Source organism: Durio zibethinus, chromosome 22 (genome assembly GCF_047325235.1).
Source record: "Durio zibethinus cultivar Kanyao isolate XHJ-2024 chromosome 22, ASM4732523v1, whole genome shotgun sequence".
Lineage (NCBI taxonomy): Eukaryota > Viridiplantae > Streptophyta > Magnoliopsida > Malvales > Malvaceae > Durio > Durio zibethinus.
This window is the reverse complement of record NC_143183.1, coordinates 1,126,079-1,243,178: the sequence shown is the minus strand read 5'-3', so window position 1 is coordinate 1,243,178 and position 117,100 is coordinate 1,126,079. Positions and strand designations below refer to the sequence as shown.

General features: G+C 31.4%; 14 protein-coding genes, 2 long non-coding RNA genes and 1 pseudogene across 27 annotated transcripts; 12 read left to right on the top strand and 5 right to left on the bottom strand.

Moving 5' to 3' along the window:
• Positions 1 to 574: 574 nt before the first annotated feature.
• On the bottom strand, positions 575 to 5,012 carry LOC111307626 (putative serine/threonine-protein kinase WNK5). Of its 2 annotated transcripts, none has more exons than XM_089752011.1 (7): positions 4,066 to 5,012; positions 3,005 to 3,292; positions 2,709 to 2,932; positions 2,447 to 2,604; positions 2,046 to 2,361; positions 1,383 to 1,751; positions 575 to 1,264 (listed from the first exon to the last, which is right to left on the bottom strand). In XM_089752011.1, the coding sequence occupies exons 2-7, from the start codon at positions 3,193 to 3,195 to the stop codon at positions 861 to 863; spliced, it is 1,662 nt and encodes a 553-aa protein (XP_089608137.1). In that variant the 5' UTR covers positions 3,196 to 3,292; positions 4,066 to 5,012; the 3' UTR covers positions 575 to 860. The 2 variants fall into 2 exon arrangements, with proteins under 2 accessions (XP_089608137.1, XP_022761409.2); XM_022905674.2 differs by having other exon boundaries at positions 3,027 to 3,292.
• Positions 5,013 to 8,691: 3,679 nt separating this feature from the next.
• LOC111307625 (uncharacterized) lies at positions 8,692 to 16,074 on the bottom strand. Of its 2 annotated transcripts, none has more exons than XM_022905671.2 (9): positions 15,717 to 16,074; positions 13,604 to 13,789; positions 12,238 to 12,330; positions 11,716 to 11,898; positions 11,541 to 11,643; positions 11,262 to 11,447; positions 9,871 to 11,060; positions 9,268 to 9,680; positions 8,692 to 9,178 (listed from the first exon to the last, which is right to left on the bottom strand). In XM_022905671.2, the coding sequence occupies exons 1-9, from the start codon at positions 15,954 to 15,956 to the stop codon at positions 9,118 to 9,120; spliced, it is 2,655 nt and encodes an 884-aa protein (XP_022761406.2). In that variant the 5' UTR covers positions 15,957 to 16,074; the 3' UTR covers positions 8,692 to 9,117. The 2 variants fall into 2 exon arrangements, with proteins under 2 accessions (XP_022761406.2, XP_022761407.2); XM_022905672.2 differs by having other exon boundaries at positions 11,767 to 11,898.
• Positions 16,075 to 19,252: 3,178 nt separating this feature from the next.
• On the top strand, positions 19,253 to 22,598 carry LOC111307624 (uncharacterized). Its single transcript, XM_089751892.1, has 9 exons — positions 19,253 to 19,521; positions 19,601 to 19,663; positions 19,734 to 19,789; positions 20,094 to 20,187; positions 20,328 to 20,388; positions 21,014 to 21,095; positions 21,569 to 21,624; positions 22,194 to 22,257; positions 22,352 to 22,598. Exons 1-9 carry the CDS (start codon positions 19,381 to 19,383, stop codon positions 22,413 to 22,415), a joined length of 681 nt encoding a protein of 226 aa, XP_089608018.1. The 5' UTR covers positions 19,253 to 19,380; the 3' UTR covers positions 22,416 to 22,598.
• Positions 22,599 to 33,194: 10,596 nt separating this feature from the next.
• Positions 33,195 to 37,498, top strand: LOC111307204 (protein DETOXIFICATION 53-like). Its single transcript, XM_022905218.2, has one exon. It carries the CDS (start codon positions 34,020 to 34,022, stop codon positions 35,418 to 35,420), a length of 1,401 nt encoding a protein of 466 aa, XP_022760953.1. The 5' UTR covers positions 33,195 to 34,019; the 3' UTR covers positions 35,421 to 37,498.
• Positions 37,499 to 43,836: 6,338 nt separating this feature from the next.
• LOC111307623 (serine/threonine-protein kinase STY13-like) lies at positions 43,837 to 47,697 on the top strand. Of its 4 annotated transcripts, none has more exons than XM_022905669.2 (6): positions 43,837 to 44,523; positions 44,992 to 45,124; positions 45,258 to 45,453; positions 46,100 to 46,224; positions 46,966 to 47,124; positions 47,213 to 47,697. In XM_022905669.2, the coding sequence occupies exons 1-6, from the start codon at positions 44,360 to 44,362 to the stop codon at positions 47,498 to 47,500; spliced, it is 1,065 nt and encodes a 354-aa protein (XP_022761404.2). In that variant the 5' UTR covers positions 43,837 to 44,359; the 3' UTR covers positions 47,501 to 47,697. The 4 variants fall into 4 exon arrangements, with proteins under 4 accessions (XP_022761404.2, XP_089607532.1, XP_022761403.2 ...); XM_089751406.1 differs by having other exon boundaries at positions 43,855 to 44,523; positions 45,021 to 45,124; XM_022905668.2 differs by having other exon boundaries at positions 43,855 to 44,523; positions 47,192 to 47,697.
• A 411-nt stretch (positions 47,698 to 48,108) lies between these two features.
• On the top strand, positions 48,109 to 53,967 carry LOC111307622 (MACPF domain-containing protein CAD1-like). Its single transcript, XM_022905667.2, has 7 exons — positions 48,109 to 48,888; positions 49,945 to 50,183; positions 50,258 to 50,453; positions 50,551 to 50,628; positions 51,506 to 51,689; positions 51,800 to 51,963; positions 52,933 to 53,967. The coding sequence occupies exons 1-7, from the start codon at positions 48,619 to 48,621 to the stop codon at positions 53,563 to 53,565; spliced, it is 1,764 nt and encodes a 587-aa protein (XP_022761402.2). The 5' UTR covers positions 48,109 to 48,618; the 3' UTR covers positions 53,566 to 53,967.
• Positions 53,968 to 54,554: 587 nt separating this feature from the next.
• Positions 54,555 to 55,860, bottom strand: LOC111307203 (expansin-A4-like). Its single transcript, XM_022905217.2, has 3 exons — positions 55,612 to 55,860; positions 55,195 to 55,507; positions 54,555 to 55,093 (listed from the first exon to the last, which is right to left on the bottom strand). Exons 1-3 carry the CDS (start codon positions 55,772 to 55,774, stop codon positions 54,790 to 54,792), a joined length of 780 nt encoding a protein of 259 aa, XP_022760952.2. The 5' UTR covers positions 55,775 to 55,860; the 3' UTR covers positions 54,555 to 54,789.
• Positions 55,861 to 60,056: 4,196 nt separating this feature from the next.
• On the top strand, positions 60,057 to 60,847 carry LOC111307202 (non-specific lipid-transfer protein 1-like). The gene is made up of 2 exons (XM_022905216.2): positions 60,057 to 60,516; positions 60,613 to 60,847. The coding sequence occupies exons 1-2, from the start codon at positions 60,176 to 60,178 to the stop codon at positions 60,620 to 60,622; spliced, it is 351 nt and encodes a 116-aa protein (XP_022760951.1). The 5' UTR covers positions 60,057 to 60,175; the 3' UTR covers positions 60,623 to 60,847.
• A 6,717-nt stretch (positions 60,848 to 67,564) lies between these two features.
• Positions 67,565 to 68,402, top strand: LOC111307201 (non-specific lipid-transfer protein-like). Its single transcript, XM_022905215.2, has 2 exons — positions 67,565 to 68,051; positions 68,189 to 68,402. The coding sequence occupies exons 1-2, from the start codon at positions 67,699 to 67,701 to the stop codon at positions 68,196 to 68,198; spliced, it is 363 nt and encodes a 120-aa protein (XP_022760950.2). The 5' UTR covers positions 67,565 to 67,698; the 3' UTR covers positions 68,199 to 68,402.
• Positions 68,403 to 78,400: 9,998 nt separating this feature from the next.
• Positions 78,401 to 79,213, top strand: LOC111307200 (non-specific lipid-transfer protein 3-like). The gene is made up of 2 exons (XM_022905214.2): positions 78,401 to 78,854; positions 78,950 to 79,213. The coding sequence occupies exons 1-2, from the start codon at positions 78,499 to 78,501 to the stop codon at positions 78,957 to 78,959; spliced, it is 366 nt and encodes a 121-aa protein (XP_022760949.2). The 5' UTR covers positions 78,401 to 78,498; the 3' UTR covers positions 78,960 to 79,213.
• A 784-nt stretch (positions 79,214 to 79,997) lies between these two features.
• LOC111307559 (uncharacterized) lies at positions 79,998 to 82,984 on the bottom strand. 2 transcript variants are annotated; one of them, XM_089751691.1, is made up of 7 exons: positions 82,845 to 82,984; positions 81,607 to 82,221; positions 81,227 to 81,373; positions 81,034 to 81,150; positions 80,743 to 80,952; positions 80,384 to 80,599; positions 79,998 to 80,288 (listed from the first exon to the last, which is right to left on the bottom strand). In XM_089751691.1, exons 1-7 carry the CDS (start codon positions 82,914 to 82,916, stop codon positions 80,115 to 80,117), a joined length of 1,551 nt encoding a protein of 516 aa, XP_089607817.1. In that variant the 5' UTR covers positions 82,917 to 82,984; the 3' UTR covers positions 79,998 to 80,114. The 2 variants fall into 2 exon arrangements, with proteins under 2 accessions (XP_089607817.1, XP_089607816.1); XM_089751690.1 differs by lacking the exon at positions 82,845 to 82,984 and having other exon boundaries at positions 81,607 to 82,434.
• A 1,205-nt stretch (positions 82,985 to 84,189) lies between these two features.
• Positions 84,190 to 86,296, top strand: LOC111307198 (RING-H2 finger protein ATL74 pseudogene; annotated as a pseudogene). Its single transcript, XR_016332114.1, has one exon. The product of XR_016332114.1 is annotated as an RING-H2 finger protein ATL74 pseudogene (transcript).
• Positions 86,297 to 86,365: 69 nt separating this feature from the next.
• On the top strand, positions 86,366 to 87,452 carry LOC111307197 (uncharacterized). 4 transcript variants are annotated; one of them, XM_022905211.2, is made up of 3 exons: positions 86,372 to 86,866; positions 86,946 to 87,018; positions 87,160 to 87,452. In XM_022905211.2, the coding sequence occupies exons 1-3, from the start codon at positions 86,426 to 86,428 to the stop codon at positions 87,312 to 87,314; spliced, it is 669 nt and encodes a 222-aa protein (XP_022760946.2). In that variant the 5' UTR covers positions 86,372 to 86,425; the 3' UTR covers positions 87,315 to 87,452. The 4 variants fall into 4 exon arrangements, with proteins under 4 accessions (XP_089608024.1, XP_022760946.2, XP_089608025.1 ...); XM_089751899.1 differs by having other exon boundaries at positions 86,378 to 86,866; positions 87,080 to 87,355; XM_089751898.1 differs by lacking the exon at positions 86,946 to 87,018 and having other exon boundaries at positions 86,366 to 86,866; positions 87,080 to 87,452.
• Positions 87,453 to 89,382: 1,930 nt separating this feature from the next.
• Positions 89,383 to 93,578, top strand: LOC111307620 (putative serine/threonine-protein kinase PBL1). Its single transcript, XM_022905666.2, has 5 exons — positions 89,383 to 89,628; positions 90,629 to 91,297; positions 91,832 to 92,089; positions 92,354 to 92,476; positions 92,610 to 93,578. Exons 2-5 carry the CDS (start codon positions 90,671 to 90,673, stop codon positions 93,243 to 93,245), a joined length of 1,644 nt encoding a protein of 547 aa, XP_022761401.1. The 5' UTR covers positions 89,383 to 89,628; positions 90,629 to 90,670; the 3' UTR covers positions 93,246 to 93,578.
• A 1,033-nt stretch (positions 93,579 to 94,611) lies between these two features.
• On the top strand, positions 94,612 to 95,554 carry LOC111307621 (uncharacterized). The gene is made up of 2 exons (XR_016331943.1): positions 94,612 to 94,751; positions 95,052 to 95,554. It is a non-coding gene; the product is annotated as an uncharacterized LOC111307621 (long non-coding RNA).
• A 5,619-nt stretch (positions 95,555 to 101,173) lies between these two features.
• On the top strand, positions 101,174 to 102,710 carry LOC149512428 (uncharacterized). The gene is made up of 3 exons (XR_016331874.1): positions 101,174 to 101,739; positions 101,993 to 102,139; positions 102,226 to 102,710. It is a non-coding gene; the product is annotated as an uncharacterized LOC149512428 (long non-coding RNA).
• A 35-nt stretch (positions 102,711 to 102,745) lies between these two features.
• LOC111307619 (B3 domain-containing transcription repressor VAL2-like) lies at positions 102,746 to 110,159 on the bottom strand. Of its 2 annotated transcripts, none has more exons than XM_022905663.2 (13): positions 109,862 to 110,159; positions 109,564 to 109,692; positions 109,077 to 109,158; positions 108,868 to 108,969; positions 107,485 to 108,122; positions 107,252 to 107,348; positions 106,980 to 107,154; positions 106,801 to 106,877; positions 106,303 to 106,728; positions 105,751 to 105,800; positions 105,043 to 105,156; positions 104,884 to 104,951; positions 102,746 to 103,714 (listed from the first exon to the last, which is right to left on the bottom strand). In XM_022905663.2, exons 2-13 carry the CDS (start codon positions 109,674 to 109,676, stop codon positions 102,921 to 102,923), a joined length of 2,736 nt encoding a protein of 911 aa, XP_022761398.1. In that variant the 5' UTR covers positions 109,677 to 109,692; positions 109,862 to 110,159; the 3' UTR covers positions 102,746 to 102,920. The 2 variants fall into 2 exon arrangements, with proteins under 2 accessions (XP_022761398.1, XP_022761400.1); XM_022905665.2 differs by having other exon boundaries at positions 106,303 to 106,620.
• Positions 110,160 to 117,100: the final 6,941 nt, after the last annotated feature.

The window sequence follows — 117,100 nt, the reverse complement described above, 5'->3', positions numbered from 1 at the left end:
TATATAATCTAAGTGTTTTTAATTTGGTTTTAATCGAATTGATTTAATTATGTTAATAAATCGGTTATTGAAAATAATTTTTAAAAAATTTTAATTTTTGATTAATTTGATTTTTGAATTGAATTATGTAAAATTTATTCATTTCATTACAAGTTATTAGAGTTTTTAACTTAATATTTTGACGTTTAAATATTTTTATTAAATGATTTTATTTAATTTATTTCATATATGAGAAAATAAAAATTTAAAATATAATTTAACTTAATGTATTTTATTATTTGATTAATCGAAAAAATTAATCGAATTGATCGAATTAATCGATTAATTTTTAAAATTAAAAAATTTGATTCGATTAATAAAAATAAAATAACATAAGTCGATTTTGAATAATTCGATTCAAAATTAATTAAGCCAACCAAATAAATATCCCTAAATCTAACTCATTACTTACTGTACTTCAATAGTATCAAGATGAGAATTGTAGCATAAGTAAAGGCAAAAATTGTAGTCTGAGCAAAACATACCTTATCCACGTCTAAGACTTAAATTATGTCTCATGTTTAGTCCTGTAATATATCAAAGATGCAGGTAGTCCTATAACAATAAAGTTTTCTCAATCCAGAATATATGTATACAGTGATGTTTTACGGAATACTCTCCTCACAGTCTGTGACACATCGCAATCTGCATTTGTTATTCAATTAAACCAGATTGAGGCTATTCAGAACTTGTACAAGCATCGCTACTTGAAACACAACAGAAAGCAACTATAATATTAACAGAGAGATTGATGAGATTTTAACCATCTAAATCTCCAACATAGTTTTCGTCGTGATCTTGAAATCCTTTCACTCAGGCTGCTATCCGGACATGCCTGGCCTGAAACCTCTCTCTGCCGGCTCCTGAAATCCAATGTTCTCCACTGCTCCTATGGTCTTGAACAAACGCATTTTGTTTATCTCTGCCATTACGTATCGGTGAAGCAGCCGGCTGCGTATGTCCACAAGTGAGCGTATCTTTGTTAGCTTCCGCTGGCCGTTTAAGTGAGTCGACCTCCATGAATCAAGTTGTGCGTCGCACTGTTTGTCGCTGTAAGCTCTCGTGCTCTCTGATGGACAAAATCTTGTAGATTTGAGGGTCTTTGGAAGGCAGGGGTGCTCTCCTTGTTGAAGATTCAAATCAAAGTCATCTTCATAATTGATGCAAGAGTACTGGAACGAGTTCATAGAACAACTGGGACTTGCATCTCCATTGCTGACTATATCTGCTAGAATCAGCATGTATTGTCAAATTTAGGACAGCAAAAGAAGACAGATCATATAGAGAAGCAAGATAACAGGTTTTCCAATGATGGCCGAGCTGTTGATAACGATTAAACGTACCTTGGGGCCAATTGCAATTGGAAGTCACGTTTTTCCCATGATGAAATTTAGTTTCGTAGGAAGAAACGAAATTTGGGAGGGAAACTTGGGAGGAAGAATGAGAGGAGGTAGCATAGAAAGGATGGTAGATTCCATTATGGTCATCATCTTCGTCGTCATCTTCATACATGAAGCTGTGCTGATGATGCACTTGAGTGGAGCCCCAGTCCTTCCAAGTTGGAACGAGGGAAGATATCTCCTCCTCTATCATATCAGCAATCTCCAATGGTTCCCAGTCATTGATCTCCAATTCTTTAACCATCTCCAAGGCAACATCAATTGCAGTGTCATTTACTATGTCAAAGGGAAAATAGATGTTCTGAGCAAGGCCTGTAATAAGGGAAACCATTAATTAAGAATGTATAAGGCATGCAATATGACATGTTGCACGCTGTTGACAGAAATTGAACCTTGTTAAGACAGATTTAGATTAGTCCAATAAATATTTTTTTGAAGATTTCATCACTTTGGATGAATTTCTTCGGTATGTAAACAATGGTAATCAAGAGTTTTCACATTGCGTTAAAACATGAAAGCTAATCGATGGTAATAATATGCAGAAATTAGAATTTCTTCAGATTAACACCAAAAGGTAGTGTATAGCACAAAAACTTAAGGCAGTACCTTCCTTGTGTGTAATCTGTACTTCGAGAAAAATAGTGTCATTTTCAGGATCCATTGTGCCAGTTATTGACATGTCAGTACTCCTTGTTGGATCAACCTCCACAGAAGGCACTAGCTCAGCGACTGAGCCATTAGGAGTTAGTTTTTGGCTCAAGAGTCTAGGGATGGGCAGCTGATTCATTTCATCAGAGGCCAAAAATGGGTGAAGCAAGAGTTCATGGGCGGGCAACCTTTTAGAAGCATTCTCCAGGCACTTCCCAACAAACCTCATGGCTTCCTCATCTTGAATCCTGTAGAATGCCTCTGGCAACTTTCCCTGGAGAGTAAAGAAGCAATATAGCACTTACATGTTAATTCAGTGGTTGACTTTATTGAAGTTAATGAACCTGAATACAACTCACCGAAGTCACTTTCTTGTAGATTTGAGCCGGATTGGAGCACTCACTATACGGATACTCGGAAGTAAGCATCTCTAATACGCACATGCCAAAGGAGTATATGTCGACTAGCTCATTGTAATTCTCCTCGTATAGCTCTGGTGCCATAAATTCTGGTGTACCTAGTGTTTATATATAAAGATATATATGCATGGTTACCTTTAAAATCAGACAGACTTGATTAATTTTATAAAATTTCAGAGGATGATGGAAATTGAGAGCATACCTATAACACTATGGGCGTGTTGTGACCCGCGGAGAATGGCAGCTAGTCCAAGATCACCAATCTTAACTTGTCCAAGGTGACCATTGACAAAGATGTTATCACACTTAAGATCTCTATGTATCACCGGAGGGTCATTGCCATGCAGATACGCTAGACCATGTAGAATTTGGCGAGACCAGTTCTTAATTGCTCGCATATCGACACGCTGGTACCTCTTTCTGTACCTGTATTACATGCTACAACATATTAAAAATAACACTACAATAACACTTCACAAATGTATCTGTTCAACTGACAGCAAGGTCTTCTGATTAGTACTCTCTAAGGGTCCCGGATGTGAACATCTCAGTGATGAAGTTGAAAGTTCTACGATCAATATCGACCCAAGATATGTAGAATCGCATGATGGAATCATGGTTGAGGTTCTTGAGGAGGTGGACCTCAGAGTAAAGCCGCTGCAATTCCTCTGGTGAACGGAAGACATCATTAAGCTTCACCTGGTTCCATGCCACCTCCATTGCAAGGACCTCATCAAATGCCCTATACACTGTCTTCATGGCTCCTTTACCAAGAATCTCCCTGAACTGCAGGGAAGAGAAATTCTCATGTATCGTCACATATTCAGTCATTTTAAAACTTAAACAATCAATGAACAATTCCTTCATCTATATGATCAGGAAATTAATAGATTGAATATCCCGGCATCTACTATCATTTTGATATATAATTAATGAGTCATCAATGTTTATATCAGATAAATCTAAGAGATTAACATCAAAAACTGTTGTCTAAATTTCTAGCTAGGGAAATTGAAAGAATCTCTTCAGTGCGTTAATTGGAACATTAGAATAGTGGTGCAGGAGAGTTAATTATATTATTATTCTATACATGAAACAATCTCACAAGGCCGTTGACCGAAGGAATATGGATCAAGTAGTTCAATTTTTATAAGCAATCTTAAACTAATCTTGAACTATAGATCATGAATTATGCTTAAAACCAATTTCGTTCCAAGGATTCTTTGTTATGTTTAATGCTGTAGCAGACACTATATATAGTTATATTTTTTTATTAATCTTATCTAACTGACGATTTTTCCCAATATTACATCAAAGAAAAAGAATCAAAACACCACATCACAAAAAAAGAACTGTACCAAACAATTGTTACTGAAAAGAAGGCACCCTCAAGTCAATATGACATGCAATTTATCCATTATCATTGCAAAAGATGTTGGGATATTTCATTCATACTCAACAGCTGATTTTATTGAACCTAAAGCAAGAAAATTAAGTTCATCTTCAATTCATGCATCAATCAAAAAGCAAAAATTTAGAGTCAATGAACAAAAACTTACACGTCCATACCGACCAGATGGATCGGTTTCAACGTATCCAAGCTGAGATTTAACTCCATCAACACATCCTCCTAGACGTGTTTTGTACATGGTCTGAGAAATCAGGCACCCTCAAAACCTCTCGGGGTTATTGTAATAAAAAAATCTTCAGAACACAACTATTTTTATCTACTTGTATAATTCAAGAACAAGTACAGATAGGATTATAGAAGAAAGAAACTTGATGATGATCGTATGGAGATGAACTAGATGATCCGAGGCTTTCCTTCATGATTTTCATAGGAAAAAACACCAAACAATACCCAAAACAGCCTTGAATAATCGACACTGAGCATAATCCAAGCCATTTCCACAACTGCGTGAGAGAAGCCGTAGTAGTCAGTGGAAACCATTTAGTCCTTTGAGAGAGAGACAAGAGTCACGAATATATGTTGGTATAAACAGATACTGTCGAAGAAGATTTTTAGAGCCAAAAGAAAAAACTGTAGGTGTAGGCAAAGACTGTTGAGAGGTTGGTATGGTGGGAAAAGAGAATAGTTCGTGTCAACCAATGGGAAAAAGGAAAAAGCCTTTTGTTAAGCAAATGATATCAAATCTGGGTTTGTGGAGGAGAATCGTCTTCTGGGGTATGAAACAGAAATTCTACAAATTGAATTGATATGTGGGAGTTGGATATTGGCAAGAAACTAGACTTCTAAACTTGAAAAACCTATGGCTAAGCTTTGACAGCACCATTTGTGGAGGAGAAAGCAATCGCAAGGATAGATTTTGGATTCGGATGAGCTAAAAGATTACAGATTGTGAGATATCTGAGAGAGAGAAAGGCTTTTTTGGTTGCAAATTAACAAGAAAACTGTGGAAAGGGAGGGTTGGCGATGAAAATATAAAGAAGAAAGATGAGAAGCAGATGGGATGGGAAACAGCGCTGATCCTTCCTACCAAATTACAAAGCTGACGCAATTTGACACTAAAAATATATAATGCATAATGTTCATAGTAAGAGTTCATGTTTGATTTATATTATTAATTAGAGTAAATTGAAAGAATTTTAACGAAATATTTCATATTAATTTCTAAACTATCAAAAGGTTTTTTTATATATAAAAAACTATCAAAAGTTACTTATTTCTCTCCAAATATATAAACTCGCCGTGATCGTTTCATCAAAATTTTGCCAAGTTTACATAACGTACGTACAAATATGAAAATTTTATATAATTATAATTTTGAAATTAATATATATATATATATATATACCTTTTTCTTTTCTCTCTAACTTTTCTGTTCTCCACTCCTTGAATAAAAACAAAGCTTGAAACTTAAAACCTAGGTTTAAGTGGTTGAGCAGTGGGTTGTTAATTGATTAGATCCAAGTGGTAGAGCTTTCGTTTGATAATTGATTGCTTTGGTTATCAATTTATTTTTTTTGCAAAGTGGCAATTTTTTTATCTGAAAATTCGTATATTTATATAATATAAAATATTAATAATTGATATATTTATATTATATTTTATATAAAAATTATATATTATAATTTATATTGATATGAAAATATAAAATAATATTTATTATTTCATTAAATTTATATAAAATTTTTATTAAAATTTTAAATTATATTATTTTTATGATAATTTTTTTATATTTTTATATCATATCATCAATTATATTTTAAATTATTAAATTTTTTTTCCTTTGTTTCTAAACTAGTAGAATCGTGAGCATAAAAAATGAAAGGAAATTTTCTACACCAGATCCCAATAGCCACCGTCAACATCACCAATAGTAACCCCCAAAACCATCATATACAGTTTCACTTCCACTTAAACAATTAATACCCATAAATAAGACATAAAAAAAAAAAAAATCACCAAAAAGCTAGCTCAGCAGCCTACATAAGAAACCCACAACACCACACGGCAAGAAATGTACAAAAAAATTCAAAATAAAATAAAAAAAAAAGAAAATAGAGTTTCGAGCTTAAGTGAGTTTAAATATATTAATATGTGAAAAATTATTTAATACTGATAATGAAAATTTTTAATTATATAAACAAAATTAAAATAATAACACATATCTCATTTTTTTTTAAATTAATTATTTTAAATATAAAAAAACATGTCATCATCTTAATTTCGTATATAAAATTAAAAAAATTTATTATGATAATTTCTCCTTATATATAAGTAAAATGTTTGTGTACACTTCCAAAAAATTTTCAAAAATTTTGAATTTTTTTTTTTAATTTTAGTGCCCTTTTTTTTTTGGTATATTTGCTTTGTTTAAAATGGAAATGGCAAATTATGAACTTTTTTTTTTTTTTTAAAGAGAACTGTTGCTCCCAGTGCTCAATTATTAAAGAGAATCTGAGTTATACCTTTCAACCAGAAATAGTACTTTTAGTTTGGTGGGGGTCTTCTAAATTGGATTGGAAAGCACTGTCTAGGGACATTAGCTAATTGCGTGGATGCCATAATGAAATTTTCAATAATATTAAGAGAAGAAGAATCAAAATTGTTGAAATCCAACTTCAATTTTTTAACAATTTATCTCATGTAAAAAAATGATTGAATCATTTAAAATTAAATCTCATGGTTCTCAATGAATTTTTTCTATATAAAAAAAATCATAATCCAGTAAATAATAAGAGAAGAAGAATCGTAAATGTTGTTACCGAAATTTAATTTTTTAAGAATTGATCTGAATAAATCATTGCAGCTAAATCTCGTACTCTAAATACAACAGTGATTTAGTGAAAATCTTTAAATCCCAGAAATATATAGTATCATATAATGAAGTTTTGAAGTATTGCAGTAGGTGCTGATGAGTATAGGGATGGTATTGCCATCGTTGACATTCATGTAAGTGGTCCATAGAGACAGGCAGACACATCAGATATGTTCAAATTCAATAATGCATTCAATGATCAAATCTTAAAATTTAGTATTCAAAACCCCCCTTAAAAAAAATTTAAGAGTTAACGGAAGTTATCTTATCTCTAAGGTTAGAGTAAATTAACAACTTAATTGAAATTTACGGATCAATTAAACTTTCACTTCATTAGAAAATTTTTTGAAATTACAGATTATCTACCAACAAATAACCATGAAATGATTCAAACCTGAATACTAATACATTTAGCATTTGTCCCTTACCACTTTTGCCAAACCTCGTTGGTAGAACTCAACATCTGTTCACAAAGATATAGTGAAAAAGATACATGGCTTCAAACTTTATGGACAAAACAAGTAAATGCAAATATAAATTTTTCATTTAAATTAATTAAGATGATAAATGATGCATGGAAGAAATCTTATATAATTAACCAAACAAACAAATCAATCATATAATTTTTAATTTTTATGAAATTAAAAATTATATAAATTGACAAGTTGTCCCTAATTAAATTTTGTTGATTTTTTTAAAAATAAAAATAGACCATAGAAGAAATCTTAACCTCAATTTCATGTTTACTTTTTCAATCATCCATCCATAAAAAAAAAAAAAAAAGGTGTAGGAAGGAAAGATTGAAAATGAAACACAAAGCGTGCAATTTCCAATATAGAAATTACAGTTTGGAGAGGTGATTGATTGAGTTGGGTGAATGAATCCAATACCTTTTTCTTTGAGTGAAGAGTTGACAAAAATTACAACCTTTCCTTTTCATTTCCTTATCGTTTGCACCTATTATTATATGCAATTGACATCATTATTATTATTATTTTTTTAACTTCTCCACATAATTTGTACGAGTGTACAGGGGAGGGGTTGACCATTTGTGATTGTGCATTAGGTATGGTATAAGGTTGTAATAATTTTGTAGAAATTTGTACATGTCTGAATCTGATTTTGCCACTTTGTTTCTTTCGTTTTTCTTGGTTTGTCTCAACCATGCAGCATTAAATGACAATTTCAAACGTTTAAGACTGTTTTGAGTTGATTTTTTTTAATTATAATATAAGTTTGACCAAAAAACAAAATCGCAATTGGAGAAAAGAAAAGAGATGACCATAAATTTTCTTTTATCATAAACCAAACGTTCTTTCATGAATCTCACACATGAAAGACGATTAGAAGTATATTAGAAAATAATATAAAAATAATCCATATATAATCCTTCCCTCCACTCACTCTTCCTTTTAATTTCTCATGGCTTTTTATTAAACATATTGATTATGATTTATATATTTGTATCATGTAAAATAATAAAATTTATATTTATATTATATTTTACATAAAAATTATATATTACTATTTATATTAATATAAAAATATAAAATATATATTTTTATTTTATTAAATTCATATATAATTATTATTAAAATTTTAAATCGAATCACTTTTATATTTTTTATTATATTATATTCATATTATATTATCATATCATATTTTAATTTGTCTAACCTACTTTTTATAACTTCAAGATGGGTACGAAACAGTACTGAGGTTGGCATGTATCTTACCCCAATCAAATTACAGGCCCGCCTACATGACACAAACAAACGACAAACAAAACAGTGCTGTTCTGCAGCTGGATGACAAGGGTTAGGACTGGGATTCCAAAAGCAATAAGCCGACCAGCCGAGTTTCGCCATTGGAGGAACATGCAGAAGAGAAGAAAGCTAGATATATCAAAAAAACCAGAAACATTAAACCATTACAGCTGCAAAAAGAACCCTATTTTGCGGTATAAGTTACATCAACAATCAGCGATAACAATATATGTGTCTATGCATTTTGCCAAGCACAAGTGGCAGAGACATCAAAACCTGGGCAAGAAAAAATAAAAGCATAACTTGACAATCCTATATACATGAATAACTCCCTAAAAAGTACTGCTACGATTATTAAAGGGAAATAAATTAGTAGAATGTACAAAATGCCTTTGACCCACACAAAAATAATGAAACTCCATACATATAGCTTTGGAATGGCTATGAAAGTGCCATATTCACACAAGCTGAGGCTCAGGATGGCTTTGTTAGCATTAACGGTTCTATTCTTCCAAACTTTTCAACCGAATAAATTAAGATCGTTCCTTTCTTCCCAATGTTTTCATATGGATAAAGGTGGAAAGTCTTCTTCATTTTTTAAATGGAATGATTGTACGAGTATCCTGCATGTTAGAAGAGAAAGCTCAGAGAGAATAGCATACATATTTACCCTGCTGCAAAGAATTTCCGATGAAACACTAAATTCTCAAACCTGTTCTGATCCATGCCCACAGCAGATTTTGGCCTTTGCATTCCTAGTTGTGGGTGACTTGAAATCGAGTTTTGAGCATGAGGAGAACCTGGGTTATGTTGCTTGCTACTTTCTGTAGAAGCTGACCCTAAAAGTAGGGGCCCAATTGACCCAAATTCTACAACCCTGTCTGCCTGAGGCATTGTGCCATTGGCATTAGGGGATAACACTTTTTCAAAACCAGAGTGGCAGAGATCCGAAGACCAAGATTTTCCACCACCTTGATTTAATAACTGCACTTGTGCCAGGTCCTGGCTGCTTCTCTCTGGTGAATTGGTCTCTGGAGATGTAATGGCATTGCCATTATTGCGAGGAGACCTTACTGGTGCTGGATTACTTCCCCTTGCTGTCAAGGACCTATCCCTGTAATGGTTCTGCAAAAAGATTCAAGCAAAAAACTACAATGAGACAACAAGGTCCAACCAGAAAATTTTTAACAAAAAAAAAAAAAAAAGAGCAACAGCAAAATGCCACTATGATGCTGCAAGTTAGCACCAGAGACTAAATTTCATATTTTCAGCATAAGTTTAAGAATCCCAATCCAAAGGCTTAGAATGAGTATACCGAGTTGGGGTTGGGAAAGTATGTCCCTGTTCCACGAGGCTTTGGCATTTCTTCCATTCCAAAGCCTGTGCCATGTAGCATTGGTTGTTTTGTGGGATAGTAGGCTTGCCGTTGGACAACACCATTAGCATTCACCGAGGAAATTGCATTTTGCCTGAACTGCATTGACTTTCGTACTACATCCCATGAATTCTTGCTCTGGAACTGAGAAACCAATGGTGAAGAAAGTGGAGGAACAGATGCACTGAAGGCACGGTCATAGCACCACTGACAATAATTCAAACTATGTATGTGAGTATCATAATCGCCAGACAATGAGCTCAAAGATTCCTGATTTCCAGCAGCACTACAGGAAGCAGGATAACGAGAATATCCAGGATATAGATCCTCAGATGACCAAGCAGAATTTGAAATCAACGGATGGTGCTTTGATCCAACAGGGGATTGAATCCCTTGACCAACAATCAACTGATTCTCAGTGTGATCATCATATACATTAGTACCCATCTCCTCTCTGCTTGCTGGAAGAATACCAGACCTCACATTCTTTTCCGTATGGCCGGAATTTTCCGGCTGTTTGCACTCTGCATTTTCATTTCTTATATCTCGATCATCCAAAGAAGAGATACAGAAATATTGATGAGGCGCATGCCATACATTATCTGATGAAGAAACATTCTCCTCCGCATTCGGAGGGCAAGATTTATGTGCATCATTTGAAATTACAAGACCTTGAATTCTGGAGGTTGCCAGGTCTTTAGCATCCCCAGAGGGATGCATTTCTGAAACACTTAAAGTGTTTGCATAACCTTGTGGTTCATTAAGGGTTCTACTAAAATTTGTTTCCCTCCCAGATACATTACCATTATTGACTTTGTGCAATGATCCCTCATTATCAGATCTACAATTCCCATTCATGGTACTTGAATTTGAAGATTCTGATTCACAAAACGTTTGATCTTCTTGACATGACTCTGTACCTGAAACTGATGATGTAGAAACAAATCCTCTGAATCTAGAAAATGGGGCAGGATCTTGAACATCCGGCCTCTGTCCACTGCCATGCCTATCCAGAGTGTTTGAGAAAAACTTACGAAGTTCATCTGCTATGCTTTCTTCTGCCTGGGAAAGAATCCACCCCAGCTTCCGAGCCCCATAAGTAAAAGCACTTCTTATACGATAAAAGTTCCCTACAGATGAAAAGGTACATTATGATTGACCTTTAATTCCTCTTGATCAATTCAAAAATCAAAAAATAACCATTAAAAGAAGATAGCCTGAATATCCCTTTGTCACAATATCTGAAGAACTATGTCTGCTATCTTCAAGGCTTAAAAAGTTTTGAGTTCAAATGAAAAAAATAGTGGACTTTGCTGGAAAAGTGATTCTACCTTTGCTCACACTGCGACCAAGATTATTGTTTTCTCTTAAAGGATCTACTATGTTTAGATGCTTTTTTGGGAATGTGCGTGAATTAGTCTCAAATCCCGTTGACGGAACTGAGAACTTTTCCACACATTCCGTGAGAAAATCATTGCTGAACAGTAAATCTCCCCCACCATTTTCGGGCGTCTCAACTACAAAAGAAAAGATCAATGACATAAGCAACTTAATCATGTATAGAGTAAAGCAAACATAATTGGGCATGAAAGCAAAATGAAGTTGCTCACCCACAACATCTGGCAGCGAGGATATATGGATCAGACCATTCAAACTGATGCAGTAGTTGTCCCAATCAAATTTGCTAAAGTAATCCAAAAATTTATATAAAACCTGTAAAATATTCAATCAGTTACATTTATGTGATCAATTTGTTTATACTGCCAAAATTCCTGCAGCACTCACTGCTAAAGGACCATCTAGTGATGAGTGGAATAGATGGAAAATGTACAGCACCAAAGTCTCCAAAGCATAGGTAGAAATCAAGCCATGATGAGCCCCAAGAATACGACTCTCATAGTAGCACCAAGCCTTTATCAATATAATACTGCGTTTAAATAGATGATCTTTTCCAATAAGACGATCAACCTGTAAAATTACCAGGGATGTTAATTTAAAAAAAAAAAAAGAAAAAGGCACATTTCTGCTTGATACCCGATATGATATATAGCCACCCCCATAATCATGCCAGCTATCCCAATATGTACATACATGGAAAGATAGTATAACAGAAATCTTATATCCATATCTCAATTTTAACATAGATCTGCTAACATTGACACGTGAAATGAGGACAGAGAAGAAGTTGATTACCATCTATTTAATGAGAGAGAGGGAGAGAGAATATTTTTTTTTCTATTTGCAGATGACCTCAATTAAATTGTAAGTAAATGGCTTTCATTCCCAAATTCTTATAATTTAACCTACCTGCTCAAGAAAGCACAAGGTACATAGCCCCCCTAACTGATTAAAAGAGATATCAACCACAATGTTCTGCACCAGACACTTTACAAGCTTAACCTGCCACCAGAGAAGCCAAATTTTATGATCACCATCTACATAAGAGATTAAAAAATTTCTGAAATGTACATTTTTCCAACAAAAAATCATCTCAAATCATATGTGTGGGGAGTATCTCATATAATGCAAGAGAATATAAATATGTAATCATTTCCATTATGCATACCAATCAAATATAGGATGGTAAAGAAAACCATGTAGTAAAATCCTTGCCAAGTAAAAGAACCAACATATTTTAATAAGGCCATGGATGCACCATAATCTGTTTAATGAGATTAATCTCCTACTCTCTAAATCACGAAGCTATAAATTGTTCATACTCATGAAGCAAAATTTTCAGACACCCTTGCTACAGAGGGATATAGTTGCTTGGATACTCTAAGGTATCCACACACTAGTGACAAAGGACAAATAGTTATATACCCCAGTCCACAAATTGACAAAGAAGATCAACTTGATCAGCATACAACAAAAGATATTTACCTGGGGAAAACAATTAAATGGCTGCAAATATAAAATGAATGGTTGTGGCAAATATCAGAATGGTACAAAAGATGAAAGGTTGACCTCTTACTAAAGCTTAGTTAAAGTATCTGCAAAATATAAATAAATAAACCTTATAAAAATTTTCCTTCTGTACTTGAGAAAAGAAAACACAACTTTGAGACGAGTAGTTAGGATCTATGATATGACACAATGCAAAAAGTGCATAGGCAACATATTTTACAAAAGAAACTGTTACCCTCAACAAATCAGCAATAAAATGCTGCATAGCAGAAAGTGTTGGTTGCCATCCTCCAAATTCCACCCATAAAACTATAATTTCTGTTTGAAAGCAAACTTAATATCTCCAAGACTACAGCTAAGAAGTAGAGATGACCAGACAAATTATGCACAATCCTAAAGTGGAAAATATTATTGTGGTCTTTAAGAGTATAACATTTAATTGGAGAAAATATTCCATGTGGATAGCATATATCACCATCTGAGCATTGAAATCATTAGTCCTAGTGTTTTTCCAGAAACAGCATTCATCAAAATGACAATAAGAAAACATGTAGGTGAATCAAAATAATTTTCTGCTAAGTTGTCCATGTAATAATGACCCTAAAATAAACGGTTGAGTTGGAGAATTACAAAATGAATATAGACATAAATGTAAACAACAAAAAATAAGGGATGAAGTAAACCTAATGTAAACAGGTTAGTCTCTTATGCATTCAGAGAACAAATAATTTCACTCAACAAAGATCTGTATTAGGAAGTTAAAAACCTCTGCCCGAATTAATTGGACATCCTTCACCACAAACTCTGCAGCACTATTACGGTCTTCTCTTTCAAGGACAGAACATACATAATTGGCCAGAGCCTCCTCAAAGTTTAGGACACCAAAGACTGTCAAATCAATATCTCCATCAGGAAGATAGGTCTTCAAAGGCACTGACCCAAATGGAAATACCTGTAATAAATACAAGATAAATTATTAATATCTATCTGAACTGTTCACTAGTTCAAATCAAATATTCTTACAATCATGATCACAATAATAAATAACTATGAGAACAAGAAAAACAAAAGGATGAAAATTTTGAAAGATGAGATATAGGTCCCCACTGGTAATATTGAAATAAAATGTACAAATTACTCCGTCATCAACAGTCAGATTCCCTACAGCTGCAAACAATAAGGGGGCAGTTGGTTCGCAGAATCTTGGATTCCGGGGGAAAGTATGATATTAGGGAAAATTTGATACCCGGGGTTTTGTTTGATTTTCAGGGCATCCCATAATCAAATTCACTCATTTGGTTGGGGGGAATCTTGGTTTATTAATTCATATATAATTACCATAATCTATTTGATAAGCTGTAGGCAACCTTTTATTTTGTTTTAATACAAAAAACCCAAACAACAAATGATGCCTTATGCAGTAAAAGAAAATAAATATTTTAATTTTTTTAATTAAATATACCCAATTATGGCATTTAACTAGACATCAAGCCGTAATTGCTGTACTAAAATATAAAAAAAAAAATCAATTATGGCATTTGGAAGAGCTAAATGCCTTCTTTGTTTTTGTAAATATGTTGGAAAAAGCATCAAATAAGGTGTTTGTAAAAAGGAAACACCTTATTTGAATGGGTCAAATAAAGCGTATGTTCAAAGAAATGCCTTATTTGATGCTTTTGTAAAGATTCTGAAAAAAGTATCAATTAAGGTGTTTGTTCAATGCCAACGCCTTAATTAATATCAATTAAGGCGTTGGCATTTTAAGGAAGAAAGGCCTTAATTGATTAAAACTGAATTTTTCCTTAATTGCCACATATTAAAACTGAATTAAAATTAAGGCAAAAAAAATTTTTTTTAAAAGCTAAAACTAAGTTTCAGACTTGCTTTTCAAATGGGTAACGGACATGTGACAAAATTTTTATTCAAGTTAAATTTGGAAATAAGGCAACTTCCCCTCCCTAGAATCCTAAAATACCACAGGGTGAGATGGGTTTCTGATTCCGGGATTTTGGATACCATTGGGGATCTGACATTTCCCCCCATAATCGGATTACCTTAAACCAATCTTGGGAAACAAATACCCACCATCAAGATTCCGGTGGAATATTTGTGGATTCCCTCGAACTAAACACACTCTAAATGACAAATATCCCAACCGATTTTTAAATCCAAGGTAATTGAAATTAAGTGCTTTGCCAACTTGAAGTAAGTTTAAAAGATTTTAATAATCTATTTCAAGGTAAACGGACAGAGTTTGACCAAAGTAATACCACCACAGATGTCAAATACTTAAAAGCACCCCATTAATAGCCTTATCATTGCATCCAACTCCAGGTAGAGGAGAAGTCGACTACCTATGACGGTCACAACAATGGAACATTAACATGATAAAAGCCTCATCCATGTAATAGAATTCAAAAGTTCCACATGGGTTGATATCTACAACAACTATTAAGTCTTGTCAACAAATTTCATCTACAAAGCACATTTGGTTATGACAGAACACTCCTCTTTCTACATAATCAAGTAATGGAGCTCCGTTTTGTCGGAAGCCACATTACCTTACACCTAATTGGAGGTCCTTGAAGCAGGAACATCAACAGCAAACCACCGCCATTCTTCATTTTAGTTTAATCAACAAAACCTAACCCTATTTTCCCTTAAATTAGATATTTCTTTTCCTATTACTCCAAACAAACATAAGAGTTCATCTTAAGCTCTACTCCAGTCTAAAAATCAAGTCCTGATAACAAATACAGTAGTAATTTCCAACTAAATTCCTAATTTAACAATGTTAACATTCCATCACATGAAAATAATGAAATTATAGCACAATTTGATGATCAATTAAAAGCTGAACTAATGTTTGATAATCTGACCTCGCAACCAAGATAATTCCTAATTAATCTCTGAACGTAATCTATAACCGCTTTTCTTCTCTCTTCTGAAACAACGGTTGGCCGAACCTGGGCCATGATCCCTTGCGTCGCTTTCTCAGCCTTTGTCCAATACTCCGAACCAATTCCCGCTTGATTCGATGATGAAGATGATGACGATGATGATCTCTCTTCCGACGCAACACCGTTTGGCTCAGGCGACCAATCTCGGAGATCACCCATCAAAAACTTCAAAATTACCCCTCTCCTCCCAACGGAAACCAATTCCCCGCTCTCACGCCTCAACAGAACGACAGACAGATCATTCACGCGCTTCGATTCGCCGCGGCCTCAATCCAACGACCCTTCTGGCCTAAACCACGGTTTTTATATTATTATTACTGTTTTTGTTTTTTTTGGATATTGTGCACGATCAGGGTTTCAAAAGGGGCAGAAAGGAAATAAAACGGCAGAGGAAATTACGGCAAAACGACGTTGAAAAGTGTTCTGTTTTTTGAATGGAAAATTTTAATGGTGATAAAAGGTAGAATCTAAAAGAGTACAATTATCAGATAAAAAAAAATCCAATAGAGTACGATCACAAGTTAAAGTTTTTTGTTTTTTTGTTTTTTTTTTTGGAAATTTGTCGATTGATTCTTCAATCTTTGTTCCTTTTCTAGTTTACTGATTATTTCTTTTTTTTTTTTTTCCTTTGTTTCGTAACTTTTATTCTTCTTTACGAGAAAACGGAAAAAAACAAAGGAAAAAAATTATAGTAAGTGGATATAAATTTATTTAAAAATCGGATTATTCATTTAAGTATGACGATACGTTAAATTTTGAAATGATATAAATTAAGTAAGGTTTTGGGTAAAAACATTAAAACTCAAATTTAACTCGGTTAACTCAAATAAAATATATATAATTAAAATATTATAATTATATAAATATATATGTAATTTTTTATTTTTTAAAATAAATTTTTTTAAATTTTTATTATATAAATTAAGTTTACTAAATATGTGTGAGATTTATTTTTTTTAATTTGAATCAAATTTAAAAAAAGTTTAAGATTTAAAATATTAAATTAAATTGAGCTTAGATAAATATATAAATTATTAATATTAAATATAAATTCATCTCGAACTAAATCTAATCCGACTCATAAATAACTTTACGTGAAAGAAAAAAAAAGTTATATATGACTAATTTTTTAAGAAAAATAGATAGTTTTAAGTAAGTGTTTTCACTTTAAAAAATATATTATATCAAAAATTTAAACGACATTAATATCTTATTTTATTATTTGATATTATAAATTTTATTTTTTTAATTTATAAACTGAGTTGATATCATTTTACTCATATATTAAGTTCGATTAACCTTTTTATAATTATTATAAATAATTAAAATTATGATGTACGAAAAACAAATTAAATAAAAATCATCGATACACTTTATAAAATTATTATAAGGAATATCCCCTATTTCACACTAATGATATATTAATAAGTAATAATTTGATTTGGTTTCCCATTTCTTTTTGGGCTTATGATTCAAATTTGTCATTTATTTGCTTCAGTAATTTAATTTCTAAATTGATAATTAAATAATTAAGCCTTGAGAACCGAGATTTGCTTTAATTATAAAAAAAAAAAAAAACTGAAAATGAGTGTTTAAAATTAATATTTAAAATCACTATATTAGGTAATTTATTTTTAATACATTGAAATTCATAATATCAACTGTTAGTGAACACATTTAATAAGAAAATATGATTATGTATAATATTAAAATTTTGATTAATTTTAGCTAATGAAAATTAATTGAGTTTGTAAATATTGCTTATAATATTAAATTTAATTTTCATTATCAACAAAAATTTTTTTATGAATGATTTATAAATTGAATGTAAATTAGGCTATACTTATGAAATTTACTAATAAATTAATGATTAAATGCATTATATTTATATGGATATGCTTTAAAAAAAATCTTATTTATAAAGAGAAACAATACAAGATTAAACAAAAAAGTCCCTTAATAAAAAAAAGTACAACCAAAACAAAAAAACAAATATTAGATTATAATAAGAGAGTGAAAGAATGAATAAAGATAAAAACTAACCAGAAAAAAAAAAAAAAAAAAAAAAAGAACTGGTTTGGGAAAATCATATGTAAAACAAGATGGAGAGGATTGATTGGTTGGTGGTACCAACCGACAGCGAGGACAAGATTAAAGCATGCAGCATGTCGGTTTAGTTTGGTCTTTGTCAAGAGAGAAGAACTAGAAAAAAGGTTGCTCACGTGCCAAAAAATTAAAGCAAAGATATTTAGGAATTTCTTATATTAAAAAATTATATATCTCGATTTATATATTTAAATAATATAAAATATTAAAATTTATATATTGTATTATATTTTACATAAAAATTATATATTATAATTTATATTAATATAAAAATATAAAATATTTTTTTATTAAATTTATATATAATTATTATTAAAAATTTAAATTACGTAATATTTTTATCATATTCGTATTATATAATTATATAATATTTTAGATTGTTATAATTAAAAAAATAAAAAATATTTATAGCTATGACCAATTTAAATTTCATGAAGCACTTTTAGTTTGATCTAAATTATAAGGTATAATTTTTAAATTTACTCTTAAAATTATGAGTTGTGTAAATTAAAATGTACCAGCTATTTCTAGAATGCTCACTCAAAAACAATGTGAACGCCAAGACAAACAGACCAAAAACAATGTAAAGCAAGACGCGCTTAATGCTCTGTCCAGAACTTGAGTTTCCATTATCTCTTCATTCTCCATTATTAACTTTAGTTTATTTCTAAAAGGAAAAAAAAAAAAAAGGGTTCTTTGAATATCAAATTTTGAAATGGACAGCTGAATCCTCATCTTTCCCTTGTTTTCTTCTATGTTTCCAAGCATCTGTTTTGTTCTTTTGCTTTGTGATCATGTATATCAATATATTTAGAAGCAATTGCACCCACAAAAATTAAAAGAAATTTTTGTTAAAAAATAAATTTATTTATTTATTATTTATAATTATATTTATTTAATATTCATGAATAAATTTAACTAATTTAACCGATTCAAACATAAATCAATCTTGAACATTTTATTATTTAAATAAATTAAACTCTAGCATGATATATAATTTTTTTATTAAACACGAATTATAAATAAAAAAATAACATATTTAAAATTTATAAATATATTAAAATTTTTATTAAAATAATATAAAAATAAAAAAATAAAATTTAAAAATGGGTGAATGAATTGAATCAAAGAAATTCAGTTTAATAAATTTTTTAATAAAATCAACTTAAATGTAGATCATATTTTAAAATTCATAATATTATATATTATAAAAAAAATCAAACATAATCAGATTCGATTCAAACGTTATCACCCCCTCAATAAAAAAATATTTTTGGACTAAAATGATAACTACAAAAAGAAAAAGAAGAAACATGGACTATATTTTTTTTTTTTTGGACCAAACTGAGAAAAAGGTAAGTTTTGGGCCCATTCCGAATCAGGTTCAGACCCCTGGGCGCATTCGATTCGAACGAAAAGAAAGTAAGCAAACAGTGTTTTGCAGTATCTGCATATTGGACTTCCCTTTGAGTGGAAAATGAAGGCAGGCGAGAAAAATTGCACAAAAATGGCGTCGCTTCTTATACTAATTTTGCTGTTACCTCGGCTTCCTTTATTCTCCGTTGCTTACAGGCCAGGTGACATCGTTTCTATGAGCAAGATGGGCCAATACCACTCTGTCAGTTCTCTTTTCTTTTCCTTTTTTTAAGTTTTAATCTCTTATTGCGATTGAGATCTTTGAATTTTGTTGATTTCAGTCGAGAACTGTTTGGCATGACGTGATTGGTAAACATTGTCCCATCTTTGCCGTTAATCGGGAGGTATTATTATTATTATTATTTGTTTGTTTTTCAAAATTTTTTATATATATATAAAAAATAAATTTTGCAGGTTTTAATTCCTATAGCTAAGCCGACTGATTACACGGGCGCTGATCCCTACAAAATGTAAGAATTTGTTGAAATTATTATTAGGGTTTTTAATTTAACCTCTTTTTTTTTTTTAATTTGTTGCAATTGTTATGCTTTGGCTCCTTAGATAGCAAAATGAAGAAAAAAGTGAAAGAAATGAACTGTTTTCGAGTCCAAAACTGTTGTTTAATTCAGTTTTTTGAATAATCGTTTTGCGAACTGTGGATAATGAGAATGAGATTTATGTTCAAGTTTGTCTAAACAAACCCTCTTTTGCTTCTGCATAAGATCACAAATGCATTAGTAATTCATATGTTTATAATGTTTGACTTACATGTAGATCGTTCCAAGTTGGGAAGGAGAAGTTTCTTGTTCCATGGCTTTTTCTGATAAATCGTAAGAGTTCTGAAGTTCCAATGATTGACATGAATTTGGTAAGATATATTTGTTGTTTTTACCACTTTGCTTTTGGAAATTGTAACTTCGTATAAAAAACATGTTGCTTGAGAATATTTCTGGCTATTATGCATGATATGACTCGCTTCTTGTGGTTTTCTGCTTCTATGTCATTCAGAGGTACTCAGGGGGTGATTTGCTTGGTGTCATTGCTAAAATTGTGGATATGCCTCATCACTGTATGTAATGCTATCTTCCTTTATGTTTCAGTGTACTACTAGTTTGCTAAGAAATAGAGATATGCCTAATCATCTTGAAGATATTCTATTCTAATCATCTTGAAGATATTCTATTCTAATCATCTTGAAGATATTCTAAATTTGTTTAATATGATTCTCTTGGGTATCTACAGAACTTGATATGATCGTTCAAAATAGTTTAGATGGTTTCTACTTGTTACAAGTGGCATACATTTGTTTCATTCTATCAAGGAATAAGAGGGTAATTGTCCAAGACTATCTCTAGAAACATAGGGCATAGTATAGTCTTTGTACTTTTTTTTCTTTTCGTTTATGCTCCATTGGAAGTAAGAGCTTCTTCAGAAATTATAACAGTCTACAACATTTTTAGAGAATTTGTGGTCAAATTTTTTCTTGGATCAGGAGAGATGGGAGGATTATTGCTTTGAAAATAGATTCACAGCTTTGTTGGGCTGTGTGATTGCATATCGGTTGATTTTGAACAAAGGATTTTTCATATTCATTAGTTTCATAATAGCATATCCACTGCTTCAAACAGAACAGTTCATTTATTTCTTTTCCAGTGAGTTGATTGAAAACTCTTAATTATTTTTTTCATCAACAGATGTTGAAATTCATCCAAATATTCATAAACATTTCTGGGATCCTCAACATTGGCCAAAACATGTGCTTGTTAGATACACCTGGTCAGTATGTTTGTTTGTGTTGAAATCTGTCTCTTTTTTTTTTTTTTTTCTTTTTTTGTTAGGCTGGTTTTAGATTTAGTCTGCTTTTAAGTTTTCAGAAAATGATGCTTTGAAAATGATAATATGATTTAAAGCAAAGGAGAGGTAAGTGCTAACAATACCTAACTTAAAGTCTGAAAATGGTACTCCAACATTTAAATGTTGGAAGTACTAAGTTGTTTTTGCTGAATTTTGGGCTGTCATTATTCTATATTGCGCATGGGAAGCTACAACTGCACCTGCTTCTCTAATGTATTTGTTTAATTGTTTACATGTTACTCAAAAGTTTTCTTTAGAACACTATACTTGGTACATCTTGGAATTACCAGAACAAGTAAATATTTAGGATGTAAGATAAACTTTATTTTTTTCTTAATTTTAAGCTTCCATTGTTTGTTATGAAGTGTGACTTGGTTGTGATGGTTATATGACAGGGAGGAGCAGTCAGAGATAGACGTGACATCTGGATTTTATGTTCTGTTCGGATCAGGTAAAAAGTTAATACTTGATTTAAGATAGTGGATCTGTTTATTATGCTCTGTACTGGTTGTACGTTTTAGATGCTGAAACTGAAAATGATCTGTAACAATCATGAAAATTATCTAAAAATGCTAAAACAGCCATAAGTTCTAATCTTTTTCTTGATAGGTGTCCTCATTCTCATAGTCTGGGCATAGAAAGTTATTGCCAAAGCTAGCAGGAACACTCATCATTACATATGTTTTATTAGTGTATGTGAGAACTTTTTTTTTTTCTGTTAAAACTAAGGGTATTAGTCTCGGGTGTATGTGTCATGGGGCTGGGACTTATGCCGACGCTCCGTGCAGCCCGTGCAGCCTTTGATATATGCGCTCACCCTCTGCAAGAAATATCATGATCTTAATAGTAGGGAATCAGTTAATTCTTGAAGAATGTCACCTTGCTGAGGGGAAACCTATGTTAATCTTTTTTGTCAAGCCATGCAAATTTTAGATTTGAATGATATATAACAAATGCCTGATGAATGTGAGAGATTATTTACACTATTGACACTAATTTCATTTGTGTGATGAACAACAGGGCTGATGCTTTCTTTTATTCTCTCAATCTATATCTTGCAGTCATCAAAGGACAAATTAGCAAGGTAACATTTTATCCCATATGTTTCCAATCGGGATGGTCTGGTTCTTAATATTTATGTCTTTGTCTCTCTTACTTTTGCTTTTTCATTTTACCAGGTTTGTAAGGGAGACTGTTGCAGAAAGCAGTCCTGCCGGCGTCGCAGTTGCAAAGGTTGAGTGATGGAACCTTCAAAATGCAGCATTGCATGCGTGAATCCTTCATTTTGAGAAAAAAAAAGTATTAATTTGGGGATGTGAAATATAAATCCTTCATTTTGAATCTACATTTAGCATTAACCATTGAGTCTCAGCGGTCCAAGCTCTGATCATCTGATCTATGGCAGTCTAAAACATGCTTGTCAACATGATACAAACATCACATGAAAATAGGACACGAAAGTAATATTATTTAAAATTTTAAAAATAACTATAGATATAACAAAATTAAAAATATATATTTTATATTTTTGTATTAATATGAATTGTGACATGTGATTTTTATGTAAGACATGATATAAATACATAAATTTTAATATTTCACACATATCACATGTAGAAAGAGTATTAGGCTTTGCTTTGGCTGTCTCTTTTATGAACGAACCCTGATTAACCAAGTGCAGTAGCCTTAAAAACCAACTAGTTCACGATAAGTTCAGCTGTCCCTTAACTAGTTCACAATAAGGCAACTTAAGCCCTACATCAACATCCGCATGGATGATTCTTGATATCCAAGCATCGTTCTTCAAGTATTTTGGACCTCCAAATTCATTGGAAAATCAAATATGATTATTGGTAATGTGAGTGAAGAGATTATTACAATTCGAAATGAAAATTTAAATGTTTTTCAAAATTAAAATAAAAAAATCTAAATAGATTTGTTTGTGTTGAGCTAAGTATCAGAGGCAAAACTTTGAAATTACAATAGAGGAGAAAAGAGAACGGTTAATAATAAAGATTGGGAGTGGTTTCAATGTTTGTATTTCGATATTTAAATCAATGATTAGTCTAGGAAATAAATAAGAAAAAAAAAAGCAAGAAATATAAAAAAGGTAATATAGTTGAAAGTTACTTAGGATGATATTATTTATACATGTAAGGTAAGAGTTTTAACTGCTCAGAGATCAATCCTAAAGATTAGAGATAACTTGATAGGCTTGTGCTGACCTGACAATTTATTCTCTATTCATGATATAACAAGTCAACAATTACAAGGTCCAACATATGTACTTGATCAGATGAACAACTTACATAGAATTGTAATCTCAAGTCAGCCTGATATGTCAATTGGACAAAAAAATTCAAAATATCCATAATCATTTACTAACTTATACTAATAAAAAAATTTATGTTATCTTTTGGATCTAAAAATACTCTTAACAATATCATTGCTCATTGAATAATCCATAAACACCTCTAATTTTAATAAAAGATTCATGCATTCTACAAGTGTGAAAGCCCACCAAAAAAAGAGAGGTGAAAGGTTTATCATGTGAAGACCATTTGCAGAACATATGACCATGGTTAATTCATCATGCTAAATTAAATAAGTTTCTCAAGTACTTTAAAATTAGTTTTTATTATCTTCAAATTGCTTGAAGTGTCAAAATGTCTAATTATCTCATTTTGCATAGTATTTCCCAATAACATATATATATATTTATTTATTTATTTATTTATAGAGGGATAGAGAGATATGATAATTAAACTGAGCAGATTATAGATAGGAGTATAGGATTGATGAGATTCTAATTTATCAAATGATGAGATAACATAAATTATAAATGGAGTCTAAGTAGCCAACGGTTGGAGGCTATAGTGCTATACATCGGCAAAAGTCATGATCATGCTCTTAAAGATACATATCCAATACCTTTGAAAAAGAAGAAAAAAAAAATGACTTGTCCCATGCAATCCAACAAATAATCAACTATGGCATCAGTCATCTTGATTTGTCTGGAGTGTTTAATTTTTAATAACCAATAATTAATTTTAACTCATCATGTTAATGATTTAAATTTGAAATCTTCGTCAACCTGTTAAATTTCAAGATTTAAATTCTCAAAATTTTCAAACTTTGATAATTTTAAGATTCGAATGTACTCTCAAAACTTTTAGATTAAACTAAATTTCACGATTAATAACTTTCGAAGCTTTCAAATTAAAATAACAAGTTTTATAACCTTTTAAGTATCCCTTGAGGACACTGCCCTAGTTTTCTAAGACAAGAAACACAATAAAGAAATAGCAGCACCAACGAACAAGTTAGGGGAGCAACTGTTTTTTTCAGTTCCCTGATGAAAGCATATGCTGAAAGACTGGTTGGTCACGTTGGGCATCTTTCGTACAACATGAGGGGTGCCTCAAGCCCTCCCAACGTGATGGTCCCGATTGAATAGCAAGCATGCGGGTTGCATTTTTGATATGGCACGCCTGCATGCCAAAAGTACGGCCATCCTCTCATCTTTCCTTCCTTTATAGTTATAGCAATTCAACCTCCCCCAGAAGCAACTACAAGAGTTCAGAAAAATTGGTTCTACTTGAAAATTCAATAGGTTAAGTAGGTCAGCATCAATGAAATCAAGTGTATGATATAATAGTAGAATGTTGAATTTTTAAGATTCAGTTAAGATTCAATCTATGATGATATCAAATAAAAAAATAAGTGAAAAAAAGGTTCATGAATGATTAGGGCTAAAAACGAACCGAATATAAACGAACAAACATGTATATGTGGTTTGTTCGTTTATTTTTTAGAGTTATTCCAAATTGATTTGTGTTCGGTAAAAAAATTATTTTATTCATTTAAGTTGAGTTCATTTAAGTAATTGAATGTTTACATTCAATTCATGTTTAGTTCAATTAAGTTAAACAAGTTCGTTCGTAATAATTAAACAAATATATTTACAAACATATATAAATGAACATGTTCATCAACAATAAATAAATCATAACCAAACAAATTTAAACAAACAAACCTTAAATAAATATAAATGAATCTTAACAAATATAAATGAGCTTTGATTAAGGTAAAAAATAAAAATATAATTTTATTAGTATTATTATAAACGAATAACAATCGAATAACAAATGAACGAGTTTTAAGCAAGTTTGTTCATGAACATATTAAACTAAATAAACTTTTGGTCATATTTGATTGTTTAATAAATGAATATAAAAATATTATTTATAATCATTTGTTAAATTTAATAAATAAACAAAAATCTAACATTTTCTCAACAATTTATCAAAAACTCTATTTATTTACACCCCTATCAATGATTATCAATTATCAATGCCTATTCAATGGAATATGGAGAACCTTGTTGAAAGATACCAAGATTTTGATGGGGAAAAAGAGAAACAGACACTGAAAATAAAAGGTTATGGGCAAGGAAACCATCAGCTGCTTTTGGTTTGATTTTGATGGCTTCTTATTGGTTCCTATGCAAATGCAATCCCCATATACTAAGGGCCAGAGAAAAGTTAAAACTAAAGCTGGCTCTTTCAAGTTTCAAGACATCCAACAAAGTTTTGAAACTTAAACAATTTGGGTGAGAGAGTGTAGGGGAAAGGGGGACATGGGAATTATCACCCATCATTCTGTTTGTTAAGCCCACAAATTATTGAAGCTATGAAGAACCAATGAAAAGAGCCAAAGCATAAAACATTAGCCATTTACTTTCAAAAAAAAAAGAAAAAAAAATAGTATATTATATTAGTCACTTCCCATAACCAAAATTTCTTTACTAGGTTTTATTAAAGCTTACATTAGAATGAATATTTATTTATATAGATAGTACCATTTTGAAGAAAGGAAGAGCCATTTTTAAGTATAATAATTAGAAAATTTCGGCCTTACACATAAAGTACCATCCTTCCTAGGTGGAAAGAAGTGAAGAATTAAAGTCAGTGATTAGGAACTCAATATTTTAATTGTTAAATCAGGAATTAACTGACCAAATTGCATAAATAGCACTAATGTTTTTTTAGACTAAACTATTCTTCATGTGATCTTTATTTTTCATTAATTATTTTATTATATTATAAATTGATTCTTAAATTTTCATTTTAGTGGGATTAATTTATTTGCAAATTAAATTTAATGAAATTAATTTATGATTTATCTTATATTAATACATATATTGGGGAAGAATTTCAAATTTCAGTGGGATCAACTAACCCCACTTTTCTATCGTGGCTACGCCACTGCAATGACGTATTATGTTTAATTTTTAATTAGAGAATTAAAAAATAAAAAAAAATGTAAAAAAAATGCTAAAAATTTTGATAAAGTATCAATCAGAATAATTTAATCGAATGTGAAATATTAAAATTTTATTCTAAATTTAATTTATATTTTTCACATAACATATTATTATTTATATTAATTATTTATACATTAAATAAATATATTATGACAATGTTAAATAAATGATTATATGAATGTCATATATTATTTATGTATTATTTATAAATTAATTTTTTTAATATCATTTTCTCTTAAAACTATTTATCTTTCCGATATTTAAGAATTCGTAAAGCAATTATTCTTTAAGTAGTTTGAAATAATTTTCCCTCCTCTAATTTCTATATTAAAAAATATTTAAACACAGTCTGTTCATATATATATATATATATATAATTTAAATATTAAATATTAAATATTATATAATTTAAATATTCTTCTCTTTTGTTTTTCTTGGTGTTTCTTAATTTCCACCGGTGGTGGCCTAGACTTGTTCGCCACTTCTCTTATATATTGTCATTTCTTTTGTATTTGTGCTAAACATTTGGGTTAGGGATACAGTCAATCGACAAGTGGAATGCATAATTTGACTGCAACTTAGAAATAATGCAAGTGTTTGTAAAAACCCACTACTAGTACTAGCTAGGTAATAAAAGATTAAATGATCAGTTGGGATTTTTTTTTTGAAAAAAAAAAAGAGAAAGGATTAAGATAAAGGTTTTCTAAGATTCTATTTGATTTTCTGGGTAATTATAAGTCATACCAGTCTTTTTAATTATAATTTTTTAAAAATCGATTTAATTAACAAGAATCGTTCAATATAAAAATTTTGAATTTAAATTTAATTGATGATTTTTTTTAAAATTATCTTCAATATATAATTTTAATTATTATTCTTAAACTATAAGATAAATACATTTAATCTTAATTTATAAGACGAAATAATTATTTACCTTTAAATTTTTTTAAAAAAATAAAAACTTTTTATTTCCACTAACGTCTTGTCATGTCAGGAATATTAATTAAAAATTTAATACTAGCTAGGTTTAATTTATTCGTCAGTAGTATATATAAATGCTTCATCCTCAGGCTTTGATCTGGTTTGCGTTGATTATTCAAAGTGATCTCCTACTATTGGGTAATTTTCCTTAATAAACTTTGTTTTATTTAAAAAAAAATAATTCTCTATGGCATCTTCATATTTGATTACAAAATTCTTTTTTAAGTTGATATTTAGTACTTAAAACCTGATATGATTATGTACTATTACTTTTTTTTTTTTTTCTAAACAAAACATTTTAAAAAGCTCTTATAATTTTTCAAAATTTTCAAATAAACTCATTTTTTTTAATATCCAATTGATCCTTTAAAGTATTAGTCATGTTTGTTAAACCCTTATTTTGCATGAAAATAACAAAAGTCTGTTAAAAAAGATGGTTTAACTAAATAAACATATTACCTTAAGGACTTAATTAGACAAAAATAGTATTTTAAGGGTTTAATTAAATATAATAGGACATGAGCTTATCTAAAAATTCTAGAAAAATACAAGATTTTTTTTTTTTTCATTTTACCCTCTCACATATACACTCTTTTTTATTGTGAAAAAAAAAAACTGCTATTTAAAGTACTCCTTAAAAATACTTCTTATAGTTAAAGGGTATTTGGAAAATTATTTTTTTTAAATGTCATTATGTGATTTTTACTGATAACGTATAGTATTTAATGCTGATCAGTGCGTCAAATATAATTTTTTTTTATTATGATATGAATAGAGAAATTAAGGGTGAAGAAATTAGGTACATAGCATGTGGAGTCACTCAGCAAGGCCTTGGAAGTACCTAAAGAAGGGATAGGTTTTTATTTATGACTACTTGTGGCTTAGGACGTATTGTACCTAACAAAGGGTCAGTCTGTCCTTATGGACGAAGGTATATATATATATATTGTCTCATTACTCAAATCTATGTATGGATGTCTTAAGTCTTAACCTTTAACCTGTTTCCCTTATTGAAATGCAAGGCAGGCATCTTTTGTGCTTTTGATCTCTAATTCCATATGTACAACTAAACAACCCCAAAAAAAGAAAAAGATTCATTCTTTAATTTCATAAGTTTCTATTGCATTTGCACTTTGGATTTTAGCCACATTGTTCAAGCTATTTATATTGATTGACACCATTAATTGTTGATAGATTGTTAAAGTTTCTTTTGAATGCAATAATTCAAAAAAAAAAATTCCTGTCTCATAGTCCTAGAATTGTTGTTTCTAACATGGATTTGAATCGAAAAACTAATTAAATATGACTTAACGGGTAGATATGTCCACAAATCGGATATATTAATTTATATTTATTTTCAAACATTTGATTCAATAATTAACGTACGATTCCAACTCGAATCATAGAATTCAAACCCTTATTTCCTGTATAGAAAAAAAATGTAAGATATGTATAAAAAGAAGATACTAAAAAGGAGGGTCTCCACTCCACAGCGTTGGTGGAGGCAGTGCGTGGGTGTTTCCTCGTTTGATGCCAATAGCACAATGTGGTGAAGCCCCAAAGACAGTCTCCTTGATTCCAAATAGAATTTTTCAATATGAAAATGAGTCCCCACTCCTCAACTCTCCTCGTGCACTTTATTTATTTATTTTTTATATAGTACTAGTTACTTATTTCTTATTGTTAATTATGATACTAATCTATGAATTAAATAGACCCACCATAAAGTTATTTTATATAAATTTTCAAATCAATGTTATGCGTTAAACGTCACATATTGGGTGGAAATTTTGTACTAACAAAAATTTTATAATAGGTGACACTTTTTATTGTAGGCAATTATCAAAACCGACCTAAAACCACCGGCCGCTGCAAATTAATCCATAATATTCGAGATAGATGATACATATAATTTAATACTTTTGCTCCATTAATATAAATAATTTAAAGAAAAAAATTAAGTAGTTTAAAAAAATAAAAAAATTAAAAACCTCGCTTTTCGACCTTATCAATAATATATAGTCCGTATATATATTTGATTTTTTAGATTATGATTAAAGTTTGAATTTGAAATCTTTAATTTTGGAGTCAATTTCAATATTATTGATTTAGATTTATATATTTAAATGCATGAATTGTTATTGTTCTTCATGTTTTTTGTAAAAATGTAGCAATAAAGGAAAGTTTCTATTAGGTAAATAATTATACACCTCTTATCCTAATTAAGATATTCAAAATTGAAACTTTTCTAATAGAGAGTCTTAAATTTTAATAATTCCATGACACTTAAAGGACTAAATTACAAGGGTTTCTTAATTTTGTGCATATTAAAATCTAATTATTGAGATTGAATATATAGTTATTGTTATCATAAAAGAACTTAAATAGTCAATAAATTTGTAACTTTCCCTTAGACTGGCTTCTTTCTCAAAATGTTTGTCCTATTTGTTTTGTATATAATCAAACTAGTTCATCTTTTGAATGTTAGTATTAAATTTTATTTCAAAATTAAAGTTTTAAACTTAAAATTCTTAAGATTTTATTTTTATTTTAATTTCACATACTATAACTTTAAAATATCGACAAAAAATTTATTAACTTAACAAAAACAACAAACAATTTGAAAGTACACAACAAACGATAAAATCACGACAATTTTGATTTTAGCTATTAAGTAAAAAAAACCCTAGTTAATTAATCATCAAGCAAGCATAAACATAATTAAACTATAAACCATCCACATAAAAAATAATAATTTAACATAATTTGAATCAATCCAAAGTGGCTTATGTTCATAGATAAAGGAAAATATCTACTAATTATTAGGAATTACAAATAAATCAAATCAAACACTTAATCTCACAACCCAATCTCAAACATACAAATCAATCAATCCAAGCAAATTCTCACCGTACTCATGTGACTCGTCATATTTACGCGAATTCTCTCACGTACACATTTATAAAAATATTTTCAATCTCCTTTAATATTATGGGTGTTTACTCAATAAAATTTTATAATTCTCTTATATTTTTTTTTATACTTTAACTCCTATTGAAACTCTCACAATTTATAAATAGCATACTAATTTACTTATTAAAAATTCATTTTTTTTTAGAATTTTTTTCTTATAAATCTTCTTCTTCCTCACGTAATATCTAATAAATCTAAAAAAAATCTCTATCAAATTTTTTATGAGACTTGAATAGCTGTTTCAACTAATAAATTCAATGATCCATTGTGTTTTTACGTCGAGGAGTTATAGGAGGGTACTCGAAAGAACCCTAACTATTCTGTTGCTTAAGCTGTTGAAAATCAAGAATCAATAATTTCCTCAAAACAATGCGTCCATGCATGAATGTATACATTAATTATTTCCTTGTTTAACACCAAAAACAACAAAGCTTATTCCCTCTTTCCAACATAAAAAAAAATTATCAAATTGCCACACAGAATTGAGTCCCCACTCCACCAACTTTATGCCTTAATTTAATTCATCCAATTAATTATTTTATAAAAGAGTCAATAAGTTTTGCAAAAACAAAAAGAAAAAGTACATAAAATTAAGGATTTTGCTCTTTAAAATTATTATATATTTTAACTAAATGTATTGCGAATCATGAATAAAATTATCAATTATTACATTTAATTCAAAACTATTATATTAATTTAACTTTTAAAAAAATCCTAAGAGTACTTGTTAGCAAAATCTTAAAATTAATATTGTGCTCTACTGCAAAAATTGTACGGACTATTTTTTTTTAATTAAAAAGTTATATACCTTCTAATCTCTACAAGCCAAATTAAGCTAACACGCGCGTTGGAATCAACCCTGTAAAGCTAACTTAATTGCATGTAAAATAATTAAATAAGTAAAAGAGAAAAAAAGTTCATGAATCTGATAATGATAAAAGTAATGAGACCTAGGTTACTCTGACAGATCAAATAGATAAAGAAAAGTTTTCAAGTAATCAGTCTCGTGTTTTGCTCAAGACAATGGGACATGGGCAAGAATCAGCTCCTTGTTACACTTGACTTCTTAGGACTGATCAATTCCAATGCAAGTAAAAGCTCCTTTTTAATAATAAAAACCTCATTAACTTTTTCTTTTACAAAAAGATGTTTTAATCTGCTTATAATCACTTAGTGTGTCGGTAAAATATTAAACTCTTAATTTTAATGATTAGATAATAAATTTTGATAATTTTAAATTAAAATATAATAATATTAAAATAAAAAAAATTATAAATACTCGGATTTAAATTTTAAATTTATTAGATATTATATTTTAAAAATAACCTATAATTTGAACTTTGAATTCTAAGCAACTTGGACAACAATTGGTGCAATTTAATTATTATTCACATGACTTGAGCTTTGAATTCTAAGCAACTCGGCAATTTAATTATTATTCACATAAGTCATCCAAAATTTCATGGCAAATTCTACTCATGGGTGTCTTTTCATAATGTTTATTTTCATATTCGTACTTGAAAACTCAATTTCTTTATTTATGAATTTTTTTAATCTAATTTAGATTCACTAGTGAAAAATTTTCATTCGAATTCTAATGACATGTTCATAGACAAATTGATTTGAGACAATATCAAAATGTCGCATATGAAAAAACTGAGTTTTAAAGTCAAAAATGAAAAGCAAACATTGCAAAAAGATTACAGATCAATGGTGCAATTTAGTCAAAAATTTGTGCTTGTTGTCCTCATATAACAATATATGTGTAATAATTATTAATTGTCCTATAGTCTATATTTTATTGACCCAAAGAAAGTAGGGGCGAAGAAAAAAGAACAGTCCAACTTTGAGCAATCTTTGTTTTGTGCATTAGTTTAATCAATCTTTTGTCATAAGCTGATTGACATTGCATAAGACAATTCATAAACCAGAGAGAGTCGTGGATCAAGCAAAAAAAAGAGTTGGAAATAACATTTGAAGAAGAGTATAATTATATATAATTGATGTTAAAGCTACAGTATTTGCCTTCCTACTTTTCTTCAGTGTTCGTATATAACCACTTAACCAGGAACAAACTCCAACAACAGCAAAGTCTGTGGACGGTGTTCAAGCTCTTGGAAAATCAAGGTTACTGTCTATCTTATTATTATTATTATTATTAATATATAAGTTAATTCTGCCATTGCAAAATAAAAATATGCAAAACTGTGTGTATTTTCTTAGTTTGAGGCTTGGTTTTCAGGTTTTTGGTCTGTCGGATAATAACATGTGCCCAGCAAGTGATATTGAGTCACCAGGAATTAGTAGTGCTGTAAATGGTGATCAGCAGCATCAGCATTTGAGGAACTACAATGAGGAAAATGATGGGGATAAATTCATTCATGGATTTTTACGAAAGATTCAAGTCAGTCAACTTCTTAGAAGGCTGCCATTGAACCAGACAAGAGAGCCTTTAAGCCAGGCAAGCTCTTTCTTTTTCTTTATTCATCAAATCCATCTGAATTTCATAAAATCAGATTAGTGTGAGAAGGAAAGTGGTGTGAATGTCCTTTTCTTCATATGAATTAATTGCATTTCATTTCCTGATTTTTGCTCATATTGGTAAAATTAATCTGAGACCTGTTTAGCTTGTGTTGCTATTTCTCTTCATAGGAAAGAATCAGATTGAGTTGTTTTCTTTATTTTCTACTTCAATTTTTTTTTTTTTTTGCATTAATAAACGAATGGTATTTGAATTCCTTTTTTGGGGTTCTTATGAAAAGGATTCTTTAGCCTGTTTATAGAAACCATTTTCGTACAATGCATATATATACATATATGACAGCATTTTCAGGTTGTTGCCTTTTGGCTTTTAGAGTGTTAAGTGGACCGTCAAAGTGACTATACCAGCTTTGCAAATATTCCTTTCTTTTTCTTTTTTTTTTTTCTTTCATATACAGAGAATGTCTGAATTTTAACATAAGAAATTGTGCTTAATCTTTGTGTTAATGACAATTTGAAAATTGTGACTCTCATTTCTTCTTAATATTCTTCTTTAGCACCACAAACACTTGTTTTCCCTGGAGGCTTGGGGGCCAATGGCTCATTTCATGGAACCAACATCATGGGATTTAATTTTGTAGCTTACTTTTTTATTTTTAAGAATATAAAACACCAGTTTTTTATTCATACGAGCAATTTTGTTCGGAGAATTTAACAATAAAATATGGGTATAGTGGAACCCATTAATGACAGTGTAAAACACTAAAATTGTCTTACGAATTTTTTTTTCCCAAAGACTTCACTTTTCAGTAAAAGTTGATCTACTGAAATTTTGTTGTATAGAACAACTCACCAAGTCCTATGATAAAACTTCATTTTCACTTCACTTTTTGGCCACTTGCAATTTAATAACAAGGCAAAAGTTTAAAGTTTGTGTTTTTTCTTTTCATTTTATTTTCCTCCATTCTCCAAGCTGGCCATGTGAAATTAGAAACAATAATAAAAAAAGGGTTTGAAAGGAAGCTATGGAGTTGGGAGAATATGCACATGATTTTTGTCCAAGCCAATGAGTGAACTTGAATTCCATGCAGGTAGGAGAGGAAGTGATGTCACTTGGAAAGATAGCTGGCCCAATAATGATAACAACATTGCTGATTCACTCCAGATCAGTTATTTCTATGCTTTTCCTGAGCCATCTAGGAAAAGAAGAGCTTGCTGGAGGATCACTTGCAATGGGATTCGGAAACATTACAGGGCTGTCAGTCATCAAAGGTCTATCCATTGGGATGGATCCCATCTGCGGTCAAGCCTATGGAGCCAGGAGATATTCAGTCCTCAACCAAACCTTCCACAGAACATTTTGTCTCCTGCTACTTATTTCCATACCAATCTCGATCCTTTGGCTAAATGTGGAACCCATCTTTCTACGCTTAGGTCAGGATCCGGAAGCTACAAAAATCGCCAAAGTTTACATGGCTGCCTTCATTCCGGAACTGGTAGCTCAGTCTCTCCTCCATCCGATGAGGTCTTTTCTGAGAGCTCAGGGCATAACCACCCCTCTTACAATCGCTGCCATATGCGCGGTCCTCCTGCACCCTCTGGTCAACTACATTTTCACAATATATTTTCAGTTAGGGGTAAAAGGTATTGCGTTAGCTCTTGCTTGTAATACATTCAATCTAAACCTGGGGTTGATAATTTATATGGTCATGTCAGAAGCTCCTTTAAAACCTTGGCATGGGGTTTCAATTCTCGCAATCTTTCAAGGTTGGCAGCCACTGCTAGCACTAGCACTGCCTAGCCTCCTTTCAGTGTGCTTGGAGTGGTGGTGGTATGAGATAATGCTGTTCCTTTGTGGCTTACTCGACAACCCAAAAGCTAGCGTTGCAGCAATGGGCATCCTCATCCAAACAACAGGCTTATTATATAATTTTCCATTCTCATTAAGCGCCAGCATTACTACAAGAGTTAGTCAGGCTTTAGGTGCTGGCCGACCATCCTGTGCCCATCGGACAGCGATAATTGGCCTCCTCATGGCCTTTGCTTTTGGCCTCTCAGCCTTCGTTGTCATGACTGTCCTGAGATCATGGTGGGGAAAGTTGTTTACAGATGAGCCACAAATACTTGATCTGATCTCAAATGTGCTTCCAATTTTGGGGTTATGCGAAGTCGGCAACTCTCCACAAACAGCAGCTTGTGGGGTCTTAACAGGGACTGCACGTCCAAAAGATGGTGTCCGCATAAATTTATGTTCTTTTTACCTTATTGGATTGCCTGTTGCAATTCTCACAACTTTCAAATTCAAATTCGGCTTTGAGGGTCTATGGTTTGGGCTTCTAGCAGCACAGATGTCATGTGTTTGCATGATGGTGTACACATTGATTCGAACCGATTGGAAGCACCAGGCTAAGCGGGCTGATGAGCTGACCCTAGCTGCAGGAGGCAAAGATGATTTAGAAACCAGCCTACTTACCACAGATCATTGACTTTCCTATACAAAATTGGTTGATAGCCTTTAACATAATTTTTCAGGGTGACACAAGATTTATATAAATCAGTAGAAGATATCATTCTATTGAGATTTTGCAGAGCACTGACGACTTAAAACTAAAACAAATGCTAAATTTATTGATTGAATCATCCAAAATAAATAAATAAATAAATGATTCATTAAGGCCTCATATAGGACCGTTAAATCTTTCTTTTATGTTATGGAAGATATATTATATTCTAATTTGCATAAGAAAAGCTGACTCTGAAAGTAGTCATTGTACTTAATATGATAAACAGGTAGCCCCAATTACCAAAAGATGTAAGTTATATGATTCAAAATATACACAAAAGCAAGCTGATGAATAGCATTAAAATGGAAATATCAGTGAAATAGTAGAAGGAATGAGTCAGAAGCAACAAAACAACTACAACTGCCCCTGACTTGTGATGTACAATTTTTAGATTTCCGGTCTGTTAAATAATATGGCAAGAAGTTAAAATAATCTGATACGGGAAAATTGCTACGTGCGGTGAACTATTCCCCCGCCAGCAAGTTCTTAGGGTTATTGGATCAGAGGATCCTTTTTCTTTTCTTTCCCTTTTTGGACCTTTGATAGAAGCATGATAAGAGCCAAGAATTGTGCTGGTTAGTGTACAAGACCATCCTTTTTTTCAGATAGTAAGAAACAAGCTAAACATGCCCATTATGCAGCCTACACTACACTGCCTATCGTGCAGCCATACTAGTATTACTTTCTAAAGTTCATCAAATTTTCAATGAATTAGCAAACAGAAACCTGCCCAAGAAGCGTCCAGGATTAGACAACCAACATTTGCATCTCCTACAAAGTAATGCAGTAAATAAAGGACCAAAAACCCAACACCCACATGACAAAAGATTTAATACTCAAGAAGTTAAAGAGATAGTTGCTATCGAGGTAGAGCTATGGTTTCGGTGGTTCAAGAGATAGATAAGCTAAGATGGAAGACAGACACTGTAGAAGAAGTTGAAATAAAAATTGGAGAAACAAAAATTTAACGATGACCGGCCAGTTCATGTGAGAAGAATTGAAAGCATTGATCAACGGCCATATCATAAAGAAGAAAACAAGTGCTTCCAAGAATGCTAGATGGATGATACTTAAGTCAATATAGACAAGTTGAATGTAAACATTCTCAACAAACAGTGAAATGACAGGATTATACTTTTATTTTATTTACAAACAGGACTTTTGTGGACTGCTTGAATTCTTACATAGTACGTTGTGTTTCAATCTAGATAAAAGGTAATTCATCGATCATGGATTCGTGGTTCTGTTTTGTTATGTCGTAAGAAAATGATGCACTTGTGACACTACACTTTTTTTCAACTGACTTTTACCCATATATATCAGATAAAGAGAAAGAGGGCATAAAAGCTGAAATGGTGGTTATGTGAGGGAATTCGTATTCCAAACAAAGTACAAGCACCTTTGGAAAGAAACTGAACATAAAAAAGATAAAATTGTTGAATGCTACATACTACAAATGGTTTATCTAACTTAATTATGGTAAATAGAATCCACTCGATTCTCTAATACCAATCGGTACAATCTCAACCCGAAAAACTTAATTCGATCAATCTCAACAATTATTACTTAGCAATTATTCACTTTCCTGCAATTTCAATTTTCAGCTAATGATTCCAGCATTTGTGTATCTTATTCAAGAGCGGATTTGCTATTAAACTAAATTCTATTAGTACCAAATTTTACATACACCATAATCAACCAGAAGCCACATACCCAAGATTCCATCATCCAAGGCTAGTATGAAGTATCTGTATCGGAGAATGTAGTATAAGTCCCTCATTTTCTATGTTGAGAAGGTATAATGCATCAACCACAATCGAAACAAAACATATAACAAATTGTCCATCTCCATTCGATGAAACAAGACAACAAAGCAGATCTTCTAAATCAGTAACCAATGGCAACAACCTTTAAGACATTAAGGTACAGCTTCCTTTGAAAGAACTTTGATCAATCAAGGTAATTCATGTATTTTTTTTTTCCGTTTCAAATTGAACAACAATCAGCGCTAGTTAATTACTTAATTTGCCTGATTTGGGTTACTACTAAACTAAATTCCTCCACAGAAAGAGGGAAAAACAGCTAAAAATTCTACATACTACAACGAACTCAAGCCGTTCTAACTCCACTGTTTGATTGCTTTATTAATCCAAAAGTTCAGTAAATATAAAACTAATCAAAACCCATATTCTGTATCTAAATTATCTTCTCTAAATTGTAAACCACAATATAAAAATAAAAAATACTGGAAAAAGTCTCCACTTTGTCAGTTAATTAAAAAAAAAAATCTTACCTCACTTGTTTGACAGACATCTGAAAAGAAAACCCAGAATGCAAACCTGCAACTGATTGAGAAATAAAAGAGAAAAGAAACTTAATAGGGAAAATGGAAATTCAAGAAAATTGTAGGGATTTATAGTTTTTTTATTGGTTACCTATTGGATCTGCTTGAAGCTCCAAAGAAAGCCTTTTAGTATGGTCTTGTTACAGCTGCAAACATTAGAGTTTCTACAAAGGTCATAAATAAGAGACAGAAGATAAGATAGATCAGGTCAGATGTTGGATGTTGGGAGTCCTTGCAGCTGGCTTTGACCTTGGCAAATGATGTAAGAATACTATGAATAATAGACTTACGTGTTCAGCTGTAAGAGAAGTCAGTTTATCACTACGTGTTCAACTGTTCATCCTTAGTAAAGGCTACTTGCAATATTTTTCTTATTTATAAAAAAAATACTATATTTTTCAATTTTTCTTCTTTTTTTAAAAATAATCTTTTATAGCAATGTTAGAAAATTGATATATATGTTCACTAAAATATATTTACAAAATTAATAAATTAATTATTAAATTAAAAAAAATTACAAATTAATTAATGACACTACAATAATCTTTCTATAAATATAAATTAAGGAGTTTTTCTTTTTGCTAAGTGTTACTAAAAGTCAAATATTACTTTGTTAAACAACGTAATTTTTATTAAAATAAAAATATATATCTTGGACTTATTCTAAATTAATTACTAATATATTATTTTGAAACTTTTTCTTCATAAAAAAAATACAATAAAAAAAAGTTGAATTCAACAAGAAAGATAAGTTTAGTTTTTTTTTTTTAAAATAAATATACATGCTTCTATATTATATTTGAAATAAACCTAATAATTTTAAAAATTATGATTGAAAATGTGATGTCCCAATCTCATACTGAAATAATTGAATATTTATTATAATATATAAAATTAAATTTATGAGATATTTTTTATGAGATAAAATAATAAAATCATCAGATCAAAATAAATAATATTTCATTGATTAAAGATAAATCTTCACAAAAAATTAACAGATAAAGTTCAATAAATAAATAAATATGTGATTTTAATCCTTCTAATATATACATGCAAAGTGGAGAAAAGCCAACATTAAATAAAAGTTTCCTCATTCCAATAAATTGTTGAGGGGGTTATGTTAAACTTTCTTCAAACAAAATTAGGAAAATGAGATATATTGTGAACAATAAATGATGATTTTTTATTTTAAGTATTAAATTGAGCATTTGATCATAATTGTTTAGATATCAAATATGTAAGTAACTCTATTTACAAACTAATATTTTTGTTTTGAAATGAAAAAAAAATGCCTATGTTACCCAACAAGATCCTCCAAGGACAAATGATTTTTGGGACCCACAACGTCCCATTTCTGACAGTCCAACTACAACTACCACAGCAATCTGTTCACGTTTTTGTCAGCTGAGAAATCAGTTGGGATGGTCACATCAAAGGTCCTCACTGACATGTCGTTCACCACCCCCTTCCCTGCCTGCCTCTTACACACCTGGCTCGCTCGTTTTTGCATCTTGTTCTTAATAAACCGGTTGGTTGGTTTGGACTTTGGACAATGGACCTTTGGGAAGTAACCCCAAATCTTATGCTACCAAGTGTTAATTATATAAAATTTTATGTTTGCTGAAATTGTTATGATTTTAATAAAAATAAATAAATTCATTTTTGAGTATTAATTCCATAAAATTTTGTTGACGGTTTTTTAGTTACTACCTCTATTTTGAAGGCATAAACGATAGTCTGATTAAAATAATTAATAATTAATTAAATATATATATGTGAAGTTTTAAAAAAATTATATAAATAATTACAAATTATATTTAATAATTTTAAATAAATTAAAAATTAAAAATTAAATTTTAAAATAATATTTTGACGAAACATTAATAAAATGTTCAACGAATCTTTCCTTAAAAGAGATGAGTCATTTTTTTTAGTACGTATGACATGACGATCCAAATGTGTACTATCTAAGTGACAGGATTAATTGTATTGACTAACTGTTCATTAGGTAATTGGGAATAATAGATTTAAAATTTATTTAAATTATTATTATATTAATTAAAAATTATCAAATATATTAATAATAAAAATTTTAAATTTTACAAACAAAATTAATAAGATAATATATACTCTTTAAATATATTAAAACATTAATGAAAATATAATAAATTTTACTCTCTTACACCCAGTAACAAAATTTTTTTTGTTACTACCTTATCCTATCACCATAGGAGCGACCTATTGTCTCCTGCCGCGTCATCATCCACATTGTCTCAACACGTGTGCGCTGTTATCACAATCATTGCTCCTTGGTTTTGGGGTCCTTTGCTTTTTTTTTTTTTCTCTTTTGTCTTCGCAGGGACCCATCGGTGGTACCTCTCTTCCCTTCGTGGGATGCCAGGTAGGATATCAAACAAAAACTTGTTTTCAACAGCATTTGATTTTGTTCGTGGCCACGACGGCAGTTGCAACGTCCAATTTCATCAATGACTAGTGAAAAGATTTGTGCTTATCTTTGCTTTTTAAATCTCAATTAATCTTGAAAACCACCAAGCTTAATTCAATTTTTTAAAATTAAATAATTAATTAATTTTTTGTAAAAAAAACCCAAATCATTTCGTATAGTTTAGCTTATCATGATATCCTATTTATATTAGAGATTTTTTTCAATATACAACATAATTAATTTGGAAGCCTTATGTAAGTAAATTTAATAAGTTAAAATATGATACAATAATAATATAAATATAATATAAAAATAAAAAAAATAATAATATAGTTTAAAATTATAATAATAATTGTATATAAATTTAATAAAAAATTTATATTTTATTTTTTTATATCAATATAAATTTTAATACATAATTTTTATTTAAAATATGATATAAATATATGAATTTTAATATTTTATATAATTCGAATATATAAATCGTCAAGTTTATATATAAGTTATAATGTTGTATGGAGCAAACTACAAATTTAAAGGTTAGTTTGGGCATAATTTACATAAATTGATTATCATGATTTATTTTCAAAATATATATATACACATATATATATAAATTTATATTATGAATTAAAAATTATAATAAAAAATTATAAATAAAATATTCTTAAAAAATATTTAAGATTAATTAACTTTTCTAATTAATTTTAATTTGTATAAATAACCAAATTAATCATAATTAATTCATAGAAGGCAAAGATAAATTATTTTTAAATTAAAAATGCATTAATTAATGGATACATGACTCTAACTTAAATTATCCTCTTGTTAAACGAGTAGGTTATTCACAATAATTGTTTTTTATCAAAAATTTTGATTTTGTATATTTATATACTTTTTTCATTCCAAATTGTTTGAGTAGTATTAATTTTTACAGAGTTAAAAAATTTTAATATATTTAATATTAAAATTAAATTTTTAGAAAATTAAAATTTGATGATTTTTAATGTAAAAAATTTTTAAAACATTAAATGTATAAAAATATAATTTTGGGATATTAAAAAGTAACAGAAAAAAAGAGATAGAGGAAGTAAGATATATAAAATTAACAACATTTGTAGTACAAAATGAAAATAAATATTTTCTAATCAGTGAATGATAGTGAGGTAAGATAATTAATAGTAATTTATTTATTGAAAGAAAAAATATCAATTATTTAAAAGTGAATAATTATAATTAATTTTATTAAAAAATTATTACTTACATTAAAAAATATAAAATCAAGTCAAGTCAATAATGATAAAGTCGTCGTGTTTCTCGTGTGCATTATAAAAAATAATTGAGAATAGAGTCATGTGCATTTTTCTTCATTTTTGGCACGTGTTAAATAACTTACAAACAATTGAAGGTGGAGCCCACAGTGTGACATGTAAGGAGGAAGTTCACAAGCGTGATGAGATGAGTGTCAGAGCCGTCGGACCAATGGGCTCCTCTGTTTTTTTAATCAGATGGTGGATTGGCGCCGATAGATATACGTGGTTCCCACCTTCATCATTTTTTATGGAGTAGCCAGACCCCACCTCACCCTATGTTGAACAATCTCTCCCCTCGCACTTGCTCAATGACTTCGTGCAGCAGCCACGCTTCACCCTCCACGTGCTTGATATTTTTTGGTGGAAAAATTGGTACGGTCTCAAATAATTTGAGTGTTATCGGCTTTTATCAAGTTTTAAAAAAATTTTAATTTTAATATATTTAATATTAAACTTTAATTTTTATATAAAATTAAAATTTTGTAATTTTTAATATCAAAAAATAAAAAAATTATCAAAAAAATAAATATAAAATATAAAAAAATAAAAAATTTAGATATTAAAAAAATAATTTTAAGACATTATAAAAAAAAAAAAACTGAAAGAGTAATTTAGATGATGTTCTAAAAGGATTAAAGATGTTAATTTTGCATATAAATTAATTTAACAAAATGAAAATGGAGTATTTAATTATTATATTTTATCTCTCACAAAAAATTATTATTATATTTTAGTGATTACATTAATAATAATTTTGATTATCATGTAATCAAATTTATATATATCGAACCTATTAATTACATTTAATACATATATATATATAAGATAAAAGATCAAATTATATAAGTATCATACTTTTTACATATTTTTTCTTTATTCTCTTTATCATCTGCTCTATTTTGTTTCCTTTCTTTTTTATATATTGTTACTTTAGTTTTATTATATGCAGGTGAAACACGTTTTTTTATCTTAACTTTTAATAAATCCAGTAATAATTAGATAAACCCAAAATAAAATTAATGTATAGGGCAGAAAAAGTTTTATAATTTAAAATTATATGTAAAGGAAAAAGTAATATTTAATGTTATTAATTTAAGTAAAGCTCATTAAAGTAAATGCATAATGTTTCAGTAAAGTAATAAAAGATATACAAGTAACTTTTTCACTATCCCATCATATTTTATTTAATAATAATAACTATGTTATTATTATTATTATTATTATTATTATTATTATTATTATTATTATTAATGAAGTAAGAATATGGAATAGAGAGAATCAATCCGAATTAAGTCGAGTAAAATTGAGCTACAAGAGAAGAGAATGTCTTTGTTATTTTGTACGAGTGTTTTATCATAGGTATTTTTATTTTTAATTTTTTAGATAATATTTAACATAAAGTGATTATTTTAAAAATTATTGTGATTTATATATGATAATTAAATTATTGTTTTTGATAAATATTAGTGATTATAAGTGATGGTAAATTTAAATTATTGAGTGATAAAATCATTATTGTAAAAAATGATTTAATTTTTATACAAAAAAATAAAAAAAAAATTCATTAAAGTAAAATGATATGTAAAATTAATTTTAATTAATATTATCTATTTAATATATGAATTAAAATTTTTTTCTTAAAATTATAATTATTTTATATGATATTTTTTTATATTTTCAAATTAATATTCATTATAACAACATTAAAATAATTTGTGCTTTTTTCATATTTTATATAATATATTTTTTATTTTATTATTAATTTAATAGATTAATTTATTTTTTAATTTAAATATTTTTTACAAAATTCATATTACAAATTTAATTTATCTATCAATAAATATATTTATAAAATTTTAATTGTAATTTATTACAAAATAAATATAACATTAAAATTATTATTTATATAATAATTATAATATGCAAGATTATTTTTAAATTTTAAAATAAAAATAAAAATTAATTTTTAATAATATTAAATATAATAATTTGTAATTTTTAAAAATTAATAATCATTAATCAAATAAAATAACTTTAAATCACAAATAATAAAAACAACTTGCTAATAACGTTACCTCAGACAATTGCATTGGCACGATGATCACGTGTTCTTCTATCATTGGCCCTTCACTCTTCTCCAAACACTATCCCTCTCCTTTTCCTTAATTTATTTTTTCTATTTTATTCTTTTATTTTCCTCTCTTTAAAAATAAAAAAAAAATTATTAAAGCCCTTGTCGGAGCAGACTGACACACGGAAAAGAAAATTCTCGGAAATATTATCTTCATCGAAAGAGCTTCTTACTTTACACATTTTCCGGAGAGACAAACAAAGCTCAAACTCAAATTTTCTTCACTCTTTTCTTTTTCACTTTACTCTTTCTTTGATGATTTAAAACGTCTCCGTTTTAAGTGATAGCTTAAGCTTCATCTCGGCTTTTCCTTTTTTCTATTTTTGCTTCGACTGTAAGTTGCTTTCGTCTCATCTTGTTTTACCTTTTTCTAGGGTTTCATTTCCCTTTTTTCTTGGCTATTATCTTCAAAGACGAAACTTGGAGCTCAAGCGAAATACAAAGAAAAAAAGATTATAAAATCGTTGCGGAATTTAAGAAAAAGGAATCGAAAGGATTATTTCGAGGTTCGGTGGTTTGAAAGAAGTGTTTGGTTCTTGAGAAAAAAATTTTAATTTAATTGAAATGAGGAATTCGGGAATAATTTAGAAACCAAAAACAAAAACAAAGGTTGTAAAATTTGCAACTATGAGTTGCAGCGAAGAAAAAACGGGAAGCGTCGTCGTTTCAAATGGGTCGACAACGGCTGCTGAAGAGTTGACCATCGATCAAAGTTTGCTCATTGACCCGAAATTGATATTTATCGGCTCCAAAATCGGCGAAGGAGCTCATGGCAAGGTTTACGAAGGAAGGTCAGTCTCAAACACCTCTGTAAATAATAATTGTACTAATTTACTCATAATTATTTTCTCAGACGCCAAAATAAAAAAAAAAATTTGAAAAACAGCCATGTTAGTTTAGTGGTAAAGATTCATTTTTTTAATCTTTTTATTGTAATCTGAACTTTTTTTGTAGTTAATTATCCCCAAATTAACAAGTTTAATTTTTTTTTTTTGAGATTAGAAAATATATTTTATATGCTTGTATGGATGTAACAGGAGAAGTCAATATATATTGAACATTGTTATTCCTTTCTAATTATTATTATTTGTATAAGATTTTTGTAGAAATAATAATTTGTTATTGTGTTAGGGGGAAAAAGTATTTTAATTTGTAAATTTGTGAAGTGAAACAATGTGATGGAATAAATTGTAAAAAATTTGGTTGTGGATCAAGGGTACCATCCTAGTTACATAGGGGCGAGTCTAATATTTTTCCAGGTATGGTGATCGGATTGTTGCCATTAAAGTTCTTCACCGTGGGAGTACTGTGGAGGAAAGAGCTGCACTTGAGAGTCGTTTTGCTCGTGAGGTTAACATGATGTCTCGGGTTAAACACGAGAATCTTGTCAAGGTAGTCTGTTCAAAGCTTGAAATGCAATGTGCAGCAGTATTTTCCTTTGTTGCTTTTCATATGACTATTGCATCAAATGAATCTATCGTCTATCTGTTTCTAACATGCAGTAGGGAATTTGTTGCCTTGGCAGTTCTTTGGAGCTTGTAAGGACCCACTGATGGCGATAGTAACTGAACTATTACCAGGAATGTCTCTTCGCAAGTATTTAATTAGCATCCGTCCAAAAGTTTTAGACCTTCATGTGGCTTTGAATTTTGCACTGGACATTGCTCGAGCCATGGATTGTCTGCATGCCAATGGGATTATACATAGAGATCTAAAGCCTGGTACTTGTTGAACATACTTCATCAGTTACAACAGAATGCTCCTTTATAGAATATTAATTAGTGGTTGGAAAGGCTTGATTGTATGAATTCAAAGGCCATGCTATGATTCCTTTTATAGCAGCATCTCGTTCTTCTCTCTCTTTCCCTCTAATGCATGTGTGCATGATGTCTTCACAGCTGTGAAATAATTTCATAAGTGTACAGAGACTGAAGTTTATATACTAACTAGGACACAGTTTGCCCCTTTTTCTTTAATTCCTAATTCTTTTCTTTATTTTCTGTGCATTAGTGGCTTAGATGTTTTTCTTTGGAATTCTTTGCCGCTGCAATGGTCTCTTTCCTTGTGACTGTTTCCTGTGTTTCAATTTAGCAATATTATCTCCAATTTTATATTGGAATTGCTGTGAAAACTTTCAAAATCGGAACACCTGAATTTGCAATTACACAACTATCCTATACTTTTAAATGTATTCGCTTTGGGTTGGGAGTTGCAGTGGCTGATGTCTTATCTGAATGAATCTCTGCCATGGAAAGCAGAATGTGGATTGTAATTTCCTCTTTGATTTAATACATTTGTTCATAGTTCAGTATCTGTTGTTGATTCCTTTGACTAATTGCAAGTTCATTTGGAAATTTATTAATGCAGACAACTTGTTGCTTACAGCAAACCATAGGTCTGTGAAACTTGCAGATTTTGGTCTTGCAAGGGAAGAATCTGTGACAGAGATGATGACTGCAGAGACCGGGACTTATCGCTGGATGGCCCCTGAGGTTTGTGCCACTATTTATTAGCAAAACAGACAGCTTTTTGTTTTTGTTTTCATCTTGTTAGTTACAAAAGTTAAATTTCTTTCTGCAATTTCTTGTCAAATGGCAATGTCATCACCCCCGCTTAACTCATTGGTTGTTCTTTAGAGGCCATAAGTCTTTTCTGTTGCTCTGGTGTGGTTTCAAATATCTAGAATATTAATTATTTGAATTACATCTGTTATGAAAGTCATCAAGTCTTAATCAAGAAGAGAAGTTGTGATGGCGACACACACACACATATGTTTATATTTGAATACTTCAATTGATAACGAATACCTTAGCTGCAGACAGAGTAACCTACTCTTTATGCCAAAATTTTTCAATCTCTGCGGTTTGCTTAACAGACTGCATGGGAATCCATCTTTAGGTAATTTATTTATTAGTATGCACAAATGATATGTGATTTTGGCTCAAAGGAGATTTGGCATATTTTTACCTTGGAAATTTATGTATTTCTTACCCAGAGACTCGAGGATCATTTAATAGCATTATATTTAGTAGCTGCCTGGATTAATAGACGTAAAGTATTCTTGAACCACTTTTTAGTCTGTTGTAGTTTTGTACAACAGCTGGCAGTAATGTAGGTGCATTGTTATGGTTCGTTGCTGTAAGAAAAATTAATCACTACGAGTAGACTAACTTTTGTGTACAATTCCTCTTACTCGGTTGTCACTCTTTTACTGTGAATCTGTGTTATTGTAGTTGTATAGCACGGTGACATTGCGTCAGGGAGAGAAAAAGCATTACAATAACAAGGTTGATGTCTACAGCTTTGGAATTGTCTTATGGGAATTGTTGACCAATCGCATGCCATTTGAAGGCATGTCCAATTTGCAGGCAGCTTATGCTGCTGCTTTTAAGGTGCGAGTCTTTAACGCACATATTTGTTATGCATTATAAATGTTTAAACTAACAGATAACTAACTAGGTTGATGCCATGAGTATGCAGCAAGAGCGACCCGGCCTTCCAGAAGATATATCCCCTGATCTGGCATTTATCATACAATCATGTTGGGTTGAGGACCCTAACATGAGGCCCAGCTTCAGTCAGATAATCCGTATGCTGAATGCTTTTCTCTTCACACTTACACCTCCACCATCCATGCCTGAATCTGACACCAGCGAGACAGCAGAAACAAGTAACGGAACCATAACTGAGTTATCCGTTCGAACAAAGGGGAAATTTGCTTTCCTTCGCCAACTGTTCAATGCCAAGAGGACAAGGAACTTACAATGAGGGTAAAATTTTGAAAAAGTTACGTCTTGTTCCAACTCAAGAAAGTTGGCATGTGATAGTAGATATACGTTCTAACTGAACCTCTTATTAGTTACCTTTAATGATGATTTTGTCATCAAATGAAGGAAATGTAGGAAGGATGTTGGTGGGGTAACTCCTTGGTAAAATAAAAGAAAAATAGAGCACCATTTACATCATCTAGTTGACTTTGTTGTAAAGAAGATACACGGTTCTGAAAATTATCAGTTCATATCAATGTTACCTCCATCAGAAAAAAGGCTAATACAGTGCAACATAGCAATTTGGTTTAGCAGTTTTAGTTAAAGTGATTGCCCAAGATCCCATTTCAATACTAATGTTCTAATAAAATATTAAAGTGGCAAAGAGGAGATCTGTCCAAAGGTTTGGCGAGATAGGCTTGACTTGATTCAGGTTGGGCTTTGACCAAGAGTTTTGAAGCTCAGGCTTAAACTAACCTTCTCGTTCCTCCTAAAATGTTCAACCTATTTAAAAAAAAAAATTTCCAAAGCTAGTGTTCTACTTTCCTTAATTCTGCATTGATGAATCTTGGCCTAATAAAACAAACAAGTAATATTGCCTTCGGTTTTGTCTATTCGTTGATAAAAACAATTCGACTTTGAGAGACAGAGTCAATGGTTTTGGAACAACATAATCGTAACTCATAAGATAGCTGAAAGTCTACACTGGAATACAAACTCTGAAAATTTATTTATTTTTATTTTTATTTTATTTTCACCCCAATATTACAAGAAAAAATGAATTTCAAGAGAAATCATCAGATTAGATTGTTATCTTTCAGATCCTTTTACAAATACAACGTAGAGTTCTTAATTCTCTCATAAGTCTTTTCTCCCCAGTTATTGGTCTCTCAGTCAACTTCGCATTCTCAAAGACAGAAACAAACGGTGTGGTTTTGACTATCACCCCATCTCCCACTTTTCTTCACCTCATAATATTCATTCGATTTCTTTGGAATTCAGTATAATAGGGAATTGGGTCTTTGAGCTGAGCTTATTTGGTGAGCTGGGTATGAATCTGATCAAGGATAAAGTTGGAGGCTGAAGTGGAATTCAAAGAGGAATTCTGGTTATGAAAAAATGGGGGAAAATGGAAATGGAAATGCAGCTGCCATGCACACTGCGATGAACGCTGTGCAGGCGTTAGGGAGGGGATTCGATGTTAACTTCGATACGAGGTTATTGTACTGTAAAGGTGTGACAGGTTCTAGGATAGTTGAAATTGATGAGGAACATGGTAGGGATATCTACTTGGACGATCAAACTGTTCTTCCCAATATTTCTAGAGATATCGTGAACTCCCAGGAGCCTTTTGGCCGTCAAAGTTCTGGGGTTTGCAATTTTCATGAGGTAAATTTTGTGGGTTTGGTTTCTGTGTTTTTTGGTGTTTTGTCCATTAATTATGCTAGCTTGTTACTTAGTTGTTAATTTTTGGGTTTAGCTTGAATTTACAATTATGTTCTTGTGCTTCTTCTGGGGCTTTGGTAGATATGCATAGTAAAACCTTGACTTTAGCGTTAAAGGTTTGGAGATTTATGACAAGGTTAGTCAATATATCATGAGTCTATTATTTTGGTGATAAACAGAAGTGGCAGTTGAACTGAGATTAATTTAATTGATATTTGAGGTTAAGAATGAATGTAACTACATAGAACAAACTCCAACCATGTACCGGTAATTAACCCTGCCCGAGGATAAAGAAAATTCTTTGAACTTCTTTTTCCTGCGTCTAGTCTGCATCATAATGCGATTGATTAAATATATTCCTCTCTTATATTAAACTTTTAACTTTGTTATGTTTATCAGTAGATTGTTACATAAGTACAACCTATTCAATGACAGCTCATTCTGTTTCATTCATACTTTCTCCACTTGGGTTGAAGTTATCACTTGCATTCTTTCCTCTAGTTCATCATCATTGACTGTTCCTCATGAATGTGATTTGTTAAGATATTATTTGATAAGTACAATTGTCCATTAATGTTAATCGTTAGCCTAAAAGTCTCTCGTAATTGGTTCTGTTTGGACTTGTATATTATCTCCTATCAAAGTATATAAGGTCATGTTTGATTCTTAGTGTTTGATTTCAAATTATGTTGTGGGTTTGAAATTTAGTTTGAGGGGTTAGCTTCTTAGATCGAGTATTTTGGTGATTAAGACAATGCATAAGATCATTGAATTTGATTATGATGTGCCTAATTATCTTTTGGAGAAAGAGAAAATGGTAATTGAATTGCTAAGTGCACTGTGATCATGATGAAATGTAGAAATAACATCAGTAACATATCTGATCTTACCAGCATTATTAAACTATTTCCAATTATTTGGTTTGCGTTGATTTGTTTCAAACATGATTTATATTGCTTTAACATTTTCTAATTTACTTTTGTTAACTACCAACTGCAGATGGTGGAGTATTTTAATAAAAAAGCTAATGTGTCCAGTGGTTTTCCGCTTGGTAGTTTCAATTCTGCATTTAGCTTTACCGGTTCAACAGATATTGATGCTGCGACCACGAAGACACTTGCTATGGATGGATTTTACATTCCACTTGCCAAGTTTCAGCTTACAAAGTCGCCATCAGTGTTGCAAGAAAATGTTAAACGGGCTATCCCAACTGCTTGGGACCCATCATCCTTGGCAAGGTATGAACCATTTGTTGTTAAATGTAAAATTCTTAGAATATAGTTTCAAGTCCTAAAATTGCTTTATTTGACAGTTTCATTGAAAATTTTGGGACACATGTCATTACTTCTGTAACTATGGGTGGTAAAGATGTGATATACGTCAAACAACATCACTCTTCACCTTTATCTACCACGGAGATTAAAACCTATGTGCAGGATATTGGAAATCAGAGATTCTCGGACAATGAAAGTCATACAAGTTCAGGTCAAATCAAATTAAAGGATAAGGCTAGTTCCATCATTTCTTTCATTTTCTTTATTTGATCCTTTATTTGTCTTACTTTCTTGACCATTGTTTACTTAATATAATTTTTGAGCTTTACAGGGTCTTGATCCTGGCTTATTCAACAGTCAAGGGGTTTACCCTCAGCCTACTAGTGCGCCATATCTTAATGGGAAAGAGGTATTCTAACGTCCTGACAGTTTGTTAGTGGAAATCAATTTGCATAGGAATATTCGATATTTTTGGGATGCTATTCTGTTATATGCTGTGCCCATGCTTTGAAATTATCGAAAAATTAATTTGCAAAATAAAGTTAGCCTTTGTTCTTTGTACACATAAGGACTTTCTCATACATAGAGAAACAAGTGCAGATAGCTATTTGGATCTATAACTGAAACTACTGTACCAAGCACCCAGTGCATTTTCCTGCACATTTTATCTAACTCTTTAATTAAGCATGTCAATTTGTACCAATTGGTTTGGCATGGTTGGTTGTTTTTGGTAATGATTTGTTGAATGTGATAGCTTCATGATGGTTTTTATTGGGGTGGATTTAGTCTTTACTGTTTTTTCCATTGTTGAATCGATCCATGTAGCCAACACCATGTAGTTGGAAAAAGCTGCATTTGTTTGTTTGGTCATTTTTCTTGTTGTATTTCCTACTTTTCCTCTTAAAATGTTCGTATGGCAATGATGTTGAGCAGTTATGGCATCATTGATCATGACTGGGCATGCAGGAATGGCTATTATATAAAATTTATCGCTTTTTTGTTGCCAAAAGATATTCCCGCACGAATTGCTTTAGGATTAGGTTGTAGGTGCAAGTCTTTTATGTTTGACCAGTACACATGGCAGCTTGCCTCTGGTTGCCAAGATATGTTATTTGCATGATTGATGGAGCAAACTGATTTGCTTTCTACCTGGAAATCATTGCCTTTTAGTGCTTTTTTTACCATTTACCCTTGTAGTAAGTTCCAGATATGTAACTTGCTAGATGTTGTTTCACTTAATCTCCATGAAGCCTTGATTGCATTTTCTGGATTTCTTATTGTTGCAGGATGTTACAGTCATTTTTCGGAGGAGGGGAGGAGATGATCTGGAGCAAAACCATACCCAGTGGGCCAAAACTGTCCGGTCCTCTCCTGATGTCATTGGAATGACTTTCTATCCTATTACTGCTCTACTTGATGGGATAGCTGGAAAGGAGCATCTGACTTGTGCTATCAGTCTTTATCTTGAATGTAATTCAACTAATTCTTTGTGGTTGATTGGATGTAATCTTTTCTTTCTCATTTGTTATGTTGCTAATGATTAACTCTTTGTACTAACTTAATATTCGGTCTGATTGCAGACAAGCCTCCAATTGAAGAACTGAGATATTTTCTAGAGTTTCAGATTCCTAGGATATGGGCTCCTGTACGGGACAAGATTCCTGGCCGCCAAAGGAAGGAACCTATTTGCCCATCTTTGCAATTCAGCATGATGGGGCAAAGACTTTATGTCAGCCAAGAGCAGGTATAGTTCTTTTTTTTTGGCCAGAGAGCAAGTATAGGTTTATTCAACATAGTTTTCATCTTAAAACTTCAATCTCTTCCACTTGTTGGTGAGACTTGTTCCTAAGAATGGCAAAAGAGCACAATTAAGGCAAGGTTTCTTGATTTTTTTTTACTATATGCGTGTGTGCATATGATAAAGGATTGCTGACGGTTGTTGCTATTCCTGGAAATTTGAAATAACAAATTGTCTGGAAATGTTAAATAATCAAAAGCCACCTTCATTTTTTTATCTCCCATTATAAGAAACTTTACTAGCTTTCGTAGCTGTTCTTTTTTGTCCTGATTATCAAGCTTTATCTAGCTTGATTGGCCCTTCATAGAATGGTTTTCTTCCATTTTTTTTTCTTGTTCATTCATTAGCTGGAATTTCCTTTGCAGTTGCATTAACGTCAGTGGTCATTATAAGAGCCATACATCTCAAGAGGGCCAACTCCTTTGGTTAGTCGTTAAATATTGATTGGCCTTTGTGACTAATTCTAAACCTTATGAAATTATTATGGTCAAGGGAAATCTTAAAATGCCGGGATTTTTTTTTTGTTTTTAATTTTGAGTTATCAGTAACATTGCCTTTTATAGATAATTTTTTGCACTTGCTAAATGTCTCTTTACTATCCTTAAATTTTATTAGAGTATGAAAATTTTGAGTTCTTTAACTACTGTAGTCGTCATTATTAGATATAGCAAGATTATTATTGATATTACTGCTTTTTTCGAAAACTATTGCTTGGATGCTTGAGAAGCAAAATATCTGCGAAAATCCATTCATGGTTTTGGGGCTTATCATCCCATGAAACAACTTTGCTATGGTTCCGCAGTCTTTCAATGTAGAGCATTGATCATAAATCGCTTCATGAAAGTTACTGGGGAGTGGTAACATGAATCATTGTAACAAGATTTTGCATTTAATCTAGGCTCAATGTAAATGCAGATCTCAGTTGGACGCAAGCCAGTAACAGGCTTGCGGTTATGCCTAGAAGGAATCAAGTGGAACCGTCTTAGTATTCATCTTCAACACTTAGCTTCTCTTCCAAAGATCCTACTTCCACACTGGGACACCCATGTGGCAATTGGTGCTCCCAAGTGGCAGGGACCTGAGGAGCAAGATAGCAGATGGTTTGAACCCGTGAAATGGAAGAATTTCTCTCATGTTAGTACTGCACCAATTGAAAACCCTGAAACCTTTATAGGTGACCTCTCTGGTGTCTACATTGTCACCGGGGCACAACTTGGAGTCTGGGATTTTGGGTCGAGAAATGTCTTGTACATGAAGCTCTTGTATTCTAGGCTTCCAGGCTGCACAGTACGAAGATCATTGTGGGACCATAGTCCAAATGACAAATCAAAGAAAGTTGTTTCTACTACGGGTACTGCCAACTCTGGTGACTCAAGTTCCGGCTCACAAGATGACATTGTAAACAAGTTGGCAAAATTTGTTGATATGACTGAGATGAGCAAAGGGCCGCAAGATCCTCCAGGTCATTGGTTGGTTACTGGTGGAAAGCTTGGTGTTGAGAAAGGCAAAATTGTTTTGAGGGTGAAGTACTCCTTACTGAATTATTGAATCTCTTACGATTTTTGTGCTGTCTTGGCTGTTTTTAAGTAGAGGCGGTGTTTTTCTTTTTGAATGTCCATTTGTGTTCATCATGCTTGTAAAGAATTGTGCTTTGATGAATTTGGTTTGGGTAGGTGAGGATGTGTATGCAGGCCATGGAGTTTCTTCCACTTCTCTGTCCTCTTGGAAAAGTGATGTGAATTTTGTAGAAAAAACTCTGAAGATGCCTCTTTTATCTAACATGCGAAAAACCAGTATTTTTGCACCAAAGAAAGGCGGTATTTAGAAAAGATACGTTCTTTGTGACTGAGGTCAAACATATGGCATGGCGTCAATTAGAGATGTAATGGGTCACTATGGGATGGTTATTTGTTCGTATTGAATCAAACTTGATTTGATTTTTTTTTTAAATATTGTTTTTATATTTGATTTAACTTGTATATTTATATAATATGATTCGAAATTAATAAATTATTATTTTTAAATATAAATATAAAAATAAATAAATAAAATTATAATATATATAATCATAAAATTAAATAAATAATAAAATTATAATATATATATATCGAGTTGAATTTATCTAAAATTTAATTTTATTTTTTTAAAAAAAAAAAAAATAGGATCCATAACTTGATTAAAAAGAAGTTAATCTTATAAGATGAGATGAAAATCAAAACCTACGAATTTGAATTTGATTGCCAACTCTAGCTCCAATACAGTGAAGAAAGTATCTTTCTACTTGTTAGTGGGCTGTTAAGGAACCCTGTCAAGATAAAATAAATTGCAGCTTCAACCACAAAGAAAATCGAGAGAGTTTCCAATCCATTTTCATTTTCTATCTATGATCTTGAATCAAAGTTCTTACTAATGTATTGGCAGATAAATCATAAAATCTGTTCATAAAAATTGGAAAGAGAAGGCATAGTGCTCTGACTTTGAAACTCTTGACTGTTTGAGATACCAGATACCATTATTTATAAACTATTTTAGTCATTGGAAAACCATAGATATTATGGTCAATTAGCAAATTTCTGACAGATTATCTTATGGAAAATTCAGCTTATTCCCTCCAAATTGAATAGTTGGGGGGCCCTATATATGTAATGTACCTATAAAGGCTATGGCACTAGCTCGCCAATTTCACACATAAAGCCAGCGGGCAACCACTTTGCTACCCCTGCATAAAACGCTCATGTGCCCGATTTATAATCAACGGTAGACGCAATTTGCCTAAAATTGGCCTCCTTCAAAAGTTTGTCCAAACTGCCAGCCACCAGGCACTACATTGTAGTTGGTGATAGTCCTGCCATCGCTGGCAGTCACTTTGAAGGAGAGGCTTTGGCCATTAAGGTAGGCATTGCTCTGCCAGTTTTGGCCCCAATTTCTTGACATGGGTAGCCACCCTGTTTTGGAACCCTTGATGGATACCGAAGTTATGTCCCCTGCACCTCCCACGTTTGTTATCAACACCAAGTTGAAGTATGAATGACCATTGAGGGTGTATCTGATGCCTCCTTTCTTCACACAAGAAACCCTGAAAAGTCCATCAAATGCATCACGTATAAATGTGAACTTCACACAATATTTTGATGGATACATTGTCTTAAATTGGGATTGATTAATTGCAGGTGATACCGTCTGAAGAGAACAGGAACAATTCCAGCTCGATATTCTGCAATCTGAAGGAAAGCAGGTTCGGCCAAATCGAAGTGTTCTCGAGGGGGATTGCACCACCCACCATTGTCACTAGACAAAGCATAATTAGGAGGACAAAAGTTGGTGGCGGTGACGGTTATGGTTTGAGAAATGCACCATTTGGGATCATCATTGCACTGCAGCTCGTAGCAGGCACCGCAGGTCAAGCCATTGTTGAAAAGTACAGTGCTCAAAGCTGCTGTGCTCGTTCCATACCCCTGACTATACAAGTTTCCATAACCACATGCTCCACCTAAAATAAACAAACATCACAAATTATATGTAGTCCAGAAATTTAGAGCAAATTAATTAAGAAACGAAAATTCAAGTCATGTATACTCACAGTCTGAAACTCACCCATTGTACCAGTAGCATCAGCACCACCATAGAATGTGGCATGAGCAGTTTGCCAACCGCCATTATCATCATCTTCATTAGTGGCATGGAAGCTGCAGTTGCAGATACTGAACAGACAGAAGAAAAATGGCAATATTTTCAATATTATTGCTGTGGTGGCCATTTAATTTGAGTGAGAGCTGCCTCAAACAATTGGGTGACTCTATTGATAGCTTGGAGCAAGGCTTTGAGGATTTGAGGGCAAAAGGGTATCTATTTATACAAAAGGTAGCAGAAAAGAGAAAGATTTTGTACTAAGGATGCTGCCAAGTGCCAACTAGCAAAGCAACCTAACAGCCAAAGATACTAAATATGGGTAACAATTATGCATTGCATGCATCAAAATGCACATGCAAAATTTAGTCATCGGATCCTCTTGGACTTGGTCAGGACTGAGCCACAATATTCACTATGTTCTCAACGCCTTCTTTTAATGGATATGGTTAGATGCAAATTAATGTTTTTGTTTCTTAAAGAAATGAAAACAACAAAAAAAAACCAACGTAAAATACTCGTAAAGATCAGACATTTTGAGAGAAAATACTGAATTTATGTACAAATTCGATATAGAAACATACTAAATAAAGTTTAAACCATCTTTTTTATATAATATATATAAATAAACAGTTTTTATCCTTTCTATTCAAGATATGAATCCTATAAATAGTTAAATCATAAGTGGCTTAAACCATTTTTACTATATATACTCTTAGGTTTCAAAGTGAAACCCTAGAGGACTTGGAAAAGAGAGTAGGGCTGGACTTTGTATGCAGAGGAAATGGCGGCAAAGATCCTTTGGGTGGTGGATTGAACAGTGCAAAGAGGACAGACGCCAGTAGCTGAGTTGTTAGACTGCGTTTTTGAACGCTGTTTCCTAATTGCTTGCAGTTGAAATCATTACAAAAATCTATAACTCCAACCAGCTCATCACCATCAATTCCTCTTCACATCACTTAATTTCATAGAAAAAAGCTTTCATGATCAAAATGAAAAAGGAGTTTGTTATATTCATTAATCACATGTAATTATTTGGAATTCAGGTTATGTGTTGGTGGATTTTCAACCAGCCAACCAGGTCTTTTTTTCAATGAACGTGCAGAAGTTGGTGAGCTATATATAGAGTTTATTATCTTACATTTTTTAAATTTAAAAATTTTTGTACTTGTTATGTAACAAATAAAAAAAATTCTTCTAATTTATTGATTTGAAATTTTTATTTAATTATTTTAATTGATGAGCATCATTATCTTAATTTGATGAACTTCATCTAAATCTTGCTAATTCAAAACAAGAATAACAGCAAAATATAACTGTGATTTTTTTGGTCTACAATATGTTTAATGTAACTATTAACTAAATATAATTGACAAGTTTTTTTTAATAATGCAAGAAGTCAAAGCAATTATTTCACTTAAAGTTTCTAACTAATTGTTTTTTTCCTACAATTTTTAAGAAATTTTTTTAAAAAAAGTTGTTTATTCTAAAATAATAAGATCAACTTTATTAATTCATGAAAATTATTTTAATAGTAATGAAAACAATAACCTAATTAGAATGGTATTATAGCTTTTCACAAAAAAAGTTTAATATCTTTCAAGTCACTTCTATATAGGGGTGTTCATGGATTAGGTCTGATTTATACTTGATATTAATAGTTTATATATTAGTTCAAACCAAGATCAACATAAAATTTTGTCTTAAAATTTTTTTAAATCCGATCCAAATTAAGAAAAAAATCGTAAACACACCTATTAAACTTAATTTATATAATAAAAAAATTAAAAAATGATTAGATTAAGTTTAATAAAATCATATTCAATTCACATATTTATAAAAAATAAAAATTAATTTTAATAAAAAATATATTTTTTATTTTAATTACATATGCATATGTGAATTAATTTATATATAATTTACGTATATATAAAAATAAAAAATTTACATATACGTGAATTTGATTGGATCATATGAAAATTGAGTTTTAAATTTTTTGTCTAAAATTTTAGTTTGAAATTTATATAAATCTAAAAATTATGTCCAAATTCATTGAACGAGTTTTAATTTTTTATTTAAATCTTCTCAAAAGTCAAACTCTCTCAAAACTTGAGTGAGCATTCGGATTTGAACAGGTCTATTCTTAAGTACCAGATAGGCTATATGGGCCTAATATTTAACATTGGTAGAAATTGAGTGGTTATGGGCCTATGGTGTTCAACTAAAAATGTGGACTCCAATACTTAGCCCATTCCAAACACAGTCCAACTCATTTAGGTGGCATTATTTCATTAGGTTAAGAGTGTGGTCCATAGCAGCAGCCGACTTTAGACGAAAGAGAGAGAAATGGCAATTGCCAAGGTTAAATGGGGAGTCTAGTTTTTTTGTCTTGCATTGGCCGTCGTTGCTCATCCTGGACCATTTGTCATTTCTTGACTTCTGTACTTATATGCATTAATGAAAAGCTGTTAATTTTGAAACATAAAAAAGTGATAAAAAATGGGACAAAAAAAATTATATTTTTTGATTTTACAAATTTTAAAAATGAATGTGGCACAAATAAATAATATGTATAGTTGGATTTTTCTAATTTGTTGATGCATTGACAATTATATATGACTATGACTATAAACCCTAAGTATAAGTTTTCAATCTCCTAGAACACTTAATTACATTAAATTTTTATTTTTAGTTTGAAAAAGATGGCTTAATCACATTTCATTAATGAAAAGTCGAATATGAAAAAAAAAAAAAAACTACAATCACATATTGGGAGTTGATGGACGATTTGGTGCCATATGTTCTCTTTTGATGTATATCAATGTATTGCTTCATTTCTTCCTTATCTCGTGTACTTGTGGATGTGGCTGTTCTTTTTATTATAGTTCATGTTAAAGTTATATTTATTAGATATACGATTATATCACTTTAATATATTTTTATCACGTATAAACGAAAATAAAAAAAAATTATTTTAATATCATATTAAATATCCAAGTTACTATCAATTGATATAAGTGAAAGGGCTCAATTTAAATATAAAACTACAAGATATTAAGTATTTATTAGATATGATATAATATCACTTTAATAGACTCTTATCAAGCTCATATTTTATCTTCGTTACCCTTTATTAATAATGAGAAATGATTTGAAAGAATGGAGTCAACCGTTAGAACTATTGCTCTTAGAACCATAAATAAATAGGCTTACCCTTCAATTGACTCAAAATTATCAAACGTAGACTTATGCTTTATTCAAAAAATCTGATAATCAAAATTATCGTGTCACAAGAATAAATAAATAAATAAAAGAATCGAATCGGGTTGGGGAAGAAAAAGAAATTTTTTTTTTTATTGAGTGTCTTCGCTTATCTTGTTTTCTTGTTTTGATGACCTTATCATAAGCGAAAATAGAATAAGCCTACCATATGACAGATTTGGAAAGGATAACAAAAAAAAAATCATGACTCTGATACTATGTTAAACATCAAACTTACTACCAATTGATAGTAAATAAAAGGATCCAACCTGGATATAAAACTATATGATATTTGATATTTATTACTAATACTTCATAAACTCATACAATATATAAATTCTCAAAATTTTATTATAGGTCATATAAATGTTAGTACTTTCCATTTTTGTTACTATAATAAAAAGTGAGTGTGTGAAATGAATGTATGAGATGATATATGTAACGCTATTTGTAAAATTATTAAGGGTTAATGTTATGAATAATTTCTAAACTATAATAAAATATTTAATATGATATTTAAATTTAAAATTTTTTTAATATAATATATGAATTATAAATTTATTAATTAATTTAATATTTAAAGAGTTATTTGTACATTGTGTGTCATTATTTGGAGTTTGTCACATTAGAAGTAAATGTTATATTAGTTAACAAACTAATAATTCATGTATCATATTAAAAATTTAAAAGTTTAGATACTATATTGAACATTTTGTTATAATTTAAGGGCTATTTATAACGTTAACCTAATTATTAATTATTATATTAATACAAAATTATTACTCTAAATAATATATTAATTAACTTTCAAAAATTATCTAAAAGCTCTAGTTAACAAAATCCAAAAAAAATATATATATATATAAGACGAAAAAGAACTATTTTTTAGTGTATATAATATTATCACATTAACCGAAAAATAAATAAATAAAATAACACATTTTTTCCTATTAACATCAAAGCTTTGCATATCTTGGTCTTTACAAGCATTATAGGACGTGAAATATCAGATATGTCAACTGTAATGACGCCATGAAGAAACCAGAAATAGGAACCATAAGAGAGGATTGATTCAATTAAAACCCAACAACCAAACCCTTCAATTAAATTCTCTCGTCCAAAGCAAAGTAGTCTATATAAACCCCAGGCCTTACCCTATTGCACTCACTCAGCTTTCAAAACACAAGTGAAGTTTCCTGCTTTTCTAGTGCTCCAATACAAAAGTTTGTCTTAATTCTTTGTTTTTTCAAACTTTTCTGAACCAAAACCCATGGCTGCAGCTCTTAAACTTGTTTGTGCTTTATTGTTGTGCATGTTGGTGGTTGAACCCATGGCAACAACTGCCATATCATGCGGATATGTGGCAAAACAAATAAGTGGATGCATAAAATACTTGCAGAATGGAGGATTCCTGCCACCAAATTGCTGCATGGGGATTAGGGCCCTGAACAACGGGGCTAAAACCACCCGAGACCGCCGAAGTGTTTGCAGGTGCCTTCAAAATGCGGCTAGGACTATCCCTGGTATCAAACGTAACTTGGCCGTGGGCCTTCCAAAGAAATGCGGTGTCAAGATTCCTTACAAGATAAGCCCCTCCACTAACTGCAACCGGTATATCTCTCTTTTCTTGCTTTTGTTTTTCTTTTTGATTTTGCTTTCTAATTCTAAGTATTAATTCATTTTCTTTGTTTTTGAAACTTATTGCAGTGTGAAGTGAGATGGGGATGAAGTAAGGGTTTTCAACAGCTTTTGGTAGGTATCTAGAAAGCGTGAATAAAGATTTTGGCATGATTCCAAAATACAAATCAGTCTCCACTTTGGTTTGGCGAAGGCTCCTTATAATTTGTTTTGTCTTTTTGAGTTTTAGCTCTAATTATGTCAACTATGTATCGGCTGTTAAACACCAAGTGTTAAAAGTTTATGCTTTGTCCACTTGATCAGATCGCTTGATTCTATATTTGGCGTTGCTTTCTTTTCTACCCAGCAGATCAGTAGGAGCGCTCAAAATTCGATTTTAATCGAATTATTGATCAAATTGATTAAATTTGATTACTCAATTAACCATCAAATTAATTTCGATGGATTATCAAAAATAATTTTTTTAAAAAAATTTAGTTTTCGGTTAATTTATTTCAAAAACTAAATTAATTAAATTAATCAAAATTTTAACTGAAATATAATAATATATATAGAACTAAAAATATATGAAATAGTTAATTTCATTTTAAGTTATTAAAGTTTTTAATCTAGTACTTTGGTATTTGAACATTTTTGTTGGATAATTTTATTTAATTTATTTTAAATATAAAAAATTAAGAATTTAAAGTATACTTTTATTTAATATATTTTATTATTTGATTAACCAAAAAACTTAATTGAACTAATTGCATTAATTTGGTCCATTAATTTTTAAAATTAAAAAATTTGATTTGATTAACAAAAAAGAAATAACATAATTCGATTAATTTAATTTTAAATAATTTGATTCGAAATTAATTAAATCAACCAAATTAATATTTTTATTGCAAAGATCGATATCCGTAGCTTAATTTATAATTTGATTGATATATATTTATATTTCAGAATATGAGTAAAAAAACACTATAAAAAGTATTAGCAATCTTATTGCGATAAATCAATTCGTAATGCAAGATGGAAATAAAGTTCTCCATTTCTTAATCATTTTCTTTTGAAAATTAACGTTAGGTCTAACTAACTTTACTACGTTTTGATAACGTTTAGGATTGATTTAACAAATTTTAAAAGTCAAGGATTGAAAGTGAAAAATACACAAATGTTTAAGATAAAAGTGTAATTACCCCTATAATTTAAGGTAATTACACAAATAAAAATAAAAAGTATAATATTATTTTTTTCAACTTTTTACAACTTATAAATGATATAACTGTAAGAAAAGGCCAAAATTAATAAAAGATAAATCAAACAATAATTTAAAAAAAAAAAAAAAAGGATCAAAGCACTAATTAGGTGGGATTAATTTTTATATAATAAAAAAATATAAATTTTTTGGGGATCTAAGCCCATGCCTGCCTCTCTACAGCCGTCCTAATTATAATAAATAATAATTTTATGAGCATTATTATTTCTTAAGACTGTTAGTACTAGTAATTAATATTCTCGTACACCAATTGTCTTTTAAATTGAGTTTTAATAACCTATTATCTATATTTCTAGAGTTGAGTTTTGGGACCATACTATTAACTTAATAACAGTAATAGAGATAACATTAATTTCATTTTGATCACAATTTTTTCGTCAAAATTACTTTTGATAGGAAGAAAAAAGAAGAAAAAAAGAAAAAAATTTTTCTTGATGATTGTATAAAAGAAGTTTTATATATGTTTTGATGGTTAGATTGGATCAAAAGCAAATTAATTTAAATTTAAAACTTTTTTTTTCCCAATCATCCTACCTTCTCTATTTCTGGCTTTTTCAACTCACTGCATATGTTTACTGCTTTCAACAATTCACTCTCATATAGACCATGATTTTATATCCAGAGATTGTCCAAAAATCTAAAGCTTATAATAGGTAGCTAACTCTCCAAGACACAACCAGTAAGTTCTCCTTGTGGTGTGGGAAATAATTTAACCTCTCAATTAAAATTTTTTGTATGAGACAAAAAAATTAAGGGTGGAAGAGACAAAATTAAAAATAAAAGAATTCGAAAAGAATTAGAAGTAATTCGAATTAAAGGAAAGATAAGAGAGAATTATTTGATATGATTTATACATATGAAACGTACACCTATTTATACATTAATTAAAAGAAATACGTGTTTTGAGTTGAAAGAGACCAAAATTTTTAAAGATAAATTACAATAAACATAAATGTAAATAATAAAAAATAATACGATGATTAAACAAGTATATGAAAAACATGTTTTTGATAAAAATTAATAACATAAAAATGTTTAAAATTACGACTTAATATAATTTTTTTTTTTTTTACTTTTGATATAATTGACCGTAGAATTATGGATATAAAACTTAATTTGTTATTGTTATTATTGAGTATCGGTAAATATAGGTAATTGAAATATAATTATTGATGCCAAACTTTGGAATAATATAAAGTTATTAAAATCTATTCTCCTAGCTCCAATGAGAACTTCCAACGACAAAGGTTTAGGACGGTAGAATTAATTTCCGAAGGCACTAACATTTTGTTTGGTAATAACTATAAAAAGAGGACACGAAAAATTTTTTTTTAATTTAATGGTTGAATTATAAGTTAGCACATATTATTATTACATATGAATCTCAAATATTATAAAATCACAAAATAATTTATAGATTAACCTATCAAATAAGGGAAAGCACAAGCACTTGTCATCATAATTCACCGAGCAAACTAATGCTCAAAGGTTATTTTAAACTCACAAAAGTAGTCCACGCTAGCCTTAGCACAATTGTAATTAGTGCCTTTTCCTTAAGTTTCTGCTGTATCTAATTAAACTAAAATAACCAATTTTGAATATAAAATTTAATTTAATTAATTAAATAATAATTTTAAAAAATAATATTTAATAAATTTAATAATCAATAAATGATCGGCTCAAACTTATCATGCACTACGGAATTAGTGTTAACAAGCTGAGACAATCCACGCAAACTAATAGCCCAAATCACACGATTAAGCCCTATTTTTCCCTTTTGCCTCTATCTCACGACTCACACGTTTTTCTATAAAAATATTGGGCCTCAAATGGGGAGGTCTGAATCGTTATTTTTCTTGTTTAAGCCCGAACCAATCTTTTGTCATGTCACTGCCACATTGGGACCAACTCTAGATTCTTTGGGTGGATCTAAAAAATCGTATGAACCCAAAGAAACATGTTCAAAATGAATAGTCATCTAATTTAAAGAGATAAATGATATATTAATATTTATAAATTATTTAAATTTGATTTAAATAAAATTTAAATTTAACTCGATCATTATTAAATAAAATTTAAGTTTGAACAATTTAATTTATCAAAAGAACTAAATTTAAACATTTTAATATTGAGTTTGAATAGTTTGTAAGTCTAATAGAATTTTTAAATTTTAATATATTTTTATCATTTAAATTATAAATTATTATTTTACTTTAATATATATATTAATTTGAGCTCAAATTTAAATTCAAACATATAATCGAGTTTGAAATCAAATATGAGAACTAAACTCATTTTTTATTAAATAAATTAATCAGTTAAGTTCAAATAATTCGATTTTTCCTTAAATCAAGCTTAAATTTGAAAATTAAAAGTTAAACCGATCTCAAACTCAAATTTCTCACTATATCAATTCAGTTCAATTCAATTACACTCCTAATCTAATCCACGAACATAATGAAAATGACAATTCCAACTTCTTTGATTTATTGACCACTTAACATTTCTCCGCAAATTAGGGAACCTGGCGCCTAGCTCAAATGTAAAGGCTTAGCCTCATGTGACAAGTTCTAATTCGGTTATTAATATAGGCAGGTGATGTGTAAAACATACCATTCGTCCCCAGTCCCCACCCCTTTTGAGGTTTCTTGAATTCTCAGTCACACCATAAAATTGATTTGAAATTAGTATGATACCATCAACATGAAATATCTTTTTCAATATATGTGTTTAGATAGGTTGTTTAAAGTTATGGGGGTAAACGTGAACACAAACATGATTAATTAAATATGAACATGAAAATATTTATTATACATGTGGCATGATTAAGACATGACTAACACATTTAAAACAAGTAAGTTTAAATTTTATACAAACACAATATAATATGATCATTCATCTATTTATTTGTTTTTAATTAATAGCTTATTTAAACCAAAAAAATTATTTTTTGAGTAATAATTTAATTTTAATTGACATAAAAATAAAACTATAACTCCATTCTTCAAATTTAAAATTAAGAATATTTATAATGCAAACTATAACAAAATACTATTGTTCATAAAATATGTTTAAAATCTTCAAAAATGTCTATGAATATCAAGCATATTAAGACAACAATAATAAATCTAAATAATATCCATCACTGCATTAAACATGAAAAAATTAATTAAATGTGTTATAGTCGTTTTAAACATATTTAAAATACGAAAATTATTTTATGATAAACATTTAGTATTATATGATAAAGCTATAAATATTACGGCGTACCTTTCAACATTCCATCTTATTATATATTAGACTAAAAAAATTATTATGTATTTAAATTTTTTTAAATTTATAATTTTTAAATATCAATTTTAATGATATATTAATTAATAAAAAAATAATTAACAATTAAATTACTAGTTAAAAATTAAACATTAAGCAACAAATTGGAAGCATTAAAAGTTGATCAAACACAAGCAAAGGTTGAAAACGAAAGAAAGAAACAGAGCATTAAGTGGAGCCAACTGCTAACCAATACCTCCTCGATCGTACGCACAGCTCTGAATTCTCTTCAACCATATTTTACCCACTAAACTAATTTGCCAACCCGATGGCGTTAGCAGACGTGTCCATCAGCTTTCAATATCTAAAAGAAATTAAGAAGCAAAAAGAGGAAACCAGATTTATTTTACGAAGCATTGATTTAGTTTATGTGGTGGGAAAAATAGAGAGACTGTCACCTGCAATACATGTGGCATCACCACCATGTATATGTGGACCACAATTTAACAATGAGCGAGGGACGTTGGTCTCTGTGGTCCGTACAGGAAGCTGTGATCCATTTGAGTGGCAGTGGCTCCCCCCATGAAAATAGTGTTGGCCGGCCGTCGGCAGGTTTGAGCTGTCGGAAGCAAAAGCTCCCTATGCCACCTGAAACAGCCTTTTAAGGCCAAAACTAAGCATGTGAATGCATGGTAGATTTTGCCCCGACTGCTTAGATTGTATCAAAAATTTGTTGCAATTTCGATCCTTCTTCCTAATTAAATTGGTAATAAGTATTTTTGACCTTTTCCTTTTCAATATTTATATGTTTTACCATAGAATAGCAGACTCTTTATATAATACTCCCATTATCCTAATTATTATAGTTGTCCCTAATGCAAATGGGAAAAATCCTTGATCCAAATCCAATTTAACTATCAGGTGTCGAGCTATTTTTGAGGGGTAAAATCTTAAAATTAATAAAAAAAAAATAAAAATAAAAGTTGAAAGTGATCCTAACATTTGTAATTTGATATTCAAATAAGAAATCGATCAAGATAAAATATAAAAATGAGATAATAAAAGAGTGAAAAAATCAAGATGAAAAAAATAGTATTTGGATGATACTATTTATACTTACAAGATAAATGGTTTTGAATAATTTAAGTTGATCGAGGTTAATCTTAGTACTATAGATGACTTAGTCAGTTAATTAGATGTAATTCATTTACTTAAAGTGTGACAAGTCAGCATTAAAAGAGATTCAACATATAGATTGATGAGATGGTTGAATTAACATGGATTCATAAATTAAGATCCACTTAATATGTTAGCTTAGTCAAAAAATTTAAAATATCTTTAGTTGTTTGCTAGCTTTCTTTAATGAAAGAAAATGTTTATTTTACTCTTACGATTTAAAAAAAAAAAAAAAACCCTAACAGTAACCTTGATTAAATATATAGCAGAATTTGAAATGTGATCTTGCAAAACTAATAGATTGGATTTACTCTAGTTTATTCTTTTATTTAGTTATCTTACACAAATTAATCCTCATGCAATAAAACCTTCTATAGATGAGACACTAAGAACGTAATCTTAAGGAATGAAACATTAGTTAAGAACAATACATATATACAACAGGAAAATTAAGCAAACTTGTTAGTCTCACATATTTGTTGGACATGTCCAGCCACAAGAATTTTTTTCCAGGTTGACAACAAAAGCGGCAACGCTGTCATGTAGCTGTTTGACAATATCAAGAAATATGTTATCGAAACCATGTGGATTCATTTCCCTTGGTACCAAAAGGAAAGAAAAATAAAATAAAATCATGTGAATTCACATGGTAATTAGGTACGAGATTTCACTGTTAGAATTCCAAGCGCTCTCATACTCATTTTATTGTTGTTTTTTTTTTTTTTAATTAAAAAGTACTATTGGTCTCAATACTTCTGTTCCAACTATATATTTATCTCACTTGATAGGATAAAAATTATGGAGGAACAATTTTAATTATGCAGTTTTAAATAATTGACATATATACTTATGCACTTTAAATTTGTTTGATAGATTTTTAGCTTCTAGTAATAAGAAGGAACGAAAAAATATCTATCTATCTATCTATTTATCTATATATATATATATATATATATCATTACCTTGATATCAATGTTTCAAAACTGTTTGATAGTAGCATCTTTGATAGGGAAATTAACTACAAATTATACAAATCTATGGATACTGGAAACACTACTAGCTAACTAATCAGATTGTAATTTGTAGGTGATCAATCAATCAACATTCAAGACAGTAAATAACATTATAACGTCAGCATAATTACAAAGATGACAGTGGTAGATACAACTTTTTTCAAAGCATTAAAGATACGCATCCATAAGAACAAACACGAAAAAGAAAGAAAGAACCCTAGCATTGAATTGAGCCAACTACCAACGCCTACCGCTGTCCTTTTATACGTATTTCTCAATTCTCTCCATATTCCCTTACTCAACTTTTCCCTATAAAACCCCTTCAACCCTCGAGGCCTTAGCACTCAACAATCAGCAATTCCTTACTATAATCAAAGTACTTGAAACACTTGAGTTGTGTGTAAAATTTTTAGTATTTTCCTCTACTTAATCGATATGGCTACCTCTATGTCCCTTAAGCTTGCATGTGTTGTGGTTTTGTGCTTGGTTATGGGTGCACCCTTGGCTCAGGGGGCCATAACATGTGGTCAGGTCACAAGCTCTCTAGCACCATGCATTAATTACTTGAGAAGCAACGGTGCTTCCCCTGTGCCTGGACCTTGCTGCAATGGAATCAAAGCTCTTAACTCTGCCGCCCAAACTACACCAGACCGACAAACGGCTTGCAACTGCATCAAAGCTGCTTCTACCACCATATCAGGCATCAACTATGCTCTCGCTAGTGGACTCCCAGGCAAGTGCGGCGTGAGCATCCCTTACCAGATCAGCCCCAGCACTGACTGCAAAAGGTCCGTAGATTTTCCGTTCTAATTTTAACTAAAAATTCGCTGAAATTACAAGCAAAGAAAATGGCCCAAAATTTTATACTAGAGCTTTTGACTTGAATTGCTAATGGTTTCTTTTTTTTTTTTTTGTTTCATTGCAGCGTGAAGTGAAGTTCGTCCGAGGAAGGTTTTCATGTATGGAAGAGAAATTATAATGGAGAATAAAAATGGATCCTAAAAATCCATTTGTGTATTACTCTTTGTAAGAGTTTCCAAGTTTTAGAGTTTTACGCCGTGTACGAGGTCCCTTTATGCGACCATATATATTTTCTCTATCTACTTATTAATATTAATATCACTTATTTATTTCTTTTATATGCTCTTTTTTTTTCTTTTTTTTTTGTTTTTATATCTCAATCATGAGGATTTAATTTAAGCCTCCAGTCTTACTTGTTGCTTACATTTGATCATTGAGGAGTTTCTTTCCAAGCGAGAGTGAGGTTTGAGAACAAAATCGAGCCACCACATCCACAAGTATATGAACCTAAATCATAACAGTTTTGTGATAAATGGTGACCGCGATTATGACACTTTGAATAAATATTAATTTTTATAATAAATATATATAAATTAAAATTTTATAAAAAATTTATTTATTATTATTTATTTTATTTTATTAATAAATTATCATCATCTGATTGATTAATAATGTATTAAATATATTTTTAAAGTAGAGTTTGATTAAGAGTAGTTAAAATATTATTTGAGAAAAAAACCTTTCTATCTTAGAGATCGAATTTTCTATCTTACAAAAAATTATTTCTTTTAAAAATCGGATGAATCATTTATACTAAACTCTAAATTCAATATTTCATGATAGGGTAAGCAATGTATATATGTTAATGGGAGAATAAGGAAATTGAATTAACTAGCAAAAATAAATTACAACAAGATTAAAGGTATTAATTAATTAATTATGTTTTTCTATATATGGAGTCATAATATATGATTAATTAAATATAATCAAAGCTAGTTATAGAAGTAGTAACTGATCATAGCCAAAAAGAGAAGAACAGTTAAACTTGACTAAAAATCTATCATACTTTTTTTTCTTTTTTTGTGTTATTATTTAAATTAATAGAAAGTTTTTTAATTTTATTTTTTCAAATAATAAATTTGTATTCTAAGTAATTAATACATTGTAAATCAATTACAAAATTTAATTTCAAACTTCATTACATTATACGTACATTTCTTTGGCTTTTAATTTGAAATTCTTTTAATTATTTTCTCACGTGAGTTCATATATGTTCTCATTAGGATTGACAATGGGTTAGATCGGGATGAGTTTTTGCTGGTCTTGAATTCGATTCGAAAATTTTTTTTTATTTTTTCATACTCAATCTCGATCCGACCCAATATTATATAAATCGTATTCGATCGGATTCGAAATTAATAAAATATTATTTTTAAAATATAAATATTTAAATATATAATTTTATAAATATATATAAATAAAAAATTAAAAAATTAATTTTTATTTAAATATCAATCGATCGAATCAAATTTATCTAAAATTCAAACTCGATTCAATTTTTATTTTTTGTAATAATATCATTTGATCTGAAATTTAATTATTTTTTAAAAATTAATCTTATGAAATTGAATCAAATTAAAATTTATCAAAGACGAATTGCATTGTCACCCTAGTTCTCATGCGATCTCAATATCATTAATTTTAAAAGCAATCATAAATCTTTCCAGGGTTTGATTTTTTTCTTTTTAAATCTGAAACAAAGATAAATTATTGAGGTTGTAGGGTTTGAAATTTAATAATGACAAAATCTGTAAACAAGTGGGTCAGTCCTAGGGCTGTAAACGAGCCGAGCCGAGCCGAGTAGTGAGAAGCTCGAGCTCGAGCTCGACTCACAACTCCGGGCTCGATACTCGGCTCGAGCTCGATCGAGTTTTATTTTTCAAGCTCGAGCTCGATTCGTGATCGAATTCGAGCTACTCGAGCTCGCTCGATTAAGCTCGATTAATATGTAAAAATAAGCTCGATTCGTATACTCGACAAGAGTTCAATTATTCATGCTCGAACTCGAACTCGAACTCGGATTCGAAATATTTTATTAATTAAAAAAAATAAAAATATATTTAAATATAAAAGCTCGATTAGGCTCGCGAGCTACTCGAGTCAGATATAAGAATACTCGAATTCGGCTCGATCGGTAAGTCGAGCTACTCGAGCTCGAGCTCGACTCGACAATAATCGAACCGAATTCGAGTTTTTTTCGAATCGAACCCGAGTAGCTTGCGAGTATTAATGTATCATTTACACCCCTAGTCAGTCCCCTACCCTACCTCGTCACTTGTCACTTCCTGTCCAGGTGGTCGTTTCTGGTGCACATTTAAGAGATTGCCAGGGTTTTTTTCTCTCCTTGGAACATGTTATTGATTTATGATTAATTCATAGTCTTCAAATCTGTAAACAAATGTTATTAAAAATTGATAAAATGATACAATATAAAAATAGATATAAAAATAATATAATTTAAAATTTTAATAAAATTAATATATAAATTTAATATAAATAAATATTTATATTTATATTTTTTGTATGTATTACTTAATTTTTATATAAAATATAATATAAATACATAAATTATAACTATTTTATATGATACAAATATTAAATTATAATATCTAATAAACTTAATAATATCTCGTACCAAAATACTCAATACAGTGTTAACATAACATTTGGGTCAAGGAGAGGAGGAATGGTGGGTCACTGAACTGAAATTTGAAAGGAAACAATTAAACAGGTAGGCTGGCATTGCAACAGTTGGCCGTAATTGAAGGTTGAATTGGCAGAAAGCTTGTGGGTGCGGGTCTTATGTGATTGGGACAAGAATCTAACCGGGTAGCTGAAACAGTAGAGCCAGGGGTTCACCTAGCTTCACCTTACTCCTCATTTTCTGCATTGATTGCCAGTAAATGCATGGGACGTCCAACAACAAAGGACAATAAGTTGTCTTTTTTTGGTAATAACCGGTAGAAAAAATAAATAAAAGAAAATAAAAAATAATTTTAGTTTTGAGGTATAAAAAATATTTTTTAAAAATAATTATACTTTTAAGATATAATAAAATTTCAAATTCTTCAATCAGAAATAGTGAAAATGATTATATTAAAAAATTTATTTATAATTTATAAATAGGCATAAACTTTTACTTAGATGATTATAATCTTTTATATAATCATAACTTTTATTAATAATAATCTGTTTATATTTAAATAGTTATGATCATTTATCATATAATAATTATTTTTATTTAAATATAATTATTTAAAATATGAATAAAATTAATACAAAAGTTAATTTTATTTATCAATAATTAAAATTTTCTATCAAATGTAAGATGGACCACATTTTAAACTACTAATAATCCTCAACTAATTTGTAATATTGATGCTTAATTTTTAACCTTTCACACAAATAAATATTATAAATATAAAAATGTATCTCTCGATTTAAATCTTTAAATAGCGTATATATTTTAAAATTTTAATAAAGTTTATGGTATTCGCAAATTAAACCTCAACTTCTAGTGTTAAAATTAAAAATATAACACATATAATACTTATTTATTCTTTTTTCAGAGGTTTATAATCGTTTTTAGCATTATTATGGCCATGTGTTTATCCTATTCATAAACATTTACAAAAAAAATCATAATTCTTCTTGTTAAAGTGACACCATTTTTTTTATTTATGTAGGTAAAGTTTCTATTATATCTCTATCACTTTAGACATTTAAAACTCTATTAAGAGCATAAAAACTCATCCTCCCTACACAATGGATCACACCAATTTCTAAATTTTGAATGGATTTTGCTAGTGCTTAACAAACGCATAACAATAATTTATTTTTATCCATTAAACTTTGTAATTAAAGTTTACTAATTCAAAGTTGAGTTCCCATTATTAGTGTCTTATAGTAAATGTTTAAATCCATTTTATTTGTAGTACTACTAATCAAATATCTCATAATTCAATTTTTTTTTATGGTAATTACTCCCATTTAAAATTAAAATTTTAATATAATTACTTAAGGTTAATATGTCCAAACTTTTCATTTTGCATATTATTTATATGCTTTAGACATTGTTGCCTTGTTCTTAGTATTTTAAGAAATAGTTGGTTTTGGTTGTGACCACAATTTTATACTCATAAATTTCAACCATTCTATTTTTCATATTTTTATACATCTTTAACAGAATTATACTCCTAGTACAATTGGATAAACTTAATGAATAAACGAAATCATTTTAGTCCTTTTAAGATTTTTAAGGACTTTTTTTTTTATTTTACTTTAATAAGTATCTAAACTTATTAGTTTGTATAATTTGTGCATAAAATGATATTAAAATCTTATAACATTATGGTGATAATTTTTATTTTTTTGTATTCGTATCACCCTTACCATGTGTAAGTATGCATTCTTTGATTAAAGAATGTCTCATTTATTTTTCAAAATATCATATTTACTTAATCAAGTTGTCATTTTATTTATCTTTTCACTATTTGATTTTTTTTTTTAAATAGGAGGCCTCCAAATCTACCTTTAGTGAAAAATAACTAGCAAATATCTTAATATTTTTATAAAAGTTCCAAAACTTTTATATATTAACTAAATATAGATGTAAATATAAAGGTTTACATCAATAAACAGATTTTAAATATAGTCATACTTCTATAGTCTCTTTTTAAGATTTTTTATGTCAATTCATAAATACTTATTATGAATATATTTCATTATAGATACTATTAATAATTTTTATTACTATAAACAAAATCATTTTTATCACCCAAATGGATCAAATAGCATTCTTTTTGCTATTATAAGAATTTTTATATTCATAAAATCTTTGAATTACTCATGACTTTCAAAGTAAATATACTTTAAAATATTCTCTATATAAAACTATAGAAGATAAATCATTTGTACAATTCATAAATTAGACCATATACATAATAAAAAATTACCACAACATCATCAAGATTGTGGCATCAATTTTGACTTATAACTATTATCAGCCAACTATAATAATTCACATCATACCTACAAATCATTTAGATTTGAATATTAAAATTATCTCATTTATAGTGATGGCTTTTGGTAAAAATCAGTTATCTCAAATATTATCATGAGTTTCCAAAATATATATTAATTGCCCAATGGCCAATTCCAAGTTCATGACTATTGAAATCTCTAAACTTGATTTTAAAATTTTATGAGAACTTTATTTCTTCACCATTATGTAGCTGAAGTATATATCCCTATTATTTACCATTTTAATTGGTCATAACATTTTTGGATATATAATAAATTCAAACTTTACTCATATGACCAATATGCTTATGTATAATAAGAGTCTATAGTATATTTAACTCCAATTTCAAATACTTTTACAATCATTTTGTGATCAATATGTTCATATTTAGATCATCGTATCAATGCAACTCATGAAACATGAATCCAAAGAATCATTTTCATAAAATAGCATACACAATAATTATAATATGAGTTCTACTCATATTTCATACAAAAACTCATGATAAATTTGCATTGGTTAAATCATTGATTGGTTAACTCTAAAGCTTATTGCTTTCACAAGCCAATATTATTATTTTAACCCATATATTAATACAGTATATAACCAATCACTTCCTTACCATTGTCATGAAACTATTGAAAACAAGGGAAACTAGTGCAATTTTCATTTTAACAACTTACAAAAAGCCATTTTCTGGGTATAAGAAGCAAAAATGTCTTTATTGTCTTAACCAATAATATATTAATTGGATGATGACATTTTATCTCTACAGTCTATATCTTTCTTATATATACAAGAAAGATAAGTCTATCCCATTCATTTCATTTTTGTAATATATGATAAATTGTACAAAAAACATGTACATGTACCAATGCCTTTTGAACATTAAATTTGCATATTCTTTTTTAATTTAAAAACATGGCTAATTAACCATTGATGAGCATTCTCTAAAATGTTAGTAACTGACAAATGCTTTAATAATTTTTAATGACATGCCATTTCTTTTAATCAATCATCTAATTAGCTCAAATTGTTGGCCATATTTTAGTTAGTGATACTAACATAAAATTTACAAAATATAGGGATGCCATAGATATACATACTTAATGTACTTAACATTACTACTGGCCACAATTCTTCATAGAATTATATATTCATTACATATAATAAATTTGCATTAACTTATTACATTATAAATAGAAACAATTTATAAATGCTATCATCAATGGGAATAATATTTTAGAATCCAGACCTTTATAAACCTCATACTTATAATAATTTGATAAATTCTTTTTAAACAAACATCTCTTTAATCTCTTACTTTTTGTAAGCCAATTTCATCAATTATAGTTATATAGCAGGAATATTTATATACCAAATTCTTAAGTTTATTTGTCTTACTTGTTTTGGCCATCAAACACAAATTGAGTTCTATCTTAATTTTTTTTTTGTTATGATTGTTCACAATAAAATTTTATTTTGTAAAAACACTTTTAATATAATACACCCAGTAGGCAAAATACATATCACATTGTCCATGGTTTTGATAATAATAATAATTTGATTTATTATCCACCTATAAAACACCATATTATAATAATAATTATTCACATAAATCAATTTAATTTAAATTGATTTTCATGAAAATTGAATATTAGTCAAATTTTGAACCAATAATAATTTTTTTTATAAAAAAAAATAAAACTTTGGTTTATAAATAACCAACAAAGATAGAAACCATACAAATAGCTTGACTCAACTTATTATCTCAATTTTTGTACCATCATTTAAAAATAAAACTAATCTTGCAATCAAATCTTATTTTTTTGCATATATTTTTCACTTACATCTAATTTTTTATGGTAAATTCCTTTACTTATTTCAATTGTTTTCATAGAAACTATATAACAAATTGCATGTTCTATATATAACCAAGACATGATAATTAAATAATCGGTCATTCCATTAGAATCCAATTTAATTCATTACTTGATAGCAAGCGATAATTCTTTTAGTCGTAAATCAATTCATGTTTTTCTCTTTTATATTTTCAGGCTATTTCTTATCCCAGTCTTTATAAGCATTGATTTTTTAAATAGATATAATACAATTCATTAAACCCAATTATGGAATCAATATCAGGATATGCATAATCTTATGCAATATAATCAATATTTTACATATTGTGTTTTCACTTTACATACTAATGAAATTAATTGTTAACATGTTTATCTTATTCAGTCAATCTTCTTATCAACAATTATGCAAAAAATAAAATACATATCTCAAATGAAGATCTTTATAAAAATTAATATTTTGGTCCATAAAAACATTAATCCTTTGACACCTTGAACTTCCTATAATATTAATCTTCAAATCATGTCAATTTCTTTTCCTTGTATCTTTCTCATGTGAAATATAAATTTCTCATAATTACCTTTAAATTGTTAGAAAAAATAAATAAGAGAAGACAAAAAATAAAAAAGAATTTTGACTTTGAGATATGAAAAACAATTTCTTAAAGGCAATTAGTTTTTTGGATACAACAAAGTCTCAAACTTTTCAATTAAAAATAGTGAAAATAATTATATTAAAATATTTATTTATAATGAATGAATATACATAAATTTTTATTTAGTTGATTATAATTTTTTGTATAATCATAACTTTTATAAATAATAATTTATTTATATTCAAATAATTATGATCATTTATCATATGATAATTATTTTTATTCAAATATAATTATTTAAAATATAAATAAAATTAATATAAAAATTAATTTTATTTATCAATAATTAAAATTTTTTATCAAATGTGAAATATTCCGTGTTTTAAACTACCAACAATATAATCATTTTATTTTTGTGTTTCCAAAGATGACTCACTGCATGTGCATGCTACCCACAATTAAAAATCAGCAGCAAATCAGCTGGCCAACTTCTTTGGCCGAATAGAGAAGCACATGTCCTAATTAACAACGACAGAACCAAAGATGCCCATGACCAAGTTAGCCAGCCGTCTTAATGCCACGTTGGAAGATTATGAAAATATAATATAATATAATATATATAAATTTAAATATAATATTTATGAAATATTTTTTATAAAATAAAATCATAAAATTTTTATTATAAAATGAGTAGTATTTTACAGATTAAGTGTGAGCTTTACAGTTAAATCATTGACATCTTTGAATGTTAATTCCGGGTTTAATCAACCCAAATTTGTTTATTTAGTTTGTATTATATTAAAAAATATTAAAATATCAAAAATTATTTTTATATTAACATTTTTAAAAATATATTTTAATACTAAAAATAAACAAAAATATTTTTTAACAATTAAATAATATCTGTAACTCAATTAAAGTGACTTAGAAAAATTCTTATCCAAGGCTCTGCCGCAAGCTTAATTATATATAAACATTTTTGTTTTTGACTAAACCACTTGTAAAATTAATTTATTATTTAAAGCAGTTTAAGTTAACATATTTTACTTAATTAAATAACAATTAAGAAAAAATTGCTTTTCTAACTGTAGATTATGAAATATTTTTTATAGAATAAAATCGTAAATTTTTTTAAATAAAATAGATAATATTTCATAAATTAAATGTGAATCTTTAAATTAGGTAATTGATATATACCTTTAAATGTTAATTTCAGGTTTAATCATCCCAAATCTGTTTATTTAGTTTGTATTATTTTAAAAAATTATTAAAATATCAAATGTTATTTTTATATTAATATTTTTTAAATATATTTTAATACTAAAAATAAATAAAAATATTTTTTTAACAATTAAATAATATCTGTAACTCAATCAAAGTCGATTCGGACAAAGAAAAATTCTTATCCAAAGCTCTGTCGCAAGCTTATATATATATATATATATATTTTTTGTTTTTGACTAAACCACTTGTAAAATTAATTTATCATTTAAAGCAGTTTAAGTTAACATATTTTACTTAAACAAACAAAGATTAAGAAAAAATTGCTTTTCTAACTGTAGAGTACTGAAAATAAAACTTCTGAAGAAGACTTTTAATCTTAAATCTTAATCGAGTTATAATCTTTAATTTCTCAAAATTTCTATCGAATTTATTTTAATATATTTTCCCGGATATTTTTCTTTTAAAAAATTAAAAATTTGTGTTATTATATCATCAATTTATATCTTATACATTATTCAAGAATTAAGGTTCTTAACTTAAATTTGTATAGAATTAATCATGAAATTCAAATTTTGTGTAGAATTAATTACACATGTTACATCACCACAATTATAAAATAGTGACGAAAATTCGTCGTACTCAAATTAAATAATAAATTTTTTTGTTAGGATTTTTCTTTAATATGCAATTATTTATTAGCTTAGTTGATGTACTTTACATGAGTTTATTAATTATATATGAAGCACTTAATAGTGTATCCGACAATAATGATCTGATCAATGATAAAACAACCATGCACACAAGAAAGAAATGATGTTTAAAGAATAATTCAACACCCATTTTCTATAGTTATTGACAAGAGAAAAAATTTACTATAAACATGAGATTATAAAAAATATCTATGCTTGCTAACGTTTAAACTATGAAATATATTATATATCTTTAAGTTAGGCCATTACTTAAAAAAAAATAAAGTGCATAAAGTTTTCGTTATATGCAAAGTTCGAGAAATGATTTATTGTAGATAATTTTTTCTTATATTTTTATAAAAAATTATTTTCATGATTCGAACCCTTATCATCAGGTCATGTGGCAGCAACTTTCCATATAGCATTAAGAATAGGGCACTACTGAACTTTAAATTAAAATCCACACCAAACATCGTTCGTACAAGATAAATCCCGAAGTCCTACATCCAAGTGCAAATCAAGGCTCAAGGGGCAAAACCCAAGGCCAAAACTTATCCAAAAATAAAAAAGAAAAAGAAAAACCAAAGCAATAAATTGTAATAGATGTTCAGGTTCTAATAGTTGAAGTGTTTTGAGTTGGATCTTTCCTTCATATTTCTTTGAATTTGGTACTGTTACTGACATGGTAGGAGTAATTTGTTTTGAAAAGTTTTACTTCTGACGCAGTAATTGAATTGAATCCTACTCTCCCATCTTTGGTAAAAGCATTTAATTACTCAACGGTATCCACCAAAGCAATAAATTAAACCCAACTGCCAACAACTTTCTTCTTCAAGCTATGTACAAATATATTGTATTGTTTTGTATTGCTGCTTCAACCACCCATCCCTCCTTTACTCTCCTATATAAGCACCAGCTTTGAGTGAAAAAAAACTCAGACTTGAAAAAATATACATAACAGTGTTGTAAACAGAGTTATCAATATGGCTAGTTTTGGAGTCCTGAAGTTGGCTTCCCTGATGCTTGTATGCATGGTGGTGAGTGCACCCCTGGTGGCCAAAGCAGCAGTGACGTGTAGCGACGTGGTGAATCACTTGTTACCATGCGTTTCCTATGTATCAAACGGTGGACCACTGCCAGATGCTTGCTGCAATGGGGTGAAGACACTCTATGGTGAGGCTCAGACCTCAGGTGATCGCCAGAATGTGTGCAGGTGCATTGAATCAACTGTGAGGGGAATTTCGTACTCGTCCTTTAACCTTGATCTCGCTGCCGGTCTCCCTGACAAATGCGGTCTCCATCTTCCTTACAAGATCAGCCCCTCCACCGACTGCAGCAAGTAAGACCCTTGCTTACCATCATTGTTCATCTTTATAGCTTAAACAAATGCTACGCCAGCTATCTAATATCAATTTTGCTTTCTGATTGTCGCAGGGTGCAGTGAAGTTGATGGATCATGAGCGAGTAACAAGTAGTTGCCAGAAGGATCAAGTAGGGTGAAATAAGCGGGTCCGCCAGGGGCTCTCTCTATATGGGGGAGCTGTAGTAAGAGTATGTTAAAGTTAAGTACTTATTAGGTAGAGGAAAGCTGCTTTGTTGTTGTTTTCAGCTTTCCATAATTGGAAAAAGAAACTGAATCCGGTTTGTGAGTGTATCCTAATCTTTAATTAAGTTCCGTCACTGTCTTAAATTTTAAAATGATTGCATTTTCTTTAATTTTTACTAATTGCTTATGCCATATGCATTCACTTGCAGCAAAACCCCATTTTATTTGTCCTGGAAAATTCAATTGAATTAATGATCAAATGGCCTTTTTCCAATGACTAAAGAATAATGTGTCAAGTACAGTGGATTTCACCTTTCCATGAAGGCTCATTTGAAAACGGTATTTGATTTAGATCCATACCCCATAATCATCAAAATTTTCTACCTGCTAAGCTGGACCATGATCAGGCTCCTGGGTTCTTCCCACAAGGGCAGCCTCAGCTAGACCATGTGCCATCATACAGGGTTAACGTTCAAGCAATAATAATCCAATTTAATATTTAAAGAAAAATTAAAAATGGATAACCCTTCAAGGCCAAACATCATAATGGTGTGATGGAAAGAATTCAAATGGTAGATCAGTGGGCATATTAAATTTTAAGCAGCATCCAGTTTTGCTCGACACAAAATGAAAGAAAATGAACTGTGACGGCGTACGACCATGGTAACATACAAGGAAAATAGCATACGGTGCACTTCGTATATATGCATTTGTACATGAATAATTCTATTTGCACCTGTATACGAATGCAATAAAAGTTGATGACGAGTTTTAATGCATTTTTAGATAAATGCCAACTCACATAAATTAGTCAAATAAAAATCAAAAGATCAAGAAGTTCTATGTTTGAATTTTTATTTTTGATAATTTTTAGGTTTTGCTTCTAGAAAAGCTTCTATGTATAAAACAAAAGAAAAAAAAATCAAATGCAAGGTAATAATTTATTAGAATTTTGCATTTTGTTATTTAAGTAATTAACCTTCCAGGTTTGGCAAATTGATATATACAGATGAAAAGAATAAAAGAAGCATTTGATAAATATTTTTATCTTAATTATGGTGAGTCTGTCTCATCCATTACAAGCCCCTCAAGTCGAGTCACCAGATCATTTGTGGAACAGATATGCATTTTCAGTTGTCTGTTTTCAGCTTTTAAAGCCTCTATCTCTTTCCTCAATTCCGTATTTTCAACTTTCAATGTCCGATTTCTCTTAATCAATTCATCTTCCTGGAGAATAAAGATCATAGATCAATGTTCATTTAAAGTAACAATTTGGAATAAAAACAAGTAACATAGTAAGTTAGAGATGAAAAAAAACTTACATTGCCAGTGCCACTCATAAATTTATCGGCGTAATGGCACTGTGATGGTAGTTCTCCACGCTCCTTTTGTAATTCAGAAAAACATGGTGTTGTCGGAAAAGCCATGGCCTCTGTTTGCACTTCTGGTAAATGTTGCGATGCTGTTGACTGATTCAAATTGGACTCTTGTTCTTCACTGGTACTACTCCCATCTGATTCCAGGTGAGGTCCAACAACCTTTAACAGTAAAGAACTACACTATCAAGTAACTGTTTAAGCATTTAAGCACAAGTACAACTAAGCAAAAAACTCACACCAATAAGTAAACCGCACTATATATATACATATATCAAGAGAGAGAGAGAGGAGGTAAAATTCACCTTGACTCTCGTCAATTTATCAGAGTTCTGGCATTGTGATGATAGCTCCATGCCGTCTTTGTGTAATACTGAAGCACATGAAGTTGATGGTGTTTGCACTTCAGGTTTATTTTGTGATACTATTGATTTCTTCAAATCGATATCTTTTACCTGTTGTGCTTGTACTTTACTAGAATAATGCCCAATTGATTCTATTTCGAGTCCAACAACCTTTAACAGTAAAAAACAAATATTAGAGCCTGATAATTGTTTGAGGATTTTAGCAAAAGTACAACAAAGCAAGGAACTAACAGCAATAATTGAACCACCATCTGAAGAGTTGTCTATGCTGGAACTCTCGACCTCCAATAACTCATTGATAACATCAAATTGTAACTCCTCAGAAGTTGGTTGAAGCTGCCATGTTATCTGTTATACAAATTTAAAATTAGGATCCAAATGCTAGAAAACACTTAAACAGATTCAAGATTACTGAACTTTGCACCTGATGATCCTGCAGTTCCCTAAATTTTGCAGTGAACCATTGTCTCTGATGAGACCTACTATTTTCCCATCGGCATGCACGGGGAAACATCAAGTGGCCATCTATCAAGTCTGGTCGGGCCAGGTCAATGTGCTCATAACACCATATCTATTTAGAATAATATAACAAAAATCATGTAAATTAAGGATGACCTACATAAGATGAAACCTTCATGTTCTCACATCTAGAACTAGAGTCCCCAAAACCATTTTTTTTCCTTTTCAATGGTAGAAGGAAAGGAAGGTTGAGGCCTTTTGGATTAACAGGCTTCCTTAAGAATCAAGATTACACAAAAAGTACAGGTTTATGACTCATTGGCCTCTTAAATTATTGGAACTTACTTGAAGAAGTATAAGACAACCACCAACATATTGCACATTTGACTCTTTTCTTTTGTTCAACCACATGAAAATGTCCTCTAGAACAGCTGCACCCCATGCAAAGTGACCAATATCATCCAAATTTTTAAGGAAGGAAAGATAACGGGAATCCACTTTTCCATTTGCATTCGGAAAAAGAACAGTGCCAAATGTGAAGAGTATGAACGTCCTAACAAAGTCTTCATTAACTAGTTCCCCTAGCGAATCAAGTCTACTTTCAAGTGATGCAACTGTTATCTTTCTCTTCCATAAAGCAGCGCCATAATCACTTTCCAAATCAGAAAATCCTTCATCCTCCCTAAGGAGTATCGGATCACCAGTCACACGTATCCCTAATATTAAAGCAACATCCATCAGTGTAATTTTGATTATACCAGGAAGCAGCATAAAACCACGTTCCTCAAAATTCCATCTCTCCATCAACTCTACTAGCAAATTCTTGCTCAGCATCTGATTAGGTATTAGAAGCAAATTGCCAAAACCCACTTTCTTTATTGCGTTTCTTTGATCATCAGTGAGTTTCTCAACCCGCTTAACAAACGAAGACAAGGAAAATCTTGTACTAAAACTCCCAATCTGTACACATTTGTATAGCAAACCCTCAAAAATGCATCTTTGCATATCAACAAGACAAAAAACACTACGGAAAGTCAAACATAAAAGCTTCATCAAGTTTTAATTTCTTGTTCATGCGATGAACAATTGACCCTGTTACCCGAATCTCAGCACAAGGGTTTCTTAATTTACCTAATAATAGGTTAAACACAACAAAAAAATTGAAGAAACAAAGCATCATGACAGAACATTGAAATAAGCTTTGAAAGTTACTCTTCCTCGCTAAGTCAAACACTTAAAAATTAAAAACTGTTGCTTCAATCATATGTAATGTTTTCCATTACTCCATAGTAGAATTACAACAAGGGTGTAGCATGTAAATAATCATAGTTCACAAGGTACAAGCAGCTAAAGCACTAAAGAAACAGGAATGTTAGTACCCAAAGAATTGCTAATTGAATGGGAAGAAAAAAACGAAAACTTGACCCAGAAAATCCAACTATAATTCTACTTAACTCTTCAATTGGTTGAAAAATAGGAAGCTATAAAAAAGGATTACACAATGTGAAGTTCCTTCTATATTCAGTAATTTTCCTGGAAAATTATAATAAAAGGAAAACTTTTGATGGGAAATGTGAAAGTACCGGATTTGAATTGAGGCGCTCTTCTACTCCTAATCCTATTCCGATGGAGGATTTCCTCGTTGATCTCCTCATTGTAGATTTTTCTTTTTCAGTTGAAGAGAAACCAAACAAGATTTTGAAAACCCTAGAGATAATAGATGTTATCAACTTTGAAAATGACAAGCTTGCCAGAGAAGCTTGTAAATGTCTACTGTGTAGAAAATTGGCGCGAAACAAGATAATCTAGGGGCGCGTGATGTCACGCATCATTACGGTTATACTTTCTCAAACGCTGTTGTTTAAGCAATTAAGTTAGTTTTAAATTTTTTTTTTCACCCCCTCCGGTTTATTGATATCATAAATTCATACATGTTTATGAATCAGCTGGTTTGTTTTTATATTAATATTTAGAATTTTAAAATTAAATAAAACATAGTATTTATTAATAAAATAATTGGACAGATCTCAACTTAAGATGGATTTTCTATTTTAATTTCTTTACTACAAATAATGAATGTTTCTTTTTTTTTATTCATTTTCATTTTCTGAATAGATGGAGCAAGTACATATCCATAGGTTTTAATTAATTTTAGCAAAAATTACATTAAATTCAACATTTTTAATGTGTTAGAAATGACCACCATTTATTCCTTGTTCAATGTGACAACGTCCATAAACAAGGTTAGTTTAACTAAGCACAAGGTTTGGTAATTATGGTTTTGGTTGCTGAGGCCATCCATTGGGACCAAGCTTTGGTTTGATAAGTAACACATATGGTAAATTGGTGGATCTATGAACTGCCAGCTGCTTTACATTCTTCATTACCTAACTGCAAAAACATTCAAAAATTCAGATTTAGCTCGATTGATTCATGATTATCTATGTTATCTATCTAACTGCCATCAAATTTACATTTTTTATTACTTAATTGCATGAACCTATGTCCAAATATTTATTATTTCATCTGTTTCATTTTCTTTATTCATCTTTTTTACTGGGATATCTTAAAATTATGTTTTATTTTTTTTTGGATATGTAAAATTCTTTTTTGTTATATTTTAAAATTATTTTTTATGATTTATTTTTTTATTTTTTGATATTAAAAATCAAGAAATTTTAATTTTATAAAAAATATAAAATTTAATATTAAATACATTAGAATCAAAATTTTTTTTTAAATTCCGTGAAAATCAATACATTGATAAATATTTTGGGACAGGAAGATGAGTGTTGGAGTAATTTGGCAAAGTTGCAGTTTTTCTTATGCCTTTGGTTGTTGGCGTAGAATGTGCAAGTTGCATTTTCTTTTCATGAAATTGCTTCGTCATTAAAAAGGATAACATCAGTTCACTTTTGTAGTTAGGGAACGGAAAAAGGTTAGGATTTTTTTTGCAGGCAAAGAATAATTTACATAGTAGTAGTTATCTACTTATGATGATGTCAAAAGTTTATAAGTAACCAAATCAGAAAATGGCAGCAAAATTTCCACTATAAATCAACCTGAATCGTTCGTGTGATCAAACCCTTTTGTCATTGGCTGAAACCACGCTGGAATTACTAGGTTATGAAACAACTTTAATCAGGGGATCATCATCGGATTTGGTACAAGTATCAAAGGTTTTTAAGTGCTCAATCATGAATAGGTAGGCAAAGCAACCATCACAATTTTATCCTACTTTTAACTCTGGATCTTCCATTTGTATCTTAGCATGGATCTCCTGAATCCTGACCCCCACAAAGACAACGATCAGCTAGATATTTATTAGCCTTGCATTCTTTATTGCTAATGCATAGGGAAGGTAGTGTTCTAGTTTTCAGGCCATGAAAGGGAGGAATTTGATGTCCTTGAGCAAAAACACAGAGACACAGGTAACGCTTTAATTTTCTTTCCTGTTTCAAATCTGGATCATCTTTTGCTTTATTTTGCGCTTGCGGATACAAGAAGAGACATGTTTCAGTACTGTGAGGACCGTTTCTGATTAAGAAGCTGGGGAATCCTGCAGGCGAAACGGTCCCTGATTCGGATAACAGCCTTACTTTTTCTTATCCTAGAGACAAAGAAGATGCTCTTTCTATGTCTCTTTCTAGTTGGAATCTTGACAACGTTACTGTAGCCCAAAAGAATTAACCTCCCTCAGTCCCACTGCCCAAGGAAAACCAACTTGACCCTCCTTCATTGGTTTTTCCCCTTCCTTTTGCTTTACATCAAACAGAACCATCAATCGTTTCACCAAACTTGCTTGGTTTTTGTTTTTTCCTCAATATTTCAAGTGCTCAGCTATGTTACCAGCAACTGTGAATATGCATCGCCGCCTACTTGAGACAGGAATGAGCTTGCCACCAGAAAATAGAAACAGAATTCCTGGTTCTTACATTAGCGAGGCAAATTTTGACACCAACATGGTGATTATATTGGCAGCTCTTTTATGTGCTTTGATCTGTGCCCTGGGATTGAACTCAATAATTCGTTGCGCTCTGCGTTGCAGCCACAGGTTTACCCCGGAGACTCCAGAACAAGTCGCGGCTCGCCTGGCAGCAACAGGCCTAAAAAAACGAGATTTGAAACAAATTCCTGTGGCTGTTTATGGGGCAGGCGTGAGTTTTCCATCCACTGAGTGCCCAATTTGCCTCGGAGAGTTCGTGGATGGAGAAAAAGTTAGAGTGCTGCCAAAATGTAACCATGGATTTCATGTGAGGTGCATAGACACATGGCTGGTGTCACATTCATCCTGCCCGAATTGTCGGCATTCGTTACTTGAACATGATACATCAAACACCGAGACATCCCAGGAAGTCACTGCCCGGCGACCACCAGAAAATGGATTAGGTGATCATCAGCATGGCAGCGTTGTTGTAGTTGTTCAAGAGGGAAGTTAATACACTTTGACCATCAGTCTGAGGACTGGGGGTCGAGTTAGAGCTTCACTGTACTTTGTAGTTGTTAGAATTTCAATAGAAGAGAGGAAATGAATTGAAAATGCTGGATGTTTCTTTTACTTTTTCCCCTTGTTTATTAAGTTCCACAAGTTCGAAGTTACAAGATAAATGCTTACAGAGTTACAGTCAAGATAGACTGTTCAGCAGCTAGATTCTAGAGAAATGAAAAAATAGTCACAAGCTTATAGTCAACTAAACCGATCTGATGCAACTTTTTATGCATGCGCACATGAGTTAGATGTCCTTTTAGAAATTATTGAAGCACTGGACCCTTTTGCTTGCACTTTCCAACTTTCTTTCCTATCTGTCGTTAATCTCAAGGTTTATATTACCCCATTTTGCGACTTGCACTCTTTTTAACAGTCTTATGTTTTCTCGATTTACTTTTGTTAGAAGTGATTGCTAATAATTTAATATAATGTTACAATTCCCAATTGGAGACACTCAATGTGGTAGTCAGCAAGGAGACACTCAAAATTACATCTCAAATCTCAATATTTCCTCTTAATTTTAAGAATTTGATGATGTCTAAGGAAATAAATATACAATTAATGCGTGTTTTTCATCTTGAATTTAATAAAAATAATGCATGTACTGCAAAAATATAGGCACACTGGACCCTAAAACCGGTAGGCTGCATCTCATTGAGCAAACCATAATTCTTAATGGGCCTTGGTTTGCATAAAGCCCAAGGGATCATTGTCCAACGGCTGGTAAAAGCACAAAGAGGGTTTAGTTTGCTTTCATTGGGCATATACGCTTTCTCTGCAAGCAAAATGCAAGCAGAGGAGCAGCAGCAATCCTGGAAAGTGAACATTCAAGCCAGAGCCCAGAACTTCAGTTTCAAACTAAAAGCTACAAAAATCTTACCCACCGGGAAGTTCCAGCGCTTCTTACTCCTACTTAGGCTCCACAAAGTCATTCTCAAACTCCAGTTGGAACCAGGGTCGACAGTTTCAATTTCCACTCAACAAAAACGAACCCTGAAATCCACTTTCCTCAGACTTCTTGAAAAACTCCGACTCCGCCGTGCGAAGACAACCTTAACTCTCCAACACCCAGATGTCAAATCCGCTCTGAATCGATTGAAACTGTTTGCCAATAAGGTATTGGTCATTTCCTAGCTTTATGTTTATCAATTAAGCATGAAAATTGATGGTAGAATCTTCGTTTATATGGTTGTAGAAATCAATCTGCGCGGGCTCTTTGGTTATTGCGGTTCTTGCCTTGCTGCTGCAATTAGTCTTCAAAAAAGATTGTAAGGGAATTATAACTCATACTTCAATTATTTTGATGTACTGGGTTTTATATTTTAACAGACACACAAAAGGAAAAACCAGCGGCTTTTGGATAGTTTTAATTGTAGCAACAGTTGGTTCATGGGTTGCGTTTCGTTTAGGCAAAGACTACGTTTCAAAGTATGCTTGGAATTGCATGGAATGGAGCTATGCCTATGCTGCTTCTTGGTGTTGGTATGCAGCTTGCCAGGTGATTTTCGCTCTTGTCAAAATCTTCTTCTCGTATATTTCTAAGCTCAAAGAAAAATGGTTTTAGATGTAGAAATTTGAGACAAATATTGAACATTTTTAGGTTAATGTTTAATTCTGTGCATTGAGATGTGGAGTTTGACACAAAGATCGAATTCTTTTACTTTGAAATTCTGGAATTTAATTACTATGCCTTATTTATAAAGTAGCTGTAGAATTTGTAATTTTTTTACAAGGAGAACCCGGGTTTGTTTGAGTTAGTATGTGTTATGGGCTAGAAAGGAAAATGGGAAGGAGAATAAAAAACGTAAGAGAGTATAAGATTATTAGATGGTTTGAATGGTATTTGGATATCTTTATTTTATAATTAAAAAGTGTGGGGTTTTAAGCAGCATAGGTTGTCCAAGATTAGTTCTACGGTCAAAAGTGACATAGAAAATCAAGCTAATTTGGATATTGACCATCCACTTAAGAGATTGACAAGTTAATATCGAGCGGATCCGTGGGATAGATTAATGAAGTGGTTGAGTTAAGGTAATACCGTGATCTTGAATCGATTTGACTTGTCAAATTAGTCAAAAAATAAAAAATACTCATAATTGTTTGTTGATAGCCTTTACGGACCAAAAATAACTAAAATACCATTTAAATCTAACATTGTTTCTAATAATATGTTAATAGACATTAATTGCTATCAAATTAAAATTAGAGGTGAGAATGCTTAAATTTGTGAGGGCTCATATTTCAATCCAAAAATATGTCTATTAGGTGGAGAAAGGCCGTTCACATCTCACATCTCTTTCTTATATGAAATTCGTGAGACAAGGCATTCTTTAAAACTAGTTAAAATATAATTTATAATAAAATTTTGTATTAAATGTAATATTTGATAGTTCACGTAATAATTTCAATACACTAAGAAAATTTTTTAATGTGAAATGTTCTATATTTTAACTTGATTAAAAGGAAAATTACTTGATTTATTTTTTTTCTAAAATTTAACTTGATTCAAGTTTATAAAAAAACTGATTTAATTTTCAAATTTTCAAATTCTATAGGAATTAAAAAAATCATAGCGGAATTTATAAATTTCCAAAAATTGATGGGCTTGAGCCAGAGCCCAGACTGAATTCAAATTGGGCTCAACACAAGCCCACGTAAAATCTTGCATTAGATGCCACAGAATTCATTGAAGATTGAACAGTGAAAACGAACCTCAGGCGGCCCAGGTTGGACCCACAATTGTTTTCTTTCTTTCCGATTACGGGAAAATTACCCCACGCGTACAGGCCGCGTGTGCGTCACCAGATTAGACAAAGGACAAATTTGTAGATGTCGATGGGTCCCACCAAGCTTTTTAAAAGACTAGATCCTGACCGAGGATCTTTCAACAGACAATGAATCGAACGGTCATCGTTGATAGTCAAATCCCCAGTTTGGTTGGTCACTTTGACCATACCGGAAACATACTTTTGAAAATAATTAATTTTTCAAACTTTGACTGCCCTCTCACATCAATCGAGGCGCTCTTCGTTGAAAATCGCGGTATATTGTTAATTTACCCTTTTACCCACGATCATTCCAATATTTTCCTTCATGCCATTACCTGTTGTAAAATAAAACAAAAAATGTTTTTTGAAAAAATAAAATACGCATAATGATAAAATCACTTAAATTTTACTAATATAATGTTATTTTATTTATTTGTTATCCAACTATTCATAAATAATATTAGAATATAAAAATAAAAAATAAATTACAAATGTAAAAATTTAAAATTTATATTTATTAAATATTATCTTTTAAAATTAATTATATAAATAAATTAAACTTTTTATTTCAAAATATAAATAATTTCATTAAAATATATAGAAATAAATATTTTTTAATCCTCAAACAGTCAGACCATCAACTATTTTAACATTTGTACTTAAAAATAAATTATTTCAAAGTAAAAGGAAATATATTTTGAAATTTTCTGAATTCTTTTACTTTGAAGAAAAAATTACCATTACTGGATAGTATATAAATGAAGTGGAGGGCAAAAGTGTCAAATGCAATGTATAGAGATAACAATAATGATAAGCTTTAATTGTTAATTAAATTTGGGTTTTGGTTGGTTTGACCAATGCTCATTGGCCTCATTTTTGCTTTAATTTTTTATTTTTTCGTTTTCTTTCTATAATAATAATAATAGTAAATATTCTTCTCATCTTTTGGCTTTTGCCTACTTTTCTCTCATTCCCTCAAAAATCTATCACTCTTAACAGCTTTTACCATTAGCTTTCTTTGACTTGCAAAGGTAGTGGTAGGATTTCTGGGTTTTCATCTCTCTCCATTTTGCCTCGCTCAACCTCTCTCTTTTAGATTGCATGACCAAGGTTTGATTCTTAACCCTTTTTCCTCTTGTTTTGTTTCTGCTAGAAATCATTGAAAGTTCATTAATGATTTCAGGGTGCGTTTTGATTGTGTTTTTGCCTGATTTGATTTTATTACTGCTCTAATGGGTATGTTCTGCTTTATATCAATCATGCAGAGATGAAAATTCTAATAGCTTTATGGGTAGATATAATTTTTTTTGCTTTCTCTTGTTTGGATTGTTTTGGATCTGGGGTTGGAATTTTTACCCAGACGTTGCTTGAGGCATTTGTTATCTTTTGTTGTTACAAATTTATGCTTGCCTAGTCGTGTCTATGGTGATTTGCGCCATGAAAATGGTTTGTGGAGATATAGGTGTTTTTATAGTTTGAAAAACAGAATTTCCCTTGCAATTCTATTGCCAGGTAAATTGCATTGTTTTGTGCCTGATGTTATTGATTTTTTTATGGGGCTGTGTCAATGATTTTTAGCAAATATGCAATTTGATAGTTATAACCGGCTTGTCAGCTAGTCCATCTAGTCGTTTGTTGTAATTGGTTATAAAAGATTTGATTTTGGAGCAACTTTGGCTCGGCAAGATGTTACTAGTTGGGCTTTATTCCATAGCTATAGAATCTATGCTGTTGTGGGTTGGTTTGATGTGTACTTGACGTAAATTACAATGCATTCTTCTTTTGAACATGGTTATTTTTTTTTAATATGATCCTATTAATGACCACTTTATGTGACTTGTCTAAGAAATGACCCTAGATTTTATCATAAAGAGATGGTCGGTGGCTCAAATATTGTAGTTTAGGCACTTAGTATTTGGGATTCTTAATTTTTTGGTGAATATGAATTGTTCGTCTGATATTGGTAAGCCAGTTGTTGCCCCAATCCCTTTTTGTTGTTCTCATAGTCTGTTTGCAATAGCGTTCTTACGCCTATGTATTAACATTAAATATGTTGTCGCCAATTCAAAACTTCTGTTGATATGTGTGCTTTGTTATTTTCTTCTGGCAGAAACATAGAAGACCTAAATACTGTTTATGATTTGTATATAAGATGGGGTGTTTTATGGTTTTGAAATGTAAGAAGAAAAAGTCTGAGCAGTCAGTTTTTGTAAAACGCATTTCTCATAAGGAGCATATGCCTACCACTCTGCCTGAGCCCCAAGTTCAGATCCGATCGCTACAATCTGCACCCCCAAGTTTTAGAACCAGAGTAAAACAAATTCAACCTAATAACAAGGCAACCAGCCATAGGTCACGTACAGTTTCTGCTCCACCAAGTCTTGATGCTGCTGAGCAAGATGCACTTGTAGCAGTGGAATTTGAAGAACAGGAAGAGTCAAAGAATCGTGTCGGAGTAGTGAAGGAACAGAGGTCATCAAGTCCACAACCTCTTCCACTTCCATCTCCCCAAGGTACTATGATGAAGACAATGGGAAGTTTTAAAGCAGGGAATGCCAGTGGCCCTCTCTTTCCATCTGGACCGTTGCCCCTACCTCCCTCCGGAACACTACGAAACTTTGCTTATGAAGAAATTGCATCTGCTTGCCATCATTTCTCTTCTGATCAATGTACATCTGAGGGTCTTTCTTCCGTTATGTATAAGGCTTCTTTTGGAGATGATGTGTTAAGTTCAAAGAAGTTTGAAGCTACTGTTACTCGCCTTCACCCATCCACTCAGGTACAAGAAAATTTCTACCAATGCAAATTTATGGTTTATGGGATGCTCTGTTTTGTGAACCACTTACTTCCCAATTGCATCCCTTTCTTTTTCTTTTACATTCTTCTACTTATTGATTCTTTGCCAGCCTGATATGGTTTCCAGTTTAAAAGAAGAAGTTGTTGGTGATTTAGATTATTTTGCACAATTTTCACGATCCTTAAATGTTGATGTATTTAATGGGGAACATTTGTGTTGCTAGTCCTTTATATTTTATTTTTCTTGACATGCAATTTTAATACTTTTGGTATTGTCATCTAGTTAACACACCTGCCTTCGTTAAATATACGGTTTGATATTCACCACTCTCCCTCGTATGACTGCCAATAATTGAAAAATGAAATTATTATTATCTCAATAGTGATGAAAAAAAGTTCAACAAGTACCGAATATTGTGCTTGTTCTGTTGCAAAAAATAAAATGGTTGCTTTTATTTTAAAAATATTTGAGGATATTGTTCTGTGGTCTCACTGTTTTCTTTCTGTGTTCTTGTAGGGTTTAAGGGAGTTTATAAATGAAGTAAATACACTTGCATTATTGCAACATCCAAACCTCTGTAAATTGATTGGATTCCACGCACGTGATAGTTCAGAACAGAGAATGTTGGTCTATGAAAGGCTGTTTCATGGAAGCTTAGACAGGCTTCTATATGGGAGATCGGATGGACCACCACTTGATTGGAATACCCGAATGAAAATTGCTTTATGTTCTGCACAGGGTCTTACTTTCTTGCATGAGGAAGGACCATTTCAGGTAGTTCAAATCTCTATGTGCATCTTCATTTTGTGATAATAAAACCGATTCGTTTGTATCATTTTGCCCCTACAGTTGAACTTTGATCATGTGTAAGGGAAGACAGTTTCTTTGAAATAAGCTCTGTTGTGTTATGAGCCAATTTCCCATTCTTGGTATATTAGTTCGTGTAGATTAGGAACTTTTGGAAATTTGCTTTTATTTTCCCAATTTCTATTCCAATTTTATGCATGCATAATGACAGAAAGGTTCTATTATATGCAGGCAATGTACAATGAATTTTCAACTGCCAACATACAGATTGACAAAGATTTCAGTGCAAAGCTTTCAGGATATGGGTGCGTTGGTCATATCCCAGAGACAGAAGAGATCTCCGCTAATTCAGTTGTAAGTCATTTTGCCCCGTAATTGATCTTTTAATCATGGTGTGATGAGTTGACTAGATTTCATTGTATCTCTCTACACCTAAATAATTCCTTGTTTGAGTTATTGATTATTTATTATCTCTCCATCTCTGCAGGCTGTTGCAAATATTTCAGTAGAGACCCTGGAGAGAGGATGGCTAACTCCAAAGAGCAATGTTTGGAGTTTTGGAATTGTCCTACTTGAATTACTTACTGGCCGGAAAAACCTTGGCAGCCGTCATCCCAGGGAAGAGATGAACCTAGTGAAGTGGAGCCGACCATTCCTAGCTGATGACTGTAGATTGTCACTCATCATGGATCATCAGCTCAAAGGTCGTTTTCCAATGAAAGCTGCCCGTACAGTGGCTGACATTGCACAAAGATGTCTCCAGAAGGACCCATCAGAAAGGCCGACCATGAGAAACATAGTTGAGCATCTCAAAATCATCCAAGACATGAAATATTCCTGCAGATTTCCTCTGCAAGAGCCCGCAGCAATTGCTGGAAAACAGATGTCAAGGTCCCCGAGTCTTAATGGGATTATTACCCCAGCACCCAGGTTAAGTTTCTCACCATCACCACCATCAAGAGCCCGGCTTCCTGTTTCTCCTACAAGACCTCCTGCTTTACCATTGACTCTTCCACCACGAGCTTGTTCCTCTACTCTTTCATTAGAGGAACTAGAAAGGCAAGAAAGTCGAAGATCATCATCATCAGCAACCCTTAGAAGGGCAAGTGTTGAAGGATTTTGATTGTTTATAGTATGCATTTTTTCATTTTTTTTTGTTTATTTTCTTCTTTTAAATTCAACACAACATATAGAAGATAAAGATGTGGTTCTTCCACCTTCCCATCCCATCTATAGATTGATGAAATAGAGGGGAAGCTGTTTTTGTAGATAAGAGTGCAAGCCTTGATCTGAAAACGGATCCCATTATTTTATTCCAACCCAGAATGCTATCATATAAATATGTTCATAATCGTTATCAGAGTTTAAAGGATGTCAGACTCGAATGATAAATGTTTTAGACTCGTAATCAAGTTTATTTCATAAAGTTATATAATTTAGGGAGTTTTTTATTTAATTTTAATTTATATCTTCTCAAGAAGTATGTACATTGAGGAACTTTTTGTTCAATTATAACTTGGAATTGAGGATCATTTTTCACTGCGTGCTTCTGATTCTGATCCTACAGCTTAAAGAGTTTTGAAACTTTGGTTCCTTATAAGTAATCTTTGATTCTTATCTTTATAGAACGCTAGAATTTTACATTTCTTTCTTTTTTCCATCATCTTCACCCGTTTAAAACTGAACCAACTTCCTTTCTCTTTTTATTCATTTTCTTTCTGTCACGATTTCCCATTTTATTGTTGATTCTTGAATAACTTCTAGATGATCTTTTATTAACTTCCGTGTTTGGGATTAACTTTGAAGTGAAAGAACAGAAATCAGAGTAAGAAAAACCATTTCCTAAGGTTGTTTTTTTTTTTCTTCTCTTTGTTTTCGTTCTTGTAAGGCTAATCTTTTTACTACTTGAATTTTCGTTTCTTAGTGTATCCATGCATGCTTTTCTTGACTGCCAAACAACTTGTTTGACTGTCTCTGTTTGTTTTTGTTTGTATTTTCACTTGGTGAAGAAATCTTGCATGGTTTTTGCCTTTGCATGAAACCCTATCTTTTTTTGGGTCTTGCAGTTGCACGCAGCAAACAGAGTAAGTTACAAGGCATCCGAAGTCTAACTTGGGAAATGGATCCGAGGAATTTACGTATTAAGTTGTCAAGTATCAAATCACGGGAGACACTAAACCTGAAACACGACGTCGTTTTCGATATTCCCCAGGCGAATTTTTCCCCAGTTTTGAATAGGTTATTCCGTAGCTGTCCGGTGCCGGAAGATTTGTCTGTGCATGGAACTTTTGAACGAGTTGGTGTTGTGTATACTTTCAGAATTGATATACCAACTCTGAAAAGGTTGGAGATTGAGTTGGTTAATGACAAGTTGACAACTCTCAGTATTGCTCGGATCACAAGTTCATCAGTAAGACCCCAAGCCTAGAATCTCTTAGAATTGCAGATGACTCCTTAGCTTCTTTTGAGATAGATGAAATACCCTCGACCCTAAAAGAAGCTGATGTGACTACTGGCTATTCTACTTTCTTCCACTGGGGTATCCAAGGACGATGCTTTGTGAGTGATGAAACTTGTCAAAGGAATTACAAATGCCAAGGTTCTAAATCTTCATGCTGGCACTACAGCTGTAAGTTCTTATGCATATTCATTCCATTTCATGGTCTTCCTTTTGCTGTTTGCTACGGTTTCGTTAATACAAGACGCCTTTATTTGACCCTTACTCCTTTATCCGTTGGAGGGTCTCAGCTATAGTTTTGATGGTGATCATTTCCCCACATTTCCATTTTTGCTGCGTCTTAAGCTGCATATTGATCATTACTTTGGATGGAAATTATTGCCTCACTTCTTAGAAAGCTCATCTAATCTCGAATTCCTTGCGTTGGAGAAGGTGAGTCCTTATCTAATGGAGGGTTAACATATTCATCAGGAAAGTAGGGAGATATTGAATCAACAACTGGATGATCATGGAGTCAAAGAACCTGAGGCTAATTTGGGTTGGATTCCACCCGACTCTGTGCCTAACTGTTTATTGCAGCAACTTAAGGAAATCAAGATAAGGCGTTTATGGAGATCAGTAGATGAAGAGGAAGTGGTTAAGTACTTGCTAGAAAATGGCAAAGTCTAGGAGAAGATGTGTATCAATTTTGATGAGAATGCTACAGATAACAAGCTAGATAAAGATATGATCGAAAACTTTCCAAGAGGTTCTGAGAATTGTGAACTTCAATTCCCTTGACATGCTTGCTTGAAACTCTGGGGATCCATGAAGTTGAAGGGACATAAATTTTGTCGGTTTTTGTTTCCATCGTCACTTTTGTAATTGCTTGCAAACACATGATCCATCTTTTGAATTGTAGAACTTTCTTCCTTTAAATTCTATGTTTTCGACTCCATTTCGTTTGAGAAAAAAGGTTTTTGTTTTTGTTTTTATTTTTATTTTTTAGAAAATAGTTTTTATTTTCTATTTTTTAAAAAATGTATTTGATAAACAAAGAATAAAAATTATTTTCTAAAGTGCAAAAATAAGAAAATAAATAAAATATTCAACAGTATTACTATTAATATCATTTAATTATAAATATAATATATATTTATTAACTAATGACATTAAAAAGTGTTTAAATATGATAACTTGTAAAACGTAATAAAAAAAGTAATGCACATCCATTGTTTTCATAATTAAAAACATCATTTTTTTTGTTTTCATATTTCAACTAATTTTTATTTTTGTTTTTTAAAAATTTATTTTCATTTTCAATTATCAAACATGTTTTCACTTATATTTTTTACTTTTTTTTGAAAAATAAAAACAAAAAATGACTATTTTTTGAAACCAAATACTATGTAAATCTCTGTGTTGCTTAGCTTCACTTAAGCCAAGCTAAGGAGATTGCTTTTGCAGTTTTTTTTTTTTTTTTTTTTACATAGGATGAGCATAGCTCATGAGGAAGGGATTCTAAACTTTTTTAACTAAGCATTATAATTCAATTTGGTTATTAAAAACATAAATCTAAATATTTAGATTCTAAATTTTTATATCCAACAATCGTATTTAAATAATATATATAATATTATATCTAATAATGGAATCACTTTTAAATTATTTTTCTCTAGCTAATACGTGATTTTTCTTTTTCACTTTTTTGCATTAAAAAAATAATTATTTTATATAAGTTTTTTTTTTTTTTTTGTGGTGACAAATAACTTTAATTTTTAACTAAAAAATTATGAAAAACTATGTTTGTTTATTATAATGAAATTAAGTTATGAATATTTATCTTTTATGAAAAATCTCATTTATTTATCACATATTATATCATGAAAAGTCATATCTCTTCGATAGGTATATAAAGAATTCTTTTTTATTTTTTCAAAAACTTCTTTTTCTTGCAATAAGTAATTGTGACTTTTACCCTTATTTCTCCATTTATTATTTTTTTAATTAACAACAATTCTTGCTATCTTTTTTTTGCCCTTATCTGTCACTACTTTAAAATTGAACAATCTCATTTCCTCTTGGTTCTTGAATAACTTTTAGATGATATTTTATCTTTTATGTTAGCGAATTTTTTTAAGTGAAAAAAAGGAATCAAGTAAGAAAAACCATTTCCCAAGTTTTTTTTTTTTTTTTTAAATCTTATAAGGTATGATGAAGTTAGAAGCTGACAAAGACACCAATAAGGGGCTAAAAGAAAACTAGTAATAAAAATGATGTAAATGAGTTGAGAATAAAGTTATTTGGTGCAAGCTGTCAAGCTAATGATTAATTGGTTATAGTAATAGTAGTTACTAAAATAACAACTATCTATATTATGGGTTGTAATTCATGAATTATAAACTGTCATGTATATATACATCGGGGCATGAATGAAAAACCTAATTTTTTTGCTCTCATATCTCTATTTTCTGGTCTTAATCTTTTTTTTCTGATCTATTGCTTTCTTATCTTATTTAGATTAACTCTTGATTAATTCAATAGCATCATTCTATTACAAATTTGGTATAAGAGCTTATTAGATCTACCTTTAATCTATGAAAACCTAATAAACAACAAACCATGACTAATAGAGTGAAACTGGATGCTTTACAATAGCAATTTAGAGTGATGTAAAGGTAGCTTGCGGCTCTAACAACTGCTAACTCAATAGGTCTAAAATGGTGGGAAGAACAAAGTAAGCTTATTAAGTCCCAACTTATTGAAAATCATGAACGTATAAGTCAAATGTTTAAACTATTGGATCCAAAAAAGACAATTCAAACTCAACTAGAATCAAAAGGGATGACCAGTTCTATTACCATTATTCAAAAAAAAGTTCTTACCAAGTTGTTGGGTTCGAATTTCACTATTTAATACAAGAAGGGTAAAACAAATATAGTAGCAGATGCTCTATTAAGACAACATGAAAAAAAAAAGCTGCATGTTCTGCATTTAACCATTCTTATGCCTAAATGAGTAACTGAAGTGGAATTAAGTTATGAAAGAAATGCTCTTATTATAAATCCTGCAAGTGTCACATGTCAAGACTTAAGCTCCAACCCGTACAGCTCCAGGACTCGGACATCCACTCATCCAGCGTCCAAGATCAGCCTGACTGTCACGGTTCACACCCTTGTGAGGTATTGTTCACTTTGGCCCATTGGCCTCACGATTTTATCCCACAAAAGGCGCCTCACAAGGAAGAGATAGTGTGAACCTTTATATATCCCAGTGACCTTCCTTTTATATTCGATGTGGGATTCAAGACTCCTCCTTAGGTTCGTGACAAGTGGTATCAGAGTCAACCCTAAACCGTTCGATCCAAGCCAAGCGCCTCAAGGGAGGTAGGTAGGGTGGCCAGCCTCCGTGACGAGGACGTCACGAGGTTGGGTGGAGGAGAATGTTACGGACCTAAGGAGAAGTTTCGAATCTCACATCGAATATAAAAAAAAGATCACTGGGGTATATAAAGGTTCACACCATCTTTTCCTTGTAAGACACCTTTTGTAGGATAAAATTGTGAGGCCAGGGAGCCAAAGCGAATAATACTTCACAAAGGTGTAAATTGTGATAGTCAGGCTGATCTGAGACGTCGGATGAGTGAATGGTCGGGGTCCTAAAGCCACATGAGTCGGAGCTTAAGTCTTGACACGTGACACGAGGACAAGGTTTATATTGAAAGTCAGGGTCTGTTGAGAACTTAAGTATTGTAACTACTTCATAATTCACCCTAGATAGGTCATTTAGGAATCCAAACAACCTATTATAGACTCAAAATTTATTTTTATTGGCCTAAGATGAAGTGTAAGATTATGTGTAATAGTGTGATGCGTGTTAAAGGAATAAAGGTGAGCATGTTGCTTATCTTGGTGATCACTGTGGACTTTGTGGAAGGACTACTTCAATCTTAAAAATTCAATTGTATTATGGTCATTATTGACAAATTTACCAAATATGCACATTTCTTGCCTTGTTTTGTTCTTTACATTGCTTTAGATATGGCTAAGGCATACTTAAGTCAAATTCATAAACTTAATGGAGGGAATCCAAACAACCTATTATAGACTCAAACTTTATTTTTATTGGCCTAAGATGAAGTGTAAGATTATGTGTAATAGTGTGATGCGTGTTAAAGGAATAAATGTGGGCATGTTGCTTATCTTGGTGATCACCATTGACTTTGTGGAAAGACTGCTTCACTCTTAGAAATTCAATTGTATTATGGTCATTATTGACAAATTTATCAAATATGCACATTTCTTGCCTTGTTTTGTTCTTTACATTGCTTTAGATGTGGCTAAGGCATACTTAAGTCAAATTCATAAACTTAATGAAGCTCCAAAAGCTGTTATATCAAATAGGGATAAACTTTTTATTAGTTTTGTGTGGCAAGAATTGATGAAACTATTATGTACTTCTTTACAATTCAATTGGCCAAAGATGAAGTGTAAAATTATGTGTAATAGTGTGATGCGTGTTAAAAGAATAAAGGTGAGCATGTTACTTATCTTGGTGATCACCATGGACTTTATGGAAAAACTCCTTCAATCTTAGAAATTCAATTGTATTATAGTCATTATTGACAAATTTACCAAATATGCACATTTTTTGCCTTGTTCTGTTCTTTACATTGCTTTAGATGTGGCTAAGGCATACTTAAGTCAAATTCATAAACTTAATGGAGGGAATCCAAACAACCTATTATAGACTTAAACTTATTTTTATTGGCCTAAGATGAAGTGTAAGATTATGTGTAATAGTGTGATGCGTGTTAAAGGAATAAAGGTGGGCATGTTGCTTATCTTAGATATCACCATGGACTTTGTGGAAGGACTGTTTCAATCTTAGAAATTCAATTGTATTATGGTCATTATTGACAAATTTACCAAATATGCATATTTCTTACCTTGTTCTGTTCTTTACATTGCTTTAGATGTGGCTAAGGCATACTTAAGTCAAATTCATAAACTTAATGGAGCTCCAAAGGCTGTTATATCAAATAGAGATAAACTTTTCACTAGTTTTGTGTGGCAAGAATTGATAAAACTATTATGTACTTATTTACAATTCATCATAGCCTATCACTAAGAGTCAAATGGCCAGTTTGAACCAATGCCTTAAGCAATACCTAAGGTGTATGTGCTTTCTTAAGTCAAAAACTTGAATTCAATGGCTACCTTTAGCTAAGTGGTGGTACAATACTAGCTATCATACTGCCATAAAAATAAGTCTCTTTCAAGCTTTATATGGATATCCACCTCCTGGGTTTTCTTGGAATGTCAGTAATGAAGCAAGAGTATCAATTGTGGAAGACTTACTTAAATAACAAGAAAATTTGAGTAAGTTATTAGTTAACCAATTAAGAAAAGCTCAACACATGATGAAGTTTTGTGCTAATAAAAATAGGACTAAAAGGGAGTTTCAAATTGGGGATATGATGTATTTGAAACTACAACCAGACCTCTCTTATGTTAAAAAAAATTTAGAGCTTTCATCAAGGTATTATGGTTCTTATCTTGTAGTTGCAAAGATTGGGAAAGTAGCTTATAAGTTGTAGTTACCAGGATTTTTAAAATTGCATCATGTTTTTCATGTTAGCTTCTTAAAGAAAAATGTCGGCATTAAGGATGTCCTTAGTATAATCCTTCTAAGTGGCCGAAAATGAGCAACCACTAGTATATCCAGTTGTTGTGTTTGATAAATGAATGATGAAGACAAATAACAAGGTAGTCACTTAGCTACTAGTGGAGTGGTCTAATTTGAGTCCAGAGTGTGCTACATGGGAGAATTTCTCGGTCCTTAAATCTCAATTTCCACTTTTTGATCCATGAAGACAAGGATGCTCTCAAGAGGAGGGTAATGTGATTAAGTTATAAGCTGACAAGGACATTAGTAAGGAGCTAAAGGAAACTAGCAGTAAAGATGATGCAAAGGAGTTGAGAATAGAGTTATTTGGTGCAAGCTATCAAGCTAATAATTAGTCGATTATAGGAATAGTAGTTAATAAAATAACAATTGTCTATATTGTGGGTTATAATTCATGAATTATAAACTATCATGTATATGCATATTTTGGAGCATGAATGAGAAACCCAATTTCCTTGCTCTCATATCTCTCTTTTCTAGTCGTAATCTTCTTCTCTTTTGATCTATTTATTTCTTCTCTTATTTAAATTAACTCTTGATTAATTCAATAGCATCATAACATAAGGTTACATCTTTTTACTACTTTTGGAAATATGTTTTCTTCGTCTAACCATGCATGTTTTTTTTTACTGCCAAACAACTTTTTTGAGTATCTCTGTTTCTTTTTGTTTGTTTTTCCATTTGTTGAAGAAAGGTAAAGCAATAATGAGGAAAGGCGGAGAAGAATTGGATTTTATCAGCAAATTGATCGATGAAGTTGTGGGTCATATCCTCTCATCTTACCACAAAAGAAGCGGTTCAAAGAGGCGCCGTATTTTCTAGAAAATGAAGGTACCTTTGGACTAATATGCACAGTCTTGACTTCAATGATTGTCATTTCCCTCAAATGGAAGATATAAATCAATATTTTATGGACTTTGTTGGCCGAGTTCTTGGCTTTCATGGACTCAGCTTTTTAGATGTTCAGTCTAGGATTTTATGATTTCCAACCACAAAGCAAAGCAACTTACCTCGTGTCAATGCATGGATTCACTATGTGCTGAGTTACAATGTGAAGGAGCTTGATCTTTTTCTCGGGTTGGGAAATAGGGAAACAATTCCTGTTAGGTTGACTGATAACTTTTCAAGTTGAAAATCACTGGTATTACTAAAACTGAGGAACGACTTCGTTTTCGATATTCCATCAACAACGAAATGTTTCACCAGTTTGAAAATCCTGCATGTTGATGCTAGGCATCCAGATTGCGAGTTTTTGAGAAGGGTATTTTCTGGCTGTTATGGAGCTCTTAAGCATGGTGATGAGGTTGAGCATACTTTCAGAATTTTTATACCAACTCTGAAAAGGTTGAAGATTGACTTGATTGTAGACGAATTTGAGCGTTGCGGGGATCACCAGTTCATTTTTCAGACCCCAAACCTTGAATATCCTACCATTCAAGATGCCTCAGCTAATTTTGTGATATACGAAATACCCTCCCTACTTGAAGCCAAGGTGAGTATTGGCCATTCTACTTACTTCCACATGTATCAAGTATCCTAGGACGAAGCTCCTCGAGTGATGGAAATTCTCAAAGGAATTAGAAATGCCATGTTTCTAACTCTGTCCCTGATGACCAATCTTAAATTCTTATGCCATGCACATGCCATATTCATTCCATTTCACGGTCTTCTTTCGCTGTTTGCTATGTGTTTTCTTTTTGTCAATTTAGTTATTTATCTGACCCTTGTTCCTATGTCGATTGAAGGCTCTCAGCTTTGCTTTTAACGACGATTTGCCCATATTTCTATTTTTGCTGCATCTTGAATTGGGGATTGATCATTTCTTTGGATGGAAATTATTGCTACACTTCTTAAGAAACTCATCGATTCTAGAATTTCTTGGGTTGGAGAAGGTGAGTCTTTATCTAAGGTTAACATATTTTAGCTAAATGTTCATGTGGTTCTCTAGTTATATGGAAATTCTTTTGCTATTCATCAGGAAAGTGAAGAGACATTGATTGAAACGGTGGATGAATCGGTGGTGAACTTGTTCCTGAGGTTAATTTTGATTGGCTTCCACCCTGGTCTGCGCCTTACTTATTGCAACATCTTAAGGAAGTTAAGATGAGACATCTACGGCGATCCGGGGATGATGTGCAAGTGGTCAAGTATTTGCTAAAAGAATGGCAAAGTGTCGGAGAAGATGTCTTATCAAGTTGATAAGAATGCTTTAGAGGAAGTACCAATTGAAAAGTTTCCAAGAAGTTCTGAGAAGTATAATATAAAATAGAATTTGTTTGACATGTTTGGTTGATGGCTCTGGGGATCTATGAAGTTGAAGGGACACATCTTTTGGTGGTTTTTTTTTTTTTTTCGGTTTCCATTGTCACTTTTGTAATTGCAAACACAAAGATCCATTTTTTGTAAAAATTCTTCCCTTAATTTCTATATATTCAGCCTTTAGGAAACTCAAATTTTCAGTCCATATTGTTTAGATTATGATTGTTGAGGCATATATATAATCAAAAAGGGCAGGCTCTGGAACCTAGATATATTCTAGATATTTCATTGTATTTGTTGTATACATGTCATGTAATAATGACCAGCCATGTCTGTGGGTCTTCTTTGAGTAAAAATTGTAAGAAAAGCAACGGGTTAAAAAGAACATAAAAAAACAAAGGAAGAGGAAGTTCATTAAGCATCGTTCTCGTTATCTGATCCAGTTTCACCATTTTCTTCGTCCCTACTCTCGCGCTCTTCAGTACCAGAAGGGAAACAGCTATTATCTTGTGCCTCACTCCCGGCATTGACGGTCTGTGGTGGAGCATGTGATACCGAGTTTGTTTCCTGGTCAGATACCAAACTTGTAAGACCATTCTCCTTCAAGTAAGTCTCCAATGGAAGGCTTGCTACTTGGAGAAGATTCATCATGCTCGGACAGGTGGAACCTAATTGCAAATCCTCCTCACGATCAGGATCGCAGTTCAAGTCTATCTGTCCCTTGTTAGCTTCAACCAATTTGGGGGCCAGATTGTTGCTCTGGCCCTTGGGTTCTAGCTCATTAACTGTCCTTGCTTCATTCTCAGAAGGATTGAGGTGTGAAGGTGCATGTTTAGAGCTGCTGTCTACTTCTGCTTCTTCTTTGGCGCCCCATGCATGCTGATTCCTCTGAGCAATCTCTGCTTCACGCTCTGACTGACGCTTTTTCTTGCGCATCATGAGGGTTTTAAATCGACGTTTAACTGTCATGCACACATTACATGTGCATGTGGGCTTATGTTTTCCCTTCCCACTAGGAGGCTGGATGCACACAATGCAAGAGCAACCAGGTCGATGCCTTGGGTGTTTAGTTGTAGTTGCCACTGTCGTATTACCTAAACTATCTACATTGTCTCCGAGGATTGCAGCATTAGCCAAAGCATCCAAACCAGATGATTCATGCTCCTGGGATGGCCTATGGAACGCTACTATTCTCCTTTTCTTGAAATCTATAAATAAAATACAGCTTAATCATTTACTGAAATCTTTGACAAGCAGTTAAGTTGCATAAAAAATGCAATCAAGTAAATCAGAGAATAAAAAATAAATTCAACAATGATATGTAGCCAGGAACAGTTTGATTGTGGAATATGGAACAATACCTACAGCAACTCATCAAATGACAACACCAACACCTAGCCACCTATGTATGTAAAAACTCCAGACCTTACCTTATGATCATTTATGCACAATATTATGGCTCTTGAAGTTTAACACATTTACAATGAAAATAATTCCGCGTAATGATGATGAAGAACCACCCTAGGATTTATTTTTTCATTTGGGATATACTGGAATTTTGAAGTCATGTTAGGGTCTTGCAGCTTGTAGCTATAATAATTTGGGAGGCTATTTTCATCCAAAATTCAGATATTATGAATTTCTTTCATTTTATTTTATTCTTAGAGAAAATGAATTGTGGATTATTGATATTTGAGTGATAAGAACTGAATTTCTGCCTTCTTATTCTCTCCCCCTCGTTCTCTCTGGTTTTCATCTCTTGATTCTTCTATCTTTCCCCTCTAGCTCCTCTGCTCTTTCCCTTTTACCCCTAGAATTTCTTTCTATTCCATTTTCTATTTTCTTTGCTCCCTAGTTCTATAAGAGAAACTTCTCAGGGATGCCCTCACCACAAACACCCAACATCATAGCTGATAACATGTCTGGGAATGGCTAAACCAGCTAGAGAGAAAAAGGTTGGCACATGGATGGAATCATCCCAAATTGGCAATAGCGAGATCCTTGAATTGTTTCATGAATAGAAGTATATGTAAGAAAAGTCAATAAGCTCCTTTTCCTTAAAATATGCCAACCAGAATTAAGAATGATTGCAATGCAGTACCAGCAAGAAGCTTCCTACATTGTGAGAACCATCTACATGAATATATGCAGTTTACTAGCATACTTCCATAAATGAATATGCACAAGCACTGTGTTATGCAATTTCCAAGCTAGAATATCTAGTTTTCAGAGCTATAGTAGGATCCAGCTTTGCTGTTTACACCCTTACTTATAATATATGTTTGCAGGCAATCATACCCTACTAGAACAAAGATTGGGCAGAAATCTGGGATAGTTACATAAAATCTTAGAAGAGGAATATATACAGAGAATGTACCTTTATTTAGTTTAAGGAGATTTTCTAGCTCTCTTGGGGTGAGTTCATCTGGTGCAGAACATGAAGACCTGACAGTATGGTGAAGGAAATGAAAAGATTTCCTTTGGATATTAGTAAGGATTAGAATGCACAGGAAATATGATTTGCCAAAACGCTGACCTGCTTTGATCCCAGTTGTTGTCTGCACATGTCCACTTAGGTGGAAGAAGATCATCAACAGGCAACCTTCTCCATTTAGAACAACTATCACACTGAGCCCATTGCTCTTGTCCCCTGAAGATCAAGCTTAGTAATTCAAGATTTGATAGAACCAAAAATAACCTTGAGGAAGAGATAGATCCTTTCAAGCACACTAACGGAAACAAAATTGCTTGGAGACAAAATAAGTTGCTTTATCGTATGAAATAGCCAGTCTTTTCAAGATTTCCAGCAGAGCTGGCATGATGAACCTTCAGCATAACTTTGTGCCAGATCATTTAGTCAGTCAAACTGAGATTTCTGAAATTTGTATGAATTATTTTCAGATTTTATATTGGCATAAATTCCACTTGGATCCCACATGTGTAAGTTTTTTTAACACAAATGATGTTTTAACAACCCCCCTTACCCTCCATAACATACAAACATACACACACACACACACACACACAAAGAGAAAAGGAATAAGAAAACTCATTCTATTGACGACCAGCTGTTATTACATCAATGATACCTTGCTTTTAACTTTAATTCATTTTCTCTTTTCAATATTAATACTATGGTTGTTTATTAACATCATTAGACTTTCTAAAGTAATTGAACAGAAGCATGAAAATACAGAGGAAAGCACCATTGGAGGATCCTGTAAAAATAAATGCAAATGCTCACCCAGTAGAACGTACTGCAAAGATGCTCCTCTTCCCAAAAACTGGAGGTTCCTGTAGGACAAACGTGTATCAAGAATCAGATTGTAAATCTCACTGCTTTACTGAAAATTGAGGTGAAATTTACTATTTAGATGTTATAATTCTTCCAGGAGAAACATTGTCTCCATAAATATGTGCCTGCATAAATACTTGCCCATCCTATGTACATCACATAGTGAGATTAAAAAGATCACTAAATGGCACATTAATGAGTGCCTCTCCACCCCCCAACCCCAAAACAAGATGACAATATCCGTATTTCTTTAAACATTAACTAAATCTAACAATAGAATTGGCAACTGTCTTTCCTACAGCAAAATGGATCCCAGTTTTTCTTCTGATTTATCAATACAAAGAGTATTTTCTATGCATCCAATAGATTGGAATCAAAAAAGAGAACTGGTAACTGAACATTCATCAGAGGTGAAAAGTCAAATAGATGGGAAGAGCTAAGTGCAGCAAAACACCCAATATAAGCATTGCTATACCCAAATATTCCAATAAATGTACTCACTTCATATTCTTCAAAATCATGATCCTCAATCGTGACAACACTTGGCTTGATACTTGGGGGTGGGCGGAGCAAATCCTGTGCCTCTTCCCAAGTAAGTTTCAGCTCCAAAGCATCTTGGCTGTCAATCAGCAACCTCTTGCTTTTGGATCCAATGTTCCGAGTTCTTTTTCTCTCTGGAGCTATCATAGATTGTAGTAATAAGCCCTCCCTTGTCCTATCCTCATGCTTATCAGATTTATGCCAGCTAATATCACCACTAGCTGAACTTAAATGTTTGGACAGTGCATTCAGGTGAGGATCAGTGCTTCCCTTCAGTGACTGAAGAAGGCCAGAGTAACCACTAATTATGGGCAGGTTCTCAAAAGCACCCGAAAAGAAACTTGCACTTGAAAGAGTGCCATTAGGAATGGCAGATGGTAGGGTTTCCTGTTTATTTGATAATTTATAAATAAATAATGTGATCAAGTTTGCTAACAATGAAAGTGACTGTTACTTTACCTGCACAGTAGCAGTGTTTGTTGCTTTACGGAACCCCATAACAAGCTTCCCTTCTGGATCCATACGGCTAAATGTTACTGTATAAGAGAACCACTGCTCAGTAAGTGATGTTACTCAATGAGAGCTAACAACAAAAAAAAAAAATTTGAAGTGTTCCGTAACCAGGTTCAGGATCATACCAGTATCTCCAGCTTGCAACTGCATAGACTGTATGCAAGGAGTCACACCCTCCAAAACATACATCCTGCTGTTGTTATTTGGCCAGAATCTGAACTGAAACACCCATTCTTTTCCCTTCACGTCTTGGATTCTCAGAGGAAGGCCCTCTGGTTGAGATATGGGGGGAAAAAATTCCTGCAAATTCATCCATTATTTTTAACTAATATGCAACAAGGCTTCTGAACAGAGAGTGTAAATCAAATATCAGTTGCAAGTGTAGGATGGAACTAACTTCGGCACAAGCTTTTGGCAGAACTAAACGACCAATCCGTCCAGCGTCACTTGCGCTCAGAACCTTTTCAAACAGTGGAACAATAGTGGAATTGGAGCTGGAGAATTACATGGTTAAGGACTTTATTACCCCAGTCAATAGATAGACATGAAAATTTTTGTAGTCTAGAAAGTTAATGCATGCTTGTGCACATAACAATTAATTAAAACCAATAATGACATAATGGTGGATACTCTCCAGAAATTTGCTGTAATTCTTGGTCTGTTATCCTGGGCCAATAACGAGGAAGCAGTTGATTCCGTCCACGTCCCTCTGCAGGGGGCCTAGCAACACGTATCTGGGGTACCATGCTTGCATTCACCTCCAAACCTGCTGCAAGGACTGACTTTGGAGGCTTGGGCAGAAGATGGCGAGATTTAGATGACTGTTGCAAGACTGAAGACATCTTACCCTTTTCATCTACAACTGAAGCAGGAAAGACATCTTGGTTCCCTAATGAACCACCCAAAGAAATACTCAAGTTTGTTTGTGGCAGTGACTCAAAGATATTAGCTTTACAAATGGTAGGTTTCACAGCATGAACAGATCCATTAGATGATTGATTAATATTTGACAAGCATGTGCTTCCAATTTCTCTTGCAGGAGGCAAAATTTCCTCCTGTTTCATTTGCCCCAAAGACCCACCGGAGTTATCATTTTGAAGCTGAAGCAATTGTCTCAGCCCAATGCCTTCTGCATTGTTGCTCAACTGCATAAGCTTTAGGTTTTGTATGTTGACACCACTCAACTGATTGTCTGTGGAGATTGAGTGCAATTGACCGGCATCACCCTTTACTAACCCAAATCCATTAGGTTTTTCATCTTCAATCATCTGTAAAAATATGTTTTAAAAGCATCATAAATATTTTAACTTTCACATATAAAGGCCTAAAAGTTCAAGCATCAGCTAACAGTAATCCAACATGTGCAAGAAAGTGCCAATGCTATGAAAAACAGAAATAGATCGAATCATAGAACTACTATACCAAAGATATCAAACAGAAAAAGCCAATATTTTGACAAATAACATCCATTTTCCCTTACATATCACTCATTTTATAAACAATTATCCTCAGTTACCCCCACAACAGAGAAGTACACAGATCCCAGGCCATAGTATAACCAGGCAAAGGCTAGTCAGATTTGGAATCATTAAATGCCAAGGTTTTTCAGTGTGAACGTCATTCTACATTAATGTGCTATGAAAACAACACAAAGCCTTTTTTTTAGAGTTTGAACAGAAAACTAGGGTAGTAAATTACAATACATATGGAGCCACCTTTTTTTTTAAAAAAAAAAAAAAAGAAAGGATCAAATCCCTTAAAATGTTGCAAACTAAAGAAGGTTGCGTTACTTGGTTGGGATAACAACTAAGTCAATTTGAGACGGGAAAATTAAATTATTTCAGAGGCATCATCATACCCCATCAAAGGGTGGTTCTCTTTATCGTAGACCCTAAAGCATCATTTTTATTGTGAATTTGGCATGAGACTATCATACGATAAAACCATAATTTGAGCAGGATTATAATTTATACATCTTTTGAAAATGGTAAAGGTCGAATAAGTTGATCTTACAGGGTTAAATCCTGACGTTTTAGCACAGCTTGCACAGTTGATGCCCCCACTATCAAGAAGCTCAAGCAAGCTCCTTGAAGCAATACATCCACAATGAAGACGCTGCCAACACCAAAGGCATTGAGTTTACGTACCATAGTATTAGTATAGGAACTGATGAGAATATTGACAAGGACAAGGCACGAAACTAAATACTTGGGGTCACGCACCTTGGCACATGAACTGCATTCCCTCCACCCAGAATCCTTTGAGTGGAACACATCACAGAATATCGATTGCTCATATGCAGACCTACACCAAATATAAAGCATAAATGAATTGTTTTTAAGAATGGCGTTCATTTGATGGGATCAGCTGGGCAAAAACTCCGCCTTGTTTGGATTCTTCCTCTGTATTTAGCTACTTTTTATGATTCCAAACTTAATCAAATTTTCAGCTAATGTGATATAAGTATAAAAATCCAATAGTTTCAATAAATGTTCCGTTACTCTTTATCTTCCAATTCAAGTAAATTATACACCAATTCACTATACAACAGTTTATTACAAAACCTCATTAATCAGTACAAAACATTTTAAAATTTCACAAAATAAATTAATAGATATTCAATTGTGCTGTCTAAGACTCATGAACTCAAGCTTAGCTAATAATTATGCTTAAAAAAAGGGATTAAGTGATTATAATTTTACAATTTACCCGCACTTATCGCAGAGATTAGCAAAATCTCCAGATCGCAAAGTCCAGCCTTTTCTCCACTCAATCGACGTGGACGCGCCGCACAGTCCATTCATGCAATTCTTTGACGCCATGCTCCAACCTTAATTCCTACAAAAGTTTTTAAGATACAAAAAAATTAAAACCAGTGAAAATCCCCCCAAAAAAAGATAAAAATCAAGCAGCCAGCTAAGAGCAAAATAGAACAGATTCAAATTCAGTCAAACAAAGAGAGACAAATCAATTTAAAAAGAGAACAAAACCAAAGGAAAAAACAAACCTTTCGAAGAAGATGAAAAAGCTTCCGTTTCACCGACGTTGAATATCACAGCCAAAGGAAAACATGTTGATTTTTTTTGAACTATTTAAGACTTTGAGCTGACGGCGTTTGAAAAGAACTTATCGGAGAGAATCGACAAAGAAAGAGGGACGAAACGGTGAGTTCCGATGAGGGAAGAGTTGAATCGGCGATAGTGAGAGAGAGCGAACAAATCATGTGCATGCAAAGCAAAGCAAAGCAAACAGAGAGAGAAAAAAAGAAAACCAAAGGGAGAAGAGAGAGAAAGAGTTTGGTCCTTGGGAAAAATAAAATTGCATGCACGATGTCGATGATACTTCAAGACTCAGCGAACCCCTCTTTTTCTAATTTTCTCCCTTTTATTTTATTTTTTTATTCATTAAAATTTTGAAAGATTTTATTTTATATTGTTGAATATCAAAAGCTGACTATTTTTCAAACACTATTATTATTATTATTTAAAATTTATAAGTTGCATTATGCAAATACATTTTATTTTTGTTAATTTTTTATGTGAATGAAATTTTTTTATCTAATTTTAAAATGAAAAAAAAATCCATAGCATGAATTTGGGAGAATGAGTCTATAAAAAACATAATAAATAATAATAATAATTTGAGAGAAGGGATTTGAACCCATTTTGTTATATAAATTATGAGAAATAAATACAACACTATCTTATCTTTAATTAAGATTCAATTTCCTTATATATTTAAAAGGATGACAGTACATGAACTTAATTTTTAAATGATTAAAATATTTCAAATTCATTGTTAAATAGTGATTTATCAATCTATGAATTTTAAAATAATAAAAAAAAGTTAAGTTTTGAGAGTTCTATCACCCTTTTTTTTAAATTTTGAATCTAAATCTTTTTTTTTTCAAATTAAAGTTTCTAAATGCAACATTAAGTTCCACACGCAATAGTTTTTAGATTTTGAAATTTTTTATTAAAAAATATTAATAAGAAATCTATTTTTTATTTGCAAGAGTGGTTAGACCTGCTTAGATGATATAAAAACAAGATCTAATAATACACATTTATATCTTAATGTTTAGGTTTACATAAAAGGATTAGGAAAATTAATGAGTAATTAAAGAATTTATTTAATATTTACCCTTAATTTATTCTTTTTAAATAATAATTTTGATTTTAATTGTATTTTGAAGTAGGCATTTGCTAGAGTTGAAAATAAACTTTTTATTTTATCTAGAAAATCATACATAACAAAAAAAAATGTTTTTATATCTTTGATATTTGTGGAATTTGAGAAAAAAATTGCCTTTAGTATATTTAATTTTAAATTTTTTATAAAATTGATATTGCATAAATTTATATATTAAAAATGAAAATCATGAAAAAAAAATATAATTTTAAAATATAAAGAGGTTTTCGGTATGAAAATAAAAAATATTTTTATGCATAAAAATTTCTTTAAAAAAAAAAACAAAAAATGATGAGATGAAAAGATCATTAATTTTCAATCAATTTTTTATATAAAATAAATCAATTACTTTCCGTAATAGTACTATTTAAAAGATTTTCGTTGTGTCAAAAATTTACATTCACGTAACAAATAAGTAAGTATTTTCTCCACTCGCTCCATGCGTGTTGTTCAGATAATCGCCAATGGAAAGCGCTCGATCAGATGCGGGGCCCACATTTTCATCAGCGGTTTTGAAAAAAATTTTCTGTTTTGTCCAAAAATATTTGAGTAAAACAAGAGGATTTACTATGGGCTGCACCAGTACACTAGCGCGTGATGAAAAACTTTTTAGTATTTAATAAAACTACAAGTTGTAGCGTATAAAAATACGGCGTGTGGACACCAGCGTAAAGTGCGCCACTAGGCGCTTTTCAGTCCTAACGCATATCTCGCATGTAATAAGTATCAGACGCGAATTTCCTAAATTACCCCGGAATGTTCCCTTTTATAACAATTACCCACGTATTTTTCTTTGGACAAATTGGTCTTTCGAATCTCCACGCCGTCCAACGGAATTCTGCGTTGCACATGTGTCAACTGTCAACGATCATTACACCATTGATTTTTTTTCACGTTTATTTATGACGTCATATTAATAATGCGCTAAAGTTAGGTGACCTGGATACCCGTTTACCTACCGCTCTGAAAGAGAAACGCCAACCCACGCGCTAATGAATTCAAACAGTCGTGCTCGAGGAGTAACTCCACGCCTATAGGTGCGCGTAGGGTGAGCGTGGAACAGGAAACCAGTTCGTTTCTCGGACAAAACCAAAGGTTTAAACTTAAACCAGGAGTTTAAAGGAATGTCCGGCTAACGAATAACGACGATGACAAGTGAAAGTGATGACCGCCACGTTTTTCTTTCCTTTTTTTTTTTTTTTTTAAATGAAACTATGATTTTAATCTCACTATAATTATTAAAATTCATTATACATATTTATATACATTTTTCTATGATTTAGTTTAATTATATATAATTAATAATTAAAATGTTTCACCACGGTTGTCACGTATTCTTTTAAAATCCTAAAAAAATACAATATTAATAACACGCATGGCTTAGATCACTAACTAGATATTACACAAAACACGAGTTTCGTTTATTCTTTAACTTTTTCATTAATTAAGAAAAAACTTGTTAAAGCAACCGATGGAAATGTCAGCAGCATGCCTTGATTGATTCACTTATAATGTTGTCCAAGGGCCACTGTAAACATGTTTAGGCGGCAAGAAAAAAGAGGTTGGTTTTGATGGCCAAACATTAATTAGGAAAAAGCCCAATCCATTCACACTTGCCTTCTTCTTATCTAAGCAATGCTCTCCACTTCAAAACAATTACCAGTCCAACAGAAATTAAAGGCTGGTAGTGAAAGCAACATCTAGAATTTGTTGAGAGTTAAAGTGTTATATGATAAAAGTTTAATTCTAAAATTTTAATGTTTGATTTTATTTTAATTTTATGATTTTATAAGTGCAATTATGTGATTTTGTTTGTGCTTTGTGTTGAATTATTTTGTTGTTCTATGTCTACAATTCTGTAATTTGTGTATACGATTCTATAATTTTATTTATATTTTGTATTAGATTTAATATGAACGTTAAAATTTAACGAGAAAAGTTTATAATACCTCAATCTCATATTCAAATATTCTGATCATTTGTTATAATATATAAGCAAAATATTAAATTCAAACTTAAAATATTTTTTGTGAGATAAAACTATTAGACTTTCGGATTAAAAATAGGTAATATCTTTTAAATTAAATGCGGGTTTACACAAACATGACCATCTAAAATTTCAACTCAAGGAAAAAAAATTACCCGAAAAAGAAGCATTTTCGGACACATTTGTTCTCGCATGATCACTAGTTATCTTCTGCATGATCGCTAGTTAACTATTCTTTCTTTGATACTTGCAAAGGAATTGGATCATGCTCATACTACTAGAAAGATTCAATAACTAAGTCTATCTAGTCTTTTCTCTTTAACAATAGTATTGAAATGCTTGTCTTATTTCTTTCCCATGTCAGTCTTATAATGATGTTTTAACTTCTTACAGAACACATACGAGGAAACCCGTCTAAATGAGGCAGATGTTGGGGACAAGACAGTGGTTGAAGGAGGGAATAGACGGCAATTTGCTCTTCTGGAATGGAAAGGTACTTCATAATTTCTTTAGTTCATGCATCTCCTGTTCATTATTTGAATTTTGAAGTTTTTGATATGCATAGATGTGTGCTCTTGTTTGAGATCTGTGGTCAAGAGGGTGCCCCATATCACTTACAAAGATAATTCCATCTGTTATATGCTAAGCAGTGTTCTTGTAGCCATCAGTCTTATCAGCTTCATATGCCTGTATATGTGCAGGTTATGGTTTCCAATAATTAATACTAAAGGTTTGCATTATTACCATATTAGCAGCTGCTTGTTACTGCTGTTACAATTGATGGTGCTTATCTGTCTGCACTTTCTTGTAGGTTATTGGTTTCGAACTCCCCATCACAGTTCAGCTTGCTGCTGTTGATGTTGATCCTGGCCTCAAAGGTGATACAGCTTCAGGTAACGTAATATAGTTTCTCTTCAAGGTCCCAACTCCTAATCCATTATGTAATTGTTCTAAATTGTAAAACTGCAACTATCCATAACTTAGCAAGATGCAAAGGGTGAGTTAAGCCATAATGCAGCGTCTTGAATTGAAAGTAATTTAGATATGTTCACTTGAAGAGCTCTAATATGCTATAAAGCTGACTATAAATTGTTTCCTGAATATGACTCCTCTTTTTCTCCTTTAATTTTTCGAAACCAAAAACATGAGAAGACTACGCTGTATTATGTTCTCAAGAGTCACGACCATGCATCTATTTTGTGACAGCCTTTGTCTTTGCTGCACTTTTTGATTCTTTCATTTTGATTTTGTTCCAAGTTGCAACATATCTCTTTTGGTATTCTTTGGTCTAATCACTATGAGAAATAAATTTTGATACAGGTGGATCCAAAGCTGCAACCGTTGACACAGGCGCCAATGTTAATGTTCCTCTATTCATTAACATAGGTGATCAAATATTGGTGGATACAAGAACTGGGCAATATATGAACCTTTCATAACTTTTGACTTGGAGAATTCTAATTATTGGCATAAGTTTGTTGAACAATTTTGCCATCATCCATTCATCGTAGTGGTACCCTATGTGGGACTACACCATGCTTCAAAGCCGCACCGTAGACATTACGAGCACCCAACAACTGGCCCCGTTGATTGAACTCCTTAACCAAAATGTCATAGGATGTTCTACTTGGGATTTTACCATTTTCATACATGATCACCAAGACTATCAATGCCTCACGAATCTTGCCCTCCGTGCAAAGCGTTTGAATTACATTGTTGAAGGTTATCGTCCTAGGAACGTTCCCTGTTCTAATCATCTCCTGCAAATGAGCCAGAGCCTCCTCCATTTTCTTTCCCACACAAAGAGTTCGAATCACAAAGCCATACGTACTCTGGTCTATGACAGAAACCCCACTCGTCATTTTCTCGAACACTTGATAGGCATCCTCAATCAGGTCTTTTTGTTTCCATGATTTCATGCATAAACCTCTAAGCAAAGTGCTCATCATCCTTCCATCCATTTCAAAACCAATACCCACCATTTTCTTGTACACCCCAAGCGCTGCCCTTATCTTTCCCCATTTCAACAGCCCACTCAACAAGGTGCTGTAGCTAATGCTATCAGGTATGCAATTTTTCTCATTCATAAGCTTTAACACTCTAAAACCCTGGTGTGGCCTCCCTTCTTTATTATACCCAGTGAACAGAGTGTTAAAAGTGACCACATTTGGTGCTAACCCCATCTCCAGAGCCTGGTTGAGCAATTCCATTGCCTCATCTGCTCTACCCACTTTACAAAAACCATCCATTACTGCTGTGTATGAATAGATGTCAGGTCTTATCGATTCTTTCTTCATATTCATCAACATTTCGTGAGCCTGCTCCACTCTCCCTACATAACACAATCCCTTTAACAAGCAATTGTATGTTTGGACCGTTGGTTTGCACCCAATTCTACCCATCACTTCAAAAACTTCAAAAGCGTTCTCCAATTTGCCTCTTTTGCACAATGAATTTATGAGAACTGTAAATGTTATCACATTTGGACTATACCCATTTTCCATCATGTGGTGTAAAACCCTTTGAGCCTCATCAAGGTCGTTTTTCTTGCAGCAGCACCTAATCATTATGGAAAATGTCCAACAATTTGGTGCTAAAGCTAAACCAGATGATGCTACATTGGAGTAGAGTGCCAAAGCTAAATCAGGTTCATTTGCTGTAACCAATGCCATTAGCAGACCATTGAAATCAGACAAGGTCAAAGTGTCAGCTTCTTTCTCCATGATGCTGAGAATTTTACTCGTGTCTTTAAAGGGTATTGCCTTAATTTTATCCAGGAGATTTACAAGCCGAATCCTACCAGTTCTCTCGTCAGAATGCAAACTTTCTAGCTTCCTTCTTTTAACCAAGTCTATGGAGCTTCTGCCTGAGGAAATGAGGCTAGCATTTTTGGAAGACACTGATATCAATGCAAGCTGGACTTTCTTGTGATGTATTCTTTCGGGATTGTGGATTATGGATGGATTGCCAAATACAAGAGATTCAGCTTTACGTGGAGAAGACATGACAAACATAATCATAAAGAAAAAGAGGGACAGATGGAGGAGAAAATCAGCTTAGTTTTGAACTTAGTGGCAGGAAGCCGAGTAGGCGGGGAAAAGCTGTTTATCCAGAGACAAAGCACTCTAAGAAAACGCCACGTTTTGGTTCTGATAAGCAGTTGGACCAGACAGTTTATATTCCTTCTCAATTAGCCACTATTTCTCCATTTTTAAAGAAAAAAAAAAAAAGACAAAATATCTGCGAAGTGGGACCGGATTAGACCTGATCCTTTGTCATATATGATTTCTTAGCTATTAGTTACAGTATCTGCTTCATGAACACGTAAAATGATTGGTTACCATTTGCCAAAAACAATAACAAAAGAAAAATCAATATATCATGGATGGAAAAACGAATACATAACGTTTATTTCATCAGAAACGTAGAGATCTGCTGAAAGCTTTCCAAGACATGGGATTTTTGGGATCAGCCACTGGCTTTTTTCCAGCATTTCCTTTCCTGCCAAGAATTGGTTTGAGCAACTTCTTCAGGACCCTGTTGAAACCAGACCCACGACGCCCTTTACGCCCCTGTGGCTGCACCGCTGGCGGTGGAGCTTGGAAGTGCGACCTTTTAGTCAGACTTGGCTCCGATAGGCTCCTACCCAAAATGGCTTGGTTCAGCTGGACCTCAAAGGAGAGCCTCTCAAATTGGTCCAGCAGCGCGCTCTGCTCGTCCCCAAACCTTCTCAGAACAACTGATACTTCGTCCATGCTTTTGTTTTCACTTGCAAAACCCATTCTCTTTAGCTTCTCAACAGTCATAATCATAACATTTCTAGGCTGATATTTTTTATACATGGGAAGGAATCTATGCTCTTTTCTTTAACTTTGCTTTTGGGTGTGGCTCAGGCTCAGGGAAAGCTGAGTTTTGGGTAGCCAAGCTAACGATTTGGCTTGTTATTGGAGGAAAAGAAACTCAATTGTCAAAGAAAAGTAGCAAAGCGTCAAATGTACAAATTTATTGGTTTCTCTAAGTGGCTTGAATTGAATTTCTTATTTTCATAACTATTAATTACTGTATTTA

Bases quoted from the DNA above. Each gene is read 5' to 3' on its own strand.
- LOC111307626 (XM_022905674.2), bottom strand. From the start codon at position 4,155: ATGTACAAAACACGTCTAGGAGGATGTGTTGATGGAGTTAAATCTCAG. The intron at 2,605-2,708 runs GTATGCTCTCAA...TATAAACACTAG, and splicing joins ACACGCCCATAGTGTTATAG to GTACACCAGAATTTATGGCA. The intron at 1,265-1,382 runs GTACGTTTAATC...TGATTCTAGCAG, and splicing joins CAATTGCAATTGGCCCCAAG to ATATAGTCAGCAATGGAGAT.
- LOC111307625 (XM_022905671.2), bottom strand. From the start codon at position 15,956: ATGGGTGATCTCCGAGATTGGTCGCCTGAGCCAAACGGTGTTGCGTCG. The intron at 12,331-13,603 runs GTTTTTAACTTC...CTCTGGTGGCAG, and splicing joins TCCAATTAATTCGGGCAGAG to GTTAAGCTTGTAAAGTGTCT. The intron at 9,681-9,870 runs GTATACTCATTC...ATCTTTTTGCAG, and splicing joins ACTTTCCCAACCCCAACTCG to AACCATTACAGGGATAGGTC.
- LOC111307624 (XM_089751892.1), top strand. From the start codon at position 19,381: ATGAAGGCAGGCGAGAAAAATTGCACAAAAATGGCGTCGCTTCTTATA. The intron at 19,664-19,733 runs GTATTATTATTA...TAAATTTTGCAG, and splicing joins TCTTTGCCGTTAATCGGGAG to GTTTTAATTCCTATAGCTAA. The intron at 20,389-21,013 runs GTATGTAATGCT...TTTCATCAACAG, and splicing joins TGTGGATATGCCTCATCACT to ATGTTGAAATTCATCCAAAT.
- LOC111307204 (XM_022905218.2), top strand. From the start codon at position 34,020: ATGCAGGTAGGAGAGGAAGTGATGTCACTTGGAAAGATAGCTGGCCCA.
- LOC111307623 (XM_022905668.2), top strand. From the start codon at position 44,360: ATGAGTTGCAGCGAAGAAAAAACGGGAAGCGTCGTCGTTTCAAATGGG. The intron at 45,454-46,099 runs GTACTTGTTGAA...TTATTAATGCAG, and splicing joins ACATAGAGATCTAAAGCCTG to ACAACTTGTTGCTTACAGCA. The intron at 46,225-46,965 runs GTTTGTGCCACT...GTGTTATTGTAG, and splicing joins ATCGCTGGATGGCCCCTGAG to TTGTATAGCACGGTGACATT.
- LOC111307622 (XM_022905667.2), top strand. From the start codon at position 48,619: ATGGGGGAAAATGGAAATGGAAATGCAGCTGCCATGCACACTGCGATG. The intron at 50,454-50,550 runs GCTAGTTCCATC...TGAGCTTTACAG, and splicing joins AAATCAAATTAAAGGATAAG to GGTCTTGATCCTGGCTTATT. The intron at 51,690-51,799 runs GTAATTCAACTA...GTCTGATTGCAG, and splicing joins TATCAGTCTTTATCTTGAAT to ACAAGCCTCCAATTGAAGAA.
- LOC111307203 (XM_022905217.2), bottom strand. From the start codon at position 55,774: ATGGCCACCACAGCAATAATATTGAAAATATTGCCATTTTTCTTCTGT. The intron at 55,508-55,611 runs GTGAGTTTCAGA...TGTTTATTTTAG, and splicing joins TGATGCTACTGGTACAATGG to GTGGAGCATGTGGTTATGGA. The intron at 55,094-55,194 runs GTATCACCTGCA...TGGACTTTTCAG, and splicing joins GTTCCTGTTCTCTTCAGACG to GGTTTCTTGTGTGAAGAAAG.
- LOC111307202 (XM_022905216.2), top strand. From the start codon at position 60,176: ATGGCTGCAGCTCTTAAACTTGTTTGTGCTTTATTGTTGTGCATGTTG.
- LOC111307201 (XM_022905215.2), top strand. From the start codon at position 67,699: ATGGCTACCTCTATGTCCCTTAAGCTTGCATGTGTTGTGGTTTTGTGC.
- LOC111307200 (XM_022905214.2), top strand. From the start codon at position 78,499: ATGGCTAGTTTTGGAGTCCTGAAGTTGGCTTCCCTGATGCTTGTATGC.
- LOC111307559 (XM_089751690.1), bottom strand. From the start codon at position 82,314: ATGAAGCTTTTATGTTTGACTTTCCGTAGTGTTTTTTGTCTTGTTGAT. The intron at 81,374-81,606 runs GTAAGTTCCAAT...TATTCTAAATAG, and splicing joins GTTGTCTTATACTTCTTCAA to ATATGGTGTTATGAGCACAT. The intron at 80,600-80,742 runs GTGAATTTTACC...TTACTGTTAAAG, and splicing joins ATAAATTGACGAGAGTCAAG to GTTGTTGGACCTCACCTGGA.
- LOC111307197 (XM_022905209.2), top strand. From the start codon at position 86,426: ATGGGCCTTGGTTTGCATAAAGCCCAAGGGATCATTGTCCAACGGCTG. The intron at 86,867-86,945 runs GTATTGGTCATT...ATATGGTTGTAG, and splicing joins TGAAACTGTTTGCCAATAAG to AAATCAATCTGCGCGGGCTC.
- LOC111307620 (XM_022905666.2), top strand. From the start codon at position 90,671: ATGGGGTGTTTTATGGTTTTGAAATGTAAGAAGAAAAAGTCTGAGCAG. The intron at 91,298-91,831 runs GTACAAGAAAAT...GTGTTCTTGTAG, and splicing joins GCCTTCACCCATCCACTCAG to GGTTTAAGGGAGTTTATAAA. The intron at 92,477-92,609 runs GTAAGTCATTTT...CCATCTCTGCAG, and splicing joins AGATCTCCGCTAATTCAGTT to GCTGTTGCAAATATTTCAGT.
- LOC111307619 (XM_022905663.2), bottom strand. From the start codon at position 109,676: ATGGCGTCAAAGAATTGCATGAATGGACTGTGCGGCGCGTCCACGTCG. The intron at 108,123-108,867 runs GTAAGATCAACT...ATATTTTTACAG, and splicing joins AAACGTCAGGATTTAACCCT to ATGATTGAAGATGAAAAACC. The intron at 107,349-107,484 runs GTATCCACCATT...GTAATTCTCCAG, and splicing joins TTACAGCAAATTTCTGGAGA to CTCCAATTCCACTATTGTTC.